The following is a 144,179-nucleotide window of genomic DNA, read 5'->3' as shown; positions in this document are numbered from 1 at the left end:
AATGAGTTCTGAAGCATTTGACTGAATATAAGCATATAATATTGCCCGAAACACTAAAGAATTCATTCTGCTGCTTTTGTCAGCAGTCACATCATCAATAAATACAAGGGAACCAGTTCCATTGGCAGCCATACATGCCCACGCCATGACACTACCACCACCATGCTTCACCGATGAGGTGGTATGTTTTGGATCATGAGCAGTTCATTTCCTTCTCTTCTCTTCCCATCACTCTGGTACAAGTTGATCTTTGTCTCATCTGTCCATAGGATATTGTTCCAGAACTGTTATGGCTTTTTTAGATGTTGTTTGGCAAACTTTAATCTGGTCTTCCTGTTTTTGTGTCTCACCAATGGTTTACATCTTGTGGTGAACCCTCTATATTCACTCTTGTGAAGTCTTCTCTTGATTGTTGACTTTGATACATATACACCTACCTCCTGGAGAGTGTTCTTGATTTTGCCAACTGTTGTGAAGGGGTTTTTCTTCACCAGGAAAATAATTCTTTTGTCATCCACCACAGTTGTTTTCCGTGGTCTTCCGGGTCTTTTGGTGTTGCTGAGCTCTCCGGTGCGTTCTTTCTTTTTAAGAATGTTCCAAACAGTTGATTTGGCCACACCTAATGTTTTTGCTATCTCTCTGATGGATTTGTTTTGATTTTTCAGCCTAATGATGGCTTGCTTCACAGCTCTTGGAATCTCATATTGAGAGTCGACAGCAACTGATTCCAAATGCAAATGTCACACCTAGAATCAACTCCAGACCTTTTACCTGCTTAATTGATAATGAAATAACGAGGGAATAGCCAACACCTGTCCATGAAATAGCTTTTGAGTTGATATTCCCATTACTTTTGGCCCCTTTAAAAAGTGGGAGGCACATATAGAAACCGTTGTAATTCCTACACCGTTCACCTGATTTGGATGTAATTACCCTCAAATTAAATCTGAAAGTCTGCAGTTAAAGCACATCTTGTTTGTTTCATTTCAAAGCCATTGTGGTGGTGAATAGAGGCCAAAATATGAAAATTCTGTCAATGGCCCAATATTTATGCACCTGACTGTATAGTATGCAGGAGTGCATAGGAAAAAGGAGTGTTATCCCTTGTTAACATTCTTTCTTCAAAGTCCACAGTGAAACAAGGGGGTGTAGGTGGGACCTGGAGGACCGGACACCATCAGCAAAGCTTTTTCAATCCCAGGATGCTCTGGGCCTTCCTCCTATACCCCGCCCACAGCCTGAGGGTACTTCAGTTTTGTTAATAAGCCCAAGGCAGGATAGGAGAGAAGGAAGACTGGTACATTGAAGAATCACACTCTCACACAGCGAAGGAAACAAGTGACCAAGAGAAGATACCCATAGAAGCCAGGTGTGTCAGGGTGGGTGCACTGAGGACTTTGAAAAGTTAACAAGGGTACGTTTAACCATAACTCTTCTTTTCTTCTTCAGGGTCCATAGGGCTCCACAGGGAGCCAATGGGGATGTCACAAAGCCGGCAGGAACACTCTTGAGCTGAAAGGAGAACCCACGCCTGAAGGAAGCCTCCTGAGAGGCAAACGTATCAAAGGCATAAAACCATGTGGCTGCCTTACATATGTGTTCAGCAGAGTCACAACGCCGGGCTGCCCACGAGGGACCCACAGAGAGAGTAAAATGAGAGAAGCCAAACAGCAGAGTCTGAAATTGGTAATGTTGCTGTCATATAGCAATCCGGAGATATTGTTGATGAGAAGGCGCTATAGGTACATGTAGGCAAGCGTCTTGAATGGCCAGAGACACCATAAAATCCACAGGCTCCACAGCCAGGATAATGGAACGGAGGGTTTCCATACGAAACCTGGGCACGCTGATAAACTTGTTCAGAGATTTGAGGATAGGCCAATGAGACCTGTTGGGCTTCTGAACTAAGAAAAGGGTAGAATAATACCCCTTGCCTAGTTGTGAGGAGGGAACCAGAATTATTACTCCTGAATTCAGTAAGGACTGAATGGCTTTTTGGAGCAGCAGGGCCTTGCTTGGGTCCGATGAAGGTCCTGTGCAAAGGAATTGCTGGGATAGGGCATATCCATGTGAGACCACTTCTCTTACCCAGGCATCTGATGTGGTCCGATGCCAAAACTGGGCGAATTGAAGAAGTCTGCCTTCCACCCAGGGAGAGGCCCGTCCCGTCAGGCTGCAGCCTCGTCCTCAGATTTGGTAAGTGGGTGTCTAGTAGCCCAGGTCTGTTTGGTGGCCTTAGCTGATGCCTTGGACGGGCATTTGTTATCCTTTTCTACTGCTTTTATATTCAGTGTTGTGTCTTGTTGCATGTGTATTAAATTACTATACCTACTGCTCTTCCTTTCTCAAACGAGGATGAATGGGAGGCGTCTATGAGCTAGTGAAGATTTGAAATAGAGAAAAGAAACCTTGATGAGTATCCAACATACACTTTACATGTGAGTAAGGTACGCCATACCTTACACATTACCTCTTTTTGAAGTATCTGTGATATATAACTGCAGAGGGTAAAAGATAAAAGAAACCTTGATGTGATTATCCCTACACTTTGACTTGTGAGCTTGGGTACGCCTGCATCTAAGAATATATTTGGACTATTATATCATCATATTAATAATATATGACTAGAAAGAATTGATCATAATACCACTATCATTAAGGAGATGTTTTTTTTTTTATATATACAAAACGGAGACCACCTGAATCTTTGGGATCTCTACACCAAAAGAACGATTGGCCGCAAGGATTCTTTCTTATCATTATACAAGGATTAAGTATCTTTTAGTTTATTTTATTGATTGTATATCCAGCACCATCTTGTGGCACGATACTTTCATGTGCATATATTATTAAGGATTGTGAGATCCTATATTTCGTGCTGCACAAGAGGCTGCAGGTGTTGCACACTCGTATAGCTTTTGTTTCGATATATCTTGTACTAGCGATATGTCTGAATGACGTCGTTCAGACAAATCGCATCGGCTGTGTACCCAGCTTAAGAAGTTTATAGCTTTGCTCTAGTGGTCCTTTAAACCATGACTAGCCCATGTGTCTACACAGTAAAAATTGTTAAAGGTAGATTATAAACAAAACTGTAATTTCAAGTTGAGACCACACCTAAACAGCATTAATTTTATTATTAAATATAATTTTTTTACCTCTATGAAATAATTATTCTGAAGTGGGAGTTGTTTGCACATCCCCTTTGAGTGTTTGTAAATGTGATCAGGCACGACCTTAGCTGAAAACAGTTGTTTTCCAGGGATACTTTGCACAGTGGGCCTGATTCAGACCCGGTCGCAAGCACTGAGCGCTTGCAACCAGGTTGATGGTGGCCCAGAGCGAATGCGCACAACGGAGCCGGCTCCATCGTGAGCATGTGCGAGACCCGGACAGCGACAGGCAATCAGTCGCTCCGAGGTCTCGCACCAAAGGGGGCGCGCTGTCGATGTTGAGTTACAGCATGCCACCTTTGGTGGGCGGGCCAGGGGTTGGCTGCCCAGACAGAGGCATTCCCATGGGAACGCCTACCGTTTGGGGGCGGCCCCACTGACATCACAAGTGATGTCTTTGGGAGAGCTTTCGGCTCTGTTTGAGCCGAAAGCTCTCTGGGGCTTGCGGCCACGAGACCCTACCAGAAGGGTCTCGTCGCAAGCCCAATGGTCTTGACCATCGCGACCATCATCCTGGCTGCTCGCATTGGCTGTGGGTGGCAACCCACAGCAATGCAAGCGGGCCAGGAGACCGCTCCATTAAAAAAAAAAAAAAAAAAAAAAAAGACGCCCTGATTCAGAGCAAGCACTCTGTCAGAGCATCCGGCTCTCAATCAGGGCCAGTGTCCAGACCAGAGTTTCCACTTTGAAATTGTGAGATTTCCTTATCTCTAACTGTTTTTTTTCCTAATCATTTCCCTGTAGAAATGTTGTACTGAAGTGATGTAATTATATAACAGGAGAGCTAACTACAGCCAACAAAAATTCAAAGCTGAAAAGGAAATTTTATCCAACCAGGGGAGAAAAAAAAAAATCCAAAATTTAAAACACTGGTCCGGTCTGGACATCTAAGCAACAGGAATTTATCATTGAACATAGGATGGTGGTTCATTGTTTGCATTCTATGGGCCATATTCAATTAGAGGCGAAAAGTCCATTATCGGCAATGACATCATTTTCACTTATCCCCATATTCAATTTGAAAGACTTCAAAATTCATCACCACTTCTTTATATACACATAAAAGCACCTCCTGCGGCCATTTAAAACCCCCAAATACCTTTTGCAGCCAATTCAGGGGTGACCATAGTGATCGCCCATGTCAGACTATCTTTGGGCATATGGGGGGGTGACAGGACTTTTCGCTACTTAACTTTCCACCTAGTCCCATTTTCATTGAATACGCGCCCGATGCAATATCTCCTGGAAAAACGACAATGATGGCGAAAAGTTCAACCTCCAACTTTTTGTCTCTAAATGAATATGACCCTTAAAGTTCTACAGTAAATAGCAACTAACAAATTTCATTTGGTCAATACAGAAAAATAGGGACATTTGCAGAGCAAATTTTAAACAGCTAGGATCACCGGAAATATGCATGAGTAAGGGCAGAGCTGTGCTCAGATCTACATTACAAGCTACGGTGAAGGAAGAGGAGCATGGGATTTCCCTCCCACTGGTGGATGGAAAGGAGCCATGGCTAACTGTTGGGTGAGATACACAATTTTAAAGCTTTGCAATGAAGCAATTAATTTTTCCCTATATCTATTTGTTATGTATCAGTAGTGGTTACCGATCAGCATGCTTCCACATTGTTATATTAACATTTAGTAGAGGTCATTTATAGTAGAAAAGGACTACTACACAAAACAAGCTTTCAACCCACCCCATAGTTTAGTTTGGATTATGGGTTTGCAAAGCAGTGGGGAGTAGGTGTGCAAAATATACAAATGATGACTGTTTTAATTAATTTTCAATGATTTGTGGTCTAAAAAAAAAAAAACAGTGTCTATCACATCTAGAGTTTGGTTTGACAGACAGGTGTCCACATACATTAGCCCCTCTAGTCACGCCATGCCGTGGTAAGACTCGGTGACGCCGAGCATCTTTTCATGCAACCTTTTACCTTCCAATTTCTCTACATTACAGTATCACAGCCCTAAATGTAATCTGTGCGCAGAAGAGGAGGTAGACTTAACATATAACCCTCTGGTACAACAACTACCTGAGTACTGCAAATGAGGAATAAGATGATCAATTATACATACCGCAACTTAAGGCATATGCTGGAGGAAAAAAGGCACAATAGTGTGGCATAATGTGGCATATAATGAACTAGGACACTACTATGCAGCATAAAAGCAACCACCACTGCGAAGAAAGTCTCTAGAATCATAGGGGTTGAGGGCTCCTTCAAATGTTGCTATTGGGAGCAGTGTATATTCCTAATGATGGACATACACAAACATTTATATATTCAGTATAAATATCACTATCTCTAGGTCTTTACATGGACATCTGACCATGGCTTCCTTACTCTGTCCTCTGGTTAAGAGCCTAATATTCCCTCTTCTTTATTTAGCGATACCAGTGAAGTAGCCATTGTTTGTAAACTGTTGGCTTTTAGACTATACCCACTAGAAATTATGAACTGCATTTAGTTTATGTGGAGGTTACCAGTGCAGCCAAGTCTGTGGGCTTATTCATGCCAAACACATGGGGAAATGCTTCTCAGTAGTATCACATTTACTGCAATTAACTAAAATTATAAGTTTAAACCACACTGACATGCACCAGGAAGCATACAAAATATGCCTAGCAAGCTAATCATGCATTTAAAAAAAAAAAAAAAAAAAAAAGGAACTACATAGATTTGGTAAAAACTAATTAAAAGCAGCATTTAAATGTCCCTGGGTACATAGCCTAGAAGTGGTAAATGATAATTTACCATGGCACTGCCATTGTGTGTACTAATTAAAAACTATGAAACACCCAGAAAGGAAAATCTACTAAAAGGAGTAAAGACAAAAAACACCACAACTCAAATTATATCACTAAGGAATATATAAGTAGTACAAAATCTAATTAGAAAAGATCAAACAAGAGTTTTTAATGCACTAGTTAAACAAAAAATAAAATAAAAAACAAAAAACACAACACGGCTGCATAATATTTGGCTGATGGAAACTGTTCCCCTGTTATTAAACAAGTGAAAATACATGATCATAGAATGTTACGGTGATGTATATACTAAAACCCTAATTCAGGTAATCCTATAGGCCATTCAGTTATACAAATACCTCAATTCAACTCCATGTTAAGTGGATGGTTTCTGATGTGAAAATCCAGGTTTTTTTTTATTTTTACAAAATGATTTTCAGGGAATTAAAATGAAATGCTTGTATCTGCAGAATCAAGCTTAAGAAACTTGTAGTAATATATGCGAATATAAATATTCCAAAAGCAAAATATTTTTTAACATAAAATTTAGCATCATCACACATTCCCTGAACCAAAGAGCAGAACAAAGGAAACTTCTTCCCCTCTTAAAAGATCTGAAAGTTAACATTGCCAGATTGTTAGTAAAGCTATACTTTAACCACATGTTCAATTCCATATGTGGACAATATCACATCTGTTGCAAAAGCCTTTTTCCGAACCACTGTTACGCAATTTGCTTCCACAGAAGCCGTACTTAGACACTGCATAGAGTTCTACATTAATAGTCATCTCCTCTGCTCACAACTTCTTTGCAAGTTGGGCGCAAAAGTATGGTATGCTCAAATTGTGCTGTGTAAGAACCTTTGATATCGCAGAGAGGTGGGTATGGGTCTACTATACCCAAATCGCACAGGTTCTTTAGCGCCATTAGGTATTTACTCTCTCCAAGCCGGTCCAACCATCTGCGACAGAAAGCGAGCGTGCCAAAGCTCTCATTGATGACATTCAATAAGTGTTTTGCCCTCGGAAGCCTGAAGAAAATAATTCTGTTAGCAAATAACCATTAGTAGAATACAAAGTATTACATTTGAATTGAAGTGTTATAACTAGGCTACAGTGCAGTTATAACAGTCATAAAATGGTTACCCTCTTCACAGCAAAATACATCTTCTAAGCCTCACAATAAGACTCATAGCAGTGAGACACACACACAGTGGACCCAAGTGAGAACAGAAACATCCAGAGCACTCAAGGAGGAAATAAAATAAATGAAAAATGTCCTGGAATGCTGCGTTTCTAGTGTTCACCTAGAGCAGGGGTTCCCAACCAGGGTCCTCAAGGCACATTAATTGTCCAGGTTTTAAAAATAGCCATAATTGAGCACAGGTGACTTAATTAGTACCTCAGTTATTTTGATGTAACCATCTATGCTCAAGCATGGACATCACTAAAACCCAGACTGTTAGTGTGCCTTGAGGACAGACTTTGGGAAACACTGCCCTAGATCGTACACCAGAATGACCCACCAGCAGTTGCACAGTTGCCACTGGGGAATCTTTAGTTCCAATGATTTTTCACTGCAAACTCCTTTTCATTTTACAACACTCCTTCACTTACCAAGTAAACCTACTTTAATACTCAGATTTCAAACCCCTAATCAGTCTTTGCTACCTATAATTGTTTTGGTACCTACACCTGCATTATTTCACCCTTTATCATCACCTAGTTCAAAAGCAATTCACATTGGACAAGATTGCTCATCATGCTAGACCTAACACACCCATATCCACCCACAGTTCCTCCTCCTTCAAAAATCAAGCAAAGAAATCTGTCCTCCTCTCACCCCCTCGATGCTATTGCCTCTGAAACAAATTGTTCAAGCTGCATGCCCAGCTCACCTCTTCAGCCTGTCTGTTGAACAAGCCGAAAGCAGTGCTCATCTCACAACCACCCCTCTAATCTCCCTCGCCATTAACACAAATCCCTCAGTCTCCAAAATACTCTGCTTTGATGTCACCCTCCATCTCTGAAGTATTTATTAGAATATGTCCCTTTCCTACCAGTGTCTTATCCTCATCTTTCCATTTTACAGCAGCAACCTCCACCTTCCTGCCATTACCCTCATCCATCTGTCCACATACACTCACTGCTTCACATGCATCACACTACTCCGCAACTGGCTCCCCAAATACTCCAGAATCCAATTCTAATTACCTACACCTAATAAAGTTTCAGCTTCTCACCCTTCATTAAGAACAAACTTAATTCAAATACTGCCACCTTGACATTTATGGAATTACCGACCACACTCGATCAGACTCTCCTTCAAATATTTAAGCTCTCTAAATAACCCACCTCTTTACCAAAGCCTACACTATGCTCACCTGATAAACACACAAACACATACATACTAGTACAGTCTTGCATCTTTACCAATACCCGCTCATTCTCACTCCCTTCAGGTCTGCACTTTAACAACAGATTATACATTCTTATGAGCAGGGTCCACCCCATCCTTTATCATCATATAAATATCTAATTTTATGTATACGCTTTTCCATACTGAGGAGCACTGTGGTTGCTTAAAAGTAATAATACATTCAATTAGAATAAGATACTTGGAAGGCCAAGGTGAACATTTCATGATCACAGTACTATCCAGTCATCACTAAAAAAATATGGCAGTGACACGGATACCTAAAAGCAACTTGCTTCACCACATTGTCCATTCAATCACATATCTCAATAAAAAAATGCTGTGTACAAAGTGTGACCACTAAGCTGAAACATTGCCAATGGCAGGACATTCCTATAAACTTGCTGTTTGATTGCTCCTTGCATATGAAACATTTCCAATGTAGTTAAAAATAAAAGCTCTCTCACAGTATGTATTGGAATATAATTCAGTACAATATTTTACCTAATTGGCACATGTCCAACATCAAAGTTTTTCATGTAGTGAGAACATTCCATGTCGTCGTGAACAACGCCCTTTCCAGTGCTACCAAATGTTTCAATTGCATACACTTCACCTTCCTGAAAGACATGGAAACTTTTTACGTTTCAGATTAGGTTATATTTTCTTTTTGCTGGTATAAGAGGAAACTTGGTGCTGCTACAATGTGGCATCAGCATGTACCTCCATTCGTGTTGCTTCACCTCCTTTCACAATAGGTACGGTTTTGCCACCATGTATTCTGTAAGGTCCAATGGAATGGCCATTCAGATTTCGGATGGGTTTCACTTAAAAGAAAAGAAAAAGGTTTGACTTCTCAAAATACTTCAAAATTATGAAAGGTTTCTAAAGCACAAAACCTTTCAGCCTTTACATTACAGTATATATGGTAAAGAAAAGGGGGCAACCGCACCCGTGCGTGACCTTCACTTACATATCACATTAACACTAATATCAGTTTTCAGATAAAGAGGTGCTACCCACTAAACACATCTGGTAATATGCGAGAAAGAAAAACAGTGTAATGATGCACTGGTCACATTAAAATTTAAAACTTTCACTTAAGACATTATTATTAACAACAATAAAATAGATAATATTCACATAACCATATCCACTACATATATTGTATCATATTGTCATGAGTAGGGTGAGAAAATATTGTTAAAATCCGTGACAGGAATTCATAATAAACACACATGACAGATGGAAACTTCCAAATAATCAAAGCGATCAGTCCTGTACTTCTCTCAAGAAACTGTATAGCAGTTTTAACTAGTGTCTGTTAAGAGCAACTATTGTTGCAAGAACAGTCAGATATACTGAGATTAATAACATTTTATAAGTCTCTACTGAATTAGAAACGTGTAGAGGTGGAGATTCAGAAAATAAAGTGCAATAAAAGAAACGTTATGCTAGCACGCAGAGAACAACTTATTTCACTTAATATCCACCTCTACATGTTTATAATTCAGTAGAGGCTTATACTGAGTTTAGTAACATTGTATATCTGTTAAGTGCAACTATTGTTGCACAGACATAGACATGTGCCTAGAACAGCTTCCTGCTGCCAGAAATCGCTGTCGCAGTACCACCAGAGCGTCCTTTGGATGCTCCAGACTCCAGTGTGTAAAAATCCCTGAAGCATCCATCCTCAGGAAGCGTTTTTGCTGGTGCTGGCGGCCCGGATGTGGGACAAGAGATCAACAATGTAAAGGTCGACATGCAACAGGTTGACAGAGACAACAGGTTGACACAAAATGTTGGACCCTTTTGTTTTTGCAATTTAACCCAAACCCTTGTTTGGGTTAGGGTTAAACCTATCCCTAAAAAATTTAATAGGAAGTATTTTGGTCTAGTTATAGTCAAAAAGGGTCATTTGACAGCCTCTAAGCGACAAAACTAATGTGCCAATTCAGTTGTGTGTGTGTATATATATATATATATATATATATACACACACATACACACACATACATACACACATACATACACCAGAACACAGCTACTCTGGTCCATGCCTGTTCAGACCAATCATATAGGGCACACAAAATCTCACCAGACTTGGTGAAGTGACAGGGGACATTAAGTGGTCAATTTAAAGTGCGAGTCAGATTCAGACCAGGATTTGGAAGAGAAAAAAAAATAAAAATAGCATTACACCCAGTCTTCCATTACACAAAGTTTTACAGTTTAAACCTGAGCAATCTGCATAGCATCCTATGAAACTATCCACTCAGATCATTTTTTTTTATGGATTTATTCCATTTATGAGTTTGTGTGAAGCATTTTCAAAGGGGGTACTCATTTCCCAGTTTAAAACAAATAGAAGGAGCAATCTATAAATAGAGAATACATAAATGAGAACAAAGAACATTTGCTATGAAAGGCTCATGACTTCCAATAGTAAAAGTTTCAATATGACAAACATAACCGATGACTGACATACTATAAACTACATTAACCTTGATATGTTTTGCCATCAATTTCAACCTCATATGATTCCATAACTTCTTGAACTGCTTCGCCAACATCACAGAGACGCACATCAATACCAGAACACTGAAAAAAAAAAAACATAGAAGTACACAAGTGAATTAGGCTGTTTAGACCCAAGAGACTGAAGCCTGGGATTGTACATTAAGAAACATACTCTTATTCCAGTGTTTGTAGCATCTCTGACTGCTTCTAGCAACTTGTCGTACTTTGGATTGAATGTGACTGTGAAAGCACAGTCAATTATACGACCTGTAAAGGGCACAAAACAAAATGACTTAGAACTGGGAAATGTTAGTTGCTGTAAGTGTGCAGATCATTGCATTGTATTTACCATTGATGTGTGTTCCAAAATCAATTTTGCATACATCATCGTACTGTAGCACTGTGGTATCCCCAGCATTCGGAGTGTAGTGGGCTGCACAGTTGTTTAGGGAGCAGCCTGTGGGGAATGCAAGACCAGCATATAACCCATTCTCTTTAATAAGCTTACGAGAGCAGTCCTCCAGTTTTTCACTGAAATACAGAAGGATGGGCACAATATAAATAGAAAGAAAGCATCCTTTATCTAGATTCTAGAACTACAAAACACATTTTTTTCTTTCTTGGGTTCTACTTGTAGGGTTGAGTATGAGATGCCGGCAGTCAAAGTACTGACACCGTCATCTCAACAGGGTTAGGATACGGACACCTGTCGGTAGGTATCCTAACCCTTCCCCTACCACTCCCCACACCCTTAAGCTAACTTTTCCCTTTAGTGCCTAACCCTAAGCTTCCCTGTCCCCTCTCTACTTACCTTCAGGATGCCGGCACCGGGATTCTGACAGGTGTTGGGATTCCGGCACCGGTATCCCATGTGCCGGGATTGTTACTACATCCCCATTTGTACAAACCTAGTTTATAGTGCTGCACAATAAGCTGGCAGTTCTTAAGAAACTTAAAATGGTACAGTCACAAAACAGAAAAATAGAAAGTCATGACCATTTACCATCACTAATAAAAAGGTCAGAAGTATATAAGTGATTCAGCTTAACTACTTTTCTTGTTGCTACAAAGTAACTGTTTGCACTAATGAGGTGCTACATGCTTTACTAGCTAAACCTTACCAGATTTCAGTCATAGTCAAGCCTGGTTTGATCCAACTCCTGACATATTTCCTCACTTGTCTGTGAGCCTCGGCAGCTTGTCTAAAATCAGCCCATATTTCCTCACTGGCCTGATCCAGAGCTTTTTTCTCATCACTTGTTGTCCTCCATGCCGCAGAACGCCTAAAACATGTGAAAATACATGCAGAAAATAATAAATCCTGTTTCAGCACCAGAAGTTTAACAGTGTGTGGCACCTGTAATCTGTAAATTGCCTGGAAGGTGAACCCTAAACGTATGAGTGTGGAAGACTGATCAGATAATCCATAGCAGAAGTCACTGTTTTGTGCTCATTTCACAACAAATCCAAATTTGCATTAAAGACAAGGCCATACTGGGCTAGAAACATTCAAAGGCAAGTCATACATACTGTACCCAGGCCCCCGTCCTCAGGAATGTAAATAGAACAGTGCACATGCATATATTGTATAACACTAGTTCTGTCTGAGCTCTATGTATGACTATATATTCCCCCCCCTTTAAACAGCTACTCCTCTCTTGGTAAATTAACAGAGGGGCAGTTAAAGGGAGGAGGGGGCACACAGATGGTTATATCAAAATCAGGTTGTTTTTCAGGATTTTTTTTTTTTTTCTTCTCACTTGCCTCATAGTACAGACCAGTGATTATGTGGTTACAAACCAAACAGAATTCCCCCTTGAAATGGAGTAGAAAGGATTTTTAAAACACAAAAAGACCCACTCATGGATTTACTACCATTTTTGGTTAAGAAAAAAAAGTTCCTAAATTTCATTCTTCAATAACGTTTAGAGATGAGTGGCAGATGAGCTCAGGGGATTCACCACACTGCTTCCCACACAAGTACAGTGGTGTCTATATGGCACAGGCAGCAGTGCGACGTTCCTGGGTGATTTGCCACTCTCACATTTAAGCTTTAATGAGGAAAGTCACCCTGGAATGGATATTCAAGCCTTCAGCGTCTCTGGCAAGTTGACCATGAATCAGCCTCCCTGGTACCCTCTCCTATGGCACCAATTATCTTGACAAGTCGAGTGTACTGAAACATTTGACACTGCTAGGAACGTAATAGAATCAACAGCAGTGGCATGGAAGGTCATATGACAGTGTTGTGAATGAAAAGGGGTTTGGATTTCCTGCACTGCAGTTAGAAGGCTGTAGAGGAAAGAAAAAAAAAAAAAAAAGACCCAGCACGGAGAAGTGATTAGTAAGAAGAAAGGAAGGGGAGAGACAAGGGTGGTGGGAAAATACAGTGGTATACTGAGATTGTGGTTATTTTCCACCTATTTTGTCCGCCTTGGCTATGGTATCCCGACGGTCAGGATGCCAATAGCAGCATCCCGACAAATTTCTGTTAGTTGAAATTAGATCTATACTTTAGCGCAAACCACCATCTCTCCACACTGGTTTATGCTACTTGGGCTCTAAACCTAACCCTCTACCTGTATATCCAGTCTCCATTTAGTTACTGGCTCCTGGTATTTCTGTCCTGTATCAGCATAGCAGTCTGCCTTGCAGTGTTTCAGTTCCTGTGCCTCATACTTCACTTCTACGCAACTCTGCAGTTAATCAGTACCTGTGCCTCCTATCCTGTCTCTGTTCTCTATTATCTGTGGTTCACTGCATTCTAGTATCCACCATTTCTAGGGCAAAACTGACTGGGGGAGTTGCGTCATGAAGGAGACACTATACAATGACATCATTGATGGAGCTATTCCCGTAACCACCCTGCAATGTTTGATCTGCACTTCGGGCGATTCTCTATAAAAAGTTCTTATCCACATTAATGTTGGAGAAATTTTGGGGTGAATAACCAAGATTCCTGTATCTACTGGGTCAAAGAAATTAAAGTAAAAGCGGAAGAAATAAGAGCCATTTCTCTACAGTGTCCTGAGAAAGTAAGACTTATTATTTCAGGTGGACTGGATTGTATGTTGTGGACACTTCTATGCAAGCCACTGTAGCACCGTATTTCTGTAAGTGTTCTAACCCTTCCCCTAAAGCTCCATGTAACCATCCCGTCCTGCAGCCTAACCCTAATCATCCATCTCCGAGAAACATCAGGCAATGGTTGAAACTGGGCTTCTGTAATAAGATTAGGTCCTAAGGAGCTACAAAACAACCTGATGGAAGGACAAAATATTTTACTGCTTGGAAGCTACTGGTTTGAGTTATCAAATCTTTTGAAGCCGACTTTGTCCCCAGAAAAACACTCAAAGCTTATACCTGGAATTTAAATGCAAATAAAGCAAGACACAGTACATATTGCAGAATATTAAAATATGTGGGATATTGACTTCAGTTGAATCCACCTTGGATCTGCACCAAGAAATAAGCCTTCTCCAAACACTAATAAGCTATTGAGGAATTCTTCTCTCTTACTTGCATACAAATATTACTGACAGACTAATCAGTCTCCCTTTCTATTCCATGTCATTAAATGTAGTTGTTCTACATTTGAGTAGTAATAAGTGAAGGATTGGACTAGGCCAGTGTTGGCTAACCTTGACACTCCAGCTGTTATGGAACTACATAACCCAGCATGCACTGCTACAGTTTTGCTATTAGGGCATGCTAAAACTGTGACAGGGCATGCTGGGATATATAGTTCCACAACAGCTGGAGTGTCAAGGTTAGCCAACACTGGACTAGGCACAATGGAAGAGACCATGGCTACCATAAGCCACAGGTGCTGTGGTAAAAATGGGAGAATTACTATTACTACTTTTCTTTCTCTTAGTAGAGGAGAGAAAAGGGAGGAAATGCATAAGCTAGTTGGAAAGTCTGCGGAGTGACAGTGCACCTACTCCTTCCGCTCCCTTTATGTAGTCTCAAGAGAAGTATATTGGTACTTTTACTCAAATGCTATTACATCCACTTGAGACAAATCTCGTTATCAGTAGCTGAAAGGCTTCCTGATTTTAGACCTTCCCCCTGGAAATCCTTGCCCTTAGGTCAGATTATCTGTCACATCATCCTATTTGCCTAGGACCTGGAATGCTTAGAGTGACTTAAGGTTTCCATCAGCCCAGAATAACAATGGTGTTATTTTCTTCATCATTGCTTTGCTTCTGTTGCAGCCTTGATGATTTATGAAGGCCACCTCTGTTCTGTTGTCCGAAACAACAACAGTAGATAAAATCGATTAATGAATGATCACATTGCTTTTATTTCTAGTATATTATGTGAAGGTTCCTTACTTTCTTGGACCACGTCACCTGTGTTATTTTTCAGTGAAGATGGGCTCCCTCATCCTATAGCACTAACAAACACCCCCTCCACTACTGGTTGCTTCCACTAGATCAAAAGCATCCTCGTATTCCACGATACCTTAATGCTATGATCCAGAGAAGCCCGTTTCTTATCCCACAGCATTAGGAGTTCTAACTGTAGGTTGCATATGTGCAATCCTGCCTAGGGAAGTACTTCTCTAGTGGAAGAGAGCATTCCCAATAGTTTAAGGGATTTTTTTCTTACTGTTCTACATAGACATGTCTGTTCTTAATGTGCCAAGTACTATATCCTCAGGACTCTCTAGTGACAAAGTTTTTTTGTATGATATTTATTACAACTCCAACAACATTATCAGATGTGAAGAAATTAGAATACTTTTCAACTTAATCACAATCCAACCAAGTGTCTGCAGAGATGTTATCACTTGTAATGTTCTGTTCTACACGATGATGTCTTCCAGACATGGCCACACTACCCAGTTTTCTTTATTAATGTTACTAGTGCATTTGTAATGGTTCTTGGAGATGCTGCCAGTCCAACAGGCAATCAACTGGAAATGCCCTAGCTTCCAAACCTCAGGAATTCTGTGTTGTGCAGTCACATGGACACAGAAAAACAACATCCTAAAGATCTATGGATGCGTGGGAAACCCCATTCATCAACAAATGTGAGCAGCTTCATATGGAATCACTGCACAGCAAGTTACTGACTCCATACACGCTGCTTGGCACTGGCAAGTCTCTTCTGACCTTAAGGTAAAGAAGAGCTTTTATGCCAGAAAATTACAATATCACTGAATCTAATTTGTCCTCGAACAAAAACTTTCCTAAATAGCAGAGATCAGTAGAGCTATATTTGAACTAGGAACCAGGAATTTTGAAGCCACTTCTGAGGCACCCTGGGTAGCCAGTCCTGTCCTTGGATCTGCAGCATGACTTGATGTATCCCACAGGACCATCCAGATACGGTAAGCACTTGTAGAATGGCAAAATAAAACACACCATATGCCAAACCTAGAGACAGGAAAAAACTCTGGGAAGAAGAGCTCCGTCCCCAGGGGGCGTTTTCATAACCTATTTGTTTCTACCTATCTAGAATGGACTCAGACCCATAAGACCTGCTGTGGAGTATTGAAGTAAAAAAAAAAAAAACATATCAAGACATATGCTTGTTTATGTAGCTCACAAAGCTAATTGTTATTTGATTGCCATGAATTAATGCACATTTGCACTTTGTTACTATACAACTCCCAGTGAAACACCCCTTACAAAAGTTAGTATTGGAAGATCCAGTGATATAGAAAAAATGATATACAAGCGATAGAGCACACGTCATATACATACCCATCCTGGGTCGCTGGATACTCGCATTCCTGTCCTTTTGGGAACACACCACTCTGATACAGGTCACAAATGGGAATAGAAGGAGGATCAGTTTGGGATTTGCCTAGATGATAAATGCAGTGGTCACTAAATAAATAGTAGACACCGTAATACAACTACTACTGTATTGGTAAGCTCCATGGTCATTTCATTGCACCTACCAAAACAATAATTTTGCCCAGACCTTAATAGCCAATATGCATTTGTAGCCACACAATAAATGTATCTTTGAAGTTAATCCGCAGATTTTATTAACAGAGTTGAGCCACATTTAAAGTGTAGATACAGAACCACATGGCCAGAGGTAGCTGGTGGATTTCTATACTTCTCATTATAAGCCTGACATGATTATTATATTATATTATAGTGAAATCTCAAATGTAACAGCTCCCTGAAAAGATCTGATGCCTATAGTATGCACATTAACCAATCCCCAAGGAACACTTAATGAAATGGAACATGTAAACACTCTTGAGGAGGAACCCAAACAGATAAGTGACCATTTGTAAAACAATAGTATTTTTTAACTAGATAAAATAATATATTAGCAACTAATTCATATAGATTTGCTACTCAAACAACTTCTGTATTTTCTGAGGGCTCAAAACTGCTCGACATTGCTTTCTGAAAGGACTATACAAACAACAGCCATATTTACAAGGATAGTAACAGTACAATCATTTGCCCTACTCCTATGGTGAAATCCAGCTCTTTTGTAGAAGACAATCACCCCCAGCGATAGAAGTACAGTTTTCATTAGCAAAGTTGTCAGCTTGAGTTAACAATCAAATACATCCCTTATATGTAGGTTGCTAAATGAGACAACATGTAGATCAATAATATGAGATATGGTAAGAACTTACCCTTGTTATCTCTATTTCTACGAAGTCCATAGGGTTCCACAGGATACCTTGGGGTATAGGTGTGACGTCAGACGCAGGGCACCAAAGAGTTAAGCTTTCAGCCTCCCAGGATGCACTAGGTCCCCCTCCTATACCCCGCCCCCGAGCCAAGGCACCTCAGTTAGTTACCAAGCCATAGGCCGGAGGAGGAGAAGGAAGAGAGAGAACAAAGATCTGGACACATACAAGAATCACATTCTCACCAGAGGGAGACGGAAAACCGGTGACCAGAGCAAAGCCCATCTGCAGCACAGGTGCGACAGGGCGGGAGTCCTGTGGAACCCTATGGACTTCGTAGAAATAGAGATAACAAGGGTAAGTTCTTACCATCTCTCATATTTTCTACTTCAGGGTCCATAGGGTATCCACAGGATACCTTGGGGATGTCCCAAAGCAGTATCTTTTAAGGGTGGGGACGCTCCTGTGCAGAAAGGAGAATCCGCCGCCCGAAGGAAGCATCCTGAGAGGCAAAGGTGTCAAACCTATAATACCTCACGAAGGTATGGACAGAAGACCACGTAGCAGCCTTGCAGATCTGAACTGCCGAGGCACCACGTCGAGCTGCCCACGAAGGACCCACAGACCTAGTGGAATGAGCCTTCAGAGAAGGAGGGACCGGTAGGCCTTCATGAAGATAAGCTTCAGAAATAGCCATACGGATCCAGGCTGCCAAAGTTTGCTTTGAAGCAGGCCAACCCTTTTTACGGAAGCCAAAGAGGACAAACAAAGCGTCCGACTTCCTAAACGAAGAAGTGCGGTCAACATAAGTCCTTAAGGCCCGCACAACATCCAAAGAGGCCTCACCCACGGAAAGACCCGGTGAGTTAAAGGCCGGAACAACTATTTCCTCGTTAATATGAAACTGGGAAACAACTTTGGGAAGAAACTCGGGCCGAGTGCGGAGCACTGCCCTGTTCCCATAAAAAACCAAGAAAGGGGGTCTACAAGAAAGAGCCCCTAACTCAGAAACACGTCTGGCCGAAGCAATGGCCAGAAGGAAAACAGTCTTAGCTGTTAGCCATTTAAGATCCACTGAGCCCAGTGGTTCAAACGGCGGTCCTTGGAGAGCCCTCAGGACCACAGCCAAATCCCAAGGCGCCACAGGTGGAACAAAGGGCGGCTGAATGCGGAGAACACCCTGCATAAAGGTGCGCACATCCGGGATTGTAGCAATCCTACGGTGAAACCAGACAGATAGGGCCGAAACCTGTACCTTCAAAGAAGCAAGGCGAAGCCCATGATCTAGTCCCGCTTGCAGGAAGGCGAGAATCCGAGACAGACGAAACTCCCGCGGTGCATAACCTCTCGGTCGACACCACTGGAAGAACGTATGCCACACGCGATGGTATATCCTCGCGGAAGACGGTTTCCGAGCTCGTAACATGATACGCACCACAGAGCTGGAAAACCCCCGGGACCTCAGCATGGCCGTCTCAACAGCCACGCCGCCAAAGACAGCCGAGTCAGGTCCGGGTGAAGGCAAGGACCCTGAGACAGAAGGTCCGGTCGTAGCGGCAACCGCAGAGGAATGTCCACGGACAGACCCTGAAGGTCTGAGAACCAGTGCCGTCTGGGCCACGCGGGAGCTATCAACAGGAGCGTCCCTCCTTCCTGTTTGAATTTCCGGATTACCCGTGGAAGAAGGGAGACCGGAGGGAACAGGTATGCGAACCGGAACGTCCACCGGACGGACAGAGCATCCACCAGAGACGCCCCTTCGTCTCTTGTGCGAGACCCGTACACCGGCAACTTGTTGTTGTGCCGGGACGCCATGAGGTCGATTTCTGGAAGACCCCACCTGTCCACCAGTAGTTGAAAAACGTCCGGGTGCAGGGACCATTCCCCCGGATGAACGTCCTGGCGACTTAGAAAGTCCGCCTCCCAATTGAGCACTCCCGGGATGAAGACCGCTGATATGGCCGGAAGATTGCGCTCCGCCCAAACCAGGATCCGAGAGACCTCTACGAGAGCCGCCCGACTGCGAGTTCCTCCTTGCCTGTTTATGTAGGCCACGGTGGTAGCGTTGTCCGACTGGACCTGCACCGGGCGACCCTGGAGAAACCGCTGTGCCTGCTGGAGAGCATTGAAGACCGCACGGAGTTCCAAGATATTTATTGGAAGCTCCGCTTCTGTCGGCGTCCACCTGCCCTGGAACAAGTGTGGACCCGAAACTGCTCCCCAGCCCCGAAGACTGGCGTCCGATGTCAACAGGACCCAATTTGGAACCCAGAACGGACGTCCCTTGTTGAGGTGGGTCGTCTGTAACCACCACGTAAGGGACAGGCGAACCTCCTGGGTGAGCACAATCGTCTGGGACTTCAGAGACTGAGTCAGCCCGTTCCACTTGGACAGGATCAGGTGCTGCAGAGGTCTGGAGTGAAACTGGGCGTATTCCACCATGTCGAACACCGACACCATGGAGCCCAGTAACCTCATCGCCGAGTGTAAGGACACCCGGCGGCTGTGCAGACAACTGCGCACCCTTGACTGTAAAGCAGAGATCTTGTCCTCCGTCACGAAGATCCTTTGCTGTCCCGAGTCCAATAAGGCTCCAAGATGCAGAATCCTCCGAGACGGGATTAGAGTGGACTTCTGCCAGTTGATTAGCCAGCCGTGCCGTTGCAGCAGTGCAATGGTCAGGTCCAAGTGGCGTAACAGGAGCTCTGGAGATCCTGCCACCAATAACAGGTCGTCCAAATACGGCAACATGCGGACTCCCTGCAGCCGCAGAGAAGCCGCCATGACCGCCATCACCTTGGTGAAAACACGTGGTGCTGTTGCCAGGCCAAAAGGTAACGCCCGAAACTGGAAGTGGTCGCTGCTGATTGCAAACCTGAGGAACTGTTGATGGCGCCAAAGAATAGGGACATGCAGGTAAGCGTCCTGTATGTCCAATGACACCAAGTAGTCCCCAGGTTCCAGCGCCAGAATGATGGACCGTAGGGTCTCCATCCGAAACTTCGGGACCCGCAAAGACTTGTTGAGTGCTTTGAGGTTGAGAATCGGACGATATGACCCATTGGGTTTCTGTACCAAAAATAGATTTGAATAGAAACCCTGGCCCCTCTGGGAGAATGGAACCGCCACTATAACTCCAGCCTGGAGCATAGTGTGCAATACCTTCCGCAGCTCCGTAGCCTTGTTCCGGTCTGATGGGAGACCCGTGGTGAAGAAGCGAGCCGGGGGTCTGTGCCGGAAGGAGAGGGCGTATCCGTGGGAAACCACCTCCAGAACCCAAGTGTCTGTCGTAGTGGTCGACCAACACTGGGCGAACTGTAGCAGGCGGCCTCCCACCCTGGGATCCCCCAAAGGGAGGCCCGGACCGTCAGGCCGCAGGCTTGTCATCTGGCTTGGGGGCCGGACGTCTGGTACTCCATGCCTGCTTCCGGGGCTTGACCGATTTCTTAGGGCCAGCCTGTCGAGGAAACGACTGTGGTTTGGGCCTGCCCTGGGCCCTAGATGACCGAAAGGACGATGGTCCCGAACCAGAAGGAGCAGCGGCCGACAGGAGACAGGCAGATTTGGCTGCCGCCAGCGTGGCCACAATCTTATCCAGATCCGGACCGAAGAGAACTTCTCCGGTAAACGGCAACGCTTCCAGACCTTTCTTGGAATCTGCGTCCGCCTTCCAGGATCGCAGCCACAAGGTGCGACGAGCAGCTACCGCTGCTGAAGAAATTCTAGACACCAGAGTACTAATGTCTAGAGCCGCCTCGTTGATGTAGGTGGCCGAATCACGGAGATTGCCAATCAACTCCGCCTGATCGGCCGGACAGTCGGATTCAAAAGAAGCCTCTAATGAATCCGCCCAGCGCTCCATCGCTCTGGCAACCCAGCAAATGGCCATAGCCGGCCGTGCTGCCCCCCCTGCAAGGGAATAAGCGGACTTCAGGCAGATTTCTACCTTGCGGTCCGTAGCATCCTTAAGGGAGGACATGGATGGCATCGGCAATGTGGCACTACGGACAAGACGGGTCACGTGAGAATCCACCTGTGGAGGGGATTCCCACTTCGCAAAATAATTATCCGCGAACGGATAAGCCACCGCCAGGCGTCTCTGCGGCTGGTATCTTTTGCCAGGTTGTTTCCACGCCTCCTCTAAATGGTCCACCAACTGACCCGAAAGAGGAAAGACTGTGGCATCGCCCTTCACATCTTTGAAAAAGGCATACTTAGATTTAGTCGCTGGGGGAACTTCGTCCTCAATCACCAAGGCTGTGCGGACCGCCCGAATAAGTCCAGGAATATATACTTTGGACTTAGCATCAGCGTCCTTAGTATGGAGAGGTTCCTGATCGTAAGGATCTAGAATCTCCCCATCATCAGACGTCCCTTCGTCATCCTCATAAGGAGCGGACAGAGACGCCACCGGCCTTTTATGAGACCGCATCACAGACTCCCCTTGCAACACATCCGACAAGTGCTGTACAGAACTCGTCAGGGAGTTAACCCACGCTGGCTCCTGAGAACCCGGGAGCGGGGAAATAGGGAGACTGTGGGGTACCACCAATTGTCGTGGGAACCCCTGCATGGGTGACGACACCACAGACTGCTGGGACAAACCCATCGGAGTAAACGCGGGCTGCGGAGCTAACTGGCCCACTAAAGCTGTTAACGCCTGAGCGAAACAAGCCCAGGGCGGCTCCTGTACCGGTGCTGTAACCGTAATAGGCCGCGCCATGGACAAACACTGCCGGCAAAGGCCCTCCGCGCTACCCTCCCCCTCCGCTAACGGTACTTTGCACGTGGTACACTGTAGCCGGAGGGGAAAATCACTTTCAGACATGATGGCACCACGTATGTGACCTCTCTCACCAATTAAGTATTAAATAGGCGAGAGACCACCCTGCAGCACCGCACCGCAAGGGCTTTAGCAGAAAGAACAGGGACAGTAATAAAGCTGACAGTTTAGAGAAGAAAAGATTACAGGCAGCAGCGCTAGCACAGTCACATACAATGCAGAAAAATAACAATTCCTGCACTAACAGCGCTGATCACTCAACTACACAGACACAGGGCCTGGTAGGACACAGCGCTGCATACACAGACCTGACCACAGCGGAGGAGAGGTATGCGGGGGGACCCAGACCACGATGCTTCCTTCCAGCGCTTCCAGCAGCGTTCACCATGCGTTCTGGAGAAGATGGCCGCCGAGGAGCAGAGAGGAGGCTGGCCTGGGGGAGGAGCGCTGCCACAGGACCAGTCGGCAGCATGCAGAGAGGGCTGTGTGCAGCGGGGGAGGCGCCGGCTGTGAGACAGGGAAGGCGCGCTCCCCTGGCATGCATTTAACCCCTGGGACGCCGCAGCGCTACCGCTCTGCTGCGGTCCGCTGTCCCAGGGGGTAGTGGAAGCGCAGGTTGGTCGCCTGGCTCCACGCTGCAGCCAGTCCCCAGGGAGCCCCCTGCCTGGGGACTTAGGACCATGTGATCAGCGGGGACCCACCGCGGGACCCCGCTGCTTACCTCTGTCCCCCTTGAATCCGGCCATGGTCCGGAGCATCTGGGGTCACCGCTAGCTGTGACCCCAGACGCCCACCAGCATCCCCGGATCAGTACCGGCGTTCTGGTACCGGCGGGGTGTAGGGAAGACAGCATGGACGTCAGGACTGACTGTCCATGCTGTTCATCCAGTTGTGCAGCCACAGCTGCATGAAGAATAAGCTTATGGGGCTCTTCTAGCCCCCACTCCAACAGGTGCACCCGACTCCGGCCGGGCACCAAACTAAACTGAGGTGCCTTGGCTCGGGGGCGGGGTATAGGAGGGGGACCTAGTGCATCCTGGGAGGCTGAAAGCTTAACTCTTTGGTGCCCTGCGACTGACGTCACACCTATACCCCAAGGTATCCTGTGGATACCCTATGGACCCTGAAGTAGAAAATAATGTTTTTTTTCTGTGTATTAAATGAGAACAATCCAACCTCAATTAGCTGTAAGTTTGCAACCTGCACATAAAACAAATATTGCATCTAACTGTACCTTTATATTAATGCTGGGCCAAAATCAGTTCTAATGAAGATGCATCACAGGACTTTGCTGCTTATGTTGTATAATGCCAAACTAGAACATGCATATATAAAAATCAGACAACTTATTAAGCGCCGAGTTATGTCAAACAGATACCATAATAAGGCAAACTTACTCCCTTTCTTCTTCTTCTTTTTCTTCTTCTTCTTGCCAGCTGCACCATCTCCTTCTCCATCACCATCTGGGGCAAGGAGTTTGAAAAACATCATAATCACCTTACAACACAAACGGTTTTAGAACTAAAATGTCATCGCAAAACTGGGAAAAAATAAAAAATAAAAATTAACTTTTTTCCAACAAAATACAATTTATTATTACATTGGAAATGGTGGCCATAGAAGTGAACTCCATGGTCATTTTATCTGCATAGGCACTTTAAATGTATACACCAGTGTTCAGAATTCCCAAATATCCATACCATCTTCCTCATCGTCCTTGTTTTCAAGAGCTTGCTTCTCCAACTGTTTTGTTAAATCGTCGACGGCAGGAGCTGCAGCTCCCACTTCGTTTTCTGCTTCTTGCCCTAAAATAAATATACATTTATGAAGATTTACATGTTCCTGCATTTGAGGGAAAGAATAGTTCAATTATAATGGCAAACAAAATGAAAAGGAATGCAACATCTATGCACTCAACGAAAAGACTCCTCTATGCCAAAGTAAAATTGTGTTGTGATATACAGAAAATAACTATGTAGCTGTAGTTTTTTTGTCACCCAGTTTTGGTCAGCAAATTCAAAATGGAAATTCACATTGGTAATTAACAGTGGTGTGTGCTGGAGGTGTGGGGAATTATCTATCATTTAGATAAAAGCACTAGTATTTATCCTGATCCAACACACTTTTGCATACCACACTGGTATTTTTTTAATCAATTTTAAGTAGCTATAGTTTTTAAAACAGTGTGCTCCAGCGACTTGACAGTGAAAATTACACCAGCATATCTACACCATCACTTGTACTAGCGTCTTGGGCCTTAAACAGGTGGCAAAGCAAATACCTCAAAACGGTAGATTTTAATGTGTTAAATAAGTTTGTCCCAGTAATTTGGCAGCAGAAATCCTCAAAGGTGGGTGTTTACATGGAATCCACTTGTATTTAGCCTGGACAACAAAGTTTTATATACAAGAACTCAGGGAAAGTGAACACCAAACCATTTTTACCAGTTGTAAAAGAAGCTAATTTTTCAAGGGTTACATAATTCTGAAACAAATTGATAGGAAAATTCCAGTGTGGTCCCTTACTTGAAGCTCCTTTGCAATTACCCTATTTTAAATGCAGCTCTGCTTAATATTGCTGGACTTGCAATGCACGAAGTCATTCCCAATTCCGCTCATCCTTTCTTTGAGTGGGGTGCGTGCAGTAACTTGGCTCCACTGAAACCAGGACCAGTGGTGGTGGTCATACTGAAAGATAACCAGTGACCTTGTCCAATGTAGTCACTAGGCAGCATGCTTTTGAGTTCTGCAGAGTTCAGATAGAGATTCTGGCAGACCCTCTTAGTACAGTAATCATCTGAGGGGCCAGAGAGACTAGGGGTGGTGCTGTGCTCGCTAAACTGTCTCCCTCTGTGACCAGATAAACCTGCTGCTGTAGCAGATCTAGGATAATAAAAATAATACATAGAGAAAGCCATAAATAGAGCTAGACCACAGCTCCTTAGGGTGGGTACACACCTAGACCGGCAATCGTGCCGATGTTCAGGGCGATTTGCCTTCACCCTGGACATCGCAAGATTGCCGGTACACACTTAAAAGATTTAATGGACGGAACAATCACTGTTCCATCCTTCATTAATATGTACAGCCTCACATGTGATATCGTGTGATTGACTGTGCAGCACAGCCAATCACATGATATCACATGCGACCGCGTAAATCGTACATACACACTGCATGATATGCCCAATTTGTCATTCTGATTTGGCTAAATCAGGCCGATATTGTTCAGGGGTGTACACACCCTTAGAATCATGTATAAAACCCACAAGGAGAGATGTATCAAGCCTTGGAGAGAAAGAGTGAAGAAGTTGCCTAAAGGTGCCCATACATCTGTGACAGTTTGTCACGATGTAGCAATGCGATCAAAAATGCTGATCTGCGAGGTGGAAACGCCAACTGCAAGTCCTCTGGAAACCCCACTGTTAAATCAGTGACCCCACTCAATTTAATTATTACATTTATTTTATTGTTCATGAGACGCTGGAGCATGAAAAAAATAAATAAGCTAATGCATGCGACAAGCATTTCAACAGAAGGAGATACATCCACCATGATGTCAAATATTAAAAAAAAAAAAAACTAAAGCTGCTTATTTGGCCTAAAGCATAGAACAGCTATACTAGACAATAATGCGGGCCGTACGCGGTGCGATAAAGCAGCCGATCTGAGTGGTGCTATTTGGCTGCTATATCGCACCGTGCATGGGCCTGATGTCGGACCGAGCACGCTCTCCTGGGGTCGTACATCGCACCCCCTGATCTTACTGCAGGATCAGTCGATCAGGGGATGCAATGTGTGATCCCATGCAGCGTTATGCAGGTGAGAGAGGGAGGAGCCAGCATATCGGGCGGGCGGCCACTGTTCGCACTGGGTGTGGGGACCTCCCGATAAGTCGGACGTTGGATCCCCTGTCGCATCATACCGCGTAAGCCTCGTTGGATTTATTCATCAAGAGGATATAGATACAGATGTGTCCTCACCCGTCTTTGCTGTAGTCGCGTCAACCAGCCCCTCTTGGTGAACCTGGTCCCATGAGCCTCTGCTAGAGCCGGATGTCTTTTTTGATGAAAATGAGTCTAACAAAAGTGTCTAAGGCGCAATATGATGCGACTAGGATGCACTAGGAGACACTGTTGATTAATTTTATGTGACTTGTATAGCTGTGTGCTACTGAGTCTCTCACTCAATCAGTATGCGAAGTGCTACAATGCAGCAGCCACAGCTTTTTTCCAGGCCAAGTTCTGTTTACAGTCTGTTGCACACAAACAAGTGTCACATCAAAATTAATCAGCAGTGTCTCCTGGTGCATCCTAGCTGAATTGCATGGGTAACTGGACACATTTTCAGAAAAAAAAAAAAACACAGTAGCAGAGTTGCACAGGACCTAACAGCTTGGTTGCTGCTTATATCCTAGTTGGAGAAAGGACCTCTGTGACGTATCCACCAAGTGACCGCTACAGGAGGCTGGACCGCTCCTGCGTTACCATCCACTAGGGCATAGAGGGGGAATAAATATTTGTGGCGAGCATAGCGAGCCACTGTGCCCGAAGCGTGGCGAGCACAGCGAGCCCGCGAGGGGACACTTTTGGTCCCCCGTTAGCATCCCCACCCCTCCCCCTTTCAGGCCGGGTCACGTGGGTGTGACGTCACAGGTCCATCAGCCTTGTATAGTCTAGTACTAACCCTGACAGCTTACTCACGCCTGGCATATCGCACTGCATGGTGCATTGAGGCCAGATGAGCAAGGACACATCTGTATATACTTACACACAGTTCTTTTTGTTATACTGATAAAAAGTACTAACAAAGTTACAAATTGATACAAGACTATATATTTATAGTAGTTACCATGCACTCTCTGGACAAGTCTTCACACACTTGTTTTATTAATTTCTTTCATCGTTTCACCAATTTCAGTTTAATGAACTAGTTGCAAGAAATAAAAAAGTAGTAATAGCAAGACATTGGCGCCAGTAGGACGAGGAGCGCCCCCATACAGCAGCGCTGCATGTGCTTATACCGAGGTGTCATCTCCCACTACCATGTCCAGGGCACGTTCCCATATGTAAGGGGCTGTAACCACGGTGCCCGCCCCCCGAATAAGGACCATACCTAGCGGTCACCTAACGCCCAGCACACCCACTTCCCCGTGATACTGCTGGGCAATCCGCATTCGGGTTACGGCCGGGGCGCTCCCCCCTCTCCGCTTCTCACCCGTTTTATTCTTCTTTTTTTTCTTCCTCTTCTTCTTGCCAGCGCTGCCGTCCCCCACAGCTGCCACCTCGTCCTCCTCCAGGAACCCGTTCACATGCCGCTCTCCGTCCTCCTCGGCCACACCGGGACTCTCCCGTTGAACTTCAACGCCAGCCATCTTACCAGAGAGACAGAAAGAGTGCGAGCAGCTCGCCCCATAGACTTCTCTGTGGTATGGGAGGAGCGCCGCCGCCGATGTGGATGCCGGGATATATGGCTGGAGGACTGTGTCTGTACCGTCAGGTTTGGGTAGGGTTGTGTATAGATCCCCTTCAGTAGGTTTGGGGATAGATCCCCTTCAGTAAATGTACCCTGACGTCATCATTTACTATCCACGTGGTCGTGGACATCGATTGGGAATAGTTACTTGATTCACCTGAACCATACTGTCAGCCAGGCCCGGCAGCAACAGAATTCTCTTGCGGCCCACTAATATTTTTGGAGCCCATTGTCACATGAATATTAAATGCATAAGCAAACAGACAATTATCTGCATCATCATCTTCATCTGTGGCTTAGTGGAAAGAGATGCTGTCTGGCACATCCATAAATCAGAAACCACAACTTTAAATCATTTGGGTGGTCGCTATTTTTTTTAAACAATATTGCAGCGAGTATAATCATGTCTTACATGATAATTCCGTTACTAACTATTTCTACAGAGACAGCGCGTTCGCTAAAGCACTGTCCCTGTTAATTATCAGCAAATTATGTTTTCTAAAGACTCCTCTATAGTTTCTGACACTGACTGTCCGTGTTAAACTCCTCGGTGGAGGACGGAGGCGCAAGAGGGTTTGCAACATTCTTCACTGAAAATGCCTCCATAGACATAAAGCGGCTACTGACATATGAAGATGGTGATATGATTTTTGGAGCTTGGTAGATAGGGGCCATTGGACCTCATTCAGAGTCGGTCGTAAGCGGCCGCTCGGTCGTACGCATCCGATGTTTCCAAACCGCGCATGCGTACGGTTAGTTTCCACATGTGCGTACGAGACCTTGCGATCCAAAATACTGTCGATCGTACGGCTTACAAGCAGGAAGTGGCTTCCGAGAGTTGATTGACATGAAAGGCCGTTTGTGGGTGTTGACAGGGGTGGTGGTCTAAAAACGCAGGCGTTCCTCACTGTTTTCAGGGCGTTTCAGGGGCGTACATAAATTTACTGCTACGACCGACATAGAAGGCCTGAAGTAGTAAAACGTAGCTCTGCGAGCAGGTTAGAAGCCAGCTTGAGGTTGGGTATGTGCTCTCTCAAGCCCCAGAGTACAATCGATACTATCAAATGTGACTGGTGTGATCTTTGATGTTTCTATTTTGTGTCACACAATGCAAGCAGCTAATAATCGTTTGTTGTTGCTAATAACACTGCTAATTGGCTTGTAATTGATTCAGTTGCGTTAGCATTAGAGAATAATAAGAATAAATTTCATGGGGATAGCTTATTCTATGCGTTTTCTTGTTAATTTTTGGTGTAATTTGCACACAACACAAGCGGCCGCAACCAGCAGAAGAAAATGAACATACAGCGACTGACAACGATTGACTCGATCGCTAACTGCTATCGCTAGCTAGAGGAGGTGCTTTGTTCATGTATGGGCGTCACTTTGGTTGCGATTGCCCGGCCGTGCGATTGTTTTTTTTTCTGATTCTCGATCGTTAGGCGTACGACCGAGCGGCGCTTACGACCGACTCTGAATGAGGGCCATAGTCCTTATTGAAAATAATGGGGACTGCGATCTGCAGCGCTAGTTAGCCTTTTGCAGGAGATTTCTGTGAAACCTCCTGCATTTGCCTATTGATGTATATACAGTAGGTCAATCCAATTACCCGCAAAGGGGGTGAGTTGCTGTTGCAGTGGCATACAAACGCCAGCATCGGAACCCGAGCACACACCCCTCGCAGACACTTCTCGTGCTGGACCTGCACATTTTTTACGCAGCACTATGAGGCTGCAAACAAAAATTTGCGAGTCCGGCGGACTGTAAGTGTGGCATACATCCGCACTTACTCGCACCGCGAGGGGACTCGCGGGTAATTGGATTGACACCATAGCTGGGAAACATAAAATTATGCAGAAAGGCTACTACTATTGGGGGCATTACTACTGGAGGCATTTACTCGGGGGCATTACTATTGGGGGTGCTACCGGGGGCATTACTATTGGGGGTGCTACCGGGAGCATTACTTCTACAGGGTGCATTACTTCTACAGGGGGAACCGCTCCTGGGGGCACTGCATAAGGTACCACTAGTGAGGTCATTGAATAAGGGACACTACCACTGCGGGCACTGCATAAGGGGCACTACCACTACTGGGGGAACTGCATAAGGGGCACCACTACTGGGGGCACTGCAGAAGGGGCATTACCACTGTGGGCACTGCATTAGGGGCACTAACACTACTGGAGGAAATGCATAAGGGGCACCACTACTGGGGGCACTGCATAAGGGGCACCACTACTGGGGTCACTGCATAAGGGGCATTACCACTGCAGGCACTGCATAAGGGGTACTACCACTACTGGGGGAACTGCAGAAGGGGCACCACTACTGGAGGCACTGCATAAGGGGCACTATCACTACTGGGGGAACTGCATAAGGGCCACTACCACTACTGTGGGCACTGAATAAGGGGCACTACCGTGGGCATTGCATAAGGGGCACCGCTATATTGGGCATTGCATAAGGGGCACTACTGCTGTGGGCATTATGTGTAAGGGGCACTGCTACTGTGGGCATTATGTGTATTAGGGGCTCTACTACTGTGAGCATTGTGTATAAGGGGCACAAATGTGGGCATTGTATAAAAGACTGCTGTGTGTCATACATGAATAAGGGACACTACGATGTGGTGTAATGTGAATCGGGTGAATCAAGATTGTGCTACTCTGTGGCATAATTTGATTTGGGAATACTTTGTGTGACCACGCCCCTTTTTAAAAGACCACGACCCTTTTTCGGCTCGCGCCTACGGCGAGCGCTGTCCCTTTTCCTAAAAGAACACCGAGGGGGTGGGGGGTGAGTTCCACCACTTCTCTAGGACCACTTTAAGCACTGGCCACCTCTAATGATGTTACATGAGACCATCAAAAATAAATAAAATGCCACTGGAAAGCTGGACATCTAGTACATATTCACTTGCATACTGAATATGTACCTTATGCAAACTTCTAGAATATACACTGAAGCGCCAAAAGTCATTGGATAGGTGCCTAGTATCATGTAGGACCCCCTGTATACCAGCGAAGTGCAGCAACTTGACGTGGCATCAATTCCACAAGTAGAAGACCTCTGGAGAGATGTTGACCCCATGCCGTCTGGATAGTTTCCCACAGCTCCCTGATATTTGTAGGTGCAGGATCTTGGGTGCGAATGGACCTCTCCACCACGTCCCATAAATGCTTGTTTGGGTTCATGTCGGGCAAACGTGGCCACACCATTTGTCGGAACTCTCCAGAATGCTCCTCAAACCAATTCTGAACAATTTGGGACCAATGACACTGTGCTTTATTCTGCTCGAATTTTCCATAGTTGTGGTGAGTACATGAAGTCCATGAAGGGCTGCAAATGGTCATAAAGCAACGCAACGTAGCAGTTACCGGTTAATGATGTGCACAGGCAGACCAGCGGACCCAACCCATACCACATGAACACACCCCACATCATTATTGAATCAGCATCAGCCTTCACGGCCTTGTTGGCAACTACGGGCCTGATTCAGACCCGGTCGCAAGCGCTGTGCGCTCGCAACCGGGTCGATGTTGGGCCAGTGCGCATGCGCGAGACCTGGATAGCGATGGGCACTCCGTCGCTCCGGGTCTCGCAACAAAGGGGGCGTGCTGTCGATGTCTAGTGACAGCACGCCCCCTTTGGTGGGCGGGCCGGGGGAGTGGCTGCCCAAATGGAGGCGTTCCCATGGGAACGCCTCCGTTTGGGGGCAGCCCCACTGACATCACGAGTGATGTCAGTGGGAGAGATTTCGGCTCTGTTAGAGCCGAAATCTCTCTGGGGCTTGCGGCAACGAGACCCTACCACAAAGGGTCTCATCGCAAGTCCGATGGTCGTGATGGTCTTGACCATCGCGACCATCTTCCTGGCCGCTCGCTATAGCTGTCATCCACAGCTATGCGAGCGGCCAGGAGGCCGTTCTAAAAAAAAAAGAAAAAAGACCGGCCCTGATTCAGAGCGAGCGCTCTGTCTGAGAGCGACCGGCTCTGAATCAGGGCCTAGGGTCCATGGCCTCATGGGGTCTGTACCACACCCGAACCCTACCATCAGCCGGAAAAACTGAAACCGTGACTCATCGGACCACGGCACATGTTGCCAATCCAATTAGCAACATCACATGCCCAGGTGAGGCGCTATGTCCAGTGTCGTAGGGCTAACAGGAGCACTCTGTTGGGTTGACCCATCTGTCTGGCACACACTATAATGCCCGTTCGAACTCCGATAATTCAAGTCACCTTGCCATGAGCAGCCTAGCCAGCGTTTAAACAATACTTGCCTACCTTTATATTTGTGTACCCGGGAGATGCCCGGGTTAGACAAGCAGGAGGGTGGAGATGTGGGCCCGGGCCTGACAATTCGCGTCATTAAACCCTGCCCCCTCGCAGCAAATTGCCACGATTGGATCAAATTGAAATTGGGGGAGGGGCCAAATGACGCGAGTCATGCAGAATCGCGCCATTATGCCCCACCCCCTGCACGGAGACCCGCGATCGCTGCGGAAATTCTCCCCATTTTTCCCACTTCACTAGGAAGTGGCCAGAATACAGGAGAAGTGCCTACCCTTCTGGGGGTGTGGGGGGGTTACCCGAAATATCGGGAGCCTCCCGCGAATTCCGGGAGGGTAGGCATGTATAGTTTAAACTGACTCACGAGATGTCAGATTACAACTGATGCAGGTTTGGGCATTTCTAAGATGTCACAGTACAGTGATGCCACCTACCTGACAACAGTTAATAAGGAATAATGTGGAATACAATCAAAGTTCTGAGTTTAGGTGTTCAGGACACAAAGGAGTATTAGTGAAGGACAACTATAGTATACACTTAAATTAGGATGTTACAGATACATCCTGCACGCACAGCTTCTCCTGACAAGATAAATAAACATTTGATATTTCTTGATAAAACAAGGTGTAACTGTATACATACTGTATGATATTGCCCACTGACATCCAGATCAATAGTTTACTTCCTGCACTCACTCACTGACTGCTTCTGTGGATCGCTCTGCGGCTCCAGGTCTGTATAGGAGTTTTTCCTCTAGAGCCGCTGCCGCTCATGAAATAACTAGGGGTTCTATTCATAAAGAGCATGAAGTGGTTCACGATAAATATCACTATATATTACATCACATCAATGCTATATATAGTGATGTTTAGTAGCCATTCATGTAGACTTACCTGTCTGGCGTCGAGCCCCTCCGCAATCCTGTAAAACAGTGATAAGACAGACATATCAGGAGCCCTATATGCCAGCTTTTCACTGCGCATGCCCTGGCGTCTGAGAGTAGCAGGTCACGTCAGACCTGCTGCAAATTAAGCTGGAAAAAGGGGGCGCAGCCAGCGCCGGGTAGACAGCAGGCAAATATGCAGCTTCTCTGCTCTGTTTAGCTTGCAGTACAGATTACGCCATCCTCAGATGGCAAATCTGTACCGCAGGAGAGGGATGGAAAGCTGAACTTTCCGTTCCTTTATGAATTGCACTCACCATACAAAAGTAGGCATGGAGCCTAACCTTCTCCCCGGTAACTTGCTCCATGAATTGCACGAATAGGGCCAGCTCAAGGCATGTTTGACCAGTGCGGATGAACAGGGGCCGGCTGGAACCCCTCATCACAGCCGCTTTTATTGCAATGGGCAGGGGGAGGGCAGAGCATGCGCACACACGCAGGAGAGGGCCAAGAATCAGGCACCAGTGCGTTATCTGTTCAGGTCCCTGGTCCGGTGATTCCGATCTTCATTCTGCTGGAGCCGCTGTCACCACTCACCAGCTGTTCACGGAGCAATAGCAGTCTGTGTTCGGAGAGCAGAGAGCAAGGCAAGGGAGCCGAGCACCGATCACATTCACCCAGGCCGAGCCTCGGAGGTAGGAATAGAGGGCTTTTGCAGTTAGAGAGACTGCAACGCTGCCGGGAGGCAGGAGCTGGGCAGGCCTGGGAGGGTGCATTATGACCAGGTAGGAGCAATATGTGGGGGGGCCCAATGTGTGGGGGACCCTGGACGACCGCCCCGTCCGCCCTGCCTATAATCCGGCCCTTCCTAGAAACCCCCCTGCGCTGATACAACACTGTGCCGTACCATCATTGTTACTTGTTTTTTGTGAGACAGAGACTTTTGTCTCATCTGGCCACGGCTTTAGCTTCACAGATTCTGCCAACCGGGCTGTGCTCAGAGAAGCCGCGCATGCGCGGCAGGCCAGCAACTTCTTAGAGCCAAAGAAAGCCCGGGACCAGGGGAGCTCCCAGTAAGCTAACATGGGCCTGACTACACTCCTCTTCATTTAAGGACAGTTAAAGCGCCTGCTGTTATAAAAATGTCATGGCGAGAAGTCTAACATATATAGTAGATGCAGGTGTGACTGTATGAGTATATATATATATATATATATATATATATACACACACACATACATACATATATATATATATATATACATACACAGTATATGTGTGTGTGTGTGTATATATATATGTATACATATGCATGTATGTCACAGGTTCTCAAACTCGGTCCTCAGGACCCCAAACAATGCATGTTTTCCACGTTTCCTCACAGAATCACAAATGAAATAATTATCTCCACCTGTGGATCTTTTAAAATATATTAGTGAGTAATGAGTACAACTGTGCAGCTGCTAGGTGACCTGGAAAACGTGAACTGTGTGGGGTCCTGAGGACCGAGTTTGAGCACCACTGATGTATATATACACACATGCATGTATATATATATATATATATTGTGGTGAGAGGGGTTGTCTCTCACCTGAAATGCAGACATTCTGATGGGATCAGTTCCCTTCAAGGGAGAGGAAAACAAGACCAGCACATTCTGCAGTTACAATAGAGGTTTGGAATTCCAGGTTTTCTGGGCTGCACAGCTCAAAGTGGAGATATGGAACTCCTTGTTTTCCAGGTCGCCCAGAGCCAGTAGGAAGTCAGCAGCAAAGGAAGGGTTTAAAACTCTCACACACCTGTTGGTCAGGTCATTGCTCCTGATGCTGGATAAGCTAGCCAGGCAATAGGCTGGGGGTGGTGGTTAGCATTAGGGAAAGCATGCCCAAATTGTGGCTGCAAGCCACTGCTGACTAATTAGCACAAGGAGTGCTGAGACTTTTTTGTTTGTTCATTTCATACTATGTGTCTGTACGTGTGCAAACCTAACCTCACATTTGCTAAGGTGCAGTGTCTGCTACCATTAAAAAGACGTGCTATATATATATATATATATATATATATATCTATAGTTGCAGGTTTATTAAAACAGAATAGTGCCGCCTGCTTCTTATTGTAGGAGAGGTGCTTGGTATACATATACATATATATATATATTTATTACTCCAAAACTGCTGCCATTTTTGTCTATGGGCCTGATTCAGCTTCATACGGCATAGCTAAGCTGCTCGCATCATGCCCCCTGCTGCATTACGGATACCCTGCGGACCATTGGCCGGCTAAGGTAACCCTGCTAGGAAGAGGCCAGGAAATCACCGTCAACCGACGGAGATCCTGTCCTCTTCCCCTCCCCCTCCCCCAACGGCGGCAACATGACCATCGCCGCCCCCTCCCCGCCCCCAAACGGCAGCAGACTGCCAATCGCTGACAGTCGGCTGCCAGTTTACGTGCGGGCTTGCAGACCTGTACTGCACATGCGCAGAATGGATCTGGCACCTGCGCAGATTCCCAAACATTGGGAATCTGCGTTCAGCAGTGCACTTATGTGCACTGCTGAATTAGGCCCTGTGGGCCTGATTCAGAGCCGGACACTATCAGCCGTTCGCCCGCAGGAGGTACGTCCGTCCAAATGTCAAACCAAGCGCTCGCACGAGTGGTCGCTCGTAGCGAGTCTTCCGCCCCATATTTCCACAACCCCTCCTCTAGCTAACGAGCGTCCGAAATAGCGAGCGCACTACTCGTTTTTGGATGAAGTGTTTGCTCGCACAAGTACGACCGGAAGTAGGCCTGTCATTTGTCGATTGCCTTGTTTCTCCTTCGTTAAACATCTGTGAATCGATTGGTGGCAATCATTACCTTAATTGACTTAATTGTTGCTCGAAAGTTTTCAATCTTGTTTCTTTTTTGAATGTCAATAAACTTTATTGTTTGTTTTGTGTTCATTTTGGTCCGTAGAATCCGTCAACTTTTAACGGGAAACTTGTTTTTTTTCAATCCAAAGGCAGTTTCTTTTATTTTTTCTTAGCTTTTATTTTGGTTTATAATTATGAAATTGTTTTATTTCCAGCTTGTTGCTAACGCATCCAAATGCAGCAAGCCAATCATAAGTCACAATCCGCATTCCCACACCCTCTCCTGATGCACCCACTCCTCAATCCAACCCCTCCCCTTTATCCCCCGTCTTCACCCATCCAGTGGCCCACTTCGGAGGAAGAGGGTCTGGGCCAACCTGGTCCTCAACCTGCAGGTATTTTTTTTTGTGATGTTTTCAATTATTGTGTTAAATTGTGCCCTATATGCATACACTGTTGTATCCCTGCTTACAATCTAAGTTCAGTCCATTTTTGGGGGGGGTGTTTTTTTTTTTCTAAATTGAGCTCCAAATTTTTTTTTTATTTTTTAAAATACGCTTTTTTTTTTCTTTGTAAAAATTTTTTTTTTCTTAATTTTTGGCCCAATTTATTCCTGTTTCAAAAATTAAAATAAAAAAAAACCACATATGCCAGAGCCAAATACAAGTTTCATTGTGATGTTTAAAATGTATACACTAAAATCAATATACAAATGGTGCAAGGATTATTTAAGTTCCCAAAGTGATTGTTCAAACCACTTTTCTCATGTGCATGTTTTTTTTTGTGCCAATTGGTAATTTTTGCAAATTTTTGTTAACACTATAGTTTTGCATCAAAATTAGCATGGTATTTAAACTTTTTTTAAGTGTAAATAATCATGTTTTTCTTGTATGTATTTGTTTTGCAAATCACATTTAATTTAAAAACATACTTGTCTTTCTACAGACCCAAGGATGTGGGATCAAGCCATTTTGGGCTAGGACATTTGGTGCAGCTCCTGGTCGCAATGGACCATTTGATTGTCTTTCTGCGACATTCATTTTTTTAGTTATTTTATTTTGTTAATAAAAACTTTTTGTTTAAACCAATCTCATTTATTGACTTCAAAATTAGCTCACAAGGTCATTTTTATTTATTTTTATTGTGTAAACATTTGGGTTTATGGATTTTGCATAGGAAAATGCAAACAATGTGACATACCAAATTCAGGGAGTATGTATTCTTTATAAGTTAAACTTTTTACCAAAAAAAAGTGATTTCCTAGACTTTAAATACATATTTTTACATTCCAAAAAATGGTCCAATTGTCATTAAATCCATAATGTTTTTAGAAAAATACCTTATATAATTATTTAAGTTAATCCAAAATATCCCTGCAACTCCCAAAAGTAAAAAAAAAATTGAGAAAAGGTAGGTCCACTATGCAAACATGTTGTTAATTGTTATGTTGTTTTTTAATTTTTTATCAACCCCGAAAATAAATTAAAAAAACAAAAACAAAATTAAGTTAAAAGGTAATGTCCATTTGCTGGTTTTTCATGTAAAAAAAACAAATAATTTAAAAAGTAGTTTATTATACAATATCTCACAATAAAAAGCAAATACACACAAAGAATGGAAACAAAAAATCAAGAACTGCTTATAGATGGTGCATGCCAACATGTTGTCCCAAAATCAGGTAAGAAACACATTTGTCCAGGTGTAAAGGTCATTTTGGAGTCATTAATGTCACAAGCGAGCATTTTCAGGGAGTAAGAAGGTTGTTGTTTGGATTTTGCATAAAAAAAAGGTTAAAATTTGAAACATAGGATAGTAAACACACATAATTTTCAGTCTTCACAATGTCAACAAATGTAAAACCAAGGAAATTCAAATACCTGAAAAAGCGGGAAATGACATCATCACGTATGGCCCCCCCTGACACTCCTCCGACCAACCTCGGAGGGGCCGTCCTCAGGCAAGGCATCCTCTGGCTGCATTGGGACACCACTAATTATGGGTGAAATATCCCACACAGGATCACAATTTTCGAAACCATAGCCGGCAAATACATGAGGTCGCCACCAGAGCGGTGGAGGCATCTGAATCGGCCTTTTAAAAGGCCGATACAACGCTCCACCACCTGCCTGGTGGCAGTAAGTGCAGAATTATATTGAGTTTCTGGCCCTGGTGTGGGAACCAAATAAGGAGTGAGCAGCCAGGGCGTTCAAGGGTAACCACTGTCTCCTGTGAAATAAAAAAAAAATCAGTAACATTTCTAAGTCAACAGTGTTTGGTTTAAAATTAGGGGTACCACTTATCCAGAAGCCATGTGTCACCAGCTTGTAGGTTGTTTAATTTGTGCCAAAGCCCTGATTTCCGGATGACAAATGAATCATGTGCACTTCCTGGAAATTTGGCATTCAGGGACAGGATCTGGAGGGAGGCATCACATACCACCATTACATTCATCGAATGGAAATGCTTGCGGGTCCTAAATATGGCCTCCAGCGCTGCTGGAGGCTGAAGTGGTATGTGAGTGCCGTCCACAACCCCCATTGATGTGTGGGAAGCCTGCAATTTGGAAAAATTTCTGCTTCACCACATTAAGGGAACCCATATCCAATGGAATATTAATAAAATGATGTAGGTGCTTAAACAGTGCATCCATGACCGCCCTCAGGATCCTTGAAAAGGAGGATTGGGAAATGCCTGCAATAATCCCAACTGTGGTCTGGAAGGATCCTGAGGCGCAAAAATGTAACACCGACATTAACTGCGTAAGTGGTGGTATTGCTGTTGTATTGTTAATTTGCCTTTCAAGATCACTCTATTAATGAAAGAGTGTCTAGGATGATTTGGGGTGGTAGGCGATACCGCCGTAAAACCACATCATCAGGCATTCCAAAAAGGGTGACACGTGTTCTAAATATCTGGGGCCTTGCATGCCTATGATGCCTATGCCTAGGAGGATGTTCAGGTTGGTCGGGGTCGTGGACCATTGCCACTATAATTCGCCCAACATCAATCTGAAATGTTAGACAATGTAATTAGTTTTAAAATATTTATAAATAAGAAAATATACTTATCTTTTTGACAAATTAAGACGAATCTTACAGGGTTAGGCAGTGACATCTTGAAGAAAACCTACGAATTAGATTTAACATAAATAAAAACTCAAAAAAAAAAAGACAGCCTAAGTCAAAAATATAAAGAATGCATGCACTACACAGATGTTGTTAGTGTCTGATTTTATTCTATTAATCCAGTGTACGCTAACCCCACAGACAGGAGCTGTGCAAAATATACGCAATAGAGGACAAAAAATACCGCTAAATGGTACGCTAACGCCACAGACAGGAGCTGTGCAAAATATACGCAATAGAGGACAAAAAATACCACTAAATGGTACGCTAATGCCACAGACAGGAGCTGTGCAAAATATACGCAATAGAGGACAAAAAATACCGCTAAATGGTACGCTAACGTCACAGACAGGAGCTGTGCAAAATATACGCAATAGAGGACAAAAAATACCACTAAATGGTACGCTAATGCCACAGACAGGAGCTGTGCAAAATATACGCAATAGAGGACAAAAAGTACCGCGAAATGGTACGCTAACGCCACAGACAGGAGCTGTGCAAAATATACGCAATAGAGGACAAAAAATACCGCTAAATGGTACGCTAACGCCACAGACAGGAGCTGTGCAAAATATACGCAATAGAGGACAAAAAATACCACTAAATGGTACGCTAATGCCACAGACAGGAGCTGTGCAAAATATACGCAATAGAGGACAAAAAGTACCGCGAAATGGTACGCTAACGCCACAGACAGGAGCTGTGCAAAATATACGCAATAGAGGACAAAAAATACCGCTAAATGGTACGCTAACGCCACAGACAGGAGCTGTGCAAAATATACGCCAGACATTTCGCATTTTTGATGGCCAAATAATCATTTGGGCCCCCAAAAAAATATGCATAATGAGATCCTTTAAAAACAATAAACAGGGTCTAATGTATCTCAATAAACACTTACCGTACAAAGACGATCCCAAAACTCGAAATGCAGTCCACAAGACAAAAGGAGATAAACTTAAAAAAAAAAAAAACTAAAAAAAAAATATTAAAAACAAAAAAGCGAACCACCAAACTTACCTCAAAACCAAAAAAAAAGTTTATTACAAAAACGCAAAAATGCGATAAAAATAAAACCACTCGACAACTCTCAGCAAATCCAAACACCTTCACAATCAACAACTCTGCACCTAGAACATCCACCAACAACTTCTATCAACCCACACCGAAACAAGGCCACAAAAAAGCCTTAAATAGACCTAACTTTCCCGCTCAAATCAATGACGCTCAATAGATGCGCCCGTATAATGCACATGTATCTATAAAAACGTCACGAGAGGCCACAATGGGTCTGCTGAATTCAAGGGTTTAATCATGTCCACTGAACAGCAGCAAAGCCAAATTCCAGGACCAAACAGTAAGTAGCTCCAAATGTAAAGTTAACACACCGAAAAAAAAAAAAAATTAATGTTTGTTATATTTTTTGTAAGGTGTTGAGACTGACAATGAGGAGGCTGCGGGGCCTAGTACCCAGGCCTGGGCCAAACGAAAAAGGCAGCCACAATTCACAAGAAAGGAGATGGAGGCTTTGGTGTAACAGTGCGTGGATAACCTGGCACAGGCACCCCGAAATATGGGTGCAAGCCAGAGAAGGAAACTGTGGGAGGAAATAGCCAGTGCTGTCAATGGTGTTGGTGATTTTGTCCGTTCAACCAAAGAAGTCAAACGCCGGTAAGTAAATGATAGAACCTATTTCCACAATTCTAAAAACTTAATTAAAAAACTAAACATACATTTTTAACCAACAGATGGAGCGACTTCAAATATCAGCTCAAACAAAAACTGGCTGATAGGGCTAGGAATGCAGGGGGCACAGGTGGTGGGCCAACCCCTGTGTTATTGGAGTTAACCGATTTGGAGGAACTCGCACAGGGGTGTGTGCAGGAAGAAGAGGTGTTTGGCGTGTCCAACATGGACACAGACATGCCAGACTTTGCGGCTCCACATGTTGCTGCAGGTACATTTTTCTAAAATGTTTGAACAACTTGTTTAAATACAAAGACAAATGTACTAATATTTTTTTGATCTCTCTTTTTCACACAGGCACAGAAGAGGACGAGTCTGCTCCAGAACTGAGGTTTGGCCGCAGTAGATCTGCTGGCTCCGCAGGGGAGGAAGCAGTATTTCCGGCTGGGGACCCTGTGGCGGACAGTCCAGGGCCTTCCCCCTCGCAGGCAGTGGCCCTTCTCACAGATCTCAATGATAAAACGGATAAAAACTCTGAGATTCTGCTGAGGATGGACGCCAATCTGCTACGGGTGGCGGCCGCCCTGGAGGAAAACGCTGCGGCCAATGTCAGAATAGCCAATGCCCTGGAGCAGCTCATCCACCTGCGTATGTTGGAGCCGGCCTCCCTTCCTGCCGGAACATCAGGACCCTCCACCTCTGGCGCAACATCGGCCATCCCTCCAAATGTGCCTAGCCCTATGCCTAGCCCAGAGGAAACACCAGCTACCTCTGCCCAGGCACGCCGTACAACCAGACAGACAAAATCATGCTCCCTCCAACATCAAGCTAAGCGGGGGAGAAGACGTTGACAGCACTGGCTAATTTCCCCAAATTCCATCTGTGTGTTTGCCCCATATTTTGGCTACACCAAACCTCCCTCTCCTTTCTTGTCAATTGTTTTTTTTTTAACATTATTTTTTTGTTTTAATGTAAAAAAAAAAAAAATTGGCTGTAAAAAAAGCCACATTTGGCAAAAAATGACAACTTTAAATTTGTGCAAAAATAAAAATCCATTCTTCCAAAAATGTGTGTCCAATTCATTAGCAAATGGCTGAAAGGGACTGGAACAAACACACTTAAATACATAACAAAGGTCATATACTTTAAAAAATATTTAAAACCAAAAAACATAAGGTAACAGGTAGGTAAACAATAACACAAGCAATGCAATTAGTAGATGATTGTCTTTCTGTATTGTAACCAAATTGTCCCAAAAAATTAGACATAAAAACAAAGGGTTGGCCTTTTTAAAAACAAAAAAAACTGATAACAACATGCTTACGGAATTTAGCAAAAAAAACAAGCATTTTAACCTTTATTTAAACTTAATTTTTGTGATTGCTGTGATTACAAAACCCAAACAAATAGAAACACAACATGCGTTCCAAATTTAGCTAATAAATCATGTCCATTGAAAATCACCTTCTCGCAAGTGATCCAATTATTAGGTGATTGGTGCCTTGTAAAGGAGAATAGCAAAACATCGATTCGCTAAGGGAGCTACGAAGAGACCATCGTCTTTGCGAGATCCAATACCCTAAAACAAGCTGAACGAGCAGTCATAATGGAAACTGGATCACACAGTGACGTGTACAAAATAGCGTCCACATTGGACGTTCGCACAAGATAATACATGTACGCCCAAAAAACGGCTTGCTACGCCTGCGTTTTCTCATCTCCACCATTACCACCCTTAAACGGAACATTCTGTTAATCAAATGACATAGGTCACTTCCTGTTCGCTGTGTATACGAGCAAACGAAAAATGACCGCAATGATCCGGCCGCACATGCGCAATGAGAACCGGACGCATGCGTGGTTTAAAACAATCGAATGCGTACGAGCGAACGGCTGATAGCGTCCGGCTCTGAATCAGGCCCTCTGTACAGTGTATATATGCATATACATATGTATGTGGATCGATATACACTTACAAGTATATATGTAGTTGTTTGTTCTTAAATCAACCTTTTGGAAACCCCCCTTTCTGCATTTGCCCCTGCATACCCCCAGCACATGCCTATTCTCACTGCCCAATCTGTATTTTCCTCCTGGGGGCACTGGGCCAACAATAACTGGCTCTCTGGGTCTCATTCAGACTCGGTCGCAAGCACTGAAGCACTCGCAACCTGGGTCGATGGTCCCCACAGAGCATGCGCACAATGAAGCCGGTTCCGTCGTGCGCATGCGCGAGACCCGGCTAGCGACGGGCGCTCCGTCGCTAGGGGTCTTGTAGCAGACGGGACAAGCTGTCGATGTTGAGTGACAGCTCGCCCCGTTTGCTGGGCGGGCTGGGGGCGTGCCTGGCCAAACGGAGGCGTTCCAGTCGGACCCCTAGCCATTTTGGGGTGGCCCCACTGACATCATTGGTGATGTCAGTGGGGAACTTCCTGCTCAAACAGAGCAGGAAGTTCCCTGGGGCTTACGAGAGCCCAGACCCAACCTGATGACCATCGCGACCATCATCATGGTCGGTCACTAGAGCCTAGCGATCGTCCAGAAGGCGGCACTTTAAAAAGTAAGTGGCCGCCCTCATTCAGAGCGATCACTTGCAGCAAGCAATCGACTCTGAATGAGGTCCACTGCGCCCATGTAAAGCCCCGATCAATCAGCCTTTTTGTTGAGCAGTTTCACAAAGTCTCCCCGACCATAAAAACAGTGCTCCCTGCGAGTCAGATACAGTGTGGCTACAGGGCCTGATTCAGACCCGCTCGCTAGGATGCGTTCGCAGGTAGCCAGCTGATATTTGCAATCTGAGCATGCATAGAAACACAGTGCGCATGCGCGAACCAGTCACTGCAATTGCAAAGCAATCGTCCTTTGTGCACAGACTCCTCACTAGAATGAGTGACAGGACGAGCCGTTTGTGGGTGGTGACAGGGGATGGTCGATGGAAACACAGGCGTGTCTGTGCGCCTGAATGCTGTTTGAGGGGCGTACGTAATGAAGACACAGCGTCAGCATACACGTCACATGGCTAAATTACACACAGCAGCACTCACAGTGCTTGCGTTAGGGTATGGTCAGCCACAAGTGCTGCGTATGGGTCCGATTGTACTCGATGTTACAGATTGTTTCATACACTACCTGGAGATGACGTGTGTTTGTAAGGGAAAGTGGGAGTCTTAGGACGGGCTGGTGGGCATCTAAATACCGCGATCGCACACCAAGACATTGCGAGATTTGCATACTTTGGCTGCGAGCGAACGCATCTAGCGAGCAGGTCTGAATCGAGCCCACAGTGCGGGTCAGATACAGTGTGGGTTGGTTACAGTGCTTTTCGAATTCTGGGCCTGATTCAGACTTGGTCGCAAGCACTGAGCACTCGCAACCGGGTCGATGGTGGCCCAGAGCGCATGCGCATGATGGAGCCGGCTCCGTCGTGCGCATGCACTAGACCCGGATAGCGATGGGCAATCCATCGCTCCGGGTCTCGCACCAAAGGGGGCGTGCTGTCGATTTTGAGTGGGGGGGTGGCTGCCCAGACGGAGGCGTTCCTACCATTTGGAGGCGGCCAGTTACATCACAAGTGATGTCAGTGGGAGAGCTTTCGGCTCTGTTTGAGCCGAAAGCTCTCTGAGGCTTGCGGCCATGAGACTCTACCACAAGGGTCTCGACGCAAGCCCGATGGTAGCGATGGTCTTGACCATCGCGACCATCATCCTGGCCGCTCGCATTAGCTGTGGGTGGCAACCCACAGCAATGCGAGCGGCCAGGAGGCCGCTCCATAAAAAAAAAAAAAAAGACGCCTTGATTCAGAGCGAGCGGTCTGTCAGAGCGTCCGGCTCTGAATCAGGGCTACAGTGCGGGACACAGTATGATTTGTATACACCACATGTCCGATACAGTGCAGGTTACAGTGCGGATCGTATACAGTGCAGGTTGGATACAGTGTGGGTTGAATACAGTGCGGGATACATAGTAGGTTTGATGCAGGTCGAATATAGTGTTGGTTAAAGTGCGTGTCTGATACAGTGCATGACATTGTGGATTGAATACAGTGCAGGTTGGATACAGTGTGTTATACAGTGTGGGTTGAATACAGTGCAGGGTACAGTGTGAGTCGGTTACAGTGCGGGTCGGATACAGTGCAGTTTATAGTGCAGGTCGGACATAGGGCCTGATTCAGAGCCGCTCGTAAGCGGCCGCTTGTTCGTTCAGAGCGATGTTTGCCCAACTGCGCATGCGTACGGATTTTTAATACGCATGCGCGAACCAGTCAGTGCGGCCGAAAATCGTTTGTTCGCTAAATAGCGAATGCCTGCTATTTTGAGTGACCAGAGGAGGCGTATGTGGGTGGTAACAGGGGAAGGTGCTTGAAAACGGGGAGTGGAGATCCGAACGCAGGCGTGCTTAAAGGTCAAAACGGGCGTTTTATGGGTGTGCATAATAATACAGCAGCGTCATTGACCACGTCACTGGGTTATTTTATAGTCAGAACTGCTCGCAAGATTGTGGTAGGAAAAACCAACCACAAGAATAGCGAGCAGTTCATACGCTGGTTGATGTACTCGATTAATCTAATAAATAGCGGACATGACGTAGGATGCGAGCGGCCAGGGGGCGTAGTTATCCAAAAAACGACCGCAAGTTTTGTTCGCTCATTCAGACATGGAGGCGTGAACAGACCGCAAAGAGCGAACGGTTCATTTGAATAGCCACCCCCTTTTCCTGAACAACCGTCCGCAAATAGCGTCCGGCTCTGAATCAGGCCCATAGTGTGGATTGAATACAGTGCTGGTCGGATACAGTGCGGGATACATAGTGGATTGAATGCAGTGCAGGTCGGTTATAGTATTGGATACAGGCCCTGATTCAGAGCCGGACGCTCTGAAAGAGTGCTTGCTCTGAATTAGGGCGTTTGTTTTTTTTGGAGCGGCCTCCTGGCCGCTCGCATAGCTGTGGGTGGCCACCCACAGCTATTGCGAGCGGCCAGGATGATGGTCGCGATGGTCAAGACCATAGAGACCATCGGGCTTGTGACGAGACCCTTGTGGTAGGGTCTCGTGGCCGCAAGCCCCAGAGAGCTTCTGGCTCTAATAGAGCCAGAAGCTCTCCCACTGACATCACTGGTGATGTCAGTGGGGCCGCCCACAAACGGCAGGCGTTCGCATGGGAACGCCTGCGTTTGTGAAGCCACCCCCATGCCACACCTCGAAAACGGTGCGAGCTGTTGATCAAAATCGACAGCCGCCCCCTTTTGGTGCGAGACCCGGAGCGATGGAGCGCCTTTATCAGGCCCACAGTGTGAGTCGGTTACAGTGTAGAATACAGTGTGGGACAGTGTGAATTGTATACAATGCAGGTCAGATACAGTGTGGGATACAGGACCTCATTCAGAGCCGCTCACAAGCACTGTGCGCTCACTAGCACCCCGATGGTTTGCGAACGCGCATGCTTCGTTCTGTGCGTGTGCGAACTACTCTGTGCTATCGCAGTCCGCTTCCTCGCCCAGCAAAGACAGCCCAGTGAAATGAGTGACAGGAGAGCCCGTTTGTGGGTGGTAACAGGGGCAGGACACTAATAACGGGGGTGTGGAGGTGCGAACGCAGGCGTGCCTGAGTGTTTCAACGCCATTTTTAAGGCGTGCGCAATTAACAGGCAGTGTCATAGTACACGTCACATGCTTCTTTTTTACACAGCAGCACTCACAGTGCTTGCGTTAGGGTATGGTCAGCCACAAGTGCTGCGTATGGGTCCGATTGTACTCGATGTTACCGATTGTTTCATACACTACCTGGAGATGACGTGTGTTTGTAAGGGAAAGTGGGAGTCTTAGGACGGGCTGGTGGGCATCTAAATACCGCGATCGCACACCAAGACATTGCGAGATTTGCATACTTTGGCTGCGAGCGAACGCATCTAGCGAGCAGGTCTGAATCGAGCCCACAGTGCGGGTCGGATACAGTGTGGGTTGGTTACAGTGCTTTTCGAATTCTGGGCCTGATTCAGACTTGGTCGCAAGCACTGAGCACTCGCAACCGGGTCGATGGTGGCCCAGAGCGCATGCGCATGATGGAGCCGGCTCCGTCGTGCGCATGCACTAGACCCGGATAGCGATGGGCAATCCATCGCTCCGGGTCTCGCACCAAAGGGGGCGTGCTGTCGATTTTGAGTGGGGGGGGTGGCTGCCCAGACGGAGGCGTTCCTACCATTTGGAGGCGGCCAGTTACATCACAAGTGATGTCAGTGGGAGAGCTTTCGGCTCTGTTTGAGCCGAAAGCTCTCTGAGGCTTGCGGCCACGAGACTCTACCACAAGGGTCTCGACGCAAGCTCGATGGTAGCGATGGTCTTGACCATCGCGACCATCATCCTGGCCGCTCGCATTAGCTGTGGGTGGCAACCCACAGCAATGCGAGCGGCCAGGAGGCCGCTCCATAAAAAAAAAAAAAAAGACGCCTTGATTCAGAGCGAGCGGTCTGTCAGAGCGTCCGGCTCTGAATCAGGGCTACAGTGCGGGACACAGTATGATTTGTATACACCACATGTCCGATACAGTGCAGGTTACAGTGCGGATCGTATACAGTGCAGGTTGGATACAGTGTGGGTTGAATACAGTGCGGGATACATAGTAGGTTTGATGCAGGTCGAATATAGTGTTGGTTAAAGTGCGTGTCTGATACAGTGCATGACATTGTGGATTGAATACAGTGCAGGTTGGATACAGTGTGTTATACAGTGTGGGTTGAATACAGTGCAGGGTACAGTGTGAGTCGGTTACAGTGCGGGTCGGATACAGTGCAGTTTATAGTGCAGGTCGGACATAGGGCCTGATTCAGAGCCGCTCGTAAGCGGCCGCTTGTTCGTTCAGAGCGATGTTTGCCCAACTGCGCATGCGTACGGATTTTTAATACGCATGCGCGAACCAGTCAGTGCGGCCGAAAATCGTTTGTTCGCTAAATAGCGAATGCCTGCTATTTTGAGTGACCAGAGGAGGCGTATGTGGGTGGTAACAGGGGAAGGTGCTTGAAAACGGGGAGTGGAGATCCGAACGCAGGCGTGCTTAAAGGTCAAAACGGGCGTTTTATGGGTGTGCATAATAATACAGCAGCGTCATTGACCACGTCACTGGGTTATTTTATAGTCAGAACTGCTCGCAAGATTGTGGTAGGAAAAACCAACCACAAGAATAGCGAGCAGTTCATACGCTGGTTGATGTACTCGATTAATCTAATAAATAGCGGACATGACGTAGGATGCGAGCGGCCAGGGGGCGTAGTTATCCAAAAAACGACCGCAAGTTTTGTTCGCTCATTCAGACATGGAGGCGTGAACAGACCGCAAAGAGCGAACGGTTCATTTGAATAGCCACCCCCTTTTCCTGAACAACCGTCCGCAAATAGCGTCCGGCTCTGAATCAGGCCCATAGTGTGGATTGAATACAGTGCTGGTCGGATACAGTGCGGGATACATAGTGGATTGAATGCAGTGCAGGTCGGTTATAGTATTGGATACAGGCCCTGATTCAGAGCCGGACGCTCTGAAAGAGTGCTTGCTCTGAATTAGGGCGTTTGTTTTTTTTGGAGCGGCCTCCTGGCCGCTCGCATAGCTGTGGGTGGCCACCCACAGCTATTGCGAGCGGCCAGGATGATGGTCGCGATGGTCAAGACCATAGAGACCATCGGGCTTGTGACGAGACCCTTGTGGTAGGGTCTCGTGGCCGCAAGCCCCAGAGAGCTTCTGGCTCTAATAGAGCCAGAAGCTCTCCCACTGACATCACTGGTGATGTCAGTGGGGCCGCCCACAAACGGCAGGCGTTCGCATGGGAACGCCTGCGTTTGTGAAGCCACCCCCATGCCACGCCTCGAAAACGGTGCGAGCTGTTGATCAAAATCGACAGCCGCCCCCTTTTGGTGCGAGACCCGGAGCGATGGAGCGCCTTTATCAGGCCCACAGTGTGAGTCGGTTACAGTGTAGGATACAGTGTGGGACAGTGTGAATTGTATACAATGCAGGTCAGATACAGTGTGGGATACAGGACCTCATTCAGAGCCGCTCACAAGCACTGTGCGCTCACTAGCACCCCGATGGTTTGCGAACGCGCATGCTTCGTTCTGTGCGTGCGCGAACTACTCTGTGCTATCGCAGTCCGCTTCCTCGCCCAGCAAAGACAGCCCAGTGAAATGAGTGACAGGAGAGCCCGTTTGTGGGTGGTAACAGGGGCAGGACACTAATAACGGGGGTGTGGAGGTGCGAACGCAGGCGTGCCTGAGTGTTTCAACGCCATTTTTAAGGCGTGCGCAATTAACAGGCAGTGTCATAGTACACGTCACATGCTTCTTTTTTACACTGAAGTCCTCGCAGTGCTTGCGGTAATGTAAGGCAACCACAAGCGCTGCTATCGCAACCGATGGTGCTCGATGTACCAATGTTTTAATACACTTCCTGGAGATGACGTGCACTAGTGGTCGTCTCTACATACGCTAATGGGTGTTGGCATACACAGAGCGATCGCTCGCACAGCCAAAGTGGGTGTGCTTATGCCTTGGCGAGCGATCGCTTCCCATGCCGTCACTAAGACAAATTTGCATACACTGGATGCGAGCGATCGCATCTAGCGAGCGGCTCTGAATGAGGTCCACAGTGCAGATCTGATATAGTGCAGGATACAGTGTGAGTTGAATACAGTGCAGGGTACAGTGTGAGTCGGTTACAGTGCGTGTTGGATACAGTTCAGTTTATAGTGCAGGTGGGATATAGTGTGGGTTGAATACAGTGTGGGTTGGATACACCAATAGTGCACTTACTGTGACAGCAGTGTCGGCAGTGCGGGGTGTTGGTGGTGTCCTCAATGCGCGAGTGCCAGTGGTGCAGGGATGCTGACGGGGTCAGCAGTGCCGGCTGTGTCCTCAGTGTGGGAGTGTCGGCAGTGCGGGGTTGCTGATGGTGTCCTCAGTACGTGGAACGGCAGTGCGGGGATGCTGGCAGTGCGGGGGTGCCGGTGGGGTGGTGTCCTCAGTGTGGGAGTTTCGGCAGTGTGGGGTTGCTGATGGTGTCCTCAGTACGAAGGGCAGCAGTGCGGGGGTGCTGGCAGTGTCCTCAGTTCAGGGTGCTGGCAGAGTTGGCAGCGGGGGGATGGGCGGCATCTTCCTTCCTTTCTGTGCCCATTTAATTCAATGGGCTTAACGCTGATTGGTTGAGAGCCTTGACAGATGCTCTCTCAGCCAGTCAGCGTTAAGCCCATTGAATGCAATGGGACTTTGTAAAATGGCCGCTCGAGGCAAAACCTTGAGATCCGACGGGATTGCAAGGTTTTGCCTCGAATAGGGGCAGGCAGAGAGATCCGAGCTGTGTCTCTGATCCCCTCGGATCCCCGAAATTCTGGTGGCCTTGGTTCTCTGAGAACTGGCCCGCTCATCTCTAATATATATACACTTTTAATACAATTACAGTCAGGTCCATAAATATTGGGACATTGACAGAATTTTCATATTTTGTCGTCTATTCACCACCACAAGGGCTTTGAAATGAAACAAACAAGATGTGCTTTAGCTGCAGACTTTCAGATTTAATTTGAGGGTAATTACATCCAAATCAGGTGAACGGTGTAGGAATTACAACGGTTTCTATATGTGCTTCCCACTTTTTAAGGGGCCAAAAGTAATGGGACAAACTAAACAATCCTAAATCTAACTTTCACTTTTTAATACTTTGTTGCAAATCCTTTGCAGGCAATTACAGCCTGAAGTCTGGTACGCATAGACATCACCAGACGCTGGGTTTCATCCCTGATGATGCTCTGCCAGGCCTCTACTGCAAATGTCTTCAGTTCCTGCTTGTTCTTGGGGCATTTTCCCTTCAGTTTTGTCTTCATCAAGTGAAATGCATGCTCAATCGGATTCAGGTCAGGGGATTGACTTGGCCATTGCATAACATTCCACTTTTTAGCCTTAAAAACCTCTTTGGTTGCTTTTGCAGTATGCTTCGGGTCATTGTCCATCTGCACTGTGAAGCGCTGTCCAATGAGTTCTGAAGCATTTGACTGAATATGAGCATATAATATTGCCCGAAACACTTCAGAATTCATTCTGCTGCTTTTGTCAGCAGTCACATCATCAATAAATACAAGGGAACCAGTTCCATTGGCAGCCATACATGCCCACGCCATGACACTACCACCACCATGCTTCACTGATGAGGTGGTATGTTTTGGATCATGAGCAGTTCCTTTCCTTCTCTTCTCTTCGCATCACTCTGGTACAAGTTGATCTTTGTCTCATCTGTCAATAGGATGTTGATCCAGAACTGTAATGGCTTTTTTAGATGTTGTTTGGCAAACTCTAATCTGGTCTTCCTGTTTTTGTGGCTCACCAATGGTTTGCATCTTGTGGTGAACCCTCTATATTCACTCTTGTGAAGTCTTCTCTTGATTGTTGACTTTGACACATATACATCTACCTCCTGGAGAGTGTTCTTGATTTGGCCAACTGTTGTGAAGGGGTTTTTCTTCACCAGGAAAATAATTCTTTTGTCATCCACCACAGTTGTTTTCCGTGGTCTTCCGGGTCTTTTGGTGTTGCTGAGCTCTCCGGTGCATTCTTTCTTTTTAAGAATGTTCCAAACAGTTGATTTGGCCACACCTAATGTTTTTGCAATCTCTCTGATAGGTTTGTTTTCATTTTTCAGCCTAATGATGGCTTGCTTCACTGATAGTGACAGCTCTTTGGATCTCATATTGAGAGTTGACGGCAACTGATTCCAAATGCAAATGTCACACCTAGAATCAACTCCAGACCTTTTACCTGCTTAATTGATAATGAAATAACGAGGGAATAGCCCACACCTGTCCATGAAATAGCTTTTGAGTTGATAGTCCCATTACTTTTGGCCCCTTAAAAAGTGGGAGGCACATATTGAAACTGTTGTAATTCCTACACCGTTCACCCGATTTGGATGTAATTACCCTCAAATTAAATCTGAAAGTCTGCAGTAAAAGCACATCTTGTTTGTTTCATTTTAAAACCATTGTGGTGGTGAATAGAGGCCAAAATCTGAAAATTCTGTCAATGTCCCAATATTTATGGACCTGACTGTATATTGATAGAGGCCCTCACAAGGTTGTTGCCCCAGAACCCCCACAATCCTTAATCCGGCCCTACCAGAGAACACTACAGCAATAACAGTGACTGACAAGGAAAAGGGTAGGTATGGGGTGGGCAGGGCCGGTGCTACCATTAGGCAACCTTAGGCAGCCGCCTAAGAGCGCCGGACACAGGAGGGCACCGCTGAGTCCACAAAAAAATAATGAATGTCTTAATTCATGGCTGTGTGGCATATAATGAATTTGTGGCACAGCTGTGTGGCACATTATGAATTTGCGGCAGTGTTATGAGGTGCAATATGATTTTGGCGCTCTGCTGTGTGTAACATTCTATATAGTATATTATGAATTTGGCACAGTACAGTGTGGCATGTTATATAACTGGGGAGACTGATGCATATGAATTGGAGGGAGCAGGGGCAGTTGGTGAAATGTTGCCTAGGGCGCCCGGAAACCTTGCCCTGGGGATGGGGCTACAAGGCCTCAAGTTTTAATAGTTTTAATAGTTCATTAAACAGTGTAGTTTGTTTGAGCTGCTTCCAGATGTCAGAAAAGGAAAAAAAAATTGTAACATCGAGAAGTCACTGCAGAACCAAATCACTCATTCACTTAAAGGAGACATATGCTATTATTGTCTGTTGCTTTAACTTTGAAAAAATAAATAAAATGTAATAATGTTTTTTGGGAGTGTAATATAAATAGCAACACATTTATTTTTGGGATTATAATATTTGTATGTTACATGTTATAATTATATATAATCAATTTAAGTCTCATGGTCTGACTGTAATAGTGGCATTTGATAACAACACAACCACATAATATGTAGTGTTGAAACTAAATCCACAGCTAAACTGAATGCGCTTGGTAACTAGGCAACCAGTCTTCAAACTCTGCCGTGCATAGCAGTGTACAACAGAGGAATTGTCCTGTACTTACTCACGCAGACCTCTATCTGATTAAGGGCTTCCCAGGTGATCTTCTCAGTAAGTTATATTTCATTACGGTCCAAAAAAATGTTTAGTTATGTTGTGACCAACAAGTAAAAGACGTGTGTGAGGCTACAGGAAACCTGTGTGTAGTTGTGTGGAATTTACCTGTTTGCAGCCAACTTGTGTGTACTTAGTGATACAGGTGTTGATCTTCAAACAATATAATGAATTCAGACTAAAATATTTAGACGCAGAAATGCTATAGTTAAATAAAAATAGCTTGAAAATGTATACATATCACATTGTGTATTACATTCACTTTTGTCAGTAGTTCTTTTACACTATGTAGTTCCAAACAATTATGTAATTGGGAAATAGGGACAAGTGGGGTGACTATACTACGGAGTTCCTTAGCGAAGATAACAAACACAAGAATGGGTCACCATGGTTCACTATTATCAAAACTATTGTGTGTCGGCAGCCACTACATTTTTACGTTTTGCTAAAAATTTGATTGTTATTTTGTATAATGTCTATAAACCGGCTAAAAAAGCACTAACATGGCCTGTAATTTTTACTATCTTTATTTTCAATTACCATGCGGGGGCTACACTCTTATATGGAATAAAACATGCCTTGCTTTGCAGTATTTACATACTATAATCGTTATTACTAAAGAACTGATCATGCATGTACTAGGTCATAATGAGTAAATTGTATAATCGATGGTACATACTGGTGTTAAAAAAACAATGCTAGTTAAAAGTGTAGACAAAATCTTGTACTTTGAGCCTAATTCTGAGGTGGGAATAAAGCAAAAAAAGCAAGTAACTGTGCACCTATACAAACCATGTAGTAATGCAATCGGGGCAAAAACGTCTTTTTTTTTTTGCATGCCAGGTAAATACTGGCTTCCTTTTCATGTATCCCACAGATACTGAGCAGCTTTATTTTTACACAACAATTTGGATTTAAGTTTGGACACATCCCCTCTGAAATCTATATCTCTCTGCATCTTTTAAATTGGCCCCACCTGTAGTGCAACATGGTTTTGCCAAGGTGCTTTTTTGCTTTACGCCTACCTCAGAATCAGGCCCTATGTTGTCCTCACTTTAAATAGAGCGTTAGAAGTGTGTTCTGTTAATGTGTATCTAAACTTTACTACCGTATTAGTGTTCTAAGGCCCATATACAAGTTGATGGCGAAAAGTCAGACGTCGGACTTTTCGCCATCATCGCAGGTTTCTCAGGGATAAAGTATCGGACGCGTGCCCGCTTTATCCCCGTATTCAATTTGGATCCGGTGAAAACGGGACCCGGCAGAAAGGTAAGTATCGGAAAAATCCAGGGAATTTTCGGGAAATGTTCCTGCCCCCCCCCTAAAGATGTCCAGACTTGGGGGATCACTATGATGTACCCCCATTTTTGCCTGCTGAAGGAAGTCGGGGTTTTTAATAGCAGCGGCAGGTGCATATATGCGGATTTAGAAGAATGGGTGAAGAATAGCATTTAGATTTTTTTTTTTTTTAAATAACTATTTCCATAAAATTTGGGGTACATGAAAATGGGTGCAAACATATTTTTAAGTCCCTAAAGTTATTTTAAAAAATTCTTTAAAAATGCACCTGCCGCTACCACCCACAATGAAGAAAACACCTGCCGCATATTTGTAAAACTCTCTGGAATCAATTTCGCTACTTTAGGATTTTGTCCCCCATTTTTTTTTTTACCCCAATATTAAACTTTTTTTTTTTTTACTTTATTTTGACACACATTACTTTTAGGGGACATTCCCAGGGGTGCAGGCTATTCTTTTTAAGCCTGCACCCCTAAACCCCAATTCTGCAATTTTTTTCGCCACCTATTCAGTGGAGAAAAGTTATCCCTGTTTTTTTACAAAGACTTTTCACACCGGCGAAAAGTCTTTGAAATTGAATATGGGGATAATTAAAACAGGTGAAAATGACGGGTTTTCGCTGCAAATTGAATACGGCCCTATGTATGATATGAGTGCCCCCCCAAGGCAAATAACCTTTGTGGACATTACCCCTACAGTGCCAATAGAACACCACCACCCCAGTGGCATTACCCACCCTCGTGCAGTGGAGCACGAGTCAGCCTAGTAGTGCTTGGTGGGAAGCAAAGTGCCTCTCCTCGCACTTTTGCACTGGTTCATGCAGCTCAGAATGTCACTCACACAGCATTATGTGGTGCAATTTTGCCAGTGAAGTCACCTCCCAACTGTCACGATTTTGTCAGGACAGTCCCATTTTTAAGGCACTGGCTCGCCATCCCGCGGGTGAGGAGGGGGGAGGGAGTTGGGAGGCCCCCTCTCACCCACTGCGCTGCTTAGCAGAGAAAGTGTTGAGTAGAAACCGTGCACATGTGCACAGTATCTATTCAGTTGGGAGCCCAGCATTTCCTGAATGCCAGGCATGCCCCCAGCATTTAGCAAAACGGGTGGGGGGGGAGGGGAGAGCCGCGTAACTTACGGGTACGGCATTTCCCATTAGGTCACACACCTTGCCTTAAGACCTAACCTACTGCAACTCGCCATACACAAAAGTACTGGTTACACTTTGAACAGTGTTGGGGGTTTGGTACGCTAATTCCGCCGCTGCTGCATCCTTATACGCAGCTGCTATGTGAAAATATGCAATGTCGCAGCTGCCAGGAGATGTATTGAGACGCCCACATGCAGATTTGCAAAATCAAGCATCTGTGTAAAATGTCGAAGCATCTGCGTACAAAGATGCATCATTGGTTGCAGATCAGATGATTATAGCAGTCCCGAGTATGCTTATTGTCCTGCAGATGCCGACACAAGTGAAACTGTGCACAAAGACGCAGTCACTGGTCCGACATTCTTATAAAACGGTTGCGACACACCCACGTTTTTCTAACTAGCCTCCATTACCACCTGTTACTACCCACAAACTGTCCCTGTCAATCAATCTAAAGGTGTGTATCCACTACATGAGTGTGGAACGACAACATTGTAACGGTTCATCATCCTGTGCAGTGGATAATGTGCCCACACTGAATGATATGTCACTCAGTGCAGGTACCCTCCCTCATCCCCGAACATGCACAACCTGTTGATATCGACAGGTTGTCCTGAATGTTCAGGCAATGACAAATGCAGACCAGCGGGAGCGCGCATCACTGGTTGTTGCCGGTATATTTACTGCACGATGAATAAACGATTTAACGATGTTGTAATCGTTCAATCGCTCATATTTCTCGTGTAGTGGATACGCGCCTTAAATCCTCTCTGCGAGCGGCATTGCAGAGCACCAGGTGACTTGAACGTATGTTCTGTAATAATAACATCGGCCAACTGTGTAAATATCGGCATAGCGTACAACTCTGAATAAGGCCCATAAAAGGCCCATAGACTGTTACATCACTGCCAGGGGGCTAGAGCAGCTGGGGGATGGATGCAGACTACAGCATGGTCACATGGGGTGTGACTGTGTCAAGAAAGCCCAGCTGCTGCATTCGCATCCCATGCGATCATGCCAGTTAAGTGGTTAAAGGATTTTACTCACCTGTGGTTGAGATTTGCTGGATACATTCACATTTGTGAAAGCATTCAGAACGCAAACAGTACAGAACCACCACCACTACCTTCCCTCTCAATTTCCTCTAACAGCCCCAGTGCTAGCAATTTCGGATGATCCACACCACAACAGGGGACAATAAGCATTGGGTTCCCATGCTATAATGAAGTCCAGCTTTGGCTACATAGATTGTGCCACTTTCCAATAAAATAGGGTGGAAACGGGTGTGTCTCCTTTTTAAAATGAAAAACAGAGAAACTAGACAGGTTGTACCGGTTTCCCAGCAGCATGGTGTTTAATTTCCATTGTGGTACCAGTCCCAGCTGGACAGGGCAGGAGTAAATATTACATTTATAGTATCAAATTACTTAGGAGCACACTAAGGGGCCCATTTATTAAGTATCAGGTTTTTAATCTGATAATTATATAGTCTTATCGCTGCTATTTGCGGCAATCAGAAATTTAGTACTGCCCGGATGTATCATTGAACTCATCCAGGGATAGGAGCTCGTCCCTACAATGTGTAAAAGTAATGTGATAAGTTTACGTCTAGTTTCCAGGGGGCTGCTGAACTGCCCATGTACAGTCTGCTAACTGCGGAGTGTAGCCTTACAGTCAAAAACGAGAGATTGTGGCAGATAGCTTTTATATATCTGCCACGGTCCCCCGTGGATATATTTGGGGGATACTTTAATTTTTGTGGGTCTCCTCACGAAAACTGGTGTTTTCGGGTTATATTCCCACAAATATTAATTGGTATATATATATATATATATATATATATATATATATATAGGCCCCTAATTGTTTTACACAGAAAGGAGCTCAAGTGATTCATATCAATATATGTAATGTTGATTTTCAGTATCTTTTATTGGTGATATTTTGTGATCATTAGGCGACCTATATATTTATCCCATTCCCATACTTCTATATATAGCACTGGGTGTCACAGAAAAGAGCTGTGCCCCCTTCTAGAGATTACCAGCCCTGCACTAAAAAGGGCTGGGGCTCTTCTCAGGGCCTTGGGCTGTGGGTACTGTGGTAACAAGGAATATTGGGACTCCCTCATTGGTTACAGTATAATGGTAAGTTAATTGAAGTTAATAGAAAATATGAAGCTGAACAATCTTGTTAACCCCTAGTGTGTATATACACAATGCAATGCCATAGAGATGTATGAACCTTCTTTTTATGGAATTTTATTCAATAGATGAGAGGCAATATGTAAATGCAGAGGTCCATAATAAACAAAAGAGATAACAATAATAAGCACAAACATAAAATACATAAAAATGGCCATCATAAGATGGAATGGAAGAAATTACATCAAATAGTTAGACTCAACCAGATGTATTTTATGGGGTCAATCCAATTAGCCGCAAGTCTTGTCACGGCGCGAGTTAGCGCTTTATGGCAGCCTGAACTTGTTCAAAACTGTTTGCAGCCCCATAGGGCTATGAGTGAATTCGGTCTGGGAGTGGGACACGAGGGAGGTGAGATGCGGTGCAGTTGCTGGCGTTTTCCTGCTATGGCAACGGCAACTCACACCCTTCGCTGCTGATTTCATTGACCTATGGGAAGACAGAGAGTAAAGAAGTAAATGAGAAAATAAGACGAAAGACTGGAGTGTCAGAAATGTATGAAAGTTTTATGCACCATGACATGCTTTGAACACACTGAATTGGAGCAAGGAATGTGCAAAAACTGCACTGCAAGAGCAAGCATGAATATAAACTGGTAATGACACATATGGATCAAGCCTATTAGGTGCGAGGTGCGAGTTGCTATTTTCTCTGTGAAATCACATAGCGAATTCATTTTGCAATCATATATCAATTTGTTAATTACTGTGAGGAACATACTTTCCCCTGATACTTTCTGACTGATAGGCGCACTTTGTTATATATCAATATTATATGACTTTCTAAAGGGATTGGGTAACCTTTTCTGACAAATTTGCTGCCCAAACACCATCTTAAGAATACCCTTTTCCATTAAAATTCCGGGTCTGACCCGGAGTTGGAACAGGTTTCCTATCCGGATCAGACCCGGAATTTAGCCGGCACTGACTCGGGATATTCCCAAGTCGGCGCCGCTCACACCGCAGTCGGGTCTGCATTGACCTGGCTTTTCCGGCGCGAAAGTGGACACTTGGAGATGACGTCATCTCCAAGAGCCACTGAAGCCGGACCAATTGGCCGGCTTGCAACGCACTGCAGGTCATCAAGACCCGGAGTGCGCCGTACACACAGCAGGGTTTTACAAGGGTTACTCCCGTGTAAAACCCTGCTATTTACCTGGGTTGGATTGCCGGGTCACTCGACCCGGCGATCCAACCCTCACCCCTTTTACACCAAGGAGCTGTCTGGGTTAACCCTGCAATAACCCGGGTTTAAGCTCTGGAGTAAAAGGGGTATAAGAGAGCGCGAGGCAACCCAAACCTTAATATTTTGCAATCCAATTAGCAACTCGCACTGATCAGTCAGACTGAATTTGCAAGGTGAGAGATGGAAAGGAAAATCTTTATTTTAAGGTTAAAATGTCGGGACACTGTGCTGAACCCCTTGGACCCCCCTAATGACCAATTAGGCAATTCGAAATTTACAATTAACTTAATTAGTCCATAATTAGTTGTCATTTTTGGGGGTAAAAAACAAAAACAAATATATTCTGCACTCAAATACTTATGTTGGGACATTAGTTTAACACAAACCAAGTTAAATATATAAAAATGTATTCAATATTAAACAATAAAACAAAAACATAAATCATAAAAAAAATAAACTAAAACAATTGCATATATCTTATAATTTCTTGTCTGACAAATAATCAGAGTCACATTATGAGCATATAGTATTCCAAATACATGAAAAAAAAGTAACGAGTTGATCAGACTCTCTATATGTATTATTAAATGGGAATAATAATTCCAATATGCAGCAGCTGTATCTTAGCAATATAAAAGTCAAATGTTACTGTTACCAGTAACTAATTCCAGATTGTGGTATAATTGTATCCACATGGCTGATACTGTTGCAATTGGTATCTAGATGGTGATTCCCTGGAGATTCTCTCTAACAAACATATAGCATTTGCATCTTAAAAACCAGCTCTCCCTTAGATGTTAGATGTAGAAGAATAGAAGAATTGGCCCGTCACTATAAGATAATGTAGTCAGTTATATTGGCCAGAACCAACCAATGTGTAACAATCCTGCCGTCTCATACAGCCCAAAGTACAGTCTGTGTTACTTCAGCTCCTCAGCTGCTAGTAGTCCCGTATGTGTGTACACCAGTAGACGGGGTCTTGTCAGTATCTGTCACTGACAGCCTGTACCTAGTGCTGTACCTGTGAGGTGGCTTGGACACGGCATAGGAGAATGGCTTGATGTTGTATAGCACCGCTAACACGGGTGACTCCCATCTCTGTGTGGCTTGTGCGGCGTGGAGGTAAAGTGCATGTAACAGCACTGAAGTCGCGATCGGCTCCCGTCTCTGCAGCAGCCTGGTGGTGTAGCTCTTGTAGCGGATAATGGGTCTTTTGTTAGTGGCCGCGTATTACTTTGTAGGGGGTAGTTGGACATGGATCGAATCTCTGGTGTACCTGTAGGAGAGCAGTTTCGGCTACCACCTGTGATAGAAGCACTGGAGTTAGGGATGGCGTGTATTTGTGTCCCAGATTCCTGTAATATGTGTTTTAACCCCCAGGAAGAGTCTGTTTTACAAACAGATCTGAGTATCGGCTTTTGGTAAAAGCCGGAGAATGGGTCCTGGGGATGTGGATGTGAGAGAGAAGGGAGGGCTTCATCCACAGGGCCGTTTCAGGTGTTAGGCCTTTCACCCTGTGAGCAGGCTAATTAGGGATATAGCTGAAAGAGTTTTCATGCAGTGTCTCATACCTGGGAGAGCAGGCCCGCAGACTAGCTTGCTCTGAGACACTGTTTGCTTCAATCCAGAAGGTACTGTGGACGTGAGCTTATTTAGTGTTCGGTTAGTGAGGGAATTTACTGTCTAGTTAGAGCCCAGGTGGGTTAGGATTTATTTTTTGTTTATTGATTATTGCTGTTGCACAATAAAAACTAGTAGTCCCGTATGTGTGGATTTTCCTACCGCAATCATGCGAACAGTTCAGGCTAAAAGACAACCAAGTGACGTGGTCATTGACGCTGCTTTGTTAATTATGCACACCCTTAAAACGCCCGTTTTTACCGTTTGGCACGCCTGCGTTCGGATCTCCACTCCCCGTTTTCAAGCACCTGCCCCTCTTACCACCCACAAATGCCTCATCCTGTCACTGAAATTTGCGAACACACGATTTCCGACCGCACTGACTGGTTGGTGCATGCGCATTATGACCCATACGCATGCGCAGATGTGCGAACATCGCTCGGAGCGAATGAGCGGCCACTTACGAGCGGCTCTGAATCAGGCCCAGAGTGTGAGACTGGAAGCAGGCCAGGAGCCTGAACGTGAGTAGGCTGGAGCCTGTGAGATACCTGTCAGAGACAGGACTGGGACTTTGACTCGGAGAGGCTGTGTCAATATTGCAAATGAATGCCAGTACATTAGAGATAGTAAAAAACAGCTTATCTTAGAATCAGCATACAGTAAAATACCCAGTACTGTATGCTGATTCTCAGATAAGCTGTTTTTTACTATCTCTAATGTACGGACATTCATTTGCAATATTGAAGCTCTGAAATTGTAAACTCTGTTACACTATGTTTGTCTATTTTTATGTTTATGGATTGCTATTAAAACTGTGAAAAACACTACTGATGTCAGTGACCTTATGAGGGTCTTCACAAAGGACATTAGATAAGCGGTCATAGTTTTATGCACATGGTACGTGTTCACTCTTATGCTGGGTACACACTGGCCGATATATTGGGCGATCAATTGATCGGCCAATATATCGTGCCCCCGTTGGCCAGTGTGTACAAACGATATGTCTGTGAACGATGTCGTTCACAGACATATCGCATTGGCTGTGCTGCACAGCCAATGAACAGATATGTCTGCAGACATATCTGTCCATCGGCAAGTGTGTACAGGCGATCAATAAAATATTCTCTCTTGTTCATAGAATGCCATATAATAGAAGATGACTTCTTAGTTTTGGGAATAGCTAGGAGAATTAGGTCTTTATGAATAACATGAATAATATGGTAACTCTTTTTGGGCCAGTCTCTTTTGCAAAACCTATTCAAAAGTATTGTCAAGGTAAATGCAGAGATGTACCTAACATGAGTTTGTCCAGCTTTTTCAGGTAACCAAGAAGCTGAAGTTATAAAAGAAAATGGGAGTATGCGCCTGCTGGGATCTGTTGCCTAAATGTGTGACATACAACCAGGGCAGTTTCTAGATGATATTGCTCCCAGTGCAAACAGTCAAAATGTGCCTCCCCCCGAACGTTATTTGCTGTGGGCGCCATCAACCCTATTTGCGCCTCTAAACGTGGCAAGGCACCATCTCAGAGTAGGTCCGCCTAAAGTGAGGACGGAGATGGGGAGCAGGGGAGATGAGTTCCACCACCTCTCTAGGATCGCTTTGAGCTTCAGGGCTAAGATATCAGGACACCACCTGTCCCAGAATGACAAGTCTCTGGACATATATTGTGACAACTGGATGTGTGTTGATAACTCGGGCCACACTACAGGGCGTTGCAGGCTGCGAGTTTGATAAGACTGATATATTGTATCAGCAAAAAATATATTTAATAATAAAAAATATATACCAATGTTTGTATTCCTAGCATATTGATCTATTATATGGCCTTCTATGAACAAGAGAGAATATTTTATTGATAAACATTTACTTCTATAATCGCAGCAGATTCCATTGTGCTTTGTAATTTTGCACAAAACAGTGATAAAACAAGACTGGGTAATAGCAGACAGACGAGGCAGAGAGGTAATAAAATATGCTTTTTTTTTTTTTTTTTTTTTTAGTATGTGAGAAGTTATATGGCACAGCATATAGATGAAGATATACAAATCCAGCCTTGATTCTAAATTAAATTCATGCATATTTATTGGATAAGGATGATTATTATTATTATTATTATTATTATTATTATTATTATTGTTAAGGCTTTCATTGTGTTTCTTATTTCACTTCATATTAGTTTATACAGTGTATAGATATTCCATAGCCTGGGACATAAAATTAAGGCAACAATGTAACCTACACATTCAAAGTAAGGAAATGGTGTAAATGACCCTGTGTATGGCATGTACAGTACATTCATATGTTGGTGACTGATAGACACATCTACAGAATAATTCTGTCATCTGCTTTCCTGAACTTAGAATAATACATTTACCTAAGAAACATTAATAATACACAATTCAGAGACGTATAATTTGTTGTATGATAAAAGCATCTTTCTATAAAATATTCACTGTTTACATGTTTCCTATTGTGCTATAGAACTAATGTCATCCATGATGCTGAGAACAGGACCCTTGTACTTCCACGATCAGGTACATGGCATGCTTCTCTGATCAGTGCAGTTGTTGTTGTTGTTTCTATAAGCAGTAGCTGACTGTGGGGCCCATTTATCAAAGTGAATTTGAGGTAAATTCACCGAAAACATCTGTTTTCGGGGGTTTACCTCAAATACTAAATATCCCCTGGATGTATGAAGGAGGCACCGCAGCAGCTATCTCCGATACCTGCAGCGATCCCTCCATTGCCGCCGGCAGCCGCCTCCCCCATAGGTTTCTATGGGGGATGCTGCCAAATGTATCAATATCGCGAATGCGAAGCAACTGACAACTGTGATAATATCGGAATTACGTCCACCTCTGAATAAGGCCCTTTTTTCTGTATCTGATGAAGTTGATTGACCAACCTGCTGTTCAAGCAATAACTAATGCCCGAATGTGGCATTAGCATATTATTGTACAGTAATAACATACATTTCTGAATCAGTTCTCCTGTGCAATGAGCCTATTGAAACACAAATAAATGACATACAATGACCTGAAACAAAAGGTAAAGATGGTCCTAGTTAAATGGGGTTACAGGGGTTTATTTACTAAAGTGAGAGTTTTTAGAAGTGGAAATGTTTCCCATAGCAACCAATCAGATTCTACTTAACACTTAACTAGCAACTTCTAGAAGATAATAGATAGAATCTGATTAGTTGCTATGGGCAACATCTCCCCTTCTAAAAACTCTCAGTTTAGTAAATTTACCCCAAGAATATCCTCCATGGCTATCTGGGAGACTTAGCATTGATGATGGTAACATCTAAACACACTTTTTTTAAGATTATTCTGAAATGTGATATTAAATATTGGAGTATTGAGTCGAAGGTGTAAATTATGAGTGAACGTAAATATTTATCCTTGAATTCAGTTGAAAATAAATACAGTTAAGCGAACAAAGAAAGCGCCTGAAGAATTACCCTCTGATATGAAGTACATGAACATTAATCCGCGTCTTGCAAATTTCATTAATGGGTAAGAGAGAGTGTTTTCTATAACAGCATGCTAAATATACCTTTTGTTCACTTCTGTTTTACATCATACAAATGGATGATATATTTGCTCTGCTGTAGACTAGGTTTATGAATATTATGTACAATGATATTTTACAGAAACTTTAGTCATTATATAAAACTGGTGAAAGGGGGAATACATGTTCAGCAATAATATGCTCACCAGTGCTCTGTACGGGCCTGACGCTGATCTGCACACAGTAAGTACTGCTCAGGTGTCCGGGTCGCACTGTGCTTGTGACCCGATTGTTACAAATGTGGATGCAGGGAGTGTGGATATAAGTGGTTGTTCCTGGGGGTAACCACAGTAAATTGTGCGTGGCATTAGCATAAAGATGCTGACGTGGCCGCGGCAAAGACAAAGGTGCGGCCACATCTGCGTGCGACTCAGAATCAGGCCCTATATGTGTGTTGTAGTAAAGGTGAAAATGAAACTGTTGTTCCATATATATTTCACACCATTCTGGTACACAACCTCCAAGACTGGCTGTGGGCTGGCAGCAGAGACTGATGTGCACCCTAACTTTATCCAAGAGGGGAACTGGGGTTGGTGGGAGAAGGACGTCAGAGCAGCCAACTATAAGGGGTAAAAGACACAGGGCTCATAGAAATCCATGGCGGGCGCCTACTCAATGGGCAATGGGTGTGTGCTGGGCAGGGTTATTTTGACATATATATGCTGGATTTATATATATATGTGTGTGTGTGTGTGTGTGTGTGTGTGTGTGTGTGTGTGTGTGTGTGTGTGTGTGCGTGTGTGTATGTGTGTGTGTGTGTGTGTGTGTGTGTAATTAATTGTATATTAAAGTTATGAAATGGGTATATAATGTTATTTCCTTTCTTTATTATTAGACTAAACAACAAAAATAAGAAAGGGGTTTTTGCCCAATCAGAGAAGAAGCAAGTGATATCACCTAAAGATGACAGGCCGTGTAAAGACAAATATGCAGTTCTACCAGAGATCAGCAGCTCTAGTTTTGTAAAGAGCGGTGTTGAAAACGGTCACCAGAAGCTCGCACAGCTCGTCACTGATGACGAACAATTCTTGAACCCATTTGAAGACTATAAATATGTTGCTCCAACATTACTGTATGAACTTGGAAAGCTATTGCAACTCTTCTCACAGTTTGAGATCATTTTCCCTCAGGGTGTGGTGAATGTGCTAAATTACAGCTGGCAAGAGCTCATTGAAGGTGCAGTGTACAGTAGAACACACTGCCAGTCACTGGCTACAAGGAAGATGACAGACACCAGTATGGGCCCTGAGGAAAGTGACTACAAAGCACCAGGAGCAGGCGTTGCCACTCTTGTAGACACTACAAAGAATAATAAAAATAAGGTTAATAACACATTGCTTGAGAGCAGCAAAGAAAAATCGGGGCAAGAACCTGCACAAACTAGGCCAACAGGAAACAAATGTGAGTATGGGCTGAAAAACTTCTATGGCAAGTTAGTTTTATGGGATCAATACTTATAAAAAGTTTAATTATAGTTTGTCATGTCTTTTGTAATGTAAATAGTAATTATTTGTATGACTCTAATTAAATGTTTTTTTTTTTCTCCTTTTGTTTAGCTCCACAGAGCGTTGCAGCCCATCTACCAGTTACTATCAGTTTCTCAATGTCGTCCAGTGTATGTGAGGATAGAGGTAGGCTTCAATCAAACATGGATTTTTAATAGTAGCCTACTAATTAAGCAATATAAAAGCTGCATCCAATGTACCTTAAATGTCCGTGATGATATTGGGTAAGCAGGTTAAGGCAGAGGTACCCAAATGTGGTCCTCAAGGCTCCCCAACAGTTCAGGTTTTAGAGATATCCATGGTTGAGAACAGGTGGTTAAATCAAATTGACTGAAGTACTAATTAAGTCACCTGTGCTCAACCATGGAGATCTCTAAACCCTGAACTGGCCCTGGAACCCTGCACAACCTAACCAGCCTGAGAAACCTGAGGGTTACTCAGAAGACCAATGTTCACAAAAGTGATCCAATGCTGTATCTTTGCACGCAGCAGAGAATCACACAGGCATGTAGGAGGCGTCTATTTACACAAGACGCCTTTTACTACTATGGTATTGAGTCCATCTCTGAATCAGGCCCTTATTTATGTGAATGGTTAACAAGGGCCTATTTAACATTAAATATTTGCAGCCAATTCCCTGAAAATAACAGTTTCCTGGGGATACACACAAATACTAAGTATAACCCAAATGTAAGAAGAAGGTTCTGTAGCAGATATCTGCTGCGGACCCTCTATTTACGACAGCGGATACTGTCAATATCCCAACAGTCGGGTTGCCGGCGCTTAGAACTTAGAATGCCGGCGCAGGAATCCCAACACCTGTCAGAATCATGGCGCCGGCATCCAAAACCGCTGGCATCACGACGGTAAGTAATGGAGGGGTCAAGGGAAATTTCCTAAGAGTGGGAGAGACCAGAGCATTCTTGAGTATGAGAGAGAGGTTAAGATGATGAATTTGAAGGCACCCTGCACTAAGTCATTCCACTTTTGGACCAAAATCCTGAGTCCCACCCAGGTCCTTTCACCCTGCACCTTTGACTCGGGTTATTCCTGGGTCGTCCCCATTCACACTGGACCCATGTTTGCTCTGTGTGTCACTCCTTTGAGGTGTACTTCTGCATCCACAGCCAATCTGAAGCTTTTAAATTGAACCCAAATCCCCCCCTTCGGACTGCATTGTATCCAGGGGCGGTCCTGAGTTTGACACACAACTCGGGCTGACCCTTCCACATCAAGCCAAGACCTGGGGCAGGGCCAGATTAAGGTCTGTGGCCCCTGGGCAACAAACACGTGGGGGCCCCTATTAAATATGGTCGAAATGGGGGGTATGCGCAATGGGGATCGAATCGCTCTTAAGCGGTACAATGACAAACAGCGATGAGCTAAGCTTAAAGCTGTTTGTTAAATACTGAAAGGAGGACATAACTCCTTTAGTGAGTTCTAAAGAGGTTATGTCTCATTGTGAAATGGGGCCCATGGGCTCCACATGAACAAAACACAATATACACCCACAGGAAAACAAAAACACATATAGGTACCAACATGAGATATTACTCACCAGTTGCGCATTCTTATCAACATTACACCGCTAGTAGTGCCCCTTATTCATGATATAACACACAGCAGTACCCCTTTACACAATGCCCACAGTAGTAGCCCTTATACACAATGCCCACAGTAGTAGTGCCACTAATACACACAGTGCCCACAGCAGTAGTACCCCTTATGCAATGCCCCCAGTAGTAGTGCCCCCAGTAGTGGTAGTGCCCCTTATGCAGTGCCCCAGTAGTGGTGCCCTTTATGCAGTGCCCCTAGTAGTGGCAGTGCCCACAGTGGTAGTGCCCCTTATGCAGAACCCAAAGTAGTGGTGGCTTTTATGTAGTGCCCCCAGGAGTGGTGCCCATTATGCAGTGCCCCCTATGCAATGCCACCAGTAGTCATGCCACCAGTAGTAGTACCCCCTGTGGTAGTGCCCCCAATAGTAATACCCCTGTAGTAGTGCCCCCTGTAGCAATGCCCCCTGTAGTGAAGCTGCTTACACAAAAAAAAAAAAAAATACTTACCTTAAGTTCCGCATCCGTCCAGCTGGCTTCTCCTTGGAACTATGGGAAAGACGTCATGACATCTCTCCCATAGTGCACTGCACACTGCAGGAGCCGGAAGCCGGAGCTCAGTTGTGAGTTCCAGCCTCCGGCGCTGTGAGGAGGGAGCCGGGTGCCCCCTGCTAACAAAATCTCAGCGGGCACCCAGCAAATGGAGCCTCCCTGCGGTGCTGGGGTTAGGTGGGCCGGAGGAGGCGGAACTGGTTCCATCTCCAGTTCCGGCCCTCTGTAGCTCCTGCTGGGTATGGGGGCTCCAGGATGACCCCCCCTTAGGTTTAGGATGCTGGGAGGGGGAGGTTAGGTATAGGCACTAGGGGAAGAGGTTAGGATTAGGCACCAGGGAGGGTGGTTAGGGTAGGGGTTAGAAAAATACTTACGTTACTTCCTGTGGGTGGCGGAATTCTGGCTGTCGGGATGCCGCTGTCGGTATTCTGAACAGCGGCATCCCGACAGCCGGGATTTCATACCCAACCCCTTTCATTGCCTGTAGATGGTGTAATAATTATACCAGTGGTTCTAAACAAAGCACCATCAGTGGATCACTGGTTCACCATTGACACTTGCACCAGTCTATGGCAAGTGCAGTGTCTCCTTCTCAGCACTGGCTAAACATGGCCTTTGTGGCTGCAGCACTACATCTGACAATGCAGCTGGTTGCATAGACACAACACTCCCATGAGATAGCCTTTGATTACATTTACTTCAGGCTACAACCAGGGAGCGCCCATGGTGTTGCCCAGCAGTTTCTAATGCCAGCAATCAGTGGAACACTCCTCTATTGGGATTTCTGAATTTGTCGCACATGCGCAGTAGCAAATAATCGCTACACTCCGCCAGCATTGTGTACCTCTGAACCAGGCCCTCTGCTTGGCGTTTCAGCACTTATTTTGTGTCCATAGTTTTCATGATAACATTTGAGTTAATGTATATGGAATTGAAGCATTCTTTACAGTACAAATGTAATTAGCATATTTGCCTTCACTTCCTGATTGTGACTAGGATAGATTTCACTTCTCTTGGTAACTCTTTAAAACTGGCTTATTATCATTCATGTTTTTGATCTAAGGATGGATTTTTCAGACAAATGATTCTAAATCTGAAGATATGGAGTGGAAAGGATTAATTGCCTGGGCCCTGGAGAGACTACAACTTGCGCAAATACAAATGTATGGGCTATACTTTTTTATAAACGTATCTTGGCACTGTAGACCAGTGGGTTTAAATGCAAAGTATTTCCCCCTTTGTAATACTCTGATGTCAAACAGTGAGAGCGGTGCAGCACCCACACCGTCTATGTAGCAGGGTAGGGTGTGATTGAATTGTGAGGACTTCCCACCAGCATAATTAGCCAATCAAATCAGGCGTACACAATAACTGATCCATTAGATATAATGTTCCGAGATATATTACACAGTAATCTAATAGTATGTACCCAGTTTTAGTGATTTGAGGTATTTATACCAAGTTACCTACGGCACTATTCATATTAACACTAGTGTCTATGGGCCTGATTCAGAGGTGGATGCAGTTTTGATTCCGATGTTTTGTCTACTGCACATGTGTCTGAGCTGCACTGAGCGTGTGCCGCAATGGTCTTGTGACAACCATCGCTGTTTGGATTTAGACGCAGAATGATTGACAGCCAGTGACTGTTTTGGGGAGGTAACTGGGAGTGGCGAAAAACACAGACGTGTCACGTCCAATTTGGGGACATGTAACAGCCATTGACAGCGTATTCAGATGCAGTGCTTCTGTCCCTGACATATCAGTTGCAATGGACCTCTGAGCAACCATAGGATTGCCCAGGGGTTTGATGATGCGAGTGGCGGATCTGAGAAGCAGCCCGTGGGCATCTCTGTACAAAAGATGACTCCTGTGGCATCTGCATATTTTCTCATGTCTACTGCGACCAAAAACGCAGTACAGACCCAATTTGCGTTCACCTCCTGAATCAAGCCTTATGTTACTAGTATTGTAGAGATTCTGTAACTATATGTATATTGGCCATATACAGTGACAAGAAGAATGTTGTCAACCCTTTGTGCCAATGTGTCTGCAAGATATATCAGCATTGGCTGTGCTGCAGGGCCTTTGCGATATGTCTGTAAACAACGTCGTTCATAGACACATCTTCTGTACACACATACAGATGCACTATGCAACAGTAACCAGCATTAGTCACAAGACTAGAGAAACAAAGTTTGCTTAAACTAATAACACACTAGCAATCATACGTTTTAATGTATCTATTTACTGCACCATGTAAACATTCACAGTGCAGGGTGGAAAAAAGTATATGAACCCTTGGATTTAATAACTGGTTGAACTTCCTTTGACAGTAATAACCTCAACCAGTCAGGAGAAATTTAGGACAATTCCTTCTTACAAAACTGTTTACGTTAAGCCATATTCCTGGGATGTCAATTGTGAACTTCTTTCTTCAGGTCATACCACAGCATCTCAGCCCGGCTGAGGTCAGGACTATGACTGGTCCACTCAGGAAGCCAAAGTTTCTTCTACTGAAGCTGTTCACTGATACCCCTTTCAGACATATGACCCGGGAAATTTCCTGCTCAGACTCGGGAATTTCTCCTGTGCAAATTCCTGGGTATTTGGTAGAGACCCCCCTTTCACACTACAGCGTCTACCCAGGAAATTCCCAGGTAGACCCCTTTCAGACAAGAGCAGGGTTTTTTAGTTTTTAATATTACCTTCCTCTCCTCTGCCCTTCCTAGCCTATCCCCCTCTCCGGCTGCCGCTGATGATGTCATCATCATGCAGCAGGCAGCCGGCCAATCACTACCACCATTTTATTTTATTATTATTAAATTATTTAAATCTGGTGGTCAGGTCCAGCGGGAGTGCGGGCGGCCCGCTGTGACTGAGACCCACCGGCGGGTGTCCCCAGCTTCCGGCGCGAGGGTTGGTGAGCAGCATCACTGAGGGTCCTATAGGACGCTCTGCGCTGCCAACTCAAAGCAGCAGCGCTGAACGTCACCGCTGCCAACACAAAACAGCAGCGCTGAGCGTCCTATAGGACACTCTGCGCTGCCAACTCAATGTAAAAGATTCCTGGTGCAGCCCGGGAGTAGTAAATTCCTGGGTAGCACCATTCAGACATAAGCAGGGTAATTTCCTGGGACTTAAGTCCCGGGAAATTCCCTGGTCAATTGAAGGGTTGGCTACCCGGGAACGTGTTCCTGAGTAGGTACCTTTCAGACATATGCAGCAACCCAGGAATTTGGCTGAGGCACAGGGATGTATCTAGGGGTCTGAGCGCCCCTGGCATACTAAGGGATTGGCGCCCCCCTCCAATGACTGCTTCTACTAAAAAAAACACACACACACTGGGAGTAGTTTAATTCACACATGTGAAGAAATAGGGAGAGTATGATTTTTATTTCTCTTTGAAATATATATATCTTTTATAGAACTTACACCATTGCAAACCACTATATATAACTTTATTTATGCAAAAAAAAACACAGGAACAGCTTAAAAACTTTGAATCAAAAACAAAATGCATTATGGGTAACATAATTTACATATATTCAATGTGATTGATGTGGTGCTTGCACTCTTTTCCTGCACAGTTGACATATTGGAATTAGTGAGTGGTGATTGGTATGTGTTGGGTATTGTGAGGGCTGAAATATATTAGGGATAAAAATAAAAAAAATTACTCTCCCTAATTTTAAATGTTTCTGATATAAAGGGACATATAAGAAGGCTAATACATAATAACAATGAATGGAGAACACTGCTAAGAGCAGAGGAGATAGGAGATCATGTACTAGTGACGTCGGGCTGAAACAGCGATCCCCCCTCGGCTGGCGCCCCTGGCAAGGGCCATCCAGGCCAATAGGAAGATATGCCCCTGCTGAGGCAGGTGAAATTCCCTGCATTCTCGGTATGTCTAAAAGGGGTATTATTGGTTTACTTATGTGATTTGGGTCATTGTATTGTTGCATCACCCAACTGCTGAGCTTCAACTGGTGGAGGTAATTCCCAGTTACCACCTCAAAATAGCCGCTGGTTGTCAATCAAACTGCGTCTAAATCCAAACAGCGACCGCTGTTGCCAGATCATTGCGGCACATGCACAGTGCAGCTTAGACGCATGCGCAATAGACAAAATATCGGCCAGTTGCGAAAGAATCGATACTGCATCCACCTCTGAATCAGGCCCATAGACACTACTGTTGATTTGGATAGTGCAGTAGGTAACTTGGTATAAAAACCTGAAAGCACTAAAGCTGGATACACACTATTAGATTATTGTACAATACATCATTCTGATGCGGATTGGAGCGTTATATTTTTCGGATCATATAGTGAGTACTCCCGATCGATGGGTCGATGTGGTGAACGATCAGTTACATTCAACATGTAAGGTTGCATCACACAACTTGTGCTAATACAGGCATGACCTGGCTTAGAGCTTGTTTGGTACAGAGATTGTTTTCCACTCACATACAGATGTGTCCTCATATCTATCCTTTTTGAGCATATGGTGCTAGATGCCTGACACGATTCTCGTGCTGTGCACTTTTTCCTCAATTTTACTACTTTTTCCACATATTTGTGTCTTAGGGGCTGATTCAGTAGAGGACAGAATAACAATGCCGCACACAAGCAGGTTTGCAATTCCATCCTTGCAAATATACAAATGCAACAGGAGGTGTCTGACACCTCATGCTGCATTTGTGATCCCAGCACTGTGGCCAACATTGCAGGCTGGGATCACCATCGCGGCCATAGTTCTGCACATGCGCTTGCCCCTGTTTCTGGGAATGCCGTTCCTCCCCCCGCACCACCCCAAAATGCCTTCACCTGTCAATCAGGCAAAGGCATAGCAGGGGCTGTGTGCGATCATGCAGTACAGGTCCTGTGCATGCGCAGATTCCCGATAATCAGGAATCTTATGTGCATGCTGAATAAGGCCCTTAGTATGCACATAGGGCCTGATTCACTACGGATCGCTATTGCATTCGCGGCTGCGATTACGCACGCAGTTCAATTGCAGTAGTATGCAAATCTATTGCGATCACTATGCCCTCGCAGCACTAAATAAGGACACCCATTTTCCCTTACACACATCCGTAATGTTTAGCAAGACTGCAAAACCATTGGTACAATCGAGTACCCTATTGCAGAACGCAACAATTGGCTTAATTAGAGTATTTGGAGCCCAGGGCAAGTTTAAAAATGGACCCCCCCCCCCCATAAGTATGTGTGCACGCCCGAGGCGCTCAGCGAAAAAGTGGGTGTGGCTATATTCCAAAAGGGGTGTGGTCACATGGAAATGGCGGCGTGTCAACATGACACATCATTGTTTCTCGTCACTCTGGGAACATTCCTTTCCATTCCATATGCACCTTAATGCCCCCAGTAGTAGTGCCCCTCTTGCAATGCCCACTGTAGTAGTGCCCCTAATGCAATGACCCCAGTAGCAGTGCCTCTTATGCAGTGCTCCCAGTAGTGCCTCTTATACAGTGCCCCCAGTAGTGCACCCTTAAACAGTGCCCCCAGTAGTGCACTCTTATGCAGTGCCCCTTATACAGTGGTCCCCCCTATGCAGTGCCCCTTATGCAGTGCCCCCAGTAGTACCCCTTATACAGTGCACCAGTATTAGTCCCCCCTATGCAGCATCCTCCCGGTAGTGGGGGCCCCTTTGCAGTGCCCCCAGTAGTAATGCCCCCTATACAGTGCCCCAGTAGTGGTCCCCCCTATGCAGTGCCCCTAGTAGTGGCCCCCCATGCAGAGTCCCAGTAGTGGTCCCCCCTATGCAGTGCCCCCAGTAGTGGCCGCCCCTTATGCAGTGCCCTTACATATATAATACAAAGACTCACAAAACAAAACCACTTACCTGAATCCCCGCTCCTGCGCCCGCCACCATCCGCTCCTCCGTCCTCCAGCTTGGCACTAGGAAGTCTCTCCCTTCACCCACTGCGGGAGCCGGAAGGCGGAGCTCATGAGTGAGCTCCGGCCCTGGGTGCAGCAGCCAATGAGAGTCTGTCTGACTCTCATTGGCTGCTAAAACAAACACACCGCCGCTGGGTAGTACGAGTGTACTACTCGGCGCCAGCGGCGATGTGTTTGTTACTGGTGTAGTGCGGTCCGCACTACACTGATTTAAAACCACTGTCCTGGACAGCGGCCAGCGACGCCCCCTGCCTCCCGGCGCCGCCTCCGACAGCGTCCAGGGCACGCACCCTGCTCGACCCCCTCCTCTAGATACACCTCTGCTTAGGATTAGAGTTTTGGTGAAGCTAACTCGCAAAGTCCATGGCAGGCTACACAGGCCTATTTGCTGCAATTTGAGAATAGGGGGTAAATTTACTAAAGTGAAAGTTTTTAGAAGTGACTTTTAGAAGAGATGTTGCCCATAGCAACCAATCAGATTCTAGCTATTATCTTCTAGAAGCTGCTAGTTAAATGTTAAGTAGAATCTGATTGGTTGCTATGGGCAACATCTCTTCTAAAACTCTCACTTCTAAAAACTCTCACTTTAGTAAATTTACCCCCTATTCTATAATTGCAGCAAATAGGCCTGTTTAGCCCACCATGGACTTTGCCCCTAGGTGTATGTGGACACATCTTGTACAGAGTGGATATGGTGAACATACTTCAGAAACCTCAGCTTCCTTATATGTTCCTCATATGTTTAGTATAAGCTATCTCTTACAGCTTTGGATGCTGATCTATACTTACCTGAGGCACAGTAGTCTTGCACTTGTTTGTCTTTTTTGTTGCCAAGAATCAGACAATTTTTATATGAAACATTTCTTTTTACAGAAACAAGCAGTTTTCGATGTTAAATGAGAGAGGATTCTGCAAGCCAGTTATTCTCCGGCACTACGACAGCACTAAAAAAGATAATCTAATAAAGCAAAAGAAGAATAGTAAACCTCCTATATTTGCGTTAATGAATGGAAAACCACGTATTCCCGAGATCAAGAGAGACATTCCTTCTCTACGGAAACTCCATTATGCCCTCATTGATGGCTCCGCAATGGTTTAATATCCTCTTGCAGTGAATATCGTATATATGCTGATGTGCCGGGACAGTTTGTTGACAAGAATTGTTTTAAGAAATTAGTGAAATGGAGAGAGAACATACCAAGCTACCATAGGTGAAACTAAGAGGTGGTCTGGGGGTGCACCGGACCACCCATTAGCCTCCACTGCCCATTGGCCTGCTCCCCGGCCATTCTGTGCTGCTGTAACCCCGTGGCTGTCAGCCAGGAGAGATCTTTATTAGCAGGGGCTAACAGAAAATGGCTGCCCCCATAAACGGCTACTTAATGGCCCTACAGTGTGGCATAATGTGAATAATGGGCATTACTGTGTGGCAATGTGGGCACTACTGTGTGGAGTTATGTGGCATAATGTGAATAATGGGTACTACTGTGTGGCGTAATGTGAGTTGGGGGCACTATTGTGGAGAGGGTGGAGTGTCATGATGACATGCCCCCATTTCAAATGACTACACCCCTTGTGACGTGTTAGACACACCTATTTTTTGGCCACACCGTAGGCGTGCGCATACACTACCGCTAAAGAAAAAATTTCATTTTGCAACACTGAAGGTGACATAAGTTCTGGTGAGGGGTTGTAACTGGGACCACCCATTATTAAATGTTTAGTTTCGCTTATGCAAGCTACAGAATGTATAACTGGTAACATAAGCAACAATTTAATGAGACAAGTACAGTACGATAGATATGCTGCCATTTGTCATATTGATAACTGTCACACACAGTGGCAGCGAAAAAATATATATGACACAGTGGAACATTGATTCTTACATATACAGAGGCACTGTACTGCCAGACATACATCACTATCATATAGTAACTTATTATATATAGTAGCAAAACTTCCCTTAACTTACAATGCATCTATCCATCTGGATATCTGGCTGTGTGCCAAAGCTATTCCGGCCTGTCATGTGGAGGCTTATACACCAACATCTTCTCCCCAGAACAGACTGTCCTGGGCACGTTCACTCCGTTTGGCCATGGCAGCATTTATCTTCCTGATAGGTCAGTACTAGAGCCTGTATAGGGCCTGTATATGGTTTTAGTTACAAATGTGAATACAGCTAGTCATGAATGAAGAATTACATTGTTTCATCAGTTTATTATTATATTAAATTCTATGTTAGTCCACCATTTTGTGCAGAATGTTGATATTTTGATTCAGTATCCTCTCTTACCTCATCATTTCCTGCTCCATGCTGTAGAAAGTGCAACACATCCCAATTTGTTGGTGAAATAACATAATACACCCATTGGCCTTCACACAAATCAATTAATCTGTTTCAGTGTATTTGTTAATGTTTACAGACTGATCTTATTGGTTTTGCAGCAATGTTTTCATACTACACTACAATCAAGTTGGCGGGGTAGTAACTGATAAGGAGGGAGAACAAATAAAGGAATGGGATTGGCCAAAAATGAGGAAATTATCCGACCCTATTATGTTGCAGGTAATATAACAAACAATGCATATAATAAGTAAATCCACAATTGATCCTGGAAGATACTATAGTAAACCAATAATTTCATTGCCGTATATGGACTGTGAAGTTAAGTGTCCAGATTTTTTAAACAGGCTATATACATATTTGCCAATCCCATACATGTTAGCAGTTGCTGTATTATAGGGGTTATTTGTGGGGTAGCACTATACAAAGATTGACAATGACAAAACATTGGTTAAGTTCATATTTCCTATAGCGTTCCTGTTTTCCCTATGTAATATGCTAAAACAATATTTGTTGTAATATGCTACTAAAAGGAAGCACTGTGTGTCCCCAGAAAATAAATAAATATTCAATTCACTTGAGTAAACTAAATAATAACCTATTGATTCACCAAAAGATTCTAAAAATCTAGATCAGGCACAATAATATTAAAAATGAACCGAAGATTTATCCTAATTAGCAGCTCCCAAAAGTATTTCTGGAAATACTCAGTATTGAACATAACTAAAAAACCAATAAAGGCACATAGAGAGTGCTTAAAACTAATTATTTAATATATTTAGTTCAACATTTATGTTCTAAATAACACATACAATTTATACAAGCATATACATACATATATAGAAATATTTAATGCTTAAAAAATTTAGTATATCGGCAATCAGAAATTCCAATGACAAAATATTATTCTGCTTATTTAGCTCCGCTAAATAGGACCACAGTATGATGATTATTGAAGAGAAATCCAATCGTAGTAGTCACTTGAAAGCAACCATACATGTGGAAACAGGCATAAATCTCAACCTCCTCCGTTAAGAAATCAGCTCACCACTAGCGCAGATGACACAGTCACAGAGTGGCAGCGGTAGGCGACATCCTCACTGCTTTAGAATCTCTGTATGTTAGAATAATTTGTCCAACAAGGTAATGCTGGAACAGCATCTAGCTGAATTTAGCAGCAATAAAGGAATTCCACAGTGTATTATGCTCCTCGCTAGGTGGAATCAGGCTACACACCTGTAGTAGTACTAGACAGCGTCTAGTTGGAGCAACACTTGTGAAGCTAAAATCGTAGGGAGGGAGAAAGCCACACACGCTGGGATATTAAGCATCCGTGTTTTAATCCATAGGGTCTCAATCAATAGCAGGAGCAGCAGGTACTATTAGAATTCCTGTTTAAGGTCCTTAACGCGTTTCTCCGTTTTCCCAATACAACAGTTTCATCAGAAGGTAAACTATGTGCAGACCAGATAGAATATTCTATGTGGTCAACAACCAATCATTAGCTTTTGCTGATTAGTTTAATTAGAAGCACACATGTGTATAGGATAAACTCAAATATATATATATATATATATATATATATATATATATGTATGTGTGTAAACATCTATAGATAAGCATCAGAAAAACAGTCATCTATAGACTTAAACAATCACAGTCATATATCAGTCAAGTTAAAAAACCATAATAGACAATCTTAATAATAGATAATTAATCATCCTACCAGAAACATCGTTGCGAACATGAGTAGATAAGATCAAGAGAAATTACCATGAAAATCAATAAGGCTCAAATAGCCTAGCGGGCTTGTGCCACACAGTACTAACCAATGAGACCCAGGCGCAATTCCAGCTTAGGACTCAATTAATAATATAATTTTAATTATCACATCATTATTTTAGCAACATAGAAATGAGGACTATGGTAGTTCTTATAACAAAAATATACCTAAATATATACAATTATTCATACAATCTTCAACATATCATTATGAGAAAAAAACTTCAGCTTAAAAATTAGATAGATGAAACCTAAAAATGTTCCAATGTAAACCCAAGTGGCTCAAATAGCCTAATGGGCTTATGAAGCAAAAAAAACCCCTCAACCAACAGTACCCAGGTTCAATACCAGCATGTTTTAACATTAATGTAATTACTTTAATGGTAACATAAATATCAAGGGATCAATAGTTTGATGGTAAATATATATCAAATAATTATAAAATCCATTTTTAGTCTGTTTGTTTGGATGACAAAAACCATTCCCAGGATATAATAATGAATAGATACAGATAACTTAAATGTTGTTCATTTCAATGCAGTCATTCAGACCATTTGGAAAGAGAGAGCCCAAGGAAAAAATCCAAAAAGCTTCACGCTTACAAAGCAAATTAAAGCGATCACCACCTCTGGGGGTCTCTTTGATGTGCTCAATGCCCTGAAGCCTGAACACATCAACATTACCCCCATGTTTCAATTTAACATGTTGGGAAAGACTGTGTGTGTTCAGTCCCTTTAGTACATTTTCTCCTATGTTCAAGGAACCGTGTGTGTAACATGCATGTCGTCCTCCCAACATATTGGACGCCACATTCGCAAAGGTAGTACGACAGTTAATCCTACTAATAATGTCAAATGAGGAACCCAGAGAGCCTGATTTGAACTGAGTGCTTTTATCTAACATGAACACACATGTGATGCACCCAAACTTGCCGCATTTATAGTTACCCTTCTTATTTGTAACTCTATCTAGCCAAGTATCAGATTTAGAAACTGATGTTTCTTTAGATCTAAAATCACTAGAGGCTAGAAATTTCTGCAGATTCATAGCTTTTTAAAAAAATAATAGTTGGTACATCTTCTAGAACTGTAGATAACACATTATCTGTTTTTAGAATTGGATAATTCTTCTTATTTATAGCATCTTTAAGTTAATTTTAAAAAGAATTGAACTTGGTAATCAATTTCAGATCATATTCAGGTGGAGATCACTTCTTTGCATTCTTAGTACATCTACAAAGTAGAGAATCTCTATCACGATTACGAGCTGCATCAAAAGCAGTTTTCAGAATATTCTCAGGATACCCTTGTATACTAAATGACTCAGTGAGTTCCAGTGCTTGCATCTTAAATTGTTCTAAATCCGAACAGTTACGCCTAACTCTGAAGTATTGACTTTTGGTATATTTCGGAACCAAAGATGATAGTGACAACTTCGGTAGTTTAGGAAGCTCTTACAGTCAACCTCTTTCTGATATGTAGAGGTGACTATAGTGTTATCAATAATAGAGAGGGCGATATCCAAGAAGGAAATATGTGATCTGTGAATAGTGCCAGTGAATTTTAAACCAAAATCATTAGTGTTAATAAAGTCTAAAAAATAAAAAGCTGATTGTGCGTCCCCATCCCAAATAAAAAACGTATCATTAATGTACCGCCCATAGAGCACCAGGCTCGCTCCGAAGGGGCCGCTCCAAACCAATTGATCTTCAAGGTGCCCCATATACAGATTGGCGAACCTGGTGCCCATAGTGGTACCCATCACCTGTAGATAAAATTTACCATCAAAAGTGAAATAATTGTGAGATAATATAAAAACTCAACAGAATCCAAAATAAACTGACATCTCCTAGTACTTAGAGATTCGTCGCAGATTAAGAAACTCTACAAATCTAGGAGTCCCTGTTTGTGAGGAATATTGGAATAAAGAGACTCAACATCAAAAGTCCTAAATGTATAGCTATCTTTCCAAACTATATTTTTAACAATATTCAAAAAGTGAGTAGAGTCTCTAATGTGAGATGCTAATGAAAGTACATAGACTTGAAGAAAAGAATCCACAAACGTTGATAGATTAAATGTGAGGGACCCAACACCGGAAATTATAGGTCGCCCAGGAGGTGAATTTAAGGATTTGTGTACCTTAGGGAGGTGATAATAGGTGGGAGTAATAGGATGTGCATTAAACAAAAATAAATATTCATTCTTGGATATCGCCCCCTCATTAAAGACTTCATCTAGCAAAACCCGAAGTTCATTCAAATAAGTAACAGTGGGATCTGTAGTCAGATTCACATAAAAATGGATGTTATTTAGTTGGTGATATGCCTCCTTTAGATAGTCTACTTTATTTTGTGCCACTGTGCCACCTCCCTTGTCCGCAGCTCGAATGATAATGGAATCGTCCTTACTAAGAGCTTTTCTTTCACAGGGATATAAATTATCCCTCCCCTTTTTCTTTAGACCTGATTCAGTACATATCTTTCTAAAATCATTCAGTAAGGTTATAGAATGCTTCAATTGGTCCGCTCTTAAATTGAGTCAGATAGAATTCTGATTTCTTTTAAACCTTTGTGCATGGGGGTAACATAGATCAAATAGCAATGTGTCAGCAGAAGAGCTATTTTCATTTTCTAATTCCATTAAGAGCTGAAGAGCTTCTTTATCTGAAGTATCTAAGACAATAGGATCGCCTGTATTACCCCTCTGTTTTGATTGAAAAATACCTTTATCTACACAAATCTCTTGTGAACCTATTAAGTTCAATGAATAATTCAAATAAATTGGGTTCTTGGGTTGGAGCAAATTTTAACCCCTTAGCTATTAAGGCCTTTTCACTCTCTGTTAGTTGTCTGGAAGATAGATTGGAAAGCCCTCTATTTCTCAGACTCTTCTTGAATTTTTGTATGTATAGTATTTCCTCTTTCCTCCTCTATTTCCTCTGAATCTAGTTCTTTTGTTTTGGGCGTATCCTGATCTAGAATGCTGTACCTGTTTCTGCTCTTCCATAGGGGGTACATATCCTTTCCTAAAAAATCAGATTGACTGTGTGTGTTATTTTTGTAGTCAAACTGTGTCTTAGGTCTAGCTCCCTTTCTAGTAGTTTCATCAGTGATATTGGTTTTGGGTGCTGGTGGTATTCTCTGGAACCTATCATTAACATGATATTTATTAGCCAATTGGCTAATTTGAGTAGGAGGTTGTTTATCTCTCTGAATGTAATGTTTAGAATATACATTAGTTTTTGTGGTTCTAGATTGTATAGATGTATCCCTAAATCTTCTATTATAGGTTCTCACTTCCCCTCGACTATAGTCCCTATGATCTCTAGATAACTAGTGATCATAGGGACTAGTGGTGAGTTGATTTCTTAACGGAGGAGGTTGAGATTTATGCCTGTTTCCACATTTATTGTTGCTTTCAAGTGACTACTATGATTGGATTTCTCTTCAATAATCATCACATTGTGGTCCTCTTTGGTGGAGCTAAATAAGCAGAATAATATTTTGTCATTGGAATTTCTGATTGCCGATATACTAAAGTTTGTAAGCATTAAATATTTATATATATGTATATATATGCTTATATAAATTTTATGTGTTATTTAGAACATAAATGTTGAACTAAATATATTAAATAATTAGTTTTAAGTGCTCCCTATGTGTCTTTATTGTTTTTTTTAGTTTTGTTAAATAATAACCTAGTTTACCTGTGTAACCAAAGTGTAGTGTAAGTGTGATATGGGTAAAACACCTCTGGGCATAGATGATAAATGTCACCTTAAAATCTTATTTTTACATGTTTAGTATCTATTAAACCAGTTCTGGCTGTGATGGTCAGAGTAGTGAAATAGCAATGGAAATTACTGGTTAGTACCCTTGGACATCCTAATATGATAAAGACAATGAGGAGGAGGAGGCACCACCCCCAACCCTCCCTAAGTTGTCCCTAACCTCCCCTCGGTGGTCCCTTACCCCCTCTTCCCACACCCTAAACCTAACCCTCCCCGGGGTGATACCTAACCCTAATCTCCCCCTGGTGCCCCTAAAACTATAACCCTCCTCCCCCCCCCGCAGCTAACAGCTGACAGGGCCCCGCTTACCTTTGTTCGGGATGCCGGCTGTCAGGATTTCGTCATCGGGCTAAAGAAAGGCATCTGGATTTCAACGCCTATCTTTAGTCCCGAGCCGGGATTCTGATGGCCGGGCGCTGGTAAATTAAAAACTTCCCGATAGTCAGATGGTGAAATACAGTCAGACTGTGATTTAGCACCTCAGTAGGCTGATCATATAAATGGGTAATATCATAAAGTATTTGTGATTTCACTGCTTTAGTTATTAAGTCACAGCTTGGTAAACTGTTAGTTATCAGCTGTATGAATTCTCACATTGCAAGTAAGAATTTTTAACTCATATGTTCAGGGGCACCATCAGGGGGGGACTGCCGTTACTGGAGTCGAGGGGCTATCCGGCGCCTGCTACGTACTGCCCGCCCGCTACTTACCCCCTGGCCAAAAGTGGCAGACAGTGACAGGCCTGACTGCACCCACTACTATACTCCCGGCCCAGCCGCCTCCGCCGCACATTAGACACAGTAATTACTTGTGAGTCACTTCTCACTGAGCCGGGCCCAGCAGCCATCCTCCCGCTCCGCCTCCCACCAGGTAAGTTAAAGTGTGTGTGCCTTAGACTACGGGTCTCCAGTTGCCTGTCTTAACTAAAACATATATTGTGTGTGTGTGTATAATGTATATATTCTGATGGCAGCCCTGCATATGTTATCTACAGTGGTGCTTGACAGTTTGAACCCTTCAGAATTTTCTATAGTTCTGCTGAAATTTGGCCTAAAACTACCTCAGATTTTCACACAAGTCCTAAAAGTAGATAAAGAGAAGCAAATCAAACAAAGGAGACAAAAAAGAGACGTGGTCATTTTTTTTTGAGGAAAATGATCCAATATCGCATATCTGTGAATGGCAAAAGTATGTGAACCTTTAGGCTTAGCAGATATTTTGAAGGTGAAATTAGAATCAAGTGTTTTCAAATTTCAGCAGAAATATCGAAAATTCTGAAGGGTTCACAAACTTTCAAGCACCACTGTAAAAATAATGATAGGTATAAATGGTGAAAAGCACGCAGGTTTTGAGTTATCATCTGCTTCTCAAATGACTGGTTCATAAATAACTTTTCTGTTGTCACTCAGCTTTTTTTTAATAAAATTCACTGCATGGTAAAGAGCTGTCAGTTATCCGCTGTAACTGATTATGTGACTTATCTCACTGTAAGGTAAGCTTATTTTAATGTTATCATTACCCCCTTTTCGGAACCTCTGCTGACTCCACCCAATATTCAGAACCCAGGGCACGAGCCACACCAGCTTCCAGTAATTGGTGGCTTAGCCATTGATGTTACACAATCAATGGTGCCAGACATTGATGGCATGAAATCAACTGTGACCCATTGATGGTTTGCATCCATCTGGCCATCTCTGCTGCAGGGGCATGGTTGTCCGCAGGCTAGTCATGTTCAAGGGATGGGGCTTAGCCACGCAAGGGCAGGTCTTATTGATGTAATGGCAGGGCTAAACTCTGTGCCCCTGTGTCATTGAAAAAAACAAAAAACAAATCCATCGATGTAAAAAAAAGCATCAGATGTCCTTAATTGATGGCAAAACAGTAGACCATCAAACCATTGATGTCTTATGGACATCCTTTTTTCCCCTTCCCTAGCTGCGCTCCTGCATGAATGAAATCCAGAAAAGGGTCATCCCATTAAATGTCCCATACGTGACACTGTAGCTGTGTATTGTTTGAGTTTTCAACATAGGATGAGAGGTTAAATTATAGCTCTTTGTCATAGGTTTTGTTGATAATTCATCTCAACTATTTGTATTCAGAACCTGAGTTATTTTTATTAAGTAGAAGTTTCCTTTATGTCCCGTATGTGACATGGAATGGCCCAAAAACTGATTGATTTGTGAACATTACTAAAAGAAACACCCTCAGAATTAAGGCCCTGATTCAGAGCCGGTCGCTATTAGCGCTCGCTCGTTCAGAAAAAGGGGGTGGCTATTCAAATGAACCGTTCGCTCTTTGCGGTCTGTTGCCGCCTCTATGTCTGAACGAGCGAACAAAACATGCGGTCGTTTTTTTGATAAAAACGCCCCCTGGCTGCTCGCATCCTACGTCATGTCCGCTATTTATTTGATTAATCGAGTACATCGACCAGCGTATGAACTGCTCGCTATTCTTGTGGTTGGTTTTTCCTACCACAAATTTGCGAGCAGTTCTGACTATAAAATAACCCAGTGACGTGGTCAATGACGCTGCTATATTAATTATGCACACCCATAAAACGCCCGTTTTGACCTTTAAGCACGCCTGCGTTCTGATCTCCACTCCCCGTTTTCAAGCACCTTCCCCTGTTACCACCCACATACGCCTCCTCCTGTCACTCAAAATAGCAGGCATTCGCTATTTAGCGAACAAACGATTTTCGGCCGCACTGACTGGTTCTCGCATGCGTATTACGATCCGTACGCATGCGCAGTTGGGCAAACATCGCTCGGAACGAACGAGCGGCTGCTTACGAGCGGCTCTGAATCAGGCCCTAATACCAATAATACAAGTTAAGTCTATATAGCCCTTGATACAATACAACAGGGACAAGTGCTGGGAGCTTCTATCAGTAGCTTTATTTGACTATAGAGTCCTGTTCCCCATTGCCCTCTGGGACTATGGGCCTGATTCAGCAAGGAACACAGTTGCTAATACGCACGCAATAGGTCGATTGTTGCATACTGCGCATGGGTATGCATCGCAGTGCACATGCGCAAACTAGCAATTACTGTCCGAACTGCGCTTGCAGAGGCTACGCAGACTCAGAGCATAGTGATTGTCAGAAAGTGCCATTTGTGGGTGGTGACGGGGGTTGGTGGGGTGGACGGGCGAATGCAAGCATGCCAGTGCTTTTCAATGCCGTTGCAGGGGCGTGCATAAATTAGCCACTGCGTGGATGTTAGCAATTTCTGAGTAAGGTCAGAGCTTGTGCAAGTGTGCATATGGGTCCGATGTTACCGATTGTTTTGCTATGTTGCCTTAGTATACGGATGTGAGTAAGGGGAAGTGGGCGTCCTTATGTCAGGTTGCGATCGCAATGCAAATGCAAACATTTAAATATCACCACTGATATATAACTGCGGTGCGTGCGTATAAGCAGAATTGCGATCCCTAGCGAATCAGGCCCAGAGTTTGGCTGTGCAGTCCTGACTTTCTGTGTAGCAAAGACAATTACAGTAGTTACCCTTGCTGTTTTTTTATAGGTTAATGAATACCTCTCTGTTAGAATTGCTGGACAGTTTGCTATTAGCTTGATCTACCGATGGCAGCATGACACTGTGCGCTTATCTCTGTCACCACTCCTTGAGGTGCCTCCTCCCCAGACTGAAGACCTGGTAAGCCCAAATGAGGACAATTAGACACATTGTCAGTCTTTTGTGTACAGCTGATCAGATACTGATTATTCAACTGTTTGTTTAGGGTCATCTTATGACAAGTGAGAATTTTTCATCTAAAACGGCCAGGGAACTTAGCAAGGCAAACAGAAAAAAGGCAAAGGAGAAAGATACAAAGAGGAGCCCCAAAAAGACGGTGAGCAAATGAATGAGGCCTTAGGGAGACTGTGAGTATTATAGTCAGGCCAGGTGCCAGCATATTTCAAAAACACTTGTTCTTAGCTATCAGCCTGGGAGTGAATGTATTGCTAATATGCCTTTATGGCCAATTGCTCTTATACAGTAGATCTGTATGGACACCACCAAGAAACATTTAGTTTTTTACTGTTCACTTGCGCTGTACTGTTTTCTTCTTTAAAATATATTGGGCCGGATGCATGATACATCGCACTCGCGACGTGATGCATTCCGCCGGTCATCCCATGCATGCTGGCGTTGGCAATGCCGGCATGCATGATGATCCCCGTATAGGAGCGCTCTATCGCGTCCTTCTGTGCATGCCGCGAGGGATGCTGGGAGGGATCCGATTGGATCCCTCTATCAGCACTCGGTGGAGAGAAGCCCATAGGCTTCTATGGGTAACGCCATCAGGAAGATGGCGAGATCGCAGGAACCATTCTGCACATGCGCAAACCCCAGAACATCGGAGATGTGCACTAACCATCGGGTTACCGTACATCTCTGAATCAGGCTCTTAGTTTATGGCTGGCTTATGAGTAGCTACTTAGCAGGGATTGTTAGGCCCCCACCTTAATTACATTTCCATAAAAACAGTTTAAGAGCAAACAACATCAAAGACCACTTCCTGTGTGATCAGAGACACACCAATAGTTACAGTATTTTTAAAGTCTTTCTCTTTTTGGAAATGGTCCCATGCCCCCAGCGCAGTTTTGCTTTTCTCTGGGTGATTGGAGCATACACTTTGGGCTTCAATAAAAAAAAAATTGGGAGCTCTGATGTTCTGGAGATTGTGGTTTTGTATAACACAACTGTCTAGATTAGGGGTGGCCAATAAGCTGCCCCCAGCTGTTGTAGAACTACACATCCCAGTATGCCCTGCCACCATTTTTCACCATGCTAAACTGTTGCAAGGCATGCTGGGATGTGTAGTCCAACAACAGCTGGAGGGCCACTTATTGCCCACCCTGATCTAAAGCTATGGCTTCTGTATTGCGTGAAGCAAAACCTATTGGGTGCAGCAGTGCATCTTCATGCATTCAGGCCTAGAGTGACACAGGGGAAGCCTGGAGAGACACAGAGGAGGCCTGAAGTGACACAGGGGGAGCAAATAGAGACATAGGGAGGAACCTGGAGAGACACAGAGGAGGCCTGAAGTGACACAGGGGGAGCAAATAGAGACATAGGGAGGAACCTGGAGAGACACAGAGGAGGCCAGTACTAACACGGGGGGAACCTGTAGAACATAGGGAGAAACCTAGAGAGATACAAGGGAGCCTAGAGTGACGGGATGTGGGGCAGTCCCTTACTTTGCCAGGGACATTTGGACCCCTAGATACACCCCTGTATGTGAATACAATGTTTTACAATATTACTTTTATTGTACACATACAATGTCAGACAGAAAAAAAGAGGGGAGATTCCGCACAGAACCGAAAATGTGACTCATAACATAAATGATGGTTAATAACTATAAATAAATAAACCAATCATATTACACAATTCAAAATAATTTTTCTTAATTTATGATATTGGTGGTGCTCCCAAAGCCTAATGTGAACATGTATTGACGCAAAGAAAGAAAAGAAAGGCTCTTTGTTGGGGCACTCTTGAATAAAGTTTAATATAACATAAATATTTAAAACATGACTTTTATTGTACTTGCATAAAATTATGAGGTAATCTTATATAAACACAAGTGTGGTCAAAAAAACCTATGTCGACTCCACACAAATATACATACAGATATGAATACAAAACTTGGGTATAGATAATTGTAAACCGAGCTAAACAGCTAAAATAATAAAGGAGATCAAATCTGCACGTCACAACACATACATAGAATACATGTCATAATTTTTCCAGTCCATATATTGATGGTGTATAAATATACACAATTAATTCATGTAGTATCTGTGCCAAGTGTTATCCTAATCTTCCAATGTGGATTAACCTACAACACCTGGTATTCCTAGGAGGTCTCCCATCCAAGTACTGGCCAGGCCTGTTGCTGTATCGCTTGCAAGATCGAACGAGATTGGGCAGGTTCAGAAAAGTATGGCTGTAGGTATAATTCATTCAGCAGAGGTAGATAGTCCCTTTCACATGGTTTCCACAGATTTACATGAAAATGTAGGACTGTCACTCAATGGAGAGTCCAATTAGTAATACAAAAATGTATTGAGAAAAGTAATGCATGGGCATACTTTAATCAAGTAGTGTATATTAAATCAGAATGATTATACTGTATGCCTATAATCAGAAAATAATGGTACCATTATATACACAATAATGGTCCTTACAATGAAAAGAACCCAATCATCACCAAATGTGGTGTAGATTATAGATAATGTTCATGTGAATCATTCAATAATGGCACACTAGAATACGTTGTAATATCACAAACTGTCATGCAGTAGTACCACCATCATATATTCCCCAGTAATCCTAATGGTCCAAGGGAACAAACATCGTCATAATTTGCAATATTGGTTTGGAGATAATATGCTAACCAAATTTATTTATTAATATTATCAATCTTAACTGGTATTGTAAAATCGTACATCAAATGTCACCTCTGATCATAACAGAACTGACAAACAAATCCTGTAACTTAGAATATGCTGTATATTTGCCTGTGTAATATCTTAGTGATCAATATCTATGCATAAAGGCTCTTTTCTTCTAATTTGGATTGTGCATACAGCCTCTGTTGATTTTGTGCAAATTAACCCTGAAGAGTATATATAGATAATTCTACACAACAGAGCTTTGATTAATAGGCTCTTTTCATGTATGCTTGTGGAATTACTCAAATGATCAATTTCTATGTATACAGGCTCATTTGGCTCAATACGGGATATTGCTTACATCTGGATATTGATTCAAGCTAATGAGAATTTATCAGTAAGTTTGAGCTAACGAGTCACTGAATACTATTTTAGAGATTGACTTATCTTATTCACATAGTATTAGGAGCCTGTTTTTGCTCAATAGTTGCTTTTTATCGGTGTACTTATTAAGATCATTAACGTTTGACACTGTTCCTAATTTTTCATCATGCAAAATGCTATGTGATTTCATTACTATGAATTGATGTCCACATTATAGCATATACAGCATATTCTAAGTTACAGGATTTGTTTGTCAGTTCTGTTATGATCAGAGGTGACATTTGATGTACGATTTTACAATACCAGTTAAGATTGATAATATTAATAAATAAATTTGGTTAGCATATTATCTCCAAACCAATATTGCAAATTATGACGATGTTTGTTCCCTTGGACCATTAGGATTACTGGGGAATATATGATGGTGGTACTACTGCATGACAGTTTGTGATATTACAACGTATTCTAGTGTGCCATTATTGAATGATTCACATGAACATTATCTATAATCTACACCACATTTGGTGATGATTGGGTTCTTTTCATTGTAAGGACCATTATTGTGTATATAATGGTACCATTATTTTCTGATTATAGGCATACAGTATAATCATTCTGATTTAATATACACTACTTGATTAAAGTATGCCCATGCATTACTTTTCCCAATACATTTTTGTATTACTAATTGGATTCTCCATTGAGTGACAGTCCTACATTTTCATGTAAATCTGTGGAAACCATGTGAAAGGGACTATCTACCTCTGCTGAATGAATTATACCTACAGCCATACTTTTCTGAACCTGCCCAATCTCGTTCGATCTTGGAAGCGATACAGCAACAGGCCTGGCCAGTACTTGGGTGGGAGACCTCCTAGGAATACCAGGTGCTGTAGGTTAATCCACATTGGAAGATTAGGATAACACTTGGCACAGATACTACATGAATTAATTATGTATATGTATACACCATCAATATATGGACTGGAGAAATTATGACATGTATTCTATGTATGTGTTGTGAAGTGCAGATTTGATCTCTTTTATTGTTTTTGCTGTTTAGCTCGGTTTACAATTATCTATACCCGAGTTTTGTATTCATATCTGTATGTATATTTGTGCGGACATAGGTTTTTTTGACCACACTTGTGTTTATATAAGATTACCTCATTTTATGCAAGTACAATAAAAGTCATATATTAAATATTTGTTTTATGAAACTTTATTCAAGAGTGCCCCAACAAAGAGCCTTTCTTTTCTTTCTTCGTGTCGATACACATACAATGTCATAAGTACAGCATAATGTTGATGCTATAAAAAATAATAATACTGGAAAATGTAATTGTAATGTTTACACAAATAAAATAACTACCCACACCTAATTGTACAGAAAAATATGAAATTCAGTGGTCAACATTTTATTTTTGTAATATTTTTATTGTAACAAATGTAAAAAATTAAATGCTATTGACAGTGGCCCTCATTCAGAGCCGTACGCTCTGAGCAGAGCGCACGCTCTGAATGAGGGCCGGGCTCCATTTTCATGGAGCGTCCTCCTGGACGCTCGTGTAGCTGTGGGTCACCACCCACAGGCTATACGAGCGTGCTTTGTGATGGCCGCGATGGTCGAGACCACCGCGACCATCGAATTTGCGAGCCGGAGCCTGCGGTTGAGGTTTTCAACCGCAAGCTCCGGAGTGATTTTGGCTCTATCAGAGCCAAAATCACTCCCACTGACATCACTAGTGATGTCAGTGGGCCGGCTTCTGACGGGAGGCGTTCCCGTGGGAACGCCCCCATCAGGGAGGCACGCCCCCGGCACGCCCACCAAAGGGGGCGTGCTGTCAATCAACATTGACAGCACGCCCCCTTTGATCGGACACAACGAGTGAAGGACTTTCCTTCGCTCGTCGCGCCTGGCGCATGCGCACGACGGAGCTCCCTCCGTCGTGCGCATGCTCAGTGCATAACATCGACCCACTTGCGAGCGGACAGCCGCTCGCGAGTGGGTCTGAATCAGGCCCTGTGTTAGTAAAGTACAAATATGAATACATAAGTAGTTCATTCTAGCACCCTGCACCTGTCACAAACCATGCAGTTCCTCTTTCCTGCCTTGAGTGTCACTCTCTGCTCTGGTGCTTCTAGCACACTCCGCTGATGCAACAAACTGCTGAGATACAGACCAGAGTGTGCTAGGACCACCAGAGCAGAGAGCGACACCCCAGGCAGGAAAGAGGTACTGCATGGGTTGTGACAGGTGCAGGTGCTAGAATGAACACTGCATTAATACTTAAGTTAGTGCAATGTGGTTAATGTGGAAAACAGTAGAACTACAGATTACTGGTAAACATTTTATTATTAATTATTTATGTATTTTTTTGAATAAGACAATTTTATCAGAGCTGACCAAGACACTTGTAATTCCTGAGGATCAAATCAGTCCTTCAAATGACTTCAGTGCTGCTCTTGAGCTCAGAAAGCTTCAGAGAAAGATTAGGAACATTATAGATGACTGGATGGAGCATTACCGATTGGCTTCTGGTGAGTCCCATCTAACATTCGTCCATATCTGTATAAAAATGTCACCTTTCTATCCAAACCTCTCAGTAGGTTCAAACCTCTCAGTTTCTGCATATTAAGGAACTATCAAATTTCTAGTTGTTGCAAGGTAAAATCATCAGCCAAATACACCAATATATCGATTAGTGTGACACTCAAATACTCAACTCTGGGATGCTAAGCATAGAAGTTGGCAAATACTTTGACCTTTATATAGTTATAGTATAGAAATCATTATAACCAGTACCTAGGGGCTGCCGCGCTGCAGCCCCCCCAATAAAATCTACCACCTCAGTGTAGTCAGTGCAGTCCGTGACTGCACTTGCTTCGCTGTGACAGGTAGTGGCTTCCCATTGGAAGCATTGCCTGCCAGTCACATACACAACAGGCAGTCTCAGGGGGAGGTGTCTCCTCCCTTTGGGACTGCCAGTCCGGGCTCCTCTGCATTTCAGCAAGCCCTACCTGGCTACTAGGGGCTGCAGCCGACGCAGCCCCTAGTAGCTGGTGATATGCGCATGTGTGGCTCCATGCCGCTAATACGCATGCGCCGGTCTCAGTGTCTGTTCGATCTATTACGCAGGCACTGGGACCCGACTGTGAGGTGAATATCTCCCAGTCCCCCTCTCTCTCGCAGCAGAGACAGCCCTCCTCGTCCAAGAGGGTAGGAGCCGCCGCTGATTATAACCAGTGTTCAGATCAGTCCATTCACAAAAATCAATGCTTATTATTATTATTATTATTATTAAAAATGTGTGTGAAATGGCTAATCGCACTTACCTTGGTAATAATATGAGTGATACAGAGGAAATTATGCAAATTTTCTCTAAAAAGTCTCTATCTAACCTTCGCTGGGTGAATAAACTTGGTCCAGCTAGGGGTTAAAGGTTTTTCATTGCAGGCTGACAGATCTTAGCGCTGCCCCTTATCCACTGCTTGGTGGTCCTGAATAAGTGACGTAAGTAATGCAGTCCTTACAGTAATTATATAGTCCATCTCCAGGGCTGTCTGCGTTCTTCCTTCTTCTGCAAAGGGAAGTCTTGGTTTGTGACATACTGTTGGTATTTGGGGGTGGCACATCATGTCACATTACACCTGCCTTGTGGTCTTACAGAAACTCCTGCTGGGTGAGGACGGAAGTATATGTAGGTGTAGTAGTCACCAGGTTCCCTATGCCAAAGCTTCTCATGGTATTCTAATGTCGATTAGATTAGCCATTGTAGCCTACAGGCTACATTTATTAATTTGTTTTCAAAGAGGGATCCTCTGGGGTTGGCATCACCAAGTGCACCAAATAGACCTATGCGCACGTGCATTGGTGGTTATCCTTGATGGTATGAAACCATTGAGAGGGGACCATCGATGGATTCACCCACCAATGGCCATTCCTACTCTATTACTTACTGGTGCAGCAGGCCGATCAGAGTTGAGGGCGGGGCTTTGCATGTCACGTCAGGGGCAATGCTAGGCTGAGTCCTGGTGCCAAGTCAAAAATAAAAAACATTGGGATGCTGTGTACCAGCGATGGAGGAGAACCATTTGGTTTTCTACCATTGATAGCAAAGCCATCTACCATCGATGGTTAACCATTGATGGAGGATGGCCATCCCTATCTGGAGATGCTTCGCTGTCCCCATAGAGTCTCCCCCATTGCCGGATCCTCTTCAGTGACCGGGTGCCAGGCACTGCACAATAACATCATAGTGCATTGTCTGACTCCCTGTCACTGAGAAGGAGCCGGCATTTTGTTGTCACCCACTCAGATGGTGACACCCAGTGCACTCCGCACCCCTACTAGTGACGCCATTGGGATCCTTAGGATCCCTCTCCGGTAGCAAGAGGCTCCAGTAGGAGCCTCAAATAGATAAATAGCAGACAAAAAAACATTCCAAAATGCCATGATATGCATATTTGTAATAAACTAGTTAGGGCTTTGGTTACAATTAGACTCAGGACAAATGGAGGGAGTTTGCCCCTATGCGCTGCTACATGGTATGGAACACTGGGTGAATGGAAGATGACATAGGGAATACTGATTCCTGTTGAAAACATACATTGACTGCACACCGGCTTTCCAACACAATGTAGTCGCTTTCTCTATGTGATCCTGCATACAACCTCCATCACCAGGCTATGATGGAATGTAGTTCTAGTTCTAACAATAAACTCACTGTCGTCATAATGGCAGCAGGGTTTTGATAACATGGGAATGCTTTGGTAAAAATTTCAATTGACCCTTAACCAGTTTAGTGCTCAAAAAGAATGAGAGAGTCACACTACAAAGACTGAGGGCATGATTCAGAGCCGCTCGTAAGCGGCCGCTCGTTCGCTCTGAGTGATGTTCGCACAACTGCGCATGCGTATGGGTCATAATGCGCATGCGCAAACCAGTCATTGCGGTCGGAAATCATGCGCTCGCAAAACAGCGAGAGGCTGCTAATTTGAGTGACAGAATGTACCGTTTGTGGGTGGTAACAGGGGAAGGTGCTTGAAAACAGGGGAGTGGAGATCCGAACGCAGGCGTGGCAAACGGTGAAAAGGGCGTTTAATGGGAGTGCATAATTAGTAAAGGAGCGTCATCGACCTCGTCACTTGGTTGTCTTTTAGCCTGAACTGCTCGCAGTGATAGCGGTAAGAAAAACCTACCACAAGCACTGCGAGCAGTTCAGAAGCCTTTCGATGTACCCGATTAATCAAATAAATACCGGAGACGACGTGTGATGCGAACGGCAAAGGGGCGTCTTTACAAAATAGCGAGCGCATTTTTCGTTAGCTCGCTCAGACATAGAGGCGTCAACAAACCGCAAAGAGCGAGTGCTCAATTTAAATAGCCGGCCCTTTTTTTGGAACGACTGTCCGCAAATAGCGTCCGGCTCTGAATCAGGCCCACAGAGCGGTAGATGAATCCCTCTTTTTGTACATGTTGTTTGTATTATAAAGTGAAACATTGTTTTTCTGTCCTTTTATGGGGTTGTCAGAAACTTTATCCAAATACTGTCCAAAACCATGGAAATGACCATTCTTTTACATGAGATGTCTGATGTTGCAGGTCTTGACTCACTACATATAAAGAAGATGTTCGACGCACCACCAAAAACATCCCGAAAACGGAAAGTTCAGTCTGCTGCTGTCCTGCCAGTTACAGCACCTGCTCTGGGGTCCCAGCCTGTCCCCGAAACAGATACAGGGGGCTCACCTAGTAAGGAAGGCCATCCTTTTCATGGACGCTTCCTGTCAGCACCTGCCCATCCTCATAATATGCGTTGGGATACACCACAGAGCTCCACGTCCCCTAGGTATGAAACAGAACACATTTAGCATGGTTAGGCAATTACCACATACATGGTCAGATGTGACTATCATATGGTTGAATTTACCAGCATCCCTGGTCAATGTTTACCCGCACACACACTACAGTTTTTTGGCCACTTAGGTCTAAAAGGACCCAATTGGCTGGCAGAATTGTATGAATAGGTACCTTCATGTAAGAGGTGTTTGGATTATGTCAGAGACAAGCAAATCTGAATATAAGGAAGATGTCTGTTACTTGTCATTTATGTTTTATTCTATGACAGAGAAAACCATCAGTGCATAAGTAAGTAGTCTAGAAGTGCATTATTTGTCATATTTTTGTTTACTTAATATCATTCATTTCAAATAATTGTCTGTGTATAAATTACTGTTTACTTCTGTCCCTGCAGCTAATTGAAGGATGTAATTTGTTAGTACTGTGTCTGATTTACCAACCATGTCCCAAAGAAGCGATGCATGTAGCTTGGGTGTTCAGTTTATTATTTCCACAACATACCAATGATAATTAGTTCTTATGTTAAGTTAACTGGAAACTTTAAATTGTATACATGGTCATGTGTGTTTCTTGCCGTCTGTTGGTTTAGGCCTTCATCCTTTGCAGGCACGCTGAGAAAAGAGCGCACTGCTGCTGATCCGAGCCTCAGTAATAATGATTATGGCAGTGCTGTAAGAAAATCAGGGTAAGGAAATGCACTATTCTAAATCAATGTATCAGTGTGAGCAGCCTGTGTATGTTCCCACTAAGGGTCCATCTAAAAAGGACCCGCCGCCCTTCGCATGCATGCCAGCGTTGGTAACGCCGGTATGCATGGCGAGCACCGCAAAGGACCACTCTCTCGGTAAGAGCGGCCCTTTGCGATGGAGGGATTTCCAGGTCAGTGACTCAGAAGCCCCTCTGGCATGCGCCACGGGCAGGGCCAGATTAAGACTTGTGGGAGCCCTGGGGCACCTTATTTCGGGGGGCCCCCACCAAGCCACATGGAGCCTACCTCCCTCCCCACCACACGGAACCTACCCCTACCTCTACCTCCGATTATTTACCTTCTGGCTCTGTGTTGTGTTGTGAATGCAGTAGCACAGTCAGCGCTGATGCACTACATCAGTGATCAGCATCACGGACATGATGTGTCACGTGATGCTGATGAGGGGACTTGGGAGCCGCTCTGCGCTCTATGCGGCAGCGCTGACTGTGCTGTTCAGAACACAGAGTGCGGCAGCTCAGCCCCCATCCGAGAACAGGGTCCACTGGGCACCTGTTCTCAGCAGGATCACATAAACCCTGCATGGGCAGGGGGCAAATGCAAGATTTTCTGGGGAGGTTTTCCATATATGAGATATATATATATATATATATATATACACTAGGGATGTGCAGGCTCGGATAGGTTCGAGTTTGCACGTGGAGTTCGGATTTTTCCCTCCAAAAAAACGGAACTCAGAACGAGGCAAAACGTCATCTTACATGGACGAACATCATCATTCCTGGACAAAAGACCAGGAATGATGATGTTCGTCCATGTAAGATGACGTTTTGCCTCGTTCTGAGTTCCGTTTTTTTGGAGGGAAAAATCCGAACTCCACGTGCAAACTCGAACCTATCCGAGCCTGCACATCCCTAATATACACGTGTGTGTTAAACATGCACACACACACATATATATATATATATATATATATATATATATAAAATATATATGTAGCAAACATATATATATATATTATATATAACATACACACTAACACACAGATACAGTATACACACACTAAAACATAGTGTATATACAATAACAAATACATATATACATATAAACACATACATTCACTAACACATACACAGTATACACACACACATACTGTATATAAAATAACACATTCATACACAATAAAACAGTACATATACACTTACATTCTATGCAGCTGCTGCTCACTTCATTTGTGTTGGCTCTGCCCCCACTAATCAGAAACCCCCCCTGCATGCTCTAGTGGTGGGGGCCCTTCTGTGTGTTGGGGCCCCGGGACGAACGCTCCTGTCGCCACCCCCATAATCCGACCCTGGCTGTGGGGGATGCTGGGAGGGATCCCTCTCTCAGCACTCTCCCGATAGAAGCCCATAGGCTTCTATGGGTAACGCCATCAGGAACATGGCGTTACCCACTTCAACCAAGCCCCGGAGTGCATCGCATTCTGGGGCTTGGTGCATATGAGAAATGCGATCAAACCCGCATTTTGGGGGTTTGTCTGCATTTCTCAGGTTGCTGCATCCTGCCCATAGAGGTGTTACCCATAGAGACCAATCAGCTTCTACTTACCAATTTATATAATGCACTAGATAAATGCAGCGGAGTCCCTCACTGAGGAGGCACCCAGTGCGAGTAGGGTAGGGATGTTGTGCATCGGCAAAAAGGGTGTGGTCTTAGTACATGTGCACAGTCTTGTATATTTACCACTTGATCTAGAAAAGGGGGGGGTCTTTTAGTGGAGATATCCTGCACGCTGATATTCCCTTGATGTAGATGGACCTTTTTTGTGGATGGAGTAGCTGTATGTGTGACAAAAACCGCCGTATTGTTCCAGTTGATGTTAATAAATCCAAGGCTTGGTTCAGGTGTATCACGGTAAAATTAAGTCCCAATGCAGGATAAAAGTCCAATACAGATGCTTTCTGACGCGTTTCCCTGTGTGTCCCACAGCTTTGGGACATCAACCAACCAATTCCAGCATTTCAAGACACCACACTAGGAACAGGTGTCACAATCCTTTTTATTTGTTTATTGTCCCATATGCTCATCAGTCATTGATACTGTTTTTATATATGTACACTATGTTAACTTTTTTAAACCACATATGAGCAACATTTATTACTATTAAAATCTTGCATAATCCATTCCATCTCATATACTCACTTGTCAATTTAGAGTTTTAGCACTGTATACATATTTCGTTTTACTAATTATTAATTTGAGATTGACTAGCCTCATTAATACGGCAGCTCTAGAAACACTACCCTACGCAGCGCCTGATACAGAAATTACTAGGGGTGTGCACCGGCCACTTTTCGTGTTTTGTGTTTTGGTTTTGGATCTGGATCTTTCTTCGTGTTTTGGATCTGGATTGGTTTTGCCAAAACCACCCTTCCGTGTTTTGGGTTTTGGATCTGTATTTTTTTTAAAAAAAGCATAAAAACAGCTAAAATCACAGAATTTGTTGGTTTCTCTGCTCCTATGCTATTATTAACCTCAATAACCTTAATTTCCACTCATTTCCAGTCTATTCTGAACACCTCACACCTCACAATAGTGTTTTTATGTCCAAAAGGTTGCACCGAGGTAGCTGGATGACTATGCTAAGCGACACGAGTGGGCGGCACAAACACGTGACCCATCTAGGAGTGACACTGCAGTGGCAGACAGGATGGCAGTTAGAAAAACTAGGCTCCAAACTGTACATAATGCAAAGAAAAAAAAGAAGTGCAAGATGGAATTGTCCTTGGGTCCTCCCACCCACCCTTATGTTGTATAAACAGGACACTTTAACAAATCAATCATTTCAGCGCCAGGATCTGCCACACAACTGTGGCTGAAATGATTGGTTCGTTTGGGCCCCCACAAAACAAGCTGGCAATTAATGTGTCCCTGCACAAACTGGCTCTACGGAGGCAAGATGTCATCCTCATCCTCCTCATCCACCGATTCCTCACCCTCTTCAGTGTGTACATCCTCATCCTCACAAAGTATTAACTCGTCCCCACTTGAATCCACCACCACAGGTCCCTCTGTACCTTCTGGAGGCTGGTCTCCCTGGAAGAGCTGATAATTCATTTTGATGAACATCATCTTCTCCACATTCTGTGGAAGCAACCTCCTACGCCTTTCGCTGACAAGGTTCCCGGCTGCACTAAACACTCTTTCGGAGTACACACTGGAGGGGGGGCAACTCAGGTAAAATAGAGCCAGCTTGTACAGGGGCCTCCAAATTGCCTCTTTTTCCTGCCAGTACAGGTATGGACTGTCTGACATGCCTACTTGGATGCTGTCACTGATGTAATCCTCCACCATTCTGTCAATGGTGACAGTATCATATGCAGTGACAGTAGACATGTCAGAAATTGTTGCCAGGTCCTTCAGTCCGGATCAGATGTCCAAACTTGGTCCTGCCTGCCCTGCATCACCGCCAGCGGGTTGCTTAGGATACCTAAGTTTTTTCCTGGCAGCCCCAGTTGCGGGAGAAAATGAAGAAGGAGCCGTTGACGTGTCACGTTCCGCTTCAGCTGACAGTGTGTTCACCAGCAGGTCTTTGCACCTCTGCAGGCTTGTGTCGGCCGGAAAGAGAGACACCACATAGGCTTTAAACCTAGGATCAAGCACGGTGGCCAAAATATAGTGGTCTGATTTCAACAGATTGACCACCCTGGAATCCTGGCAAAGCGAATGAAGGGCTTCATCCACAAGTCCCACATGCTGAGCGGAATCGCTCCGTCTTAGCTCCTCCTTCACTTTCTCCAGCTGCTTCTGCAAAAGCCTGATGAGGGGAATGACCTGACTCAAGCTGGCTGTGTCTGAACTGACTTCACGTGTGGCAAGTTCGAAGGGCTGGAGAACCTTGCACAACACGGAAATCATTCTCCACTGCACTTGAGTCAGGTGCATACCCCCTCCTTTGCCTATGTCATAGGTGGATGTATAGGCTTGTATGGCCTTTTGCTGCTCCTCCATCCTCTGAAGCATATAGAGGGTTGAGTTCCACCGCGTCACAACCTCTTGCTTCAGGTGATGGCGGGGCAGGTTCAAGAGTGTTTGCTGGTGCTCCAGTCTTCGGCACGCAGTCGCTGAATGGCGAAAGTGGCCAGAAATTTTTCGGGCCACCCAAAGCGTCTCCTGCACGCCCCTGTCGCTTTTCAGAAAATTCTGCACCACCAAGTTTATTGTGTGAGCAAAACATGGGACGTGCTGGAATTTGCCCAGATGTAATGCCCGCACAATATTGGTGGCGTTGTCAGATATCACAAATCCCCAGGAGAGTCTAAGTGGGGTAAGCCACTGGGCGATGATTTCCCTCAGTTTCTCTAAGAGGTTGTCGGCGGTGTGCCTCTTACTGAAACCGGTGATACACAGCGTAGCCTGCCTTGTAACGAGCTGGCGTTTCTGAGATGCTGCTACTGGTGACGCTGCTGCTGTTGCTGCGTAAGGTGATACATCTACCCAGTGGGCTGTCACAGTCATATAGTCCTTAGTCTGCCCTGTTCCACTTGTCCACATATCCGTGGTTAAGTGGACATTGTGTACAATGGCATTTTTCAGGACACTGAGGACACTTTTTCTGACGTTTCTGTACAGTCTCGGTATCGCCTGCCTAGTGAAGTGGAATCTAGACGGGATTTGGAACCGGGGACACACTACCTCCATCAATTGTCTAAATCCCACTGCACTAATGGCGGATACCGGACGCACGTCTAACACCAACATAGCAGTCAAGGCCTCAGTTATACGTTTTGCTTCAGGATGACTGCTGTCGTACTTCATCCTCCTCGCTAAGGACTGTTGGAGGGTCAATTGTTTAGTAAAAGCAGTGGTGTTCCTACTTCCTCTCTGGGATGATGAACGACTCCCAGCAGCAGCAACAGCAGCAGCGGCAGCAGTAGGCGTAGCAATGCAGGATCCTCCAGAGGAATCCCGGATAGGAGAGTCAGTCATGCCAGTGACATGGCCTGCAGGACTACTTCCGATCCTGACTAAGGAGGAAATTGACGAGGAGGGAGTTGACGGTGTGGTTTGCAGGCGCTTGGATACAACAGGACAACGGGATTTAGGTGTCCCTGGACTGCTTACGGTCTTAGCCAAAGTTTCTGAACTTGACAGTAACTTTTTATGAACGCGCTGCAGGTGCCGTATAAGGGAGGATATTCCTAGGTGGTTGACGTCCCTACCCCTACTTATTTCACCTTTACATATGGTACATATGGCAAGACAGTTGTTGTCCGGATTTGGATAGAAATATTGCCAGACCAAAGAGGTGGAATGTTTGGTCTTCTGCCCAGGCATGACCGTGATGGGCTTTTTCATCCCACGGACAACAACTGTCTCCCCCGGAGCCTGATTTAAACAAACCACATCACCATCAGAATCCTCCTCGCCAACTTCCTCCTCAGCGCCAGCTACACCAGTATCCTCATCCTGTTGTACTTCAACAGTGACATCTTCAATTTGCATATCAGCAAGTGGACTGTGGGTGCTCCTTTCAGCACTTGCAGGGGGCGTGCAAATGGTGGAAAGAGCCACCTCTTCCCGTCCAGTGCTGGGAAGGTCAGGCATCGCAACCACCACCACACTTGGACTCTCCTTGGGGATTTGTGATATCTTCTTAGAAAGCACAGTTCTTCGCTGTGCTTTTGCCAGCTTAACTCTTTTGATTTTTTTAGTGGGAGGAGGGCTTCCATCGTCATGTGAAGCTGAACCACTAGTCATGAACATACTAGGGATCGACCTTAGCCGTTCCTTGCCACTCCGTGTCGTAAATGGCATATTGGCAAGTTTACGTTTCTCTTCAGCTGATTTAAATGTCTTTTTCAAGGTCATTTCCCTGAACTTTGCCATTTGGGATTGTATGTGCCCTCTACTATGACATTGGGCATCGGCCTTGGCAGACGACGTTGATGGCATGTTATCGTCTATGTCATGACTAGTGGCAGCAGCTTCAGCACTAGGAGGAAGTGGTTCTTGATCTTTCTCTATTTTATTTTTATCGGAGAAAGTTTGGTCCTCCATTTATGTTATATCGATTTGATATATACGTGCGGCTAAACACAGAAAATAATTTTTTTTTTGGTTTGGACTGGAGTGTACTTTCGGGGGTTACAGCACCCTTAACGGTCAAGCCAGCCGGCCCTTTACTTATGACACAGGCGCACGCTTGGCACTACTTTGTTGATGCACGTGCGGCTACTGCGCACACAATTCACAAACACAGAAAATAATTTTTTTTTTGGTTTGGACTGGAGTGTACTTTCGGGGGTTACAGCACCCTTAACGGTCAAGCCAGCCAGCCCTTTACTTATGACACAGGCGCACGCTTGGCACTACTTTGTTGATGCACGTGTGGCTACTGCGCACACAATTCACAAACACAGAAAATAATATTTTTTTGGTTTGGACTGGAGTGTACTTTCGGGGGTTACAGCACCCTTTAACGGTCAAGCCAGCCGGCCCTTTACTTATGACACAGGCGCACGCTTGGCACTACTTTGTTGATGCACGTGCGGCTACTGTGCACACAATTCACAAACACAGAAAATAATTTTTTTTTTGGTTTGGACTGGAGTGTACTTTGGGGGTTACAGCACCCTTTAACGGACAAGCCAGCCGGCCTTTTACTTATGGGACACAGGCGCACGCTTGGCACTACTTTGTTGATGCACGTGCGGCTACTGCGCACACAATTCACAAACACAGAAAATAATTTTTTTTTTGGTTTGGACTGGAGTGTACTTTCGGGGGTTACAGCACCCTTAACAGTCAAGCCAGCCGGCCCTTTACTTATGACACAGGCGCACGCTTGGCACTACTTTGTTGATGCACGTGCGGCTACTGCGCACACAATTCACAAACACAGAAAATAATTTTTTTTTTGGTTTGGACTGGAGTGTACTTTCGGGGGTTACAGCACCCTTAACGGTCAAGCCAGCCAGCCCTTTACTTATGACACAGGCGCACGCTTGGCACTACTTTGTTGATGCACGTGCGGCTACTGCGCACACAATTCACAAACACAGAAAATATATTATTTTTTTTAGCACTTGGGGGGAGCACCCCTGATGGACAGAGCACCCCCTGGACAACACTACAGCACCCCTTTAGGACTGGGACACTGCACAGGACTTTGGAGTGGACACAGCCCCTATGGAGAACTGACTGCACAACACAGTCCAGCCAGCCCCTATGGACTTTGAAGTAGTGGACACAGCCCCTATTAACAACAGCAGCACAGCACAACACAGCCAGCCCCTATGGACTTTGAAGTAGTGGACAAAAGCAGCACTACACTACACTACACTACACAGCCCTAACTCCCACCCTCCCTCTTCACTGTCCACAGCCGAGTGAGAAAATGGCGCCGACGCGGGTACCTTATATAGGATCCAAAACCCGCGAGACTCGGAAGGCGGGATGATGACGTTTTGCCTCGATTTCAGATCCGAGTCAGGCGGGAAAAGTCGAGCCTGACTCGGATCGGACTCGGATCGGGGGGGGCTCGGGGGGGTTCGGATTTCAGAAATCCGAACCCGCTCACCCCTAGAAATTACTTGGTAATTCCTTTTTATGCAGGGTTAGTGTAGTGATCAGTATGTAGTAGCTAGTCAGCCACTTAACGAAACAAAACAGATTTCGCAAATGCCTCAACATAGGGGGGGCACTAAGTTTTCCCATGGGGGCATATTCAATTGGGTGCGTGAATAGCAAAAATCCCGCACCTGCAAGGTTTTACATGCAGGTGCGGGATTTTTGCTATTCAATTAGGTGCGTGCTTTTTTCATTTTTGTGCCCGGGGAGGTTTTTTTTCACGCACCTCCAGAGCAAGTGTGATTTTTCCCAAAATCTTTATTTTTGGGGAAAATCTCTGGGTCATGCTCTAGGACCCCGGTGGTACCCCCCCTCCCCCCCCAGGACTAATTGAGCAATTGGAAGTATCCAATTAGCTTAATTAGTCCAGAATTACTTACCTTCTGCAGCGCTGTCTACTGCATCATCTTCATCCAGCGTCGGAAGCCGTGTCCTCTGCTGTAGGGTGAGTATGTCAGTGTGTGTGTGTGTGTTTGTAAGTGTGTATGAGTGAGTGTATGTGTGTATGAGTGTTGTGTGTGTGCCCCCCCGGAATGGGCGCTGGGAGAACTACATCTCCCAGCAACCATTGCCCCTCCCACCAGCCCCTGGAGCCTACCAGCAGCCCCCGGGGCTCCCAGCGACCACCGTAGTCCCTCGGCCAGGTAGGTGAAGTTTTTTTGTTTTGTTTTTTTCTCGCGCCGCAGAGTTTTCGTAGCTGAAAACCCTGCAACCACTTTTTTAAAATTGGATACCGCGGGTATCAGGAGCACACATACCCGTGGTATTCCAAAATTGGTTACGAGGGAAGCAAGGTTTTTTACCCCTCTAAACCTCGCGCCCAATTGAATATGCCCCTTGGTCTTTGGCAAATACAGGTACGAGAGCGACTCTTCCTAGGCTTCTGATAATGCCAGATACATTTAAAAAAAAATTGCGTACAGTGGAGGATATCAACCTTTGTTAGTGTAAAAGGTAATGTTTGTAGAAGATACGCTAACTTCAGAAATATTATACATTGATCACTGTAACTCAGAGATTGTAGTTTGTTTAGTAATGGGGAAAAATGAAAACTAAAGATAGATAACTGGGATGGTATAATAATGCCTAAGGGGCCTATTCATCAACACTAAAATAACGTTTTATTTTAGTATTCATGAACACACTTAGCACAGGAGATATCACTGATATCTCCTTGCTAAGTTCCCCTGCGTTAATTTCCACACTCCCCATACATTAGTATGGTGATATGGAGATTATGGTATTCATCAAATTCCGAAAATTATGTATTTTCGGAATTTGATGGTGTTACTATCCGGTATCCGCCACTGTGAGGTGGCGTATAGTAGGTAACACTTACCTGCTTCCAGCTGGGCAGGTCCCCCGACGTCTCCCTCCGGTGCTCTGTTCTCTCCTCTGGCTCCGTCTGCTATGCTGACATTGTGTTCTCCCAGCAGGACACAATAAAGTTTAGGAAAAAAAAAAAAATTTTTTTTTTCTAAACAGTACTGTGTTCTGCTGGGAGAACACGTGACAACATAGCAGACAGAGCCAGAGGCTGCTGCGCGGGCAGGTAAGTGCTGGACGGGGGGTGGTGAGCGGGGGGCACGGGGGAGGGGAGGGAGGGGCAGGTGAGCGGGGGGGGGGAAACACGAGTTTACCGCCTCTGGGCCTGATTCAGAGCCGCTCGTAAGCGGCCGCTCATTCGTTCCTACCGATGTTCGCACAACAGCACATGCATACAGATTTTAATATGCATGCACGAACCAGTCAGTGCAGCCGAAAATCGTGTGCTCGCTAAATAGCGAATGCCTGCTATTTTGAGTGACAGAATGAGCTGTTTGTGGGTGGTAACAGGGGAAGGTGCTTGAAAACGGGGAGTGGAGATCCGAACGCAGGCATGCTTAAAGGTCAAAACGGGCGTTTTAAGGGTGTGCATAATTAACAAAGCAGCGTCATTGACCACGTCACTTGGTTGTTTTATAGTCAGAACTGCTCGCATGATTGTGGTAGGAAAAACCAACCACAAGAATAGCGAGCAGTTCAGACGCCTTTCGATGTATTCGATTAATCTAATAAATAGCGGACATGACGTATGATGCGAGCGGCCAGGGGGGCGTTTTTTTCAAAATTACGTTCGCATGTTTCGTTCGCTCGTTCAGACATAGAGGCGTGAACAGACCGCAAAGAGAGAACGGTTCATTTAAATAGCCAGCCCCTTTTTCTGAACGAGCGAGCGCAAATAGCGTCCGGCTGTGAATCAGGCCCTCTGTACGCAGTGCTGCGCATGCGCTGGTTTTACAGATGTAACAGCGCATGCGCAGCACTGCTTCCAGCTGCGGTAAGGTAGAGCAGACAGGGAAAAGTATCTATTTCGCAAAAATTACAGCTTTTCGGAATAGATAGTTATGGAGAGAAGGAATGATGAATTCCTCCGGTAATTAGGTAGAACTCCATGCGAGTTCTAAACCTAATTACCTCCAGAGAAAGTTTAAGTATGATGAATAGGTCCCTAAGTATTTAAGCTTATTAGGTGTGATAGTAAATAGAGAAGCTATATGAGGATGAGAGGACAGAAAGAGGGTAGCATTAATAGGGAGGAGTTCAGATTTCTCTATGTTAATACTGTATCCCGCAAATAAACTAAACATTGAAATCGTGTCTAGAATTGCAGAGTTTAATGGATCCGAATAAAGAGCTTCATATCATCTGCAAATAAAGATAATTTACTTTCTTGATCCCTAATTTTAATACCTTTTTTAAAAGGCGGGATTTTGCCATAGAGCTATTGCTAATATCTCAAGGGCAGTTGTGAACAGGAGTGGGGAAATGGGGCACCTCTATCTCGTCCCTCTCTGAATATAGAAAGGTGGGGACAGGTACCTATTGGTGAGGACTCGAGTAATGGGGGAAGAATATAAGGCGTAAAAAGTTCAATAAAGAGTGGGGGTAGGCCAAAGTGATAGAGTGACTCAAACAGATGATTCCAGGTTATCAGGTCAAACGCTTTTACAGCATCTAATGATAAAAAAAACCTGGGATCATCTGTAGTGGAGTTGTGTAAGAATTGTAGAATAGTTAATACTTCTCTAATATTAGTGACTGAGCTTCGGCCCCATATCAAACCAGTTTCCTCGGGGTGTAAAACTGATGGGAGAATTATCTTAAGCCTTTCTGCCAATATTTTTATGAACAATTTGTAGTCTACATTGAGTAGAGAAATGGGCCTAATGAATGCGTTTGAGAGATAGAAGAACATGAGTTAGAGAGAGAAAAATAATCAAGTCTTGAAAATGCTTTGAGTGGCTGATTAGTATGTATATTCTAAATCCATTGGATGTCTCACCCTCCACGTGTCTAATAGACCCAACTGAGTGGCAAAATAATTCAACCCAATTTTAGGTTGCTTAGGTGGAGAACGAGAGAGGTTTATCCTGTCTAGAACTGTGGAGGCGACTAAATTGAAATATCCATCTAGTATAATTTGTGAATCTGCAAAAGTATATAGGTTATTAGTCAATCCCAGAAAAAATGATCTATCATAGATGGTGGGACCATAAACATTACATGGGTAGTATTTAGGACCATCTAATGTAACGTCAACGATAACATAGCGACCATGTGGGTCAGTATCAGTGGAGTGGACATTATACGGTATACCCCTTACACTTTTTGAATCTACTGTAGTGGCGTTACAAGGGGGGTGCGGGCCACACCCGGGTGTCACCCGCAGAGGGGTGACACCAAGGTGCAGACTCCCCCTCAGTGACAGGAGCCAGGCGCTGCACTTTATAATAAGTGCAGCACTGTGTTCCTGACAACTATGAGGGAGCCGGAAGGACTGCCCCCTCCCCTGCCCCCCAGTAATAACAGGACCACTTGGGTTTGTCCGCTAGGTCACACCCCTTCCTGCATGGCCACGCCCCTATCCAAGAGACCGCGTCCCCTTTTGGCAGCACACGGCTACGCCTCACACACAGTGTCCCTCCCCGCACCTGGTGGCACCCTGGGGATGGACAACACTGAACTACTGAACTCTTTACATGCAATATGAGAGAAAACACAAAAATGAAAATAAGGTCCTAAATCGAAATACTATGGGCCTGATTCAGAGCCGCTCGTAAGCGGCCGCTCGTTCGTTCCGAGCGATGTTTGCCCAACTGCGCATGCGTACGGATCGTAATACGCATGCGCGAACCAGTCAGTGCGGCCGAAAATCGTTTGTTCGCTAAATAGCGAATGCCTGCTAATATGAGTGACAGGAGGAGGCGTATGTGGGTGGTAACAGGGGAAGGTGCTTGAAAAAGGGGAATGGAGATCAGAACGCAGGCGTGCTTAAAGGTCAAAACGGGCGTTTTATGGGTGTGCATAATTAATACAGCAGCGTCACTGACCACGTCACTGGGTTATTTTATAGTCAGAACTGCTCGCAAATTTGTGGTAGGAAAAACCAACCACAAGAATAGCGAGCAGTTCATACGCTGGTCGATGTACTCGATTAATCTAATAAATAGCGGACATGACGTAGGATGTGAGCGGCCAGGGGGCGTAGTTATCCAAAAAACGACCGCAAGTTTTGTTCGCTCGTTCAGACATAGAGGCGTGAACAGACCGCAAAGAGCGAACGATTCATTTGAATAGCCACCCCTTTTTTTGGAACGAACGACCGCAAATAGCGACCGGCTCTGAATCAGGATCTATGTCAGCGTTAGTCTGGTGGATGGTGCACAATATCTCTCCTAGTAGTTACACATAGGTAGGCTGGCAATATCATCCCTTTAATTCAGGTTTCATATGAATTACACAGATTCTGTGGCTGTCTGACTTCAAGTTTCCATTTCACCTGGTTTCAATCAGCCAAAGAACCTGTGTAATTCACTTGTCCTGAATTAAAGGGATGATGTGGCAAGTCTACACATACTGTATGTACTTGCATTCTTGTGGCATCATTTGCAGTTGGACATAAAGAGGCTTATGCAGAGTTGTACTTGTGCCCGTTTTTGCATACTCCGAAAATGGGTGCATGCAAGTATGTGCGATTCAGACTCTCACGCATCTCAATCAAGCAGTTGCAAGTGCACACTGATGATGATGACTAGAAGCAAATGTGTTACAGACACCAGGGCTGTAACTATCTATGGGCGACTGGTGCCGTCGCACAGAGGGCGGAGGCTCTGTGGACAGCACCGTCGCCACCCAACATCTGTTGCTTCTGGCTAGCAGGGTGCCCGGAAAGGCACCATGCAACTAGGATTGCTGCTGCAGCACCAGCGGAGCGTCCTGTGGACGCTCCAGATGGGAACTCTGGGCCTGATTCAGAGATGGACGCTCTGAACGAGCGCTCGCTCTGAATCAGGGCGGTTTTTTTTTTCGGTTCGGCCTCCTGGCTGCTCGCATAGCTATGGGTGACCAGCTATGACGACACACAGCTATTGCGAGCGGCCAGGTTGATGGTCGCGATGGTCAAGACCATCGTGACCATCGGGCTTGCGATGAAACCCTTGTGGTAGGGTCTCGTGGCCGCAAGCCCCAGAGAGCTTCTGGCTTTAATAGAGATGGAAGCTCTCCCACTGACATCACTGGTGATGTCAGTGGGGCCGCCCCCAAACGGCAGGCGTTCCTTTGGGACGCCTCCGTTTGGCCAGCCACCCCCCCTGCCTGCCTACCAAAGGGGGCGAGCTGTCAATCACCATCGACAGCTCGCCCCCTTTGGTGCGAGACCAGGAGCGGCGGAGCACCCGTCGTTAGCCGGGTCTCGCGCATGCCCTGTGGGCAAACATTGACCCGGTTGCGAGCGCTCAGCGCTTGCAACCAGGTCTGAATCAGGCCCTCTGCACATTATATGCAGCGCTGCACTTACCGGAGCTGTTGGTAACATCCCCTTTGTGCGACATCGTAACATCGCGCGCTCAGTGGGCGGCGCTGGCACTTGGTGCTGCTGTGCCCACTTACGGCCCTGACAGACGTAGATGAGGCTGGATATGAAACACTTCTGCACATGGGAAAATATACACAGCTTTTTCATGCATGCTTCTTTTAAGTGATGTACACCCCATTTACTTCCATCTCTGTATTGAGAATAAAGATGTGTACTTTGCAAATACCCAGAAATATGTCTGCATACTGTATTATTTTAAGATAAGTGCATCCTCAAATTGAGCACATCCTGAACAAATATAAGCATCATCATGCAATTGCAATAGATTTATGGATAAGCTCTATATTCTAAAAGCTATATCTAAAGACTTGTAACTCTAAATAGGACATTGATGGGATAAACAGATATTTAGTACATATATGACATTCATGTGTTATACATTAAAATCTATCAGTGAAGCAATTTTCTGCATACATACTGCATTACGTATAAAGACAGTGACATATGTATTATTTTGTTATTACACTTCTGCTGAAAGCATCTTTGTGCTCTTCTCTTGTTCCTGTAGGGCAGATGCAGCCCTGTCAGCTCCTGTATCTTCTCTTGAACAAGACCCTGAGAAGCTCTGGCACATGTCCCATTACACCTGCCCTGTGGTCATACAGAAACTCCTGCTGGGTGAGGACGGAAGTATCTGCAGGTGTAGTAGTCACCAGGTTCCCTATGTAACAGACTTGGAGTTCGACCAGCTGATAAACAACAAGGCTTTGTCCTCAGAGCAGATCACTGTTGTGTGTGTTGTGTCATCCCTGGACTCCGAGGAACACCGCAACAGAGATGAGCTAGACCATTTGTATGAAAAGAAGAACCGATATAGAAGTATGCCATGCATGCAGGTGTGTACCACAAAGATGACGCTATCAGGCAGAACTAACATAAAAATACCAATTTTTGATAACCCTGATCACATAACATTGATATGGGGTCAAAAATAACACCACATTACATTAGAGGTCATTAGTAACCGCAAACATGCACATCGCACATACATGGATGTTCACTCACATTCCATTATCTGGAACCTCTGGACTGTTTTTACTTAACTAAAGATATGCACCATGCTCTCTTTTGCTCCTCTGCAGCAGGCTAATATTTTAGAAGGGAGGTGTTTCTTTACCTCAGCAGACAAGTGGGGCCCATGTTGTCACAGCAGCTGAAATCACTGCAGTTTCAGTTTTTTGAGCTGCATAATATCCCATCGATATACTCACTTTAAAATGTAGAAGGAGCTGTCTGTATTGGAGTATGGAGAAAATGCTTTACTTTTAGAGGCAGTTTTAGACTGAGTAACCACAGGGCCAAAACTAGGATATCTGTCACCCGGTGCAAGGCAGCAATTTTGCGCTCCCCTCCCTTCCCGTACCTGGATTTTGTCCTTGCTCCTCCATAAGGCAGTGCATTACTCAGACGTCCCTGGTATAGTGACTTGCATTATTCCATACACCATAATGCCCATTACACATTATGCCACACACTGTAATGCCTATTACCAAAGTGCCACTTACATATTTGCCCGACACCATTTTATGCCCCACAGTAATGCTTCTAATTACTTTAAAATTACCTGCTCGTTGCCAGGGGGTTTCATGCTTGTTGTCAGGATATTTATGCTCATTGCCAGGGGGTTCCATGCTCGTTGCCATGGGGTTCCATGCTCGTTGCCATGGGGTTCCATGCTCGTTGCCATGGAGGTTTATGCTGAGCCATGGGGGTTTATGCTCATTGCCAGGGGGGTTTGAAGGGAGAAGATGCAGCTCTCAGCATCCTCTCCCTGCAGCGCCACTGTTCCCGGCACTTCCGGGAATGCTGTGTGCATTGCGCTCTGCTAACAGACACTAGAGGTCCAGTAGGACCTCTAGCATCTGTCTCTTCCTTGGCGGCGGCCATTTTTTGATGGACGTTTTCAGCTAGTCCGCATGGAATCTGCTGAAAACGGCCATCCAAAAATGGCCGCCGCCAAGAAAGAGACAGACACTAGAGGTCCAGTAAGGACCTCTAGCATTAGTCTCCTCTTCGGCGGCGGCCATTTTCAGATGGCAGAGTCTGCTTTTTCACCCCCCCGCAATCCCCTCCCGGTGCACGTGCACCTCTAGCCCCCCCCCTAGTTGTGGCCCTGGTAACCATAAGGAAAATGCTAGTCCTTCAGTGGCAGATCCAGACAGCGAGGGTACGCTGCGTAGAGTGTCTGGTGGCTGTAAGACAGAAAGGATACCCTGCCCAGTCGCTCTGAGGGGTCTAGTTACTAAGCAGTAATAGGAGACATAGTGGAAAGTGATAAGGAAGTGATAAGGTGCCAGCCAATCAGCTCCCAACTGTCATCTCACAGGCTGTGTTTAAAAAATGACAGTTGGGAGCTGATTGGCTGGCACCTTATCACTTTCTTATCACTTTTAACTGTGTCTGCTAACACTGCTTAGTAAATAGACCCCTTAATGTATTTTAGACAGAGGAATCTGTATGCAGCGACAGTAGCACACTGACTGGTGGATGGTACTGGTCAACCATCACAGTATAGGGATGACCATATTTTGTCCTACTACTCTCTACGCCTATAAGTGATTGCATGTCAATATACTGTGTATATATGTTAGGGCCGTAGCTAGAGTAGTGCGGCCGGTGCCATCGCACAGGGCACCACAGGTCAGGGGGCGCTGTTTGGGCCTGTCAAATTTCTGTTTATTATCATTCTTGCTTGTAGCTTCCTCTTATTTCATCCCCAGCATCTCCTGGCCTCTCCTATCTCTTCCCTGGCCCTTCCCCATGAAGCCATGGCACTTTTTTGGGTGCATTATGTCCCTTTGAAAAATAAGGGGGGCGCCAATGCTCTTTCTGGCACAGGGCACCAAAAACTCTAGTTACGGCTCTGATATATGTGTATGTAGGTTCACAGTATACATAAGATGTGAGCGTCAATTAAATATAGACTGTCCCAACCAAAAGTCATAATATCTGTGCAGTTTAATTTTAATACATACAAAATCACAATATGTATTAGTTACACCTTTGAAATCGGACACTTAATAATGCAAAAGCAAGCTAAGGGCCTGATTCAGAGATGGACACTATAGCACAGCCACTGTGTCTTTGGAGTTTTAAGTAAATGGACGCCCACTGCCGGCTTCTGTGATCTGATGGCTGCGTCCAAAGTCAAAGCATCAGATCAACTACGTGACCATCAGACATCTGAGTGACCCCTCAGAATGTCTGACATCGCGCAGCTGGGGCCGTTTTCTGGAACGCTGCCCGTCACCACCCCCCAAAGGGCACCAGCATGTCAATCATAGTGTGGCATTTGGGGCACTGTGAGCGACATCGCAGACCCAGATCTGCACATGCACAATGCGGTTCCTAGATCTACAATCATCAGAGATTTACATGAACATTGGAATTCTGTACTTCTCTAAATCAGGCCCTAAGGTAACAAGGTGAAGAACAATACACTGTATGTGAAATTTATTAGGATACCCAGCATAATAATATGTCTTGTGAATTAAAACAGCATTGTAATAACAAGAAGAGTATTCCACCGGGTATCTACTAACATTAGGCCTACACATAATCATGACCTCCATTTCATTATTATTATTATTTTCTAATTAACAACCATCGCCACTCGCTTTGTTTTTTGTTTTATTAATGTGGGGTTCTCCTTAAATCTTGTGTTACTGTAATAGAAAGCCCGTTTCATTGTATGTAGTCCATTGAACCTGAAAACGTTTCATGTATACTTAATTTTACCTATATATACTGTTACCGCTACTTTATGGCAGTAAATCAGTTGTTTTGTTATGTGAGAGCTTTGATCTACATGTGTTATAGACGAGCCTTCCTACTGCTCCTTTCTTCCATAAGAAATATGACATAGAAGAATCCTCCTCTGGCTCCTAGAGTTATAGGGGCTTATGCACTGTTGAGCATGTCCATTTATGGAGCGTAACTTGAGTGTGTTCACTCTATGCCACAGTTTCTCAAACTCGGTCCTCAGGACCCCACACAGTACATGTTTTCCAGGTCTCACAATCACAAGTGAAATAATTAGCTCCACCTGTGGATCTTCTAAAATGTGTCAGTGAGTAATGAATACGCCTGTGCACCTGCTAGGTGACCTGGAAGAGGTGACCTGTGTGGAGTCCTGAGGACCAAGTTTGAGAACCCCTGCTCTATGCAATGCACTGGGTCCAAGCAGATGCAACTACAGGCAATACGCAATTGTATGCAAACCATGCGCATCGCCACTTGTGACTGAAGGCACATAACTGATTTGGACCTTTACCAGTGAGGGCATATCCGCAGAATTGCAGGCTTTGCAGAGCTGTGCGTATATATGTAAGTACGCCTGGTATCAGATGGTTGGTGCGTGTGCACACTGATAATGATGGCACCTATGAAGTATGAAGCCAAGAATAGAAGTAATGGAGCATACACACGGTCCGATGTGTCAGATGAACGATTGAACGATTTTGCAAATGATTTGAATGATTTGAACTACGAACGAGTTTTGACTGCATTAAAATGACTGAAATCGTCCAAAACTGACTGCAAACACCTCAGATGTCAGATATCGTTATCTGACCATCGGGAATGCGCATCGTTCATCGTTCAGACATGTCAGATATGTCAGATTTTCCTTCAGATATGAACGATTGAACGATATTTTGAAATCGTTATCGTTCAGATCTGAAGAAAAATCTGACCTTGTGTATGCACCATAAGGGTGGTCCGGCCACAGAGGTGTATGCAAGTCAGCATTAACTTTCATGCACGCAATGGAGGAGCAATTACAGCCAACTTGTGTTCAACTGTCAGTGCATCAGCCCCATAACATCTTAAACCCAATGTATTATAATATGCTCTGGTGCTCTGTGGTGTTTGTATTTTATTATTATATGTGCAGCATGTGAGTCAAGATGCACAGAAAAGGGCACTTCCATGTGGAATGTTTTTATTTGAGCTTATTTCAATTATATACACTTTAACAATATTATATTCGTTATTGAAGCCTTTTTAATGTCAACAATATTGTATTGAAAATGCACCTATTCTGGATAGGGCTGTCCAGATGGGTTTAATATAAAATATAGTAAAAAGGTTGATAATGTCTAGATAGATACCAGATGTTAGACAGGCACAAGGTCGACAGGGACAAAAGGTCAACACAGTAAAGGTCGACATAGAAGATTGACAGGGCCAAATGGTCGACACATTATTCTGTTTTTTCTAACCCTAACCTTCTCTCCTGGTGCCTAACCCTAACCGTCGGGGTAGGTGCCTGACCCTAACCGTCCCTTATAGTGCCTAACCCTCTGGTTGGTGCCTAACCCTAACAAAAAATATGTCAACCAATTGTGTGTACACCATTTTTATGTCGACATTTTTACCCCGTCGACCATTTGTGCCTGTCGCCCTTATTCCATGTTGACTTTTACTTTGTCCCTGTTGACCTATTGCCTGTCTAACATCTGGTGTCTATCTAGACATTGTCGACTTTTTTACTCTCTATCTATATTCCAGATGCTGTCCAGATGAAACATTAAACAATAGTTTTAACACAAACATATATATATATATAGTTGTTTTTTTTATCATATAATTCACACTTGTTGTACTTTGTTACAGAGCCAACTAGACTCGTTCCGCCTACTGAGGTATAACATCAACACGTGCAATATGTACACAGGTCACAAAGATCCCTTGCTAGTTCAAAGGCACAATGCAGCTCCAGGAATGATCCTGGTATGAACCCATATATAATGACGTGATTATTTCCATTATGTAAAAATAAGACTACATGACAGTGGGTGGTGGTCTTTTAGTGTATAGAGAAAGATTTACAATAGAGTATCTACTGTATTATTATAATTAAATACAAAAGAGGTGTTTCATCAATGTATCAGGTAGTGATTCTTCTCACATTGTCCACTTGGTGGCACTATTAACCTTTACCGACATTCGATAAATAAAATCCTCATTATGTGCTATCATAAAAAAGTGACATGTTATACTGTCATTTCCTTTTATGCACTTTATGTCTGGAAAATATTTGTTATTGTTTATTTGACAATGTGAAGTGTTTATTTTTGGTATGGAATGCGGATTTTCATCTCCCAGTTTGGGTGATATTATGTAGTTATTGTCAATGCAATTTATTTTCTAATAGCACTGCTATATTGCCATTGTTTTATAGATGCCAGTGCTGTAATATACTGCCTCCCAGAATACATGATTGGCGTAAGCCCAACTGCCAGGCACAAAAATCTGCTTTGTTTCATTGTTTTACTATCTATGTGCAATAAAACAGGGCATACTGAGTGAGTGTACACTTGCCCCCCTATTCCTGGAGAGGTGAATCAGAGGCAAGAGCAACTTTTTACAGTAAGAGAGATGCTTCTTATTCAGAGCAGGGCGGCATTTCCAGTTACGCCTTGTAAAACTTTCATCTCTCCCAGCTGTTGTATAAATATACAACCATGATCGTTACTTGTTAAAATAAAAAGTTTATGTAAATGAAAGAATGTGGCCCATTACCAGAATAGTAATCAGAGCGCAAAATGACAGGGTGGGGGCTCTTTTTATTTTATTTATTGTTCATTTCTTTTTACCTCATCATCACTATCAAATCTTTAGAGCAGATGCATCATGCTACACTTAATTATCCACATGGAGATGCTTGCATACAGTATATTGATGCTGCTAACACCGTGAGGCCACAATTGAAACTTAGGTTTAGGCTCAAAATTGCCATTTAATCTAAATTCATGGCCATAGTGTATATAGCACAATAATACCTCTTTTACACTAAATTCCTGCTTCAGATCCGGGACGGTTCCCCTTCAGACCGCGGTGCCGTTCACACTGCGCACGGGTGCAATGGAACTGGTCTTTTTTTTTTGGCGCTCGTAGATGACAATCTCCAAGTGCCGGAAAATCCGTAACTCTCCATCCTGTAAATGGGACCCGGGTTACCCGTTTACACTGCAGGGTTACACTGATCGTTCCTGTGTAAAACCCTGCAAACTACCCGGGTTGGATTGCCAGGTCACTCGACCCGGGAATCCAACCCGGACTCCTTTTACACCTAGCAGCAACCCGGGTTAACCCGGCAATAACACAGGTTTTAGCTGTGGTGTAAAAGGATTAATAATGTATAAATTAGTTATACTGTGTATACTTCCACATAGATTAATACTTACATTCTCCAGTTAATTACCTAATGTTTGGCGATGCTCCAGCAGAAATAGAGTTGACCGCAAAGTTTACTGTACACAGAGGAAGGAGATTACGCTGTGCTGGCTTATTATCAGTCAAATTGTGCTGATACCCAGCTATTTATTGTAACCAGTATGAAAAACAAAACCATTACTTGAGATCCTATTTTAGCTGTGGTTTTTAGCACAGCAAATTAGGTTTTTTTAAATGTCATAAATATGTATTCATTACATTTAATCTACATTAGCACTTTGCACAATAACCAAAATTATCCCCTACTGTGTGAGGCCCAGTCACGATATGCTCAGTACTAGCACGGTCAGCATGGGCTGAATTAGCTAGAGAAATTGTTCCACCAACAAAACATGCGGCTCCCCCTTGGATGATCTAGCCTCATACTGAATAGCGGTGGGTGGTAAGGTAATGTGTAAAGCAGGGGTCTTCAACCGGTGACCCGTGGAGCTGTTCCCCGTGGCCTGCCGACGGTTATTACAGTGAGTGCGGCCCGCCCTACACAGAAACAAACACAGGCGCTAGGTAGTACAGTTGTACTACCCGGCAGCGGTGTATTTGTTTGAGCAGCCAATGAGAGTCAGACAGACCCTCATTGGCGGCTGCACCCACGGCCGGAGGCGAGCTGGAACTCACTCATAAGCTCCACCTTCCAGCTCCCACAGTGGGTGATGGGAGAGACATCATGACGTCTCTCCCATAGTGCAGAGATGAAGGACGGAGGAGTGGACAGCGGCAGAAGCGGAGTATCAGGTAAGTGTTGTTGTTTTTTTGTTTGTGCCTTTGTCCTATATATGGAAAGGACACTGCATAGGGGTGGGGGCACTGCATAGTGGGGACTACTACTGGGGGCACTATATAAGGGGCACTGCATTGGGGGACCATTACTGGGGGGCACTGCATAAGGGGGACTACTACTAGGAGTTTTATATAAGGGGCACTACAGAGGGGGGCTGTTATGGGACATAATTGTTTGAGGATGGGTGCAACTATCTCACATAATTAATGGAGGAGGAGGAGGGACAGTTATGGGGCAAAATTATCACTTTGCACTATTACCAAATTTATCATTACATAAAATTATGTCGGTATCTTATATATGCAGGCATTCGGGATCCCGGTGGTCAGAATCCTAACGCAGGCACCCCGACAGGGTTAGGATACTGACACTTGTCGGTCAGTATCCTAACCCTCCCTCCTTAGTGCCTAAACCTAAAACACCCTAAACCTAACCCTCCCCCTAGTGCCTAACCCTAACTCTCCCGAAACCCCAGTACTTACCGTCGGGATGCCGGCGCCTGGATTCTGACAGGTGTCGGGATTCTGGCGCTGGCATTCTAAATACCGGCATCCCGACTGTTGGGATTTTGACTGGATCCCAGGAGGGACTACAACATATTAACTGTTTGTGTATTAATTATTTGTGTTATTTGTCCATGATACACGTTACAGTTGTATATACCACTTTAGGAGGCCTTTGTGAAATTATCTGATTAAATGACCCCCAATGTAGACAGATGCAAGCATAACCTCTACAAGGTACAGTTATATAAAACATATTAAATGTCACTGCAAAATGACTTTATAATTGCCAATATACTGTATGTAAAATAATTAAACATAAAAGCAAAATATTTAATAACCCTTCAGTTGTTCCATTTAATTTTATAGCCAAAAGAAGGTGATACCGGGGTGTGTGGCATGTAATGTCGGCAGTCACAATGTTGACAAAGCAGTTTTTCACTATTTAAGGCCTAATCCTAAATCTAACACTAAAATGGGGATGGGTACACCAGCAGCCCAACAGGGTGTGGATACAGACACCAGTCAGTTGGTATCCTAACCCTCCTCCTCTCCTCTACCTACCCTAACCCTCCCTCCCTGGTGCCTAAACCTAACCTCCCCCTAGTGCCTAACCCTAACCCTCCCCATAACCACGCTACTTACCTTCGGAATTCCGGCGGTCGGGATGCCGGGATTCTGACAGGTGTTGGGATTCCAGCGCCGGAATCCCATCTGCTGGGATATGGAACGTATCCCTTAAAATGTACTGTCGACTTTCTCAATGTCAACATAATGACCATGTTGACATTCTGACTGGATACCGATACCAGTGCTAACAAACTGTTCTGACCTTCCCAACTTGTAAATTTCTGATAGCTGTTCTGTCTACTGTCATTAACCTTGGCTTCATCTAAGCTGCTGCTTAGTAATTTAGAGATGAAAATAATTCATCCTCACAAAGGGGAGGAGTGTGACAAAGAGAATAGCATATATTAGAATGACTGTAGATGAAATACCCTAGAAATAGTGAGCTAAGCTAGTAGGTCTTCTGCCTTATTCAGCTACTTTCTGCTTTTTGGGTTTATTGATTACATTTGTCAAACCTTCTTCAGTAACAATGGGGAGGAACACAGACACAAACAAACATAGAGAAGCTATGGATCTGGGCTACTGGACAAAGTCAGACAGGCCTGGCCAATTCCATTTGCGCCTCTAAGGACTGAACAGGCAGCAAGGTTTGAAGTTAGCAACAGTTTTACACACTATATGTGACAGTGTGAGTTCTACGTATAGGGCCATATGTACTCCTAGACCTAATACTTGCAGAGGCACGTTTGCCCTTACTCTACTGCAGGCCTGGTCAACCTGTGGCTCTCCAGCTGTTGTGAAACTACACATCCCAGCATGCCCTGCCACAGTTTTAGCATTCCCTAATAGCAAAACTGAAGCAGTGCTTGCTGGGACTTGTAGTTTTACAACAGCTGGAGAGCCACAGGTTGGCCATTCCTGCTCTACTGTATCTCATTCTCTCCTCTTCTCCTAGAAGTGCTGCTGCTCTTTATGTAATTTCATGCTGGATTTACAAGACCAGCTCAGTGCACATGGTTGAGCCTAAGCAACTACAGTTATATGCCTGTGATCTATATTGTGACCCAGCTGTGGTGTGTGTGTGTGTGTGTGGTGTGTGTGTGTGTGTGTGTGTGTGTGTGTGTGTGTGTGTGTGTGTGTGTGTGTGTGTGTGTGTGTGTGTGTGTGTGTGTGTGTGTGTGTGTGTGTGTGTGTGTGTGTGTGTGTGTGTGTGTTACCGACCTTGGCCTCTTTTGTCTGTCTGTAGGCCAGACCTTAAGTTCATTACACTTTGCACCTGTGATGCCTGCCTGGACTTTTGTTCTGTCTCTGACTGTTCCTGTTCATCACCCTCCACCTTCTGGTCCATTCTTAGTCAGGAGTACAAACCTGAGGCAACAATTACTAGAAACACAGTGGATCCACAACATCTCCGTCAGTCTGTGACAATTACAATTAAATTGCATGGATGGATGTAATGCCAGCCGTTACATAATGCTGCGATAGGACTGGAGGGATGAGTTTCTCTCAAACCATGAAGGTGCCAAACATGGCGGATATCCTAGAGGAAAATCATACAGTGTGTAGTTATTCATTAAGGCACCTGCAAGGATATAAGTATTGGTTTATGTACTTCTGAATAAGCAAATGTTATTTCATAAAAACAGGTCCATTCATTTTCCATGTATTCAGCCCTGGTGATAGCCTGATCTGTGAGCTATATTGTGTTACCTGTTGTTATAGGAAACAATCATTTGTGTAAAGAGAAGTCGGTAGTAATATCATCATATATCATGTTATTTGTTTTGTGTGGTTTGTCTCTAGATGTACATCCATGGGAAGCTGGTGTTTGCAAACTACATATTTAATGGATATAGCAGATCAATAAAAGATCTTCAGAAACAAATAGTGAAAAGCAGGAGTGACTACCGCACAGGATGCCACTTACCAAACGACTTTAAATTTAGGTAATTATTTTTCGGCATAATGTAGTTTGCTTTTTAAAAGTTCTTTAATTAGATTTTTTTTATGTTTTAGCTCTACTAGCCATGCAGATAATTCAATTAGGAGTTGATTAAATATGAACTGTAAAATCACAATACTTACTATTTAGTAACATCTGTGTGTTCCTAGGGGCCTGTATTTCATAGAAGTAGAACATTAGCATTATTACTGTCTTCTATGCAATAAATGAACAGAGAGCCCACAGTGTAGACAAGGTTTCCATATTCGGACATGGGAAAGGAATTTTCCTTTCTACATTATAATTATATAACACTACTATATTGTATAATCTTTTAAGTAAATTAAATGAAATTACAGCACTTTGAGCAAAGAAAATGGCATAGCACAATATTAAAATATGGGGTAATTGTGGAGGGTACTAATGTATAGAAGTCTGCAAATCAGAGAGAAATGGAAATTGGGCCAAATTCTGTTACATTTGCGTATTTGATTGCTAGTAATGGAGCCAAGGTATTAGATTAATAATAAATTTTAAGTACATAATAGGTACTTTGCATGTGTATCTTACAATTGCTATTTCCTTGTGGACACATATCCTGTATTGTGACATGCTTTGATAACTACTCGTTGTGTGAGATAGCTAAAAATATTAGCTGCCTAAGGCATTTTCTATCAGAGCACAGTGATCAGATAGGAAGACTCAAGGCCTAGAGGTATCAACTAATGTTATATATATGGTGACTCAACAAGCAAGTGGTACATTACACACAAACCAGGTAATCTCAGGACTGGTCATTTCAATTTCCTGAGCAGAATCTTTCTTTTTTTTTTTTTTCTATTCTGTTTTCTTCAATGAAGCGGTCAAGTATATAAAAAACAAAAAAACAGAAAAACCCATGACAGCTATGTGTTGTACAGTCTTTGCCGCTTACTGTCTACCAAAGCACTGCCTGACTTAACAGTCTGGAATGCCATGTCCTTGGGAAGATGTACCAGATGTTTAGAGTAATTTGCACATTTAAACCCTCTGCGAGCTTGTTCACAATGTCTAGTTAAGAATCACGTACACACACTACTAACCACACTACAATTTGCCACACTTGTTGCTTGGTTTGCCTTCTCTGTATCTGTGCATGTCTGTGAAAGGGCTAATGGTGGTACGCACTGTACATTATGACACAATTGCACTGGCAGATTCACACCTCTATGGCTCATTAAACTCCCGTATTTTTGTCCTTCTGTAGTATACATGAACAACTTCAAAGTTCCTGGTCTCCTTTTCTGTACGCAGGATACAATGAGCAGAATAGTATACAAATCACTTGTACATTGGGATGTATTTGAGTCTAATAGTTTCCATTTTGTAACTTTTCATTTAAAGTTTTGGCTATGACGGTAATGAGTGATGGTGGATTAGTGTCTGTCCTTCTGCTATAAAGATGTTGCAGGTCATGTACTGTATCTGCTGTGGTAGGGGAAACTTGGAGGAGAGTGATGGAGAGAAGAGCCACTTCTGGGTTAGGAGTCAATGCATAATTCCTGGAGTCTTAGGGGGTAATTTATCAAGCAGTAAGAAGCCACTCTTCATCTTCCTCCCTTCTTTGGCTCTTCTTTCCCCTTCAGAGATGACTTTACTACCCAGATATATGCTTGTTACATGCTTTCATCTAAATTTATATGAATCTGTTTATAAAGCCATTTAAATGCTTAATCTTTCAGCACAGCTCAAAAAGAATAGATAGAGTTCTGAAACAAGTCACACCAATGTATTATAAATAACATAAGGCACCTCTTATGCTGGGTACACACTGACAGATATTGATCGGCCAATATATATTCTGCACGTCAGCCACTGTGTACACGCAATATGTTGGTGAATGTCGTCGTTCACCGACATATCTCATTGGCTGTGCTGCACAGCCGATGGACAGATATGTCTGTCACACAGCGGCAGTTGCGAAGAGGGCACGCCCCCGACCCGCCCTCCGGCTGCCTGGTCCCACCCCCCGGGACCCGAGGGCACAAGCGGATGATGGCCGTTCAGTGTGTATGAACGACCATCATCTGCAGATCACTCAATCTGCAAATATATCTGTTAGGTGTGTACCCACCTTTACAGTCCTCTAAATTAAAGACTGATGAACTGATTAGTAAGCAAGAATGCAACAACAATTACATTATCAGGATGGATTGATGGGTGTATATACTAAAAATATATTGTTACATTGGAACTGTTCAAATATCTTCCAACATACTTGACAAAAGTAAAAGTTGGGCCATAGAGCATTTCTTTTATTTATTTATATTTTATAATAAAAATGTTATAAGTGTGAAATGGAAAAATTATACAAAAAAAACATCATGAGAAAAGGCAAAGTAACTGCATATCATAACAGAAATATAACTCTAACACAAAATATAAAGGGGAGGGGAAGGAAGGTTGTGTGTGTGTGTGTGGTGGGGGAGTATTGGTCGCCTAGGTGCTCAAGTACGAAGAAGAAAAAAAAGGGCAGGAATGGGATATGCCAACTCTGTGAAAGTAGGAACAGTACATTTTAAAGGATAATACCAGCTCACCTGATCTCAGCTTTTTCCTAGTTAGCCACTCTAAAGCAGGTTTTTAGAAATGGAGATGTTGCTCATAGCAACTAATCAGATTCTAGCCATTATCTTCTAGAAGACGCTAGATAAATGTTAAGTAGAATCTATGGGCAACATCTCCATTTATAAAAACTTGCATTTTAGTAAATATATACCCCTAAGCATCCTGATTCATGATTGAGTTACAAATAGAGAAAGAACCCTATGGAGATTTTCTGTACCATATGTTTCATGTCATTATATGTTTGTTACAGCACTGCTTTTTAATATATTGGTGCTCTATAATGCAGGATAGTAATAATTTCTCCCAATGTATATGAATGGATACATCATTGACAACAAAACATGATTTGTAACATTATCTTCTTGCACAATTGGAAAATTCATTGTTAAAATACAAAGTCCACAATAATTATGTTCTACATTTACTGAAGTGTGAACAGTACACTTTTTTTATTATTGATCAATTTATTTGCAAACTAGTAATGCCACATTGCTTAATGCTGCAGTAGGTGTCAACCTAAAGAAGCAAAACATATAAACCTATTTAAAAGCAAAATGTTTTAAGTTGAATCCAAATAGAAATATGTTATTTTCACTTTAATTTCATGTAAAAGCTAGATAAAGCATGAGGCTATATGCATGGAGGACTTGCCTCTTGTACGAAATTACACAGAACTTGATCTTAATTTCTTTGCATAAGTCATAGAATACCTCCCCTGGCCAAAATTATGAGAATTTCATACACCCATTATCCATAACATTAAAACCACTGACAGGTGAAGTGAGTAACATTGAGTATCTCGTTACAATGGCACCTGTCAAGCAGTGGGATATATTAGGCAGTAAGTGAACGCTCAGTTCTTGACGTTGATGTGTTGGAAGCAGGAAAAATGGGCAAGTGTAAGAAACTGAGCTGCTTTGACAAGGGACAAATTGTGATGGCTAGATGACTGGGCCAGAGCATCCCCAATGGCAGGTCTTGTGGTGTGTTCCCGGTATGCAGTGTTTACTACCTACCAAAAGTGGTCCAAGGAAGGACAATTGGTGAAACACCATCAGGATATTGGATACCCATTGCTCATTGATGATCCTCGGGATCGAATGCTAGCCCGTCTGATCCGCGCCCACAGAAGAGCTACTATAGCACAAATTGCTGATAAGTTAATCCTGGTTATGACAGAAAAATTCAACAAGATCCTTGCCTAGGCTATCATTAGACCCATAGGAACAAGCGGGACGCCTGGACATCGTTTCAGGGACGTCCCTCAGTTACAAGCTCCCCGCTGGCCACACATCACCCGCGGCCGCCATTTTTTGAGACCTGATTAAGCTGCTGCAGCAAGCGCTTACCTCCTTTCACAATCCTCTCTATTTGCTGCTCACACCAGGGAGCAGGGTGGTGTTGCTGGGTCCTCATACTGTGATCTTGTCTTGTCTGGTCCAAAGATAGTGCTCACAAGCCATACTATAAGTTTTAATTTACAGACCCAGTGTCATATATATCCTGAACACCTGGGGCTCCCCCTAGTGGCTCCTGATTAAATCGCACATCACATCCCTATACCATGGAGAAGTTTGTGGCCAGACCACAGCGTGCACCTAAAGGTCAAACTACTAAAGGGAAAGACAAAAATGTAGCTCCATCATCATCTCCTGACTCTCCTACTTCACCTCCAGCTGACAATATTCTGGACGGAACCTCTAAATCGACTCAATTTAGTACCGCCTCAATAGCTAAAGCCCAAGAAATATCTGAGCTTCTTTCTCCCTTGCTTGACAAAAAACTGTCCGGCCTCAAAGAAGCTATAGAATCAGCAGTTTCGCAACTTAAGGAACATGGTCGACGCTTTACGGAAGCAGAACAACGTATCTCCAATGTTGAAGATGAGCTAAGAGAGGCACAAAGCGTAATACGTACACAGGAATCAGCGATCTCTGCTATGCAGGAAAAATTGGAAGACTTAGAGAATAGGAATCGCCGCAACAATTTAAGGTTAATAGGCCTACCGGAATCTGTTAAGCAAAGAGATCTCATGGATTTCGTCTCTAAATGGTTACCCTCTGAGCTCAATTGCTCGGCTTCTTCCAATACCCTCATCATAGAACGAGTTCACCGCATAGGCCCTGACCGTGCTTCTGACCAGAGAAGACCTAGGCCTGTCATAATGAAAATGTTGAACTACCTAGACAAAACTCGCATACTGGACGCCTACCGCAAATCAGAAGGCCTCACCTATCAGGGACACAAATTGTTGTTGTTTCAGGACTTCTCGTATCAAGTAGCAATGAAAAGAAGGGAATACTCTACTATTTGTAAAGTATTATTTGATCTGGGACTGAGATTTGCATTAATGTACCCTGCGAAGCTGAAAGTCCTACATAACGGCAAACAACACTTTTTCGATTCTCCATCGTCTGCAAAGACTTTCCTGGACTCTCTAACTGACCAAATCACTCCTCAAAATGATATCGTGACTTAAGAAGATACATTTAATCGTACAAATCCGTCTCCTATCGCAAACATGGAGAGTTTGTTATTGGAAATATATATCTTATGCTTGTTTTCAAGATTTCTGGTTATTTTAACAACTGCTAAACGTCAACGGCAGAATTGTCAAGATAATCTCTGGTTTGTTGTTTTCTCCCCTTCCTTTTACACATTTACCATTCCTCCTCTTTCATATCCCCTTTTTTATTTTCTTTTATTTCTTTTTTTCAATTATCGATACTTTTATACCTCACTGGGTTTAAATAGGCCCGTAGAGCCTTATTTTTTGGTTCTTAAAATTTTCAAAAATTGTAAGACTGCATTATGTTTGTTATATTCCATACATTATGGCAGGTCATGTTTTTGTTTTTGTGTTATGTGTATTTTTGTAATGGCACTTTCAAGGTTTTACTGCAGGCGCTCTCTGCATGCTGGGACTGAGAGCGTGATGGTCTCTTTACGATGGTTCATTTTTTTGATCTACAGAACAGGTATAGGATAACACAATGTCTCACTCTATTGCTGATCTCACTAAAACACAAAAAAACATAAGATTTTTAACTTGGAACGTAGAGGGTTTAAACACCCCGATTAAACGGCGTAAAATACTACAACAACTTAAAAAATTTAAACCTGACATAGCAGTGCTACAGGAGACCCATTGGAGACAGGGTGACCCTAATACTCTTAGAGACTCATGGATAAAAGATTATACAGCTGCATCTTTCACATCTAAAAAAAGAGGGGTGCTGGTGATTTTCCATAAATCTTTAAAATACACAGTTGTAGACTCGATCCTGGACACCGAGGGCAGATTTCTCTTTCTTAAACTGAATTTAGAAGGTGAATTAATCACGCTTGTCACTTTGTACGCTCCCACAGGTCACAACAATGCATTCTTCTCCGATCTCTACGCCCGACTCCAGAATTGGGCAGAAGGCGCCCTCGTCATAGGAGGAGACTTCAACACTACTCTTTCTCCTAGTCTGGACAGAACGGGAGCATCCGGTGAGTGGCGGGGCAGCACATCTCCAACGCTACAACTACTAATTGAATCCCTCGCCCTAGTAGACCCATGGAGACACCTCCACCCCTTAGCACGTGATTACACGTTTTACTCCCACCCCCATCACTCCTCAGCTAGATTGGACTTCTGGCTGGTCTCAAGCTCATTAATTAATAGGATTCAAACATCTCATATAGAAAACATAGTCATCTCCGATCATGCGCCTACATGGTTCACGTTACAACTATCTACCCCCAAAACATCTTCCTTCAATTGGAGATTCCCCTCATACTTATTCACTTCTCCAGACTTCAAAAAATACTTAGAACAACAATTTCTTAATTATAATAATGATAATGCTTCTCATATTGGCGACATATCATTGTTCTGGGCCGCATCTAAACCAGTAGTGAGAGGGCATATTATGGGATATGTTTCCCATAAACGCCGTAAACTTAACACACGTTTCACGGAATTGAGTAACGCCCTATCACAATCGTATGCCATTATGCTGCAAAATAACAACACAGAGACACGGCGGAATTATTTGAATAACAAAAATTTATATGACACATTGTGCACTGAAAGAGCCCAATATTATCTAGATTTCCAGAAACATCGCTATTTCCGTTGGGGAAATAAAGCGGGCAAACTGCTAGCTAATATAGTGAGAAGTCAGAAAACATCCTCTCCCATTCTTTCTCTTAAAGGTCCCCTAGGATCATTACATACCAACGAGGACATTGCGGCCTCTTTCTTACAATATTACACAGACTTATACTCCGCACAGGATGATAACCCTGTTCTGGGGATGAACTTTTTGAAAGAGGCTAATCTACCATCCCTCTCTGAAGAGGCCCGCGACTCCCTAACAACTCCTGTTTCGGAGTTGGAGGTTGCTCTAACTATCAAGTCCCTGGCCAACGGAAAGACACCCGGCCCAGATGGCCTTAGTGCCGAGTACTACAAAATATTAAATCCACTTGTAACCCCTCATTTAGTTTCCTTATTTAATTCAATATTGAAGGGAACCTCAACACCACCAGACTTTAACCAGGCCCGAATTATCCTTCTCTTGAAACCTGAGAAAGACCCTACGCTGACCCAATCATATAGGCCAATATCTCTGCTCAACCAGGATTTTAAAATCCTCACTGGTATTATCGCTCAACGTTTACAATTAGTATTGCCACATCTCATACACACCGCACAAACTGGGTTTATGAAAGGACGACACTCAGTGATCAACGTCCGACATTTGATTGCAGGATTAACTAAATCTCACCAAATGAGAAATAACCAAACGCTCCTTGTCAGCTGCGACGCTGACAAGGCCTTTGATAGGGTGTCGTGGAACCACCTACTGCGCATCTTCCAGCTACAAAATTTTGGTCCCGAATTTATTACATTATTCAAAACAATATACCACACCCCTATAGCATTCCTAACAGTTAACGGCCTGAATACTCCATCCCTTAGACTACATAGGGGAACCCGACAGGGTTGTCCCCTATCTCCTTTATTATTTAACCTGGCTATAGATCCTCTTATCCGCACCTTTTTGCTATGTCAACAATGGCAGGGAATAAATATCGGAAATAATACTTTGAAAGTCTCCGCGTATGCGGATGACTTATTACTGTATTTTGAGAACCCACATTCTGCCATACCTAAACTCCTTCATATCCTGAAAGACTTCCATATTATCTCTGGTTTTTTGATAAATTATAACAAAACAGAGGCCTTGGCCCTACACTCGGACGTCACAAAAAACTGGAAAAATTCTTTCCCATTTAAATGGGCCAAAACAACTCTAAAATACCTAGGCCTTAATATCCCGGCACATCCCTCCGCCCTATACTCAGTCAATTTCCCTGCTTTAATACAACGTACACTTTTAGATTTTAAAAAATGGAAACATCTCCCACTCTCATATCTCGGTAGATGTCAATTAATTAAAATGATATCTTTTCCTAGGATTTTATATCTTTTTCAGATGCTCCCCTTGCTTCCTTTAGAATCTGATTTAAAATTGATTAACAAGGCGATCAGCAAGTTCATTTGGGCGAACAAAAAACCCAGGATTTCATTATTCAAACTCAGACAACCACCTGCTTTAGGCGGAATTAATCTCCCTTGCTTAAAATCTTATGCTATTGCGTCAAATTACCGATACGCAATTGACTGGATTAGAGGAACAAATGGATTTGCTGACACACTAATAGAGCAATCTTTTAGTGTTGAAATGCCATTAGCTAGTTTGCTACACACACGACCCTTGTCCTTTCCACCTCACGTAGCACAAAATCTACTACTACATACTACATGCTTGGCTTGGCGCCGAGCCAGAACTCAAATGAGAGTCCCTCCCAATGTCTCCTTGTTCCTTCCTATCGGCCATAACCCAGGGTTTGATGCTGGTTTTCTAACACAGACTTTCAAAACCTGGAACACACAGGGATTGCGTTACATATATCAATTATTGGATCTCTCCACAATGACTATTTACTCTCATAACCAAATACAGTAAAAATTTCCCTGTATCCAAATCCCTTTATTTATATATTTCCAAATACGTAGTTATGTCAATACTTTACTCCCTAAAATTCCCATTATACCTGGGAAAAATGGTTTGGATGATGTGCTGTCTCGCTGCCTCTCTATGTCATTTTCCACTTCTATGCTATACACCTATATACGCCGGGAAATAAATTTGGAAGTGGAGACGGTGGGATTTGCCAAGTGGCATTCCACATTCCCTAACATACCCCTATCCACCATTTTGAAATCTTTTGTTAGACTCAATAAGCAATTAATTTCGGCTTCATACGCGGAAATGCAGTATAAATTATTGCATCGTGCCTATTTCACCCCCAAATTAAGACTCATCACAGGTACTTCCACAGACTCAAATTGTTTTAAATGTGGTCAACCTGATGCGGATCTAATGCATTGTATGTGGCACTGTGCGGAGGTACAGAGGTTCTGGTCCTTGGTACACACCTATATTTCCACCAAGTTGGGAATTGCCTTTGAACTAACACCCGAGTGGGCTATGTGGGATATTGTACCATCATCTGGATCATCCTGTGCCCCTGGAGGTGCCCGTCTATTACTAGCAAAGATTGCAGCAGCTGCGAAAAAAACAATATTATCTCAATGGATATCCACTGACACTTTAACACTCAGTCTTTTACAACCTAGAATTACGCACCTATTTAATATGGATTGGTTAGAACTATCCCTTAATAAAGACAAGGAAGCAGAGAAGTTCTTTAATATTTGGCTCCCATATGTTCACACATTAACACCTCAGGTTAAAGACACGCTTCGAGCTGCAGTTCAACTTACAGCCTGGTATAATGAAGAAACCTTGTCTTCAGGTGAACCACCATTTTAATTCCTGTATTGTTACGTTCCTCATGGATACATTGTATTGCACATCACTGTTGTGGTCCTGTTGATGTCTTGTCATTTTCTGATCAATATGTTATATTGTTTATTGCGGTTTTACAATAAAAATATGTTTAAAAAAAAAAAAAAGATCCTTGCCTAGGCAAGTAAAGAAGACGCCTTTGTGGGGCACTCTTTAATCAAAATTGTTCTCTATATCAAAATAGTATGAGATGATGATTAAATTAAAATATCAAATTTTATTAGTATACTCATTAAAATATATGGGAAATAATTGTGAAACAATAAGTTATTTCCGAAAATTACGGCAAATATGATCACAAATAAGACTCCTAAGAAAAAATATGAGATATGGTAAGAACTTACCTTTGTTATCTCTATTTCTACGAAGTCCATTGGGTTCCACAGGATACCTTGGGGTATAGGTGACGACGTCAGGCATCGGGCACCATAGAGTTAAAGTTTTCAGCCTCCCAGGATGCACTAGGGTCCCCCTCCTATACCCCGCCCCTGAGCCAAGGCATCTCAGTTACGTACCAAGCCAGAGGCCGGAGGAGGAGAAGGAAGAGAGAGAAAAAAGATCTGGACACATACAAGAATCACATCCTCACCAGAGGGAGACGGAAAAAACGGTGACCAGAGTAAAGCCCATCTGCAGCACAGGTGCGACAGGGCGGGAGTCCTGTGGAACCCTATGGACTTCGTAGAAAGAGAGATAACAAAGGTAAGTTCTTACCATATCTCATATTTTCTACATCAGGGTCCATAGGGTATCCACAGGATACCTTGGGGATGTCCCAAAGCAGTATCCTTCAGGGTGGGGATGCTCCTGTGCTGAAAGGAGAATCCGTCGCCCGAAGGAAGCATCCTGAGAGGCAAAGGTGTCAAACGCGTAATACCTCACAAAGGTATGGACAGAGGACCACGTGGCAGCCTTGCAGATCTGGACTGCAGAGGCACCACGTCAAGCTGCCCACGAAGGACCCACAGACCTAGTGGAATGAGCCCTCACAGAGGATGGAACCGGAAGGCCTTCATGAAGATAAGCTTCTGAAATTGCCATCCGAATCCAACCTGCCAAAGTTTGCTTTGAAGCAGGCCAACCCTTTTTATGGAAGCCACAGAGGACAAACAAGGCATCCGACTTCCGAAAAGAGGAAGTGCGGTCAACATAAATCCTTAAGGCCCGCACAACGTCCAAAGTGGCCTCACCCACTGAAAGGTCGGGTGAGTTAAAAGCCGGGACAACGATTTCCTCGTTGATATGGAAACCTGAATTTCTTCCCAAAGTTGTTTCATGACGAGTGCGCAGCACTGCCCTGTTCCCATGAAATATCAAAAAAGGGGGTCTACAGGATAGAGCCCCTAAGTCAGAAACACGTCTGGCTGAAGCGATGGCCAGAAGGAAAATTGTTTTAGCTGTCAGCCATTTAAGGTCCACTGACCCCAGTGGTTCAAACGGCAGACCCTGGAGAGCCCTCAGGACCACAGCTAAATCCCAAGGCGCCACCGGTGGAACAAATGGCGGCTGAATTCGAAGAACATCTTGCATAAAGGTGCGCACATCAGGGATTGTAGCAATCCTACGATGGAACCAGACGGACAGGGCAGACACCTGCACCTTCAAGGAAGCAAGGCGAAGCCCATGGTCTAGTCCCGCCTGTAGGAAAGCCAACACTCTAGACAGACGGAACTCCCGAAGTGCATAACCTCTCGGCCGACACCACTGGAAGAACGTATGCCACACACGATGGTATATTCTTGAAGAAGAAGGCTTCCGAGCTCTTAGCATAGTTCGTACTACAGAGCTGGAAAACCCCCTGGACCTTAACATGGCCGTCTCAACAGCCATGCCGTCAAAGACAGCCGAGTCAGGTCCGGGTGAAGACAAGGACCCTGTGACAGAAGGTCCGGTCGTAACGGCAACCGCAGAGGAATGTCCACGGGCAGCCCCTGGAGGTCTGAGAACCAGTGCCGCCTGGGCCACGCGGGAGCTATCAACAGGAGCGTCCTTCCTTCCTGTTTGAATTTCCGGATTACCCGTGGAAGGGAAAACGGAGGAAATAGATAAGCAAACCGGAACGTCCACTGGACGGACAGAGCATCCACCAGAGATGCCTTTTCATCTCTTGTGCGAGACCCGTACACCGACAACTTGTTGTTGTGCCGAGACGCCATGAGGTCGATCTCTGGAAGACCCCACCTGTCCACCAGAAGTTGAAAGACGTCCTGGTGCAGTGACCATTCCCCCGGATGAACGTCCTGGCGACTGAGAAAGTCCGCCTCCCAGTTTAGGACTCCCAGGATGAATACTGCTGATATGGCCGGGAGATTGCGCTCCGCCCAAACCAGGATTCGGGACACCTCTACGAGCGCCGCCCGACTTTGGGTTCCTCCTTGCCGATTTCTGTAGGCCACGGTGGTGGCGTTGTCCGACTGGACCTGCACGGGGTGACCTTGGAGAACCCGATGTGCCTGCTGGAGTGCATTGAAAACCGCGCGGAGCTCCAAGATGTTTATTGTAAGCTCTGTTTCCGCCTGAGTCCATCTGCCCTGGAACAAGTGTGGACCCGTGACTGCTCCCCAGCCCCGAAGGCTGGCGTCCATTGTCAACAGGGCCCAATTCGCCACCCAGAATGGACGACCATTGTTGAGATGGGTCGTCTGCAACCACCAGGCTAGGGACAGGCGAACCTCCGGAGTGAGCACCATCATCTGGGACTTTAGACTGAGGCAGTCCATTCCATTTGGACAGGATCAATTGCTGCAAAGGTCTGGAGTGAAACTGGGCATATTCCACCATATCGAATACTGCCACCATGGAACCCAGTAACCTCATCGCCGAGTGCAGAGACACACGGCGACTCTGCAGACAACTGTACACCCTCAACTGTAAGGCAGAGATCTTTTTCCCCGTCACAAAGATCCTTTGCTGCCTGGAGTCCAATAAGGTTCCGAGGTGTAGAATCCTCTGAGACGGGATCAGGGTGGACTTCTGCCAGTTTATTAACCAGCCGTGCCATTGCAGTACCACAATCGTCAGGTCCAAGTGGCGTAGAAGGAGCTCTGGAGATCCTGCTACCAACAGAAGGTTGTCTAGGTACGGCAACATGCGGACTCCCTGCAGCCGCAGGGAAGCCGCCATGACCGCCATAACCTTGGTGAACACACGTGGTGCTGTCGCCAGGCCAAAATATAACGCCCAGAACTGGAAGTGATCGTTGCGGATTGCAAACCTGAGGAACTGTTGATGGCGTGAAAGAATAGGGACATGCAGGTAAGCGTCCTGTATGTCCAACGACACCATGTAATCCCCAGGTTCCAGCGCCAGAATGATGGACCGTAGGGTCTCCATCCGAAACCTCGGAACCCGCAAGGACTTGTTGAGTGCTTTGAGGTTGAGGATTGGACGGAACGACCCATTGGGTTTCTGCACCAAAAACAGATTGGAATAGAAACCCAGGCCCCTCTGGGAGAAAGGAACAGGCACTATAACTCCAGCCTGGAGCATACTGTGCATAACCTTCCGCAGTTCCGCGGCTTTGTTCTGGTCTGATGGAAGACCCGTGGTGAAGAATCGGGATGGGGGCCTGTGCCGAAAGGAGAGGGCATACCCGTGAGAAACCACCTCGAGAACCCAACTGTCTGTCGTGGTTACTGATCAACTCTGGGCAAAGGGAGGCCCGGACCGTCAGGCCGCAGGCTTGTCATCGGACTTAGGGGCCGGACGTCTGGTACTCCAGGCCTGTTTCCGGGGCTTGGCCGATTTTTTGGGGCCAGCCTGTCGGGGAAAAGACTGTGGCCTACCCTGGGCCCTGTAAGGCCGAAAGGACGACGTACCTGAACTGGAAGGAACTGCAGCAGACGGGAGACATGCAGATTTGGCTGCCGCCAGCGTGGCTACAATTTTGTCCAGATCCGGACCAAATAGGACTTCTCCATTAAAAGGCAAAGCTTCCAAGCCCTTTTTGGAATCAGCGTCCGCCTTCCAAGGTCGCAACCATAAGGTGCGACGAGCAGCTACAGCTGCCGAAGAAATCCGAGAAGTTAGGGTACTGATATCTAAAGCCGCTTCATTGATGTAAGTGGCCGAATCCCGGAGATTGCCTACCAACTCGGTCTGTTCAGCCGAACAGTCGGTATCCAAAGACGCCTCCAACCTATCCGCCCAGCGCTCCATAGCTTTGGCTACCCAACAAATGGCCATAGCCGGCCTGGCTGCCCCCCACCGCGAGGGAATAAACGGACTTTAGGTAGATCTCCACCTTATGGTCCGTAGCATCCTTCAAGGAGGACATGGAGGGCATGGGCAACGTGGCACTTCGGACCAGGCGTACCACATGAGAATCCACCTGTGGAGGGGATTCCCACTTAGAAAAATAATTGTCCGCAAACGGGTAAGCCACCGCCAAGCGTCTCTGAGGCTGATACAGTTTGCCAGGGTGTTTCCACGCCTCCTCTAAATGGTCTACTAATTGACTCGAAAGAGGAAACACTGTGGCGTCACCCTTAATATCCTTAAAAAAGACATATTTTGACTTGGACACCGGAGGATCTTCATCCTCAATCACTAAAGCCGTGCGGACTGCCCGAATAAGGCCAGGAATATAAACCTTGGACTTAGTGTCCGACTCTTTAGTACGGAGAGGTTCTTAGTCAGAAAGATCCAGAATCTCCCCATCATCAGACGTCCTGTCGTCATCCTCACCACCGGCCGCAACACAGACTCCCCCAGTAACACATCCGACAGATGCTGTACAGAACTTGTCAGTGAATTAACCCACGCAGGCTCCTGAGAGACCTGGGGAGGGGAAATAGAGAGACTGTGGGGTACCATCAATTGTCTCGGGAACCCCTGCATGGGTGACGACACCACTGACTGCTGGGACAATCCCATCTGTGAAAACGCAGGCTGCGGAGCTAACTGGCCCACTAGGGTTGTAAGCGCTTTGGCGAAACAAGCCCAGGGCGGTTCCTGTGCCAGAGCCGTGACAGTAATTGGCCGCGCCAATAAATAACACTGCCGACATAGCCCCTCCGCGCTACCCTCCCCCTCCACTATAGGTACCTTACACGTAGTACACAGAAGCTGGAGAGGAAAGTCACTCTCAGACATGATGGTAAGTATGTGACCCCTCTCACTGATACTTGTTAGTATAGTGGGAGAACCACCCTGCAATCACTGCACTGCAAGGGCTTTAGCAGAAGAAGAGCAGGGACAGTGAAATGGCTGACAGTAGAAAGTGAAAGTACAGGCAGCAGACGCTAGCAGAAGTCACATACAATACAAAGAAATCAATTCCTGCACTATCAGCGCTGATCCTCAACTACGCAGACACAGAGCCTGGTAGGACACAGCGCTGCATACACAGACCTGTTACCAACGGAGGAGAGGTATGCCGGTGGACCCAGACCACGATGCCACCAATCATCAGTGTCCAGCAGCGCTCACCATGCTTCAGCAAAGATGGCCACCGAGGAGCAGAGAGGAGGCTGGCCTGGGGGAGGAGCGCTGCCACAGGGCCAGTCAGCAGATGCAGAGAGGGCTGTGTGCAGCAGGGGAGGCGCCGGCTGTGTACAGGGAAGGCGCGCTCCCCTGGCCTGCAATTAACCCCTAGGACGCCGTAGCGCTACCGCTCAGCCGTGGTCCGCTGTCCCAGGGGGTAGTGGAAGCGCAGGTTACCTGGCTCCACGCTGCAGCCAGTCCCCAGGGAGCCCCCTGCCTGGGGACCCACCGCGGGACCCCGCTGCTTACCTGCTGCCCCCTTGAATCCGGCCTTGGTCCCAAACATCTGGGGTCACTGCTAGCTGTGACCCCAGATGCTTACCAGCATCCCCGGCTCAGTGCCGGCGTTCTGGTACCGGCGGGGGTGTAGGGAAGACAGCATGGACGTCAGCATTGACTGTCCATGCTGTACTTCCAGATGAGCAGTCACAGCTGCTTATTAAGAAACTTCAGGGGCTAACCTTAGCCCCCCTCTAACAGGTGCATCCGACTCTGAGCCGGGCACCAATGGAAACTGGGATGCCTTGGCTCGGGGGCGGGGTATAGGAGGGGGACCCTAGTGCATCCTGGGAGGCTGAAAAGTTTAACTCTATGGTGCCCGATGCCTGACATCATCACCTATACCCCAAGGTATCCTGTGGATACCCTATGAACCCTGATGTAGAAAAGCTAATATCCTAGTGGAATAAATAAGGAGTAGGTATCTCTCAATCACAAACACTAGCTGGGTATAATAGGTTCTAAAATTAAACATGTTCATTCAAATTTGACAATCTGAAAGTGGAAAGAAAATATAAAGTATGATTCTGGTTGGAATGTATGTGATCTTATCCTCACAAAAGATATATATATGTCTCGGACATGGACAAAATAGATTGACTTCTCTGACTCCAGGGTGCACCACCAACTATTATCTGAATCTAAAATAGATGTTTTGAATCTATATGGCTACACTACTGTTGGTTCTTCCTCATATACTTATTATTTGACATATATTCCTGTGCAGAATCTTTTTTCCACATTTCCCCTTCCCTCTTATTTTGATCTATGATAGAAAGGTGTCACAGCACACAGTACATCACAGCTTGCTGTGTATGGGGCTGCGTAGCCGCAGACCGGTCAGAGTACCCATGTCCACTGCTGTAAGAGCCTACAATGGGCAAGTGAGCGTCAGAGCTGGACCATGGAAGAGGGTGGCCTGGTCTGATCTTTCATGTTTTCTTTTACATAACGTGGATGGCTGGGTGCATGTGCGTCATTTACTTGGGGAAGAAATTACATCAGGATACATTATGGAAAAAAGGCAAGCAGGCGGAGGCAGTGTGATGCTCTGGACGGCACTCTGCAAAACATTGTTCAGAAGTGGTTTGAGGTACTGTACCTCTCAACTTACAGGACTAAAAGGATCTGCTGCTAACATCTTGGTGCCAGATATCACAGTACCCCATCAGAGGTCTTGTGGAGTCCATGACTCAATGGGCAAAATTTACTAAGCGGCGGTTTGGTGGTGGTTTCTATTCTGTTCTAAACCCTGGCGGTTTGGTGGCGGTTTTGCAGTGGCTTTTAAATGACAGCCCTGTTCTATTCTATAATATGTTTTGACTGTGGTTTTGCTATCTGCAGATTTACTAAGTCCAAAACCGCTGCAAAACTGCCATCAAAACACATTTTAAAATAGAATAGAACATTAGAATAGAATAGAACAGGGCTGTCATTTAGAAACCACTGCAAAACCGCCACCAAACCCCCGGGGTTTAGAATAGAAACCGCTACCAAACCGCCAGGGTTTAGAATAGAATAGAAACCGCCGCTTAGTAAATTTTGCCCAATGGGTCAAAGCTGTTTTGGCATCACAGATGGGCCCTTCACAATATTAGGCAGATGGTTTTAATATTACGGCTGGTGGGTGTATACTTTGAACAAATCAGCATTCATACAGAGTTATTGTTCTGCTCAGTAACAAGAGTGCTGCAAGATATATTGTCTCTAAACAGTCACATTATAATATATTTTCAGCTGGTCACCTATTGCATTGTTTAGTCTTTTGTCATCTCATGCAAGAACAGGCAGGTTGGGCAATCAGAATATTTATAGCATCTTAGTTTTAAATTAGCTGTCCTTATCTTGTGCAACGTGTTGTCATCACTTACTGATTCATAAGGCATGGGATAAACTTCTGTTTTTTATCTTCTCTCTACAGTTTGCTCCTTTAAATGAATGGAAGTGCTAGACAATGACAAGATGCACCCACTGGTGGTAAATAATAAAAGTACCAGTTTATTCACATCAGAAACATGGAGATTTACTATATGATAATCTGCAAGAAATATTATTATCCTGCACAAGAAATATTAACTCTAGTTTCAAATTGATTAAATGAACCTAAATGTGTTGCTTGTTGGTGTTCTATTTGTATGCACAAACACACAAGATCCCCTCTGCAGACTTCTAGAAGCCATATGGTGGGTACACACTACACGATATGCTCCCTGAGCGATATCGTGTAGTGTTGTCCCCGGCAGGCTGTGCTCAATGTCGTTCATGACATTGAGCACAGCCGCTGAACGATATCATTAATGATATCGTTCAGCGCCGGGCTCTCTCCCCCATTCCCTGACATGCAGCAACCTGATGAGATCGTCAGGTTGGCCTGCATGTCATCCCGATGAACGATGATGACGAATGACCCGCGGGAACGCGCGTCGTCATCGTTCATCTTTTTGGGGTTAAAAATGGACGATAAAGTGGACGACTGAACGATAACGTTATCGTTCAGTCGTCCACTTTATCGCCCAGTGTGTACGCACCATTAGTCACCAGCTCCATATTACACCAATCACTGATAAGGAGCTAGGATGTATGAATGATGAACTCTGGAGTCACTGACATTAATGATATGTATACTGAAGAAATTCATAAATATGGATAATGTTGGTATCTGTACAATCTTCCACTATTGTAGGCATTCTAATAATTTGTATAATGGCTTTGTTCTACTCCTGTATTATATATCCAAAAGGGTCACTGGGTATAAAAGAAGGTATTGGGAGATGTGTTGATGTAGCATTCCTAGTATAGAGAAAAAAGTTTTGTTTCCATCTGCTTGTAGCATTCACGTACATTTATATTTTCTGATTTCCTCACTCGCCCTAAAGGTTTAAGCTGGAGATCATGCCACATGTGACCTGTGCAAAAATTGTATCGGATCCAAAGATCATGTGAGAATATCATTACTTAAGAAAAATAAATTCTATTCACCAGTAATGTATTGCTCACTCATTGCTTTGTTGTGCAAGTAGCAATGTGAGACACAGCACAGATGACGGCAGGTTTATATGATTACGCAGCCGTTACAGTAACCTTCATTTGTCACTTTTTATAGAAAGGATAGAATTCCAATCTGAAATAAAAAGATGGGGCAGTTCAGATATTATAGTTGCCTGGACACACACCTTACCATTTTACATTGTCTATATAACTGCAGTATATTTCAGTGGTTCCCAAACTTTCTTAAATCACGGCGCCCCTATTGCATCAGCATTTGTTTCACAGCACCCCTGGGCCAAAAGCTTCTTATTGAAAAATTCAGAACAAAATATATAAAATTAAGTAAAATGTGCTTGCTTGTCATCCTTCAGTTCAGTTATGTGGTGGTGGACATGATTGCACTTCTGCTTGTTTATATTTTATGATTGGCAGCTGAAAGCACTGTCAAATTGAACACAAAAAAATTGATTTGGTCCAGGACCTTCAACCCATGGTACCCCTGCAAGTGCTTCACAGTACACAATTTGGGAACCTCTGGTATAATTCACTATTGTTGAGTGTGTTTTTTTGTGCAGTGTTTACTCATACCAGCAAGTACCTTTTCAAAATGTTTCACCTTTGGACTCAAAAGGAGGAGGGGCACTGAGCTGATTCCTTGCCCCGGGAGAAAGAAAGCTTATCTTCACCCCTGTGTATATCCATCATTCAATATATAATTTTATGTTAAAATAAGCTTATCTTACTCGGTGGGAAAGTCATATTGGCAGATACATCTAATAACAGATAGTTTTAAAACAAGCAGTGACTTTTATGCAAAAGCTGAGTGATATTAGAGTCTGTTTATGGTGTTAGCAGTCACATGATCATCCTGCCCACATCTAACATTATTTTTGTATAACATTTAGGTAACAAACCTAACCGGAGATTCAGCACGATGCTTAATAGCCCTGGGAGGGAGCTCCTGGGGCTATTCAATTCAACGCGCTGTATGGTCGGACTTATTGATTTCTTCGTGCACGCCCCTGGGGATGCAAGGAGAAATCAAACTAAAGTGCCAGCCGCGAGGCTGTCTTACTGCTTATCACGACTATGACAGCCGTGCGGCCTGCTCTTTAGTCAGAGAATGCCGGTTCTCGCAACTAAACACCCAAGTTAAGTGGCAAGAACCGGCATTCACCGACTTAACTTGCTGACTACGCAAACTGTGCGATTAATTGAATGGCTCTGGGAGCTCCCTCCCGGAGCTATTCAGCATTGCGCTGAATTGAATCCTCCCCCACTGTGAGATGCAGGAGCTCAGCTGTTAGGTTTCGGTTACAATAAACTTAAGGTGGGTACACACCTGGAAGCTTGATCTGCAGATTGAGTGATCTGCAGAAATATCTTTAGATGATGGTCGTTCATACACACTGAACGGCCATCATCTGTCCGGCAGCCGTGGGTCCCGCTGCATATGGGCGTTCTGCAGACCATGCGCACACACTTGTCTGCAGATATATCTGTCCATCAGCTGTGCAGCACAGCCAATGCGATATGTCTGTGAACGACGCGGTTCACAGAAATATCGACTTTACACACTGGCTGACGGCCAGCTGATATATTGGCCAGTGTGTACCCAGCATTACCCTACATTGAGAGATGCAGGAGTTCAGATGTTAGGGTTGGTTGGCCTCAGTGTACCGGTTTCCTCTGTCTGTATTACTGTATATTTAGTTATTGTTGTCTTCTTTTTATTTGCACAGTGTTTACTTGAGCTAGCAAGCTGAGCTGTTTCTTTGTCGTGCCCATACTTGCTGGAAAACATATCTATGGTGGACTGAAAGATTTCACTGACCAGTCACTAATGTATGTGACCAAAATAAAGTTTCTCAAAAATCTGCCAGCAGTTCTCTTTCTGTCCCAGGAAGTGCTGGATTATGGGGGAGATGGGCCAGTCCATACACTGCCCCATACATTGCCCCGTCTGGCTCCCGGCATCATTGCAATGTATCATATCATGTCTGCTGCCGGGAGCACCCAGCACTGCAGGCAACGTTGTGAACACAATGTAATATGCTGCAACGCTATTGCACCATTGGAGGCAGCAGGTGTGTGGGTGGGGGCTCACACAGCTTAGTTGCCTGGGGCCCCCACAAGCCTTAATCCGGCCCTTTCCAAACCTTGAGATGCTCCTGTCATTGATGGTACTTTCTCAGATATGAAAGACATCTAGAATAAAACCTGCAATGCTCTCCTAAAAGTGCCTGTTCTTCACAAGCTATACCGTGATAGGCACTATCACACCAGTAATTCTTTTGCATCCAAGAAAGTGTTGCTCCCAAACAAGAACATAAATCTCAAAGTATTATCTCCTTCCTTTATTAACCCATACAAGATTTTTTTTTTTTTTTAAATGCATTAAAACCTTTGTTTTCTTGGCCGTCTTGTGTATAGATACCTAATGCCTTTTGTATCACTCTTTTAAGCTGCTAGCAATCAATCCTCCCCCCAATAAGTCTCTTCCTAGCCATCTGCTAGATGACTGCAAATAGTAGTTCAAAGTCAAATAAATCTTGGATTCCAAAATATACTGTAAAATAGATTTTATTTGATTGGAGGGACTGTAGCCCTGAAGAAAGCTGTACATGACATACATGCTCCCCTTCCTCTTAAGAAGTACCAACCACATTTTCACTGAAGCCAGACATACTGTATGTCTACAGAGTTCATTCTTAAGAGGGAGAATATATAAGGTGCAACAGCGTATGCTGGTGCTATAGATGTAGTAATAGTTTGGTAATATGCTGCATGTGGCACATCTACCTTTCCTTTAGCTTGTGGTCCCAGCCTGCCCCTCCTTTCTCTTATCTGCTTAGACATGCAGCCCAACATTCGGGTCACATCTGCTGATGCCAGGCCCTGGCTGTAAAAGACGGATCTTGACCACAAATCTACCTGTGTCTTGGATCTTTGGCTTGTTTGCAGAAACCTAGCCTGGCCACCCTGCTGTGCTGACCTCGGACCTTTTCCTGGTATTCGTATCTCCTTCCCTTTGTATGTCAGTCTGTCTACATGTTGCTAAATATTTTAATTGTGATACTGATGAGATCTGTAAAACATGCACTGTTAGGGGTCCCTAAAGGCCAAATTTGGGAATCATTGTATTAAGCCATTGATGGAAGGGAAAGCCCCAGGCTTAGTGCAGTGGTATTCAGAGCTTGTGCCTTTGTTTTCCTGTTTGCTTGTTACAGAGTATAGACTAGGAAGTATGACATAGGCCACGTGACAGAGGCTATTCACCAGTTTTACGAAATTAGTTCACCTCAAAGAACCCCAGCATTTTTTGTTCCATTCATTTAAGTCAGACATTGCATTCTTCTTCTTTTTACTAAGTGAAAGGCGAAGTAAAAAGGAGGGGGCAAAGTGTGTGCATGTGGTAATAGATGCTGTGGGGTGTGATCCAATAAGTCTCACCACTGTGTGTAAGTCTGGCTGCAGAGCCCCGCGGGCACAGTCAGCCAGCTTCCCAATTACAATAACAAGTGCTGCCAGTACCTGGCAATAGATGAGAAAATCATTGTTAGCATTTGTAAACAGGAAAGTATTTAATTGTACACCCATTTTACTAATTTAAAAATTAACTTTAAGCCATAAAAATATACATTTTCATTCAAAAGGATAACTTTCTTATATAATGATAGGCTGGCACTGTTGTTGCATTGGTTACATTTGTTTCCTAGCAATTGTCTTTTTGTTGTAGGCAGATTGGGAGTAAAGTGACTGACACTACATTATATTATGCTGAAGCATTGTACAGCTTTTATGGCATTTTCAGTTTTGAGTTTGTAATCTTTTCCGCAATAGAGGATCACTATCGGCCGGGATCACAGACTATACCTACTAAATAGGCTTAGAGCAGCAGACCCAAGGCTTTATGTTCATTTTCCTAACACTTTTCTTTTAATTAATATTTTTGCTACCGTGTTTCCCCGATAATAAGATACTGTCTTATTTTTTTTTTTTGTTCAAAAAAACACCATACGGCTTATTTTCGGGATAGGTCTTATTTTAATTAACATTGACAGCAGTGCCCCTTATGCAGGCCCCCTTGTAGAAGTGCCCCTTATGCAGGCCCCCCCCTGTAGCAGTGTCCCTTATGCAGGCCCCCTTGTAGAAGTGCCCCTTATGCAGGCCCCCCCCTGTAGCAGTGTCCCTTATGCAGGCCCCCTTGTAGAAGTGCCCCTTATGCAGGCCCCCCCTGTAGCAGTGTCCCTTATGCAGGCCCCCTTGTAGAAGTGCCCCTTATGCAGGCCCCCCTGTAGCAGTGTCCCTTATGCAGGCCCCCTTGTAGAAGTGCCCCTTATGCAGGCCCCCCCTGTAGCAGTGTCCCTTATGCAGGCCCCCTTGTAGAAGTTCCCCTTATGCAGGCCCCCCTGTAGCAGTGTCCCTTATGCAGGCCCCCTTGTAGAAGTGCCCCTTATGCAGGCCCCCCCTGTAGCAGTGTCCCTTATGCAGGCCCCCTTGTAGAAGAGCCCCTTATGCAGGCCCCCTTGTAGAAGTGCCCCTTATGCAAGCCCCCCTGTAGCAGTGTCCCTTATGCAGGCCCCCTTGTAGAAGTGCCCCTTATGCAGGCCCCCTTGTAGAAGTGCCCCTTATGCAGGCCCCCCCTGTAGCAGTGTCCCTTATGCAGCCTCCCTTGCACGGTAGCAGTGCCGCTTATGCAGGCCCCCCCCTTTTGCAGGCCCCCTTGTAGAAATGCCCCTTATGCAGGCCCCCCCTGTAGCAGTGTCCCTTATGCAGCCTCCCTTGTATGGTAGCAGTGCCGCTTATGCAGGCCCCCCCCCCCTTTGCAGGCCCCCTTGTAGAAATACCCCTTATGCAGGCCCCCCCTGTAGCAGTGTCCCTTATGCAGCCTCCCTTATTGCAGTGCAAGCCCCCCTGCAATTGATCCCCCACCCACCAGTACGGTACTTACCTGACTCGCCGCCGTCCGGGATGTCCCTCTCACTTGCGCGCTGACTGGATCTAACGTGATCCAGCAGGCGCGGTCGCACAGGATCCTCAGCGCGCGGGTGACGTCATGATGTCACCCGCGCACTGTATGACTGGGAATGCTGGCCTCTGAAGCGTTCCCAGCTCAAAATGGGATTTTGGTAGGTCTTATTTTTGGGGTAGGGCTTAATTTGGACCGGGTTACAAAAGTAAGGGTAGGGCTTATTTTCGGGGTAGGTCTTATTATCGGGGAAACACAGTATATGACATGTGCTAGCAGCTAATCTATGGAGGTAAAACAATGCACTATGGGTTGCTGGCCAGTCCACTAATGGCAGGCTGCCACATTTATTCAGTGACCTAGTGTAGTACTCACTATAAGTAAAGCCATGTGTAGGACAGCCTATAGTAGAATGAGACACTATTGGAAGATGGCACGATTAACATGGTTCCTTATTAAAGTATATTGTCCTTATACACTATTCATTGTACATGACCTTATTTTATATTTAATGTTAGCCATACTAATATGGTAACAAGCTATTGGCCCGGAGAGCATGCTAGTTAATGTGTTGGTTATATTAGGGTGTATGTGGAGCACCTCTCTCATGCAACCCCCCGCCAGCCCTGGAAGCCAACACTGTGCACATGCGCAGTGTCAGCTTCCCCCGGAGAAGACTTCTACAATTTGTCGGGGATATATCTCACTGGGACAGCGGTTACCACAACTGCTTTCATTAAAAATTAAAATATCCTCGGCAATATGGTTAGAGAATTATTTGTACATAGACCCCTAAGTTTCTCTATGTGAGATAATTAATAATGAAATGATTTCACTAAGAAAGTTCAGAAACCTTAGTGACAAGGAGCAAAGCAGCATCACTATTGCAGGAACAGTCACTTTTTGAAGCCAAAATTTCCAGATTGTCATAAATTGAAACCCCCCTTTTTTTTAAATGCAGGACATTTGTTCGCTAGCTGTCTTTCCATTACTGCACACCCTACACAGCATTATAGAGACATTTAGAGTGCTCAAATCAGATACATTTACCAATGGGATCAAGCAAGCTATAAGCATGATTTTATCTTTAAATATATCCTACATTCTAATATCTCCAATGTCAGACTGATTGTTATATAACACAATTCAGAGCATGTCATAGGATAGGTCACTGTTGTTACACATTATGTAGCCTACATGCCGACTGTAGAAACTGGCACATTTGGTGAAACGTTACCTCAAATGCTCCTTTCCACAATGGATTCTGTAGTTCTCTCTGTGAGTTCATTAGTGAATGTTACACTGGCAGCTTCCTTTGTTGGATTCTGACCTCCTCCACAGTCAGAGACATTACTGCTGCAGGACAGATTAAATGGTGTGGGTGGTAAAGTTTAATGGCTATCTATAGAGAATCACATTACAGCAGGGTGGTAGATGCTTGTAAATAAACTCCAGCTAGAAGACAAAAGGCTTTAGCATCAAAGAGCATTTTGTACCAGTGTTGTGCAAGCCAAAACATCCTTCCGTTGCACAGATTTCCTAAGCATTTTCACACTAAGCAAAAGGACTATTCCGTATTTATTATATTTACTTTGAATCTGTACCATAGTTGCCCAGCACCTGGAAAATAAGCAATGTTTACAGTACCGTAATACCCGGGAATGTGAACAGGGGCACACTGTGTGAGGCAAGGTGCCCGGTATGTAAATCAGTACCCAAATGTGAAAATAATTTGGTGACTATTAGGTCTGTGAGAAATGAAATTATATGCAACATACAGTGAAAGTTCCTATGAGAAAACAAACCATTGCATTTTCCCCCACACAAACAATGTACATGTGTGG

General features: G+C 44.3%; 3 protein-coding genes and 2 pseudogenes across 3 annotated transcripts; 3 read left to right on the top strand and 2 right to left on the bottom strand.

Annotated features, from left to right (window-relative positions):
* Positions 1-6,082: 6,082 nt before the first annotated feature.
* Positions 6,083-27,742, bottom strand: METAP2 (methionyl aminopeptidase 2). The gene is made up of 11 exons (XM_088454581.1): positions 27,482-27,742; positions 23,966-24,070; positions 23,663-23,728; positions 16,584-16,686; positions 11,991-12,152; positions 11,219-11,400; positions 11,042-11,136; positions 10,854-10,950; positions 9,073-9,176; positions 8,854-8,969; positions 6,083-6,964 (listed from the first exon to the last, which is right to left on the bottom strand). The coding sequence occupies exons 1-11, from the start codon at positions 27,636-27,638 to the stop codon at positions 6,712-6,714; spliced, it is 1,440 nt and encodes a 479-aa protein (XP_088310707.1). The 5' UTR covers positions 27,639-27,742; the 3' UTR covers positions 6,083-6,711.
* A 34,855-nt stretch (positions 27,743-62,597) lies between these two features.
* Positions 62,598-74,314, top strand: LOC148538398 (uncharacterized). The gene is made up of 6 exons (XM_088453834.1): positions 62,598-62,645; positions 63,526-63,629; positions 64,520-65,085; positions 65,241-65,315; positions 68,358-68,457; positions 74,089-74,314. The coding sequence occupies exons 1-6, from the start codon at positions 62,598-62,600 to the stop codon at positions 74,312-74,314; spliced, it is 1,119 nt and encodes a 372-aa protein (XP_088309960.1).
* Positions 74,315-84,663: 10,349 nt separating this feature from the next.
* LOC148538395 (uncharacterized protein C3orf20-like) lies at positions 84,664-136,538 on the top strand. Its single transcript, XM_088453833.1, has 9 exons — positions 84,664-84,795; positions 84,881-84,991; positions 90,314-90,467; positions 93,532-93,778; positions 94,379-94,474; positions 108,553-108,880; positions 113,661-113,777; positions 118,938-119,080; positions 136,297-136,538. Exons 2-9 carry the CDS (start codon positions 84,890-84,892, stop codon positions 136,307-136,309), a joined length of 1,200 nt encoding a protein of 399 aa, XP_088309959.1. The 5' UTR covers positions 84,664-84,795; positions 84,881-84,889; the 3' UTR covers positions 136,310-136,538.
* On the bottom strand, positions 86,984-87,102 carry LOC148538397 (5S ribosomal RNA; annotated as a pseudogene).
* LOC148538396 (5S ribosomal RNA) lies at positions 88,707-88,825 on the top strand (annotated as a pseudogene).
* Positions 136,539-144,179: the final 7,641 nt, after the last annotated feature.

Source organism: Taudactylus pleione, unplaced genomic scaffold (genome assembly GCF_031769625.1).
Source record: "Taudactylus pleione unplaced genomic scaffold, aTauple2 ptg000040l, whole genome shotgun sequence".
In the NCBI taxonomy this organism is placed as follows: Eukaryota; Metazoa; Chordata; class Amphibia; order Anura; family Myobatrachidae; genus Taudactylus; species Taudactylus pleione.
Note: the sequence above shows the minus strand (reverse complement) of the source record. Positions and strands in the feature narration are given on the sequence as shown.

Coding starts and splice junctions, on each gene's coding strand:
- LOC148538398 (XM_088453834.1), top strand. CDS start 62,598: ATGTCATCCATGATGCTGAGAACAGGACCCTTGTACTTCCACGATCAG. Junction 63,630..64,519: donor CTTGCAAATTTCATTAATGG/GTAAGAGAGAGT, acceptor CTTTATTATTAG/ACTAAACAACAAAAATAAGA. Junction 65,086..65,240: donor TAGGCCAACAGGAAACAAAT/GTGAGTATGGGC, acceptor CCTTTTGTTTAG/CTCCACAGAGCGTTGCAGCC.
- METAP2 (XM_088454581.1), bottom strand. CDS start 27,638: ATGGCTGGCGTTGAAGTTCAACGGGAGAGTCCCGGTGTGGCCGAGGAG. Junction 24,071..27,481: donor AAAAAAGAAGAATAAAACGG/GTGAGAAGCGGA, acceptor TATTTATTTTAG/GGCAAGAAGCAGAAAACGAA. Junction 11,401..11,990: donor TTGACTATGACTGAAATCTG/GTAAGGTTTAGC, acceptor TCTGTATTTCAG/TGAAAAACTGGAGGACTGCT.
- LOC148538395 (XM_088453833.1), top strand. CDS start 84,890: ATGACAAGTGAGAATTTTTCATCTAAAACGGCCAGGGAACTTAGCAAG. Junction 93,779..94,378: donor CAGAGCTCCACGTCCCCTAG/GTATGAAACAGA, acceptor CTGTTGGTTTAG/GCCTTCATCCTTTGCAGGCA. Junction 94,475..108,552: donor AGTGCTGTAAGAAAATCAGG/GTAAGGAAATGC, acceptor TTGTTCCTGTAG/GGCAGATGCAGCCCTGTCAG.